Consider the following 139,412-nt stretch of genomic DNA (forward strand, 5'->3'; position numbering starts at 1 on the left):
TGCTATCATGCCCCTCCTCGTCCTTCTCTTCATTAAACTAGACATACCAATTCCAGCAACTGCCTTTCTGGAACACCTGCAACTTGGTGCTAGGTTGATTTTTAGTCTTCCCTTGACATTTACTACAGTAAAAAGTAAACTCCTTGCCAATAGTAGTCCTTCATGCCAATGTGAGTCCTCCAAAACAAGTATGGCCTTTTCTTAGATGCTATATTCAATCTTTTATCTGGTACATCACTTCTAGGTCTAGATAAGATATGTTGCTGTCCACTATTTTTGCAGAGTGGCGCGACCCATTAAAATGGCACTTCCTGGTGCCCAGTGAAGTGAGATGAATCCTATAGAACACTTGGGAATTTTCGTAGTGATGTGACATGCAGTTCTGTTGAGCACTGGTAATAGACACATTTTACATTATTATTGCTGACCAATCTTTTTTTTTAATAAATATTTTATTGGTTTTTAACTATAACAATCTCCAGTGCCTGGTATACAGCGTGTTCTTGGTTTATATTTTAACAAGAAAAAAGGACAATAATAATTAATTAACAATCAATAATGATTAATTTTGATAATTCCATAGTTAATATATTAATTAATGATATATTTCTTTGATCTTCTCTCCTCCCATTTATATTCTCCTTCTTCAACCTTAACCAAAATATAATTCTTAATATTTTCAATATATAAATGATTAGATATAGGCATTTTTTATATTGATACAAATAGTAATAATCTCTATGTATGACATTTTCTTCAACATATTATTCTTATAATCATCATCTCATTAGTTCAGCATGCATCCTATTTTTGTAATTTTTGTTTATGCTTTATTTCCTTTATATTCAACCCAATTCTTATCAGTCATAGTTTCTTCAGATGATTATCTGTCCCAATTTTCCCGTTTAAGTATATCATCCCAATATTTTATGTCATGCATTATAAAAATACTATACTTTTTATCTATCTTATAGTCTCTAGATATAACATCCTTTTTAATCAGTTTATAATTCACTTATATTAATAAAAGTTACATCAACCTACTATTTTTACATTTCATATATTATGGAACATACTATATCACTTAAATCTCTTGTCTCTCTTGTTATAGGGCCCTTTTATGTTCAAAGTTGTCTATTCTTTTAGCCATATTCAAACAAATATTTGTTCACATAATAGTCCATCTGGTAGGGCAAGTCAAATCTCTTGTATCTATCTCTGGACTTCTTTTTTTGCCGAGTAGTTTTCCAAGTTGATGTAATCCGCTTACCCGGCGGTTCCTGTGTTTTTACAAATCTTGTTGGGAATACAAAAGATGAAGTAAGTAAGATAAATAATTTCTGTCTCCCAAACTTTGATGGTTCTCCTGGTAATTCTATAGTCTATTCCATTTTTCTTGTATTAGAACCTTGTAGTTTTTTTCCTATTTGTGTTAAATTGTAATTCTTTTCATTTGTTATTTCATCAGTTTGATCATATTCTTCTAATTTTTAGTCTGTTATCTGATTTATTTGTTCATTCATTGTTATTTCCTGGGTGTTTTTTAATTGTAGATTTAGATTGGAAATATGCTTATTTAAATCATCAAAGTTGTTTTGAATTTCCTCATGGTTTGAGTCTATTGTCATTTGTATTTGTCCTAACACTTCCTATATTTCCTCCTGTAAAGTATTTATCTTGCCTTGAAGTATTACTTCTGGAGACTCTTGTTTTTCCAGGCTAAGTCCTTCAGGAGAAAATATTGAATGTAGCATTTTGTCATTTTTTGATACGTATGTGATGTCCATGTTGTCTCCCCCCTTCAATTAATCTTTCATTAATGTTTTAATTCAAAAGTCAATTTATCAGTCAGTCAAAATTACAGCTCAGTGTGTTAAGCCACTTTAAATCCTTCCTGTAAATTCTCCTCTAAAAGAGTAGCAGAAAGCCAAGGTTTTTCTTTTCCATAAACAGTTCTTAGATTTAAGCAACAGTCCAAGTGCTTTTTTTCCCCTTTCAGACACTTTTTAATCTTATAGCTGGTTCTTCCTTTGTTCCCAGCTGTCTTCAAGGTTATTTGCAATTCAAAGAAACAGCTTTTTCTTTATTTCTAGACATTCTGCCAATTTCTGAGTCCTTATTGTTAATGTTCTATGCTTTGATTCTCCACTAGTTGTCAGCAGTTATTTCTTTTTTCAGTTGTTTTTCAATCAAAAAGTTATTTTTGTTGTATATTTTTATAATTCCATCAAAAACTCTTTAGGGTATAATCTTGACAGTTTCTTAGTTCCTAGATTTGCCCAGACTGTAGTATTTTAAACCAATTTTTAGTATATCTCTTTCCTCAATATTAATTTGCCGCTTCCGTCTATAAGGGAATGGGGATATAGTCCCCTCCCTTCGCTTCCAAAGGTTTCCTTGCTTTGGGGATCTTTTTCAAGGATTCAATTAGTAGATAGAAGAAAGAAAATCAGTTCCAAGCATGCTGTTCACCAATGTTCAGGTTCGTGCTCTGGGACTTTGGCTGCAAATAGCTTGGGCTAGACGCTGATCTGCTGATCTCACGCTAACCTTTCTCCTGTCGGGTTCAGAGGGCTTCCCTGGCTCAAACGAAGCGATTACTGTCACTTCATGATCAACGGGGCACCCCTCCTTCATGGTCACCTCTTTGGACCTATCTAGGGTCCCCTGGCAGGACGAAACTAGCTGTGGGGAGCAGAGGTCTGCTCTCATACAGCCATATGCTACGGGCGCAAAACCGGAAGTCCTCTGCTGACCAATCTTCTATTGATCAGATAATGTCTTGATTCACTGAGCACCCGAGAGATGAAATCACAGTAACATTTGGATTACTTGTGGAGGAAGATAAACAAATACTGATCAAGCACAGCTATGAGCTCATGTATGAACCTACACAATGGTGATAAAAGCAGCAATTTTTTCTTTTTCTCTGCTGTTATTGAATCAATCTGTTGCCATCCAGAGATGCTGTTTATTGGTGCGCAATTCCTGTTGCGGAAAGATGATCAGAAAAAACTGCTTCCAGCTGTTGTGAGTGGTGACAACATTTTGCTGATAAAGGGTGCTTTTCTTTACCATAGTTTTTATCTCTTTGTGGAGTCTGAAGTGCTGCCTGAGGAATGTCCTGCACTCTTATATGGAACCTTTTCTGTAGCAGTCCCTGCTCTCCCCTGAGGCTCAGCAGGCCTCTACCCTCCAAAAAGCACTGAACACTTGGCTTTTCCTCTTGAATAGGGCGAGCTGGATGAAAAGTTATTACAAAGAACTGTAGGTCAGAAGTTCAACTTTGGTACAATGTTTTTAATGTTTATGGTTTTAATATATTTATAATTATATTGTTTTATTATTACATTATTTAATTGCTGTTTGGGAACTGCCAAAATTTGATATAAACAAACTGCCTTTCAGTTGTAGACTCTAATTAGGTGACCTTTGCCTCTTGCAAGTTAAATCCATGTTCCTCCTGGCTCCTTCAGGTGATGGTAGTGGTAGTGGAGAGGAAGCTGAGTAGCTGAGTCCAGAAGGTAGGGAGTGAGGACAGCCACTTTGAAAGCAGTAGTGATATGGCTCTTTCTCAACAACTTCCCTGGCTCCAGCTCTGTTGGGAAATTATCATACGGTCTCCTGATTTCCCTTTGGGAAATAAAGTGGCGAAAAATCTATCCATTTGTACAGTGCCCAGATGAAGAGGATTAACCAAACAGCTTTCAGTCTGATCACAACTTAACTTGGGATGGAAATAACAGTATTTGCTCTAGTCTGATGGATGTCCTTTGTGACCTAAAATGAGGCAGGTGCTTCTTCTGTCTTACAAGACTTCTCAGTAGCATCTGACACCATTGATCATATTCTTCAGGTCTCCCTATGAGGATTGGGAATTGGAGACACTGTTAAGATTAATTGCCCTGCTTCCTGAGTGTGCATTTCAAGCATTTACTTGTGGGGTGCCCCCAAATTCTCTTTGCTTTTCACTATCCATATAAAACCATTGGATATCAGTGAGGTATTAACAGTGTGTTTTACATCTCCACCCAGTTTAAGATGCTGTTGAAGTCTTGATTGGGAGTTTGGAGTTGTTAGGACTTAGATGAATGGAGGCTGCTGTTCACGTTAGGAAGATGTAATTACTATTTGTTCAGATTTCTCTATTTATTCCAGTTGTAATTGAGGATAGGGTGGTATATCTCCTCAAGCAGATCTGCAACTTTGGATCCTCCAAAAATCACAGCTTCTGCCAGAGGAGCTTGTTGAGACTGCTGCCAAAAATTAGCCGGGGACCAGTTGCAGGTCTATCTAAAGTGGGAGGATCTGGCAATGGTCATTCATGCCCTTATCATCACATGACTGAATTACTACAATATGCACTTCATGGGGTTGCCTTTGAAGACCCCTTGGACAAAGTGCAAAATGTCTATGTTCATGCTTGTAAAATTTGCTTTATGCTTGTACAGTTGAAAAAAATAACTCCATCTAATTACATAACACATTTTTGTCACAACAAAGGGCTTGATTAGTAGCTCCAGTTCTTTTTAATCTCCAACTTCTTTCATCTGTACAAATGTTTTTTTTGCCTCCGAGTTTCAAATAATTTAATTCACATTTGGTGCTCCTCTAATTAGCTCCTTTATATAGGCAGACCTTCTGATTTAAAGACAGAACTGTTGTGCAGTTCATCTGTGGACTAATTAATTACTTTAATCTAGCAGAGTTTGTTGTAACAATTATTCAATTTATTTTTGCTACTGATTTTTAAAGGATGTCCAACAAAAACAGATATTTTTCTTTCTTGCAGATGGAATCCTGAGGTTTTTCCACTCTGTAGATCCAAAACATACATCCCAAAGGTTGTAAACATTCTTTAAATGCTGCCTGAGTTACTTCTCTTTCAATCTCCAGAAATGTCTTAAGCATCCCCCAATGAACGCTTCCCTATTTTCCACTTCACTTCTGTGGAACAATCCCAGTTTGTTCTTAACTCTTAGTAATTTGCTGTATCCAGTTTTAAAGGTCCCATTTTTCTACAAGAATGAGCAGTTTCCTAGAAAAGGTTCTCAGCCTCTTTAGAACTTACCACTCTTTCCAGCATTAGACTAGTATTGAGATCACTGTAGTTAGCAAGTAACAGCTGTAGATATTTTATTGTTTTTTGTTAAGTAGTCCAGAATCATGAAAATATGCTGTGACATACAAATATTTGTAAATAAATTAACTTTCCAAGGAAAACCATCACTATCAGGTTATATTTCCATATCGTTACATTGAGAACTTACCATCCAGTGTCCAGCAAAATTTTACATATCTAAAGCTATTCCTATTTTAATAGTGATAAATGTTTGTCCAATTTTGTGGAATAGTACAAAGAACTGTTGGATCAGTTCTGTTACTTTTCAGGCTCTTCAGGCTTCACTAAGAGTCTAATACACAACTTCATTAAAACAGAACCAATTCTGTACATAGGAAAATGCTTGCACTGGATCCATTCCTCTCCCCTAACCTAATTAGTTAAAACATTGCTACCGTATTTCAGTTATCAGAATAAAAAGATAGTATAAATTATTCTTGTACCTGTAATTTATGTAGTACTAATTAGCACCCATAACAGAACTCCTATTTTTTTCTGCAGCATAAATATATAATTTAAATCTGATAAAAATTACTTGATTAACTGAAAAGAATATGAAATATTCAAAGCAACAAGAATTAATAGTTCAGGTTATTGGGAAAGGATACAGATTTAAAGACCAAGGGATAATTTTTTTCCATAATACGTTGGAACATATTTTTCATAATGTGCATTGCATAGTTACTGTTGTAGGTAGTGAAAGTTAAATGCTATTCCTTTTCTCCTTTGTCCCTAATGGATTTTTAATTATTTTTCTTACTTTACACACTTTGCATGTATTGGTATAAAAAGGAAAATATTATAATAGATATAGAAAAGAGATATAGTGCATTTTTCATAATTCTTAGCTTCCAAATACATTCCAGTTTAACATAAATGTACTCAACACAAACAGAAAATACAAGTAAAAAATTAAATAGATTTGGAAAGATGCTTCACAAATATAAAAAACTGAGGTTATGTTTTTAGTTTTGGGCTGTTTCACATATACATCTGTAGTAGCACCAAAATGAATGAGAAATGTGCATCTATTAAAAAGTGTAGTTTGAAATGATATGAATATCCAATGTAGTGCTTTTATGTGATTATTATTCAGCACAAAAATTACTCATTTTTAATTTCCATTTGATGGCAAAGTAATTGAAATAAAGTTTATACATGTGTATTCATATACATGTCTGTTCATCAGTCTGTTAAGCAAGAGAATTTTTGAAAAAGAAATGATATTCTCCTTAAATTATAACACAGTTAAAACAGGACATTACGGCAGCAAAGCTTTTTAATCGTTAATTTTGTTATTATTTATTAAAAATTGTTTTTATAACATTTACACCAGTTTTAATTAAGTAAATTGTTCATAATTGTTAGAAATATAATAATTGAATGTCCTGTGTAAAGGAATAAAAACTACCATCCTTATTTTGAAAAATGTGATTAGAAAAGTTAAATTCTACAGTAAAATGATGAGGTGCATAGAAAAGCAAAGTTTTGATGATTAGGAGCTATTTGACTGTTATCATGCAATGAAGTTGTGTTGTTCGTAGCAACAGAGTAGATAATATATGGTTGTGAAGGTTGGACTTTAAAAAACCAAGACAGGAAGAAAATTGACTCATTTGAGCTGTGATGCTGGAGAAGGCTTCTGCAGAGCATATTCCTTGGGCAGTAAAAGTGACTAAGAAACAAGTACTGGAGCCCATAACACCAGACCTATCACTGGACAGCAAAATCACAAAACTGCGTCTCACTTATTTTGGCCATGTCATGCAGAGGAATTCACTGGAGAAAGCAATTACGTTTGGAAAAGTTAATGTTAAAAGGGAACAAAGCTGACACTAGCCAGAGCATAGAACAACTCAAAGAAATAGCGCAAGATCAAAAGATATGGAGAGACTTGGCCCAAAAAATCACCAAGAGTCGGTCACAACTAAATGGATAACATCATCATCACTTATAAACTTTGAGATATTTTAAAAAGCCCATATACTGAATACCAGCTGCGTGGAAAATAATTATGCACACCTGTCCATTCCTGCTAACTGAATACTATAACACTCATAAAAACATCAGTAAAACAAGCCAAAACAGTATACAATCCACTTTCTTTATTTGAGCCTGAATGTTAATGAACTTTATCAATTTTCAGTGCATTCTGAGTTGCTTCTGACTTTGCTAACTCTGCAAGGGGCAGAGAAAAAAAAATTAAGGATCTAGAGTTGAAAATTTTTAAGTAAATCGACATTATGAAAATTTTGGAATTTTACAATTTCTGAAAACATCACCAAGTATGTTATGTCAAACTTTTTTTCATTTCACATTTGCCTGTTTAATTAAATTCGAGAAACTAAACAGTATTTTCCCCAGGATGAAAAACAGTAGAATTTTTCAAGAGCAGAATTTTATAGATGTGAGAAGCATGATCATATTAAAAATAAGTGCACAAAACATTTGGATTGAACAAGTGATTTTTTAAAAATATATTTGGAGCCAGTTGCTATTTCATCCACTAATGGGTTTTATTTAGCACCAAATAGAGTGTAATTCTAATATTGCAAGGCAATCATAAAAAATGTTTAATGTGTTCATAATTGCTGTGAGATGAAGATTCAACAATAACTTACCAATATTAAAAGTTACTGTGTGGCATAAAGATAAATTATGCAAATGAATGTTTTTGCAGTCTCCTAACATTCTATATATTCAGATATATCAATAGCTTCTAATTATACATATTTAATTAAACTGGATAAAGTCATGTAAATAAATGCATTTTAGGAGCAGCTATTCCTTAAGTACTAAAGAAGAACAGAGGAAAAACACATCAATAATAACATGCCTATGAAGAGAAACTAGGACAAAAAAGTTAATTGCATTTGTTAATTAATAAGCATGGGAAATAAATAAGATGCATATCTTATTTATTTCAATTTAAATGGATACTCCTCTTGTCACACACTTGGTGATGCACAATTGAAACCATAAAACATACAATGCTACACCTACAATTCAAAACAAAAACATCGGCAAAGAATAAAAAGCAATATATCAACCCATCCTGTAGGATATATACCATTCCGAAAGTTGCTTAATCAAATTATTTGGCGACAGATTATTTTCACTCAAATATGAATTAAAGTTCTCGTTTTTGTGACAGCTGAGATGGCTTTAAACCAGTGGTTCTCAACCTTTTTAATGCCGTGACCCCCAACAGGTCATAAGTCGAGGACTACTCAACCGGTCGTAAGTCGAGGACTACTCAACCAGTCGTAAGTCGAGGACTACTCAACCGGTCGTAAGTCGAGGACTACTCAACTGGTGCAGCACTGTTTGCAGAATGGGACTTTTGGTGGGCTTAGCAGGGCAGAGAAGCCTGGACAATTCCTATTGGCTTTTGAAAGCCAATAGAATTAGACTCTATTCAAGAGAGTCTATTCTATTGGCTTTCAAAAGCCAATAGAATAAAAGGGAGTAGCACAGCTAAGGAAAAGGGGAAAAAAATGGCAGACTGCATTGTTTGGCGACCCCCGTGAAATGGTCGTTCGACCCCAAATGGGGTCCTGACCCACAGGTTGAGAACCACTGCTCTAAACCAATGCAATGATGAGTGTGTAAAGAATAAAGCTGTGTGGAGAATAAAAATGCTTTGATTTGTGTATAAGGAAATAGGGCACTTTAATGACCAGAAACATTTTGGGCCCATCCTCATTTCATTTACTTATCTTCTCCTTGCCAATCTCCAACACGCTATTTAGAGAAGTTCTTGTTTTAAAAATCAAATCCAGAGATAATAGCCAACGTAAATATATGGTCAATCACATTATTAGGTTTATAATGAAAGTTTATTGTTCTGTTTCCTAGTACAATAAACTACCAAGTTTGTACAGTATAAAATGACAATAGCACAAAGCAACAATACAAAGTAATGCTGACATTCTATCAGGGTACAGCAGAGGAAATGGCTTCAGTACTGTCTTGCAATTCTACTGTACACATAAAAGCTAAGACTACCGATTTAACATAAATGTTTTTCACATTGAGATGCAAGAGGATTTTATATAACTTGGGGATCCTGGATATCGCCAGTTAATAGGCAAGGAACACAATGAAATAAAAAATTCAAAAGGAAAGAATCACAAAGCTCTCTAGATGGGCAATGACATGTTCCATACCACCTTGTGTACATCTCTCACCAAAGCAAACAGCCTGTAGAGAAAAACAAAAAGATTAGATGATGAGCCAGTATATAGGCCTGGGAAAAGTAATCACAGCTGAGAGTAAACCAGGATTTCCCCAATTTTTGAACTGTGCTATTCTTGTTCCTCCAAACTGCATATAGTTCGAGATTAGACAACTGACTTTAACCAAATGATTAAAATAACACCCAGATCTATCTCCTACGTGCTCTTTAGCTCATTCTCAACTACATATGAAGACATAGAAAGTTCAGCTCTAACCTTAAAGGAAGACATCTTCCATGTGCCAACTGATTCAGATGTATTTGGTGCGATTGAGGGCTTTCTCAGCAAAATGACCACTTTCATCTGTGATTTTCTCCCAGTCTGTTTGTCCCACAACAAAACCAATGGCCCTCTTTCTGTCTGCATCCTTCTTTTCTTCAAGGTCTGCCCACCTTACCTGTAAGAAAAAGATACACTGCTTGGGTAACAGTAATTTTTAGGAAAGAGAAGTAGCATGCATAAATCCCTGATACAATTTTACCCCCTGCAGAAATTTTAGACGATTAAGAAAAGTGATTAGCTATCACTTCACTTGAGCTTCCTAATGTATTTAGAGGTGAACAAAATTTAAGTCTTACCCATGTTTTAATTTTGTGATTTTAAAAATCAAGCATTTGGATGAAGATGATACTTATAAAGAGAAAAAGGATAAGAATATTCTTTTTAATCTTGCCCTCTTTCACAAACCTTCCTACTTGGAAAAATGGATGAAAAACTGATTTTTTTCAAAGAGTTTCATTTTTATTTTTCAGAGCTTGCTAACTTATATTTTAAATCCAGTTTCTTATTGGACAAGGAGCTATTTATTCCCTTAGAATTTGGTGTGACTGTTCCACACACCTTTAGAATTCCTCTAACACAGTGTTTCCCAAACTTGACAATTTTAAGGCATGTGGACTTCAACTCCCAGAATTCCACAGCCAGCGTTGCTGGCTGTGGAATTCTGGGAGTTGAAGTCCTCATGCCTTAAAATTGTCAAGTTTGGGAAACACTGCTCTAACAAGTTCCGAGGATACTGGTACCTTCTTCAGAAGCACTAAATATGCATCTGTTTTCTGAATATATAGGAATGTTGCTAATTTTTTACCACTGGAGTTTGGATACTGTCTTCTTTGGTTGCTGAAGTTAAATGTTGTTATATTCAGCTTCATTCTAGATATATATTACCATTATCATATCATGACCATATATCATCAATATATCATAACTAGTCTGATTTCAAAGTTTATTCTAAGCACTTGGGATACAAGTTCAACTTTCTTTCATCCATATTATTTATTTGTAAAAACTATACTAATTAGATTACAATGAAACTCTGAAACAAAACATTGAAGTAATGAGGGGAAAAAGATATGTCAGTGAATCTTGTTCCACTGTTCCACTGACTTTGCAAGCTACAAAATTTGTTGGTGGGATGGACAGTCAAAAGCAGGAAAACCTCATAAAGATTTCTTTTATTGCAATCTAAGCAATTTTTGCATACCCTTTGATAAAAAGGTGAAAAACGATTTCAAGAAGGAGATATTGACAAAGTAATCAGACCACTCTCAATTGCTGAGAAAACAACACAATGCTCCCTTGTCTTGATCCAGTTGCATTTAGTTGACTAGTTTGGATGGCAGAGGAATATGTATTCTACTGAAAAATAAAGTTGTGTTGGTCTAAAGTGGTCAGCCCACAGTCACTTTCACAGCTCTTGGAGTCCCCACTAACCATAACTACTGAATGGTTATTGCCATTTTGAGATAACAAACACATAAAACTGTAAAATTTCCAATAGGCAGTTCAATGCTGAAAAAAAAAAATGTCTCACCAACTCCATCCATATGTAACATGACTCCACCTAACATAACAATGTTAAGTATACTGAAAGGTTGTTCTCTCCAGATAGAAAAGAACCATATACTAACACAATCTAGCTAATATACTTTTTAGCAATAGCATCCCATTAACAAACATATCACCATTGCAAGAGGGAATAGCCTCATATAACTATTTATCCTATCAGAATGGACAGGTTTTAAGAGCTTTCCTGAAGCTCAGTGCAGCTGGGGTATGTTAAACAAAAATGATATTTATTACCCTTTTTTTCCCAGGTTCAGAAGCACGACTATCATAATCATCTGGAAGCTGAAGGTAATCTTCCATTCTGCTGGCAATTGCTTCCCAGTCACGTTTCCTCTTAGTACCAGTTCGCAACCCATCCAATTTGTCTGAGAACAAACACATAGCCTTATGGTTAAATAAAATTTTGTATACGTAAACACAATACATGGAGATTTTCTTAAACAGATCTTTTACAATATATAGTGGTGAAAGCCAATTAGTGGATGTCTTTGTGAGTGGCATAAATTCAAAATGGAGCACCCGAATCCTACCCTTTGGAAATTCAGTCTTTTGTGTGCAAAAATATGAACATGCATATGTGTAAGAGAAGCTACTTCTTGCCTCAAATAGCTAACAGAATCCATGTACAATGGTGACACTTCAACCACTTCTGATGACCAGTTCAGAAGTTCCATTCTATATTTTAAGCCAAAACTATGGAAGATACATGAGATGTTCCATAAATAATGAAACATTATTTCAGAACAATCACCAGACAAAGAACTTGAATGTAATGCAGAATACCAGCTAAGGAGGAATTAAATCCAAAAGCAGATCAGAGTTTTTTTGCCTTTGTTTCAGTAGCTGATATAAAGTTGAAATATGTGGTTGTAATAATTATTTGGTATGGATCAACACATTTTTCTAAACAGTATCTTTCAATCTTATTACTAAGAAGCCATTTCTACAGGCTACATGCAAGCACATATAAGTAAAACTGGTGTTTTTCTTACACAAAAACAACTGTTTTTCTCATTTACATTTATTATTATAAATACACCTGTATTTAAATGCAAAATGGAACATTTTAACTTTTAAATGATTATCATAGACTATTACAAATAGCAAATTCCATATTATGCTATTTTCTGAATGGAGTTTTAAATCACTTACATACTTATTTCTTAACAAAACAGGCAGAAAAGTGGCACTGATGTGAAAATTACCGTATTACATTTCTCTATATCAGAATTATCTCTCTCATAATGTATATGTTTTTGTTATTTTTGTTATTTGCAAAATTGCAATAAGTGGGCTATTAAACATAGTGTAAGATTTTTTTTAACAGCCAATTAAACATTTTCTGCCTGTGTTTAATTTAGCTGTTAACAGAAAAAAATAATCTGGTTTAAGTCTTTAGTTTCTCTGTCATAGTAAAATGTATTGAAATCTATTAAACATTATTCACAAATTGTCTTACAAAAACCAATTTCATTTAAGAGATAGATTATGAGCAGCATGAAATAATGTGTAAAAACCATGAAGAAATATAGTGATGTACATTTCAGGTTATATGTGATTTATATTATAACTGTACAGAAACTGCCACAAACTCAGATCACAATCCAAATAATCCTGCACACAAGCCAAAAATATTATTAATTAGATATGTGTATATTGTGTGTGGTTCTATTTGCTAATTCTTCTTGCCTTTAAGAACAGATTCAGGAAGGAAAAGTTGAATGGGAAGGCGAGTATAAAAGGATATAAAAGCCTTGCTTTTTACTGCTGCAACCACAAATTATTAATAGGCACATCTAGTCAACATGGAAAGATAATTCTTGTGTGCAATGGATACAAAAATAGTTTATGCAATATTCAGCTAGAAAACAAAGAAATTCTAAGGAACAAAGTTCTAAGACACCAAATTATATGAGTAGAATTGTGTCTATTTCCATCAAGTTTGATTTACTACTGCAATAATGGCAAGATTGATGCATGAAAGGAATTATGAGGTAAGTGATCCAAAGAATTAACAGCAGCACTAGACATTTTAATTCACATATTATTCCTTTATAAGCAAAAAGTTGGAAATATATAGGAGGAGACACTAATATAACATGCTGTATTATGTTACAGGTAATATTTGAAACAAATAACATCTGAAATATGTTTTTAGAATGAGGAAGCCAATACTTAGTGACATTTTATCGATTTTGTTAGCATTGGGAGCAACAGCATTTGAATTTCAGAAGAACTTTGGAAAATGAACATTATCACTGTATTATCTGACTGTGGTCAAGTTATATAACTAAGAAGATGTGGGAGTGTTTTTGTACCTTTCATCAGTTTTTAATAATACTGACCAGAGTACATGTTTACATTCTCCATCTCCAATGGAAACTGGAGGTTTCTGTGTCTACAATTCAATATGACCAATTGGTTGCAAAAGATTGTGTTGGAGGATTGCTGCTTTGCTCCACTCCATATTGTACATGCTTTAGATTTCTACAAAATTTCATTTGCCTGATAGTATTTAAAATCTACTTAACATTACTAATGTCAACAGGAAATCTACAGTAAATGCTTATTAGTATACCGTAAAACAGGGGTGTCAAACTCACGTCACATGACATGTCGCGATGTATCATGACTTTTTTTCCATTGCCGGCAATGGGGTGAGCGCAGTTTCGACATGACGCATCTGGCCCGTGGGCCAGTAGTTTGACACTCCTGCCATAACACAAAGAAAACCCTCACCCAAAACCTTTCTGCTGTCTTTTCATTAAATTTAGAAAGACTGCAGATGTTCTGAACCAGGTGTTTAGATTTGATAAGCTGGAAGAAAATCAGTAAGCAGAAGTTAACAAGTATGTAACAACTGTCAGATTATATCAAAAGTGAAGGCATAGTTCATTCTCATTGTTACCTAGTAACTGTAGTTTTTCTTATTTATGGTTTACATATTTTAGTTATGTGCCATCCAACATCAAACTCAATACAGTCAGCTAAGACTGCAGCACATTGGTTGCCAAAATATAAAAGGATGGTCTGAGTAGTTTAATAACTTTTAATTGATCAGATCCCCTGCATGTGTGTGTTATTACAAACTGTTATAAATAAGCTATATACTTTTCATAGCTCATTTCTTTAAATCAACATCAGCTGATACACCAAAGGTAGCCGTCTTGGGAGGTCTCCACACCATAGCAATACAGACACTGGACTAAAATGATTAGGTTTATTTGGGGCTACATTAAGATCCTATTGAGTAATTTAAATTAATTCAGAGTGCACCATCAAAAATGTAATCTACTGTAACAATCATCTTTGCATTGTTTAAATAACTTTATTATATTCAATAGCTTCCAATTATAAATAAATAAATAGGCAAGCTCAGGACAAGGATTTTAGATCGTTTAATAGCTCCATTCATACACCCTGGTGAGATGGATTGCAATCATAGGTAGCCTTCTTTGCTACAGCTTTTGTTGGGAGTTTTTTACTGCTTGTTTTCACTAAAGCTCCTACAGGTTAAAATGGTTTTATTTTTTCCATAGTTTTATTTTGTTATTGAACTATTTATTGTTCATTTTGATTATATGGTAAAGCTATCACAAACACAACGTGAAGTGAAATAGAAATATTTTAAATCATTTCAGGACTTTTTATTTTAAAAATATTATTGCAAAAAGTGACATCAGTTCTTATGAGATTATATGTCCATTTAGAACAATCCATGAAAATAAACCGTGTCACATGAATGCATGAAGTAAACTCTTAAGATGCACGAACGCTCAGAGATTCACCATATGTAGCATACACCACAGAGCTAGCAAGGAATGTTTCCATAATATGGTAGAAAGCCATATTACTAATTCTTTGCTTGTGACTATTTTAATGTATTTTATTGTTAAGGTTTCTCATTTTTATATCTTATACAATGCCACCGGGCCCTTTGCCTCCTTTGCTTAAAATATTGAATTTATCTAAGAAGGAAAAACTTACAGATAATGGCATTACTAGGAAATTAAGTCATGCAACAGGAAGATAATGTAGCCTCCAGGATTTTTTTGGGGGGGATAGAATGATCTGAATAAACATGCAAAGAATTTAAGATGGTATACATAGATATAGAAAATTAAATCAACAATATGTTAAATATTGAACAAATCCTTAATTGTGGCAAAATGTGTATACTTTTCTATAGTCTGATGAATTAATCAAATTATTAATTTATATGGTATAAAAGATACAAAATCATGATATTAAGCCATTGGCTTCATAGCAAATTCTATATTCAGTGAATGCACATACTTGCTTTAATCAAATCTTTTTCAATTGCTCAGCATTCTATTTTGGCCTTCTTGCTGAGCACAAGTCATATATTAGAAAGGCATGATGGTGGAGTTCTTTTTGACATTTTAATTGTTCACTAAAAGAACAGATCTGTAAAAAAAAAACCTTATATATGTATAATCTTATACCAATCCTTCAGATTTCTTCAAGTTGTTCCCTATAGTGAAAAAGTGTGTAAAAACATTAAACAAACAGATCTATATTAAAAGCGAGCATTTAATGAATCCTTCCTAATGCTGTATTTGCCTTGAATGTTATTATCCTCTGAAAATCAAAGCACTTGAAAGGGAATACTTATTGATATATTGTCCTATAAAACCTCCAGGACTATTAAGATACATTTACCGTTGAGTTAACTCAATATGTTATAGAAACTGAAGTATATCAAAAATTCCTTGATGTCTTTTCATATGACATTGTTCATCATTATGACCAGCTGTGGTCCAGACACATTTAAAAGCATCAAACTGGGACAGCCACATTATTATTATTTTATTCTTGCCATGGATATACCAGAACACAAAGTGCTGATAAAGATACATTTCTGTGTTCAAACTATCTTCCTTTTTAATCTGATATATTATTATTTCTACTAAAAATTTTCTACTCTTCAAATGCTATAATTCAATGGTTGTAACTATTTAAGATAGTACTTTTAAAATACAAAAGAACATACTTACACTGGTCAAATAATAGTTTTAAAGCAATGGCTTCCAAGAAAAGAACATAGCAAATGGCTTAAATGAAAAAAATTAAAAAATAATGAAAATCTCATCTTTCTGCTTCTTTTCTCTGAGAAGCACTGGAGCTCCATTAAGATACAGAATGTACTCACACATAACAATGTTATAAAATATTAATTATGCTTTGAAACGATACCCATATGTGCTAACTCCAATAATGCCAAACCAAGGCATAATGTTGAACAATAATGTTAGTCTAATCAGAGTTTAACATACAGATATAATGGTCTAAAGAATGGCATACATAAAGTTGGTCAGCTCTGTAGGAAATACTAAGCCACTACAAATAATCCCTTTTACTCACCACTCATTTATTTGAATATTAATATATAAGAAACTGCATCACAAAAGTATTCTCGTAACTAAATTTTAAAAATCTGATTATTATAGCATTGCAGCTGCAGAGATAAAAGGATATTACACTGCCTTGAGGCAGCTGTATCATCAAAAATATCAAATTCAGTATATTTTTCTCAAGCATGTGATCAGACCATATTGCGTGAATATGATTTTTTGTTAATAAAATAAATTAAATACCCACCTAATTTTGCTTCAGAAGTATCCATCTCCCATTTGCTTTTCGGAATGTAACCCTAAATCATATACAGAGAGAAGCTCGAAGGATTAGAGAGAGATACAGAAAGCATATAACATATTTTATCCTGCAACAGAATTATACTGCAAACATTTTCTTAAGATACTCAATCTGAACTGTAAACTTGATTTGAAATTGTAAAACGCTGCAATATGAAAAATATTCATAGTCACTCTGCATCCAGTACAAGAGTGTTTCTCACAATAAGAGTGTATCTTACAATAATTTCACAATAGGAAGTATCTCACAATAATAAGGTATGATATATTTCTCAGTGTTGCGTGTGTTGCGTGATCAGAATTCATATATGTGTATCAGGGATTTCCACATAGTATTTTATAATAGTATCTTCACAGGTCATCTTTCTATATGGGAACAGTGTGGGATGAAGAGTTCAGAAGCCCACTATATAAGCATGAATATCTTTGACAATTGTTTGAGTTTTATTTTTAGGGACTCTTCCACAAATGTTTAAAAAAGTATTCTAAAATTGCATCTTTTTTTTATTAGCATGGGTTTCTGCATTTAGTTCAGCCCTCAATATGTATTTTTAAAATTAGAAAAGAACTTAATCACAAAAAGCACGTATTACTGAATACAAGAACTGATTGAAAAAAACAGTTAAAACCACTAGAAACGACAGAAAGCATTTATTAATGGAAATCTCACATTTTTAGTTATCAAAAATATGTGACACGTGAACTTCAGAGTCTGACCCAGCAGAGTACATATCAATCAGGCAGGATACCACAAGCGACCCACGTTTTCAAAAAGATGAAATTTCACTCATCAGCTATTTAGAGATTAGATCCAAATTTTGCTTTTCCTTCTGAACAAATGATGGCATATTTCACCTTTTTTGTCCACCGAACTCTGGTATTTGGATGGAAAACCAATGCAGCAAGGGGGCACATGTATGTGCAGGGTTCCTCATCCAACCAAGGACATGTACTTGTTTCCTAGTTAAATTAGGGTTTAGGACTAATAGTAGAATTATAACCCAATACCTCAGTCATTGTTTAATACATTTTATTTAATACAACTCTTGGTTCAAATTAATTTAAAGTACCATTTTTATAATTTGTATAGAAATATTGCTGTTTGATAGGCTGCCTGATTTAGAAATAGATAGTGCCATTATTTGGAATGTAGACTGCAGCTCTTAGGCACTGCTTGATCTGAAGCCACTTCTAACTGCAAGAAGCATGAACACTTTTTAGCGGCTGAGACTTTAGGAACATTGTTTTCTGGAACTGTATGCTTATGTTCTACGAACTTCCATATTCCATTTCTTTAACAAGCTGCTATTGACAATTGTCTGGAAAGGCTGAGGAAAAAGTTGCTGGCCCAGCAAATTGATTAATTTGCACTGGTTATTTGTTGGTTTCTGCTTCAGATCCAAAGGCTGATTCTTCCCATCCTGTACTCATACCACCAGATTATGTTCTTTTTGCTCTCAGTATCTGAAATTTGGCAGTTGTCTAAGAGAAACAGGATATGTTTACTACAGGTAGCAGCAGTATAGAATATCACAATACTTAATTCTCAGTTAAAATCCTGGCACTTTAGGGTGGAATGACTGTACTGTCCATTTATTTATTTTTCTTCTTATGTACAATTCAATAGGCAATTACCATTCTGGTTTCTGAAGAATCAACTGAAATAGCTGTGCTATTTCATAACAATAACATTTGTTCTATAATGTACTTTGGAGATGGGTGTTTATGTTGGTAACTTAGTTATTTACTCCATGAAAAACAATTATCTTTTTGATAAGAATACATTCATTTGGAAGAATAAACTCCGAAAGAAAAATTCAACGTTGGAAATTTTTGATGAAAAGCAGACAATGGAAAAACAGTATAGGAAAGTGTTTATTTTTTCCATCTGTGCTGCAACTACAGTTCTGCCTTTTCTTTACTTGGTCTTCTTGATCATTTTTGTCTTCTAAAAAAAACCAATACAATTTGGAAGGAATAAAATTAGCATCCACTCTCAGGCCGGCAGATACATGATTCCAACATAAAAACGTTAAGAACCTGAAACGTAGAAAGCTTCAGAATAAAAACACTTGTATCACTGGTCCAATTAAAAGAAGCATTGTGTAATTAAAAAACTAATGTTACTTATCTTTAAATTTCATTTACCTGAATGATGATTACTAATCTTGAAGGCTTTAAGAGAATATGATACGTTCATGGATGACAGGAATTCAAGGCATATATAGACATAGCTATTAGTAGCCATTTCCAGAATCAGAGACTGTATTTTTTCTGACCAGTGACTGAAACACAGCAGTGATCAGAGGGGATGTTCTACAGGCTTTCCATAGCATTTTTTTGACTACTATAGAAACCAAGATACTAGGTTAAAGATGTGGGTGTGATCCAGCAGTTTTTCCAATAATGTAGTCATAATATTTATGAAGAAAATAAGTATTTATTACAAGAAAATCCAGGCAGCTAAAGAGAAATTGCCTGTGAAGATGGATATCTCTTCTGTCCATTCAGAAGAAATAGTTTTAAATTCATTTCACAATAAAATTTCTGCCCATTTTGGGAGCAGATCGTCAGAATTCTGGAGAAAAGGCTTTAATTTCTGAAATCAAAACTTTTAGCAATCCATGATGCTTTAAAAAGAAACGAAAGAGAAGAATTGATATCATAAAAAATTGTGCTTTGGGAAATTTAGTGATCTAAGTTGAGACCATGGATCTCTTTCCATATAACCAGAAAAGAATCTTATAATCAGTATAGATTCTATTTTATTTCAAAAGGTAGAACAGCCAACTATTGGATGTACAGCAACTATAACTTTGGTTCAGAGATGGACAATCCTTTCAGGAATACACTATGTCTGAAGCAATCTACTGCACGAATGTTCTCCATCTTCTGCTTGATTTAGAAAGACTCAGGCCTCAGTGATTATAGGGAGGAAAATCACCTATAAAATTAATTTTCTCAGGAGATTGAAATAACAATAGAAGCTATGTTTGATAACAAAGTTGCTATAAAATAAAAAAAATGGTTCCAATAATAGCAATGAAAACTCCCAAACTTTAACAAAAACTATCTGAATAAGAAGTTAAGTTAATAAAATTGTATTTCCAGTTAGCTTGATTTATTATTGTTCTTTGCATGGAGAAAAGGTTAATCCAAGCTGTTCTTTCTTTAGCAAAGTTGTAAGTGTAGTTGTAAGTCAAGCTTATTATCTGACCATCCATTTAATAAGCTGAATATATTTCAGGAGCAATCTAGACAAGTTGTCATTCTATTCTTCATTGAATCATCAAATAGTTCTCAAACACTTCAGAAATTCATTGATTCTATTTGCTGGTAAACGTCCGCAAAAAATTATTTTCAATAATGCTATACCTGCTTTCCTCCAGGATATCTACTCTTTACAGTGAATATTCATGCAAGAATTAATAGGAAATGCTATGTAACATCCCAGTGCTCTGAGAGAGACAACATGACACTGGATATGAGAAGGATCTATATGTTTTCTCAATCAATCTGATCGCAAGGAACTGTGTAAATCTAAGTCTGGTTCCAGAGTAATTTATATGAAAAGTTTTTGATGTCCTTCCAAGGTAAACAGCAAAATCTGAATCTAGAACATTCAAAATCATACATCTAGGTGTGTAGAGTTGGAATATATTATCTGAACCTTTTGCACTCACCTCCATTTTCAAAATTTCAAGTTCCCTGTCACTAAAGGTTTTATCTAATAAGCACCATCTTGGTGCAAAGATTTTGTAGTAGGATAAAGAGCAAAATATAATAACACATTAGTTTTTAACATGAAAGTATCTAAATAAAATGAGGTGGTTCAATAATGTGGAAACAGTATGTAATATAAATAAGCAATCTACAAAGAATTGGGCATTCACTATGCATCCTTCATAGTTTAGTTGTTAAAATGGTGACAGATTATGTTGGTAGTGTTCTGCAAAAATAATTACAAATTCATTTTATTTGCAGAAATTATTTTAAATGTTGTTATCTTTTCAAAAAATTAATTTCAAAATAAGAGCAAATCATAAAACCAAGTCAGTAGCAGGCTTCTGAAAAAGATTATGTCCAGCTACATTGCAAAAAAAATAAGAATGTTGTGTTTCCTTGTGTATATGTATGAGAAGCACCTTGATAATACAAAAGATAAAAGATACATGTTAACTTTCCTTTTTTTTTCTTAGTAATTTTTATCAGATGTTAATTTCCTAGAACAATCAATACATTGAATTATTTTCTACTGGCAGATGCTTTGAGACCAAATGTTATCAATGAGAAATTGATTACATTTGAGAAATATTTTGTCATTTCCAGCTAATGCTGCTCATCTGCCAAACGGCTTATCTCGTAACATCCAAATGAATTCTTTAACTGCTCAGGGGGAAGGGGGGATTCATTCAAAACTGTTATATCTGTATGTATATGTATACATATACATGTACACATATGGAAACACACAAATGAAGTAGTGAGAGGAGAGAAATTTATGCAGTCAACATGAAACAACAGAATCGCTCCAGTTGGTCACATCCTCATAAAATGTTATCAGTACAAGGAGGGCAACTGAAAACATCTATTTGGACTTCAGAGCGTCTTGGATAAAAAATATTTCATGTTGACAATAGACAAAGAAACGTGTTTTCATAATAGGGATTCATTAATTATTTCTTGATGCCTTTGATGAATCATCAGTTGGGTATCCTGGAAGGATCCAACTATTACCATTACCATTTCAGTCAATGTCAGAAAGTATACTCTTTATTTTCCTGGAGAACTGGTTCAAAAAGTAAAATCTAGAAATATCAAACAAATATGTATTGTGAATGGACAGAAGAGGTGCTAAAATTTCCTTGAAAGTTCTTTTATCCAACAAATAAGTAACAGCATAAAAAACCTTCAGCAACTTTTTGCTTGACTTGGTTGAAAGAGGGAGAATAAACCTACCTTATGGATTAGTAGCTAATTCTCAAGCACAATCCAGTTGCACTCTATTAAAGGATAAATGTTGGTTGTGAACTCCCATATGTGGTTGAAAAGCTGTAGTAAACCTACACCTCAATAGCAATTATCCATTTTTTCAGACAGAAGGATATCAATGTTAAGGACTGCCAATTTGCTGATCAAGTAGGCTTGGATCTTCTAGACTTCCTTGAGGTTGTAAAAATTGCATGTTGATCAGAATTTCCCTTCTTCCCCACTCCGTAAGTATTTATCGAACTTTCTAGTAGTTGGCTGCTGTTGGATTTGGTTAGACGTTTTAGCCATATATTTCTTCAGTTTATCACAACAGCTAACATGAGCCATATAGAAAACTGTATTCAGGTATACCTAAATACCCTTATTTATACCCTTCCAAGAAGCACTTGTGGCTTGTATTGGTGCAATTTTTTTTCCCTTCCTGAAAACATTTACTGAGCTTCAAGCAAGATGAAACATATTACCCCAAAGTAGAAATGGTGTAGCTTCAACAAAATAGAAGTGCTGAGAGTCACTTGGATTTTCAAGTGTGGCAGTAGGTAAATATAATAAATAAATAAAAAAAAAACTACATTCTTAGTCTTCAAGCCAAAACAGGATGCCAGAAAGAGTACAAGGATCAAATCTAGTAATTTAGAATGGGTGGAGGTATTGTGTTCCAGTGTATCCCTTCCTATTTTACCCAGTAAGTCTATGCTTTTAAGAGGAAAGAAATACACAAATTTCTGTCCCCTGATATGATATTTATGATTATAGCTTTGCCTCGTATTGTATTGTCAAAGGAGTCCTGCCCTTCAGCCAAAAGCTGAATTGAAACTGGAATTTCAGTTGATGGAATGAGCTGTTTCGTGCAGACTGTGCACTGATCTAGACTCAAAGATGAAAAAGTGATTTACATTTCACATCCTTCAATCAAGCACATTTTTGGCTGGGATTGCCTGGGCAGCTACTCAAGCCCAGGGAAGATGCAGCTTTTTAAAGAAGCAACTGTCAGGTATAAAACAAGCACCCACACAATTGCCTTTTTCCCTTTGAACATGAATTGCTGCCCAACTTTAGAAAGAATTAACTAGCCCTTTGCTCTTTTCCTATGAATAAGTATTCTATGCAAATTCCTTAAAAGCTTAACATTGTGTGCATAAATTCCTCTGAATAAGCTTCACTGAACATAATGGAATTTATGTTTATGTGTAAGAGATATCCTGATATGTAACAAAGATTAGTTACATGTAGTTCTTATGAAAATGGCTAATGAAACAAACAATTTAACTGTCTTCTATACTGGGTATCCAAATGTGAATCTCTCTATTGCATCTGAAAATTGACTTTTCACTAACTTGTAGCTTGTATAAGTTTGTAACTTCTATTAATAGAAGACAGAATGTTGATTCCTAGTACTCAAGATTTAAATATTCCAAAGGAATTATTAAATATTAATTTATATATTCAACTCAGTGCTCTTAAAATGATAGAATTAGCAGGGAATGTGGTGGTGAGAAAGCAAACTGAATTCTAGCAAGTACAAACTCTGTTTGGATTATACCAGGGGTAGGCAACCTTGGCTCTTTTATGACTCGTGGACTTCAACTCCCAGAATTCCTGAGCCAGCACAGCTGGCTCAGGAATTCTGGGAGTTGAAGTCCACAAGTCATAAAAGAGCCAAGGTTGCCTACACCTGGATTATACTAAAAAAAATGTTGCAGGGGCATTTCCTACCAGTTCACTCTCTTCTTCTTCTGCATCTTTTCTGTTTTCTTCTTTTTGGTCTTCAATATTTGCATCAAAGTCTTCCATCTCCACCTAAGTCAATATATAAGCAGGATTGTATTACTGGAAACCTATTTTGGCCTTAGCTACTTACGGTATAAAAGAATAGCGGCAGAGACTATAAATGTAAACTAACACACAAAACCTTTCTGAGAATTCACTTAAATAGTTACATACTTCACAGGTAACGTTTCTATTTTCTACCAAGCTATTCTAGATTTAAAAGGGGCATTGTCTTACCTGAACGTCTTTTCTCAGCATGACGATGGAGAATCCACAAATGGGTTAACCTTGTCTTCCTGCCCTTTAAGATTAAGTCAGTCAATCTTTGCCATGCCTTTCTCCTGGACTAGGAGTCCCCAAGTCATGACGAAGGCGCAGCTGTTGACGACATTTCAACATGGTGGCTCAAAAACTCCCGACACAGGACCTGACGGACCCTATGGGGGTGGATTCTCCATCGTCTCCAGCATGATCAATGGAGAATCCATGAATGGGACATACCAAAGCCTCACTGTCCCTATGGGAGGGAAGCAGTCTGAGCCTGTGTCCCACCCTCTGGTACTACTTGCTGTAGCACTCTCCTGCCAAATGAGGCGTCCGCAGAAGCAAATTTATCTAGTTTATAATGCCTCACGAAAGGAGAAGGCGAGGACCACGTCGCCGCCTTACATATGTCCTCAATTGACGCCTGTGTCGCCCATGATGCTGAAGTTGCAGCACTGCGAGTGAAGTGTACAGTGATACGACTTGGAATTGGCAGGGAATGTGACTGGTACGCCCCTGCTACGCAAGCCCTAATCTATCTGCTGATAGTGGAGGCAATCACTTTCTGCCCCATTGAAGAGGGCTTGAATGAAAGAAGAGAGCTTCGCTTAATGTAGTGATGTAAGACTCTGTGAACGTCCAAGGTGTGCCATTTATGTTCCAAGTTGTGAGATGGCTGAGGGCAAAAATCTGGCAGCACTACCTCCTGCGCCCTGTGAAACAATGAATTGATTTTGGGAACAAAGGAGGGATCCAATCGAAGGACCACCCTGTCAGCATGAAAGATGCATAAGTCATCTCTGATAGAAAGAGCTGCCAATTCAGAAATGCGCCTAGCCGAAGTAATGGCTACTAGGAAGGCGACCTTAAGTGTCAAGAACCGTAGAGTGAAGGTTCTGGCGGGCTCAAATGGAGGTGAAGTGAGGGCCTGTAAGACCCTGGACAGATCCCAAGAGGGATACCTGTGAAACACGGAGGTTTAGTGTTGGTTGCTCCCTTGACAAAGGAACGCACCATAGGATACTGAGCCAAGGGCTCTGAATTGCCATATGGCAATTTGTAAGCACCGAGGACAGAGCAGCCACTTGTCTGCGGATTGTGGTGGGCACTAAGCCCTTCCTGAGTCCCTCCAATAAATAATCCAAAATCCTCGGAATGGTAATTGCCGAGAGGTCTAACTGCGCACCAGTTACAGAATTTTTTCCATGTGGAGTCATAAATTCTGTTTGTTGTAGGCCTCCATGAGGCCTGAATCATAGTAATTACGTCTGACGAGTAGGACTCTTGTATCAGGAGCTGCTGTTCAAGTGCCAGGCAGTTAACTGAAGCTGCTGGGGCTCTGGATGTTGCAGAATCCCTTGGCTGAGGGAGATTCGATCCTGTGGCATTCTCCACAGAGGAGAAATTGAAAGACTCACGAGGCCGGCAAACCATGGCTGTCTTGGCCAGTGTGGAGCAATAAGTATCACCTCTGCCCGTTCCTGCAGTATCTTTTGGATAACTGCCTGGATCAGAGGGAGAGGAATGAACGCATATAGCAGACCTCCGGGCCATGGGCTGCGGAGGGCATCTGCCCTTTCCGCCCCTCGAGACGGGAACCGGAGAAGAACCTCAAGAGCTGGGAATACGCTGGAGTAGCGAACAAGTTCACTACTGGATGACCGAACATCTCCGATATCTCTCTGAAGAGAGCTGGATGCAGGCGTCACTCAGAGTGATCCATTGTTGCCCTGCTTAAGAAATCTGCCTGCCGATTCGCCTCTCTTGAGATGTGCTTGGCCCTGAGGGAGGAGAGGTTGGTCTCTGCCCAGGTTCCCAAAAACTGAGCTTTGGCCATAAGGGACCTGGAACGGGTACCCCCATGCCAGTTTACATGAGCTTTGGTTGCCACGTTGTCCATGAGGACTAAAACGTGTTGTCTGGCCACTGTGCTGCGGAAGTGGAGTAGAGCCAAATGTATAGCTCTGAGCTCCAACCAGTTTATGTTGTGCTTCAGGCCTGACCGGGAACACTGGCCCTGAGCCAACTGTGAATGTAGGTACGTTCCTCAGCCAAAGTCAGGATGAGCCGGGTGGGTTCCTTGAACAAGGTTCCCTTGGCTACTGCTGGGGAGATCCACCACTGGAGGGATCTTAGGGTCTGAGACGGAACCTTTACCCTTTGGTTGGAGGACCTGGTGCCCAGTCTCTGGAATAGAAGCAAGAACCACTGCAGATTCCTGGAGTGTAGTCTGGCCCAAGGGACTATCGCTATGCAGGAAATCATCTTCCTTAATAAGTGGGAAAGCATGGCCAGGGTGACTACACTCTCCCTTTGGACCTGGATGACCAGGGCTTGGATGCTGTCCTGACGTTCCCGAGATAGGTAAACCTCGCCTTTCCTTGTATCTATTACCGTGTCCAGGTGAAGGAGGTGGGTGGAGGGAACTGTCTGGCTCTTCTGGAAACCTGTGGTCTTAGAGGGTCTTGACGAAAAATGCCAGGTCCGACTGAGCTGAGGATTGAAGGAAGATGCTGTCCAGGTAACACTGGATACGCACTGGAACGGACCTCAAATGCGTGGCCAGCGCCGCTAGGACCTTTGTGAACACCCTGGGGGTTGATGATAGGCCGAAGGGTAGGGCCCTGTATTGAACGTGATGGCCTGCATAGCAGAACCTGAGGAATTTCTGGTGCCCGGGAAGGATGGAATATGCAGGTATGCCTCGTGAGGTCGATGGACGTCAGGAGGTCCCCTTTTCTGATGCTGGCCAAAATGGATTGGAGCGTTTGCATCTTGAATTTCTTGTATGCCAAGTGAATATTCAATCCCTTTAAATCAAGGATTGCCCTCCATCCTCCCGAGGTCTTGGGAACCACGAACAAAATGGAATAGAACCCCCATCCCTTTTGCCCTGCCGGTACTGCCTCTATGGCCCATATCTCCAAGAGATATCGAATGGCCTCCTTCATGAGGCCTTTTTTGACAAGATTTTTGGACAATGGGCAAGAGACGAAATTCCTCGGGGGGTTGGATATGAATTCCAGAGATAGGCCGAATCTGATGGTGTTGAGGACCCAGAGGTCCGTGGTGGTGGCCTCCCATTTGTGTGCGAAGAGAGCCAACCTGCCACCTATGGGAGAAGCTTCCCTGCAGTCACTTGTACCAGTGGTTTTTAACCTGGGCGATATCGCCCCCAGGGGGCAATTTCATTTTTCAGGGGGGCGATGGAACGAAAAGGGGCGACGCGGGGGCGAAGGAACGAAAAGGGGGCAATATGGGGGCGATGGAGTGAGAAGTTTTGAGGACACTTTTGAGCCTTCCCCTGCGGCTCCGAGCCTCCTCCGCCATTTGCAGAGAAACACAGAGACAGAGAGGGGCACTTGTGCTTCTCTCTCTCTCTCTCATGTTGATTTGCCCCCTCGCAGGGCTCCTGATTGGCCCAGTGCCCGGGTGCCCTGCCCCCTTGGAGAAGTGCAGCCAGGAAGTCCCTTTCTCTGGCTGGCCCCATCTGAGGTACACATGGCCGGGGAACCATGCGGGGAAGCCCAGGGATCCCCGCTGGGAGCAGCCCACCAGAGACTCAGCTGAGCAGGTCGCAGCCCTGAGGGAGAGCAGCCCCTGCAATCCCCATCCGCGGGATCATTGGCCCAGCTGGCCGGGAAGGCACGCCGGAGTCCTGGCTGCTTTGTCAGCGAAGAATGTGAACTGAGCAGAAGATGGGGGGGGGAGAGAAAGGGAGGGGGAAGGCATTTTCCAACAAGCAGCAGAAGAGCCCTGGCTGGATCAGCAGGAGCGCCTCCTCGTGGGGCCTGGCACCGGCTTCCTTGCCCTCCTCCTCTTCTTCCTCCTGCTGCCTCCCAGGCAGCAGTCCTGGCTGGGCTGGCGGGGGCATCAATCCCCGGGCCACGCTGGTGGGTCACGGATTGCTGGGAGCGCCACGCGGTGCAGAGCGGCCCCAGCTCCTCCAGCACGACGTACCTACCGGCAGCACGGGAGGCTCCAGTGTTGGTCCTGGCGGGAGGTGGATCATTGCCCCGGTTCCGACCGAGGATGTCAGCGGCGCAGGAAGTTTGACGATGCAGCTGATGGGGGGGCGTTCTGCGGATGCCCCGCAACTTAAGCACGGGGACGCCGGCGGCGTGAGGGGAGGCTTGGTGATGCAGCTGACAGGCGGGGCATTCCGCAGATGCCACGTGGCCCCGACTTGAGCCTGGGGACACCGGCACATGGGACGACCTGCCAACATGACCGTGAGCCGGGGAGTCCCCATAGGCTCAGTGGGCAGCGGAGCTGGGTGCCTCCAACGGCAATAGGGGGTTTTCTGCTGCCTCCTGCCCCCCCTTTCGGTGCCCTCTGCTTTTCGTTCTCTGTCTCCTCACTTGGAGAAAGAAGGGGGGAGGGAGAGGAAAGAGAGAGGGAGAGCAAGTGCCTCTCTCTCTCTCTCTCTCTCACACACACACAAAGTGGGGGAAGAGGACTGGCAGACCAAGGGCAGAAAGAGGGAGAGAGAGGGAGGGAGGGAGAGATCTTTTTGACATCTAAAATGAAGATAACACTGAAGATATACACACACACACACACACACACATAAAATGAAGATAACACTGAAGATATATATATACATACACACACACACACACACACACACACACACACACACATTAAAGGTAAAAAAGGATATATGCAGTGTTATCTTCATTTTAGATGTCAAAAGGGTTTTGCGGCTCCCAGTGTTTTGTTTTCAGTGGGAAACGGGTCCAAGTGGCTCTTAGAGTGTTTTGGGTTGCTTACCCTTGCTCTACCCATACAATGGTGCGCCATTGGCCAGAATGGAGGGGGGAGCGCTTCTTTCGAAACATCGCATGCTGTTTTGTGTCTCTTTGTGTTGTACTTTTTTAGCGTGCATTCTAGTTCGATATATTTTCTTTGTGTCTTTTTAATCCTTTTTAGTGTGCGTGACTATATATACTTTCCTCGAATCTTAATTTAGTTTCAGAATTTTCATCTTGAAATTCTTAGTTCCTGCATTGCGATTTGTTCTTATGCCCTTTTTATATTTCTTTTTGCATCTTAAATTTCACTTGTAATTCAATCATTGACTGCTGCTGATTTACTCTTGCTAATTGACGACGGGAGCGTGCATCAATTAGCAAGTCCACCAGATGTGATTCTTCCGAGTCTGATTCATTCTCCTCACACAGCTGAGCATCAGAAACACGATTAGAGGGCCCAGGCTCTGCATCAAACTGTGAGTCCTGTAATTCATCAGAGCCTCCCTCTGCCCCTGATGACCCTTCAAATGCCTCCTCCACATCCTCCTCAGATTCAGCTGTTGTGAGCACAGGCTGGCACGGAATCACAACACTATCCCGCAGCGCAGGGCCCTTCCCCTGGGTCTGCCGATCCGAATGCGGTCGGGATGGGAATTGTTCATGAAAGGCGGTCACCAAGGCAGGAGCATGAACAGTAGACGCATCCTCCCAGGTGAACTCCTCCGGTCTGTAGCCTTTCCATTCAATCAAGTACTGGAAGCGTCCTTTCACCCAATGGGAGTCCCGAATGCTGGCAACCTCATACTCGGGGGCACTGTCTCCGTCACTTTGTTCCGGTGGGGGCAGTTCGGCTCGGCAGAGTGGACATGCCGGTTGCTCAGGGACCAACAGAGAATCTTGAAAGACCGGATGTACCCGCATGGAACGTGGCAGAGTTAAGCGATAGGCGACCGGATTGATGACAGCCTCGATTGGGAACGGTCCGACATATCGGTGGTCTAATTTCTTTGTTGGCCGGGTTGATGGTAGATTCCTGGTGGACAGCCATACCCGATCTCCCAACGATAGTGGAGGCGTATCCCGCCTTGACCGATCAGCAAACCGTTTGTAGTCAGCCTTGGCTTTTTCCAATTGTCGTTGCACCAATCGATGAGTCGCCTGTAACTCTGCCAGGTAGTTTGCTGGTGGTTCCGGTGCATCTATTGGGAACTAGGGAAAAACCAAGGGTGATAGCCCACATTGGCTAAGAATGTTGTCATCTGCGTGGAGGTGTGCTGGGAGTTATTAAACGCAAACTCAGCCACCGCCAAATAGTCTACCCAATTGTTCTGCTGCTGACTGATGTAGCAGCGCAGATATTGCTCCAGGATTCCAATGACCTTCTCGGTCCCTCTGTCGGTTTGGGAATGATACGCGGATGAGAGGCAGATCTTGACATCCAACGCCTGCATCAACTCCTGCCAGAAACGGGCTGTGAAATGGGCTCCTCTATCGGACACGACCTTATCAGAAAGACCATGCAGACGGAACACCTGCTGGATGAACATGAGAATGGTGGCGCAGGCAGACGGTAAGCCACGGCATGGAATGAAATGCCCAATCTTGATCAACATGTCAACCACCACGAATACCATCATGAATCCAGAAGACGGGGGTAAGCCCGTCAAAAAATCCATGGACACCACCCCCCAGGGTCTTTTGGGTGTCGGCAAGGGTTGCAGTAGTCCGGGTGGGGCCCGTCGCTGATTTGGCTTGCCTACAGGAAATACACGATGAGATGTAGGTCTGAACGTCGTGTCGGATTCGGGGCCACCAGAAGGTACGGGATACCAAATTCAAGGTCTTGAACAGGCCAAAATGCCCCGCTGCTGGATTATCATGACACTGACTGAGGATGAGTCCTTTGAGCAGGCATCCAGGCACATAGAGCCGATCACGATAGTGGAGGAGTCCATCCACAACTGTCCATGGTGAATTGGGCACCTCTTTCTTTCGCTGAGCCACCCACCCATCCTGCTGTTGGGCCTCCCGAATCCTAGCCCGTACATCTACTGGCTCCCTCACCGCAGCAAAAGACTCAATAGGGAGAACTGTCCTGGGCAGAAGCTTGTCTTCTGCTCGGGAATATTCGGGCTTCCTGGACAGAGCATCCGCTCTTTGATTGTGAACGCTCAGTATGTACGTCACCCGGAAATTGAACCTTGCAAAGAAGAGAGACCATTGGATCTGGTTGATTCAATTTCCGAGCGGTCTGCAGGCTTTCTAAATTCTTATGGTCCATCTGGACCTCGATTTGATGCCGTGCCCCTTCCAGATGATGCCTCCAGGTCTCGAACACCACTTTAATGGCCAATAGCTCCTTCTCCCAGATGGTATAGTTGCGCTCCGCCGGATTCAATTTCCGTGAATAGTACGCGCAAGGGAAGAGGGCACCGCCGGGTGGTCGTCGCCTGGAGTAACACCGCCCCAATGGCAATGTTGAAGGCATCCGTCTCCATGATGCTTCAGGATGGGCTCCTTCATGAAGGCTTCCTTCAAAGCCCATTGTTCTGGAGTGTCCCACTGAAACCGAGTGTTTTTCTGCAGGAGCCAAGTAAGGGGAGCTGTCATGGTAGCAAATTCGGGGATGAAAGTCCGATAATAGTTGGCGAACCCAAGAAATCGCTGGACATCCTTCACACGATGTGGTGGTTGCCAACTCTGCAAAGACTCCACCTTACTCGGGTCCATGGCGATGCCCTCAGGAGAAATGCGGTGGCCCAGGAACTCAATAGTCGTCTGGTAGAACTTGCATTTCTCTAATTTAGCATATAGCTGATGTTCTCGAAGCCGCTGCAAGACCTGACAGAGATGCCGATGGTGCTCCTCTCGCGATGGGGAATAGATCAGGATGTCGTCCAGGTAAATCACCACAAACTGATCTAACAAGTCCTAGAAAATGTCAGTCATAAAGTGTTGGAAAACAGCAGGGGCGTTGGTCAGGCCAAAGGGCATCACCGTGTAATCGAAGTGCCCATACTGAGTACCAAATGCCGCCTTCCACTCATCACCCGACCAAACTCTGACAAGGTTGTAAGCTCCGCGCAAGTCCAGTTTTGTGAAGATTTTGGCCTCACGGAGCCGATCCAAGAGTTCAGGGATGAGGGGCAGCGGGTATCGGTTGTGCACTATGATGGCATTTAATTTTCGATAATCGCAGCAAAGCCGCAATTCACTGGACTTCTTCTAGACGAAGAGTACGGGTGCAGATACTGGCGAGGACGAGGGCCGAATAAACCCCCGAGCCAAATTCTTATCCAAAAAGTCCCTCAATGCAGCCAACTCGAGGTCCGACATGGAATACAAACGCCTCACTGGGAGAGGCGCGTTAAGGACTGTCAATGGGGCAGTCATAAGGCCTGTGTAGGGGTAATCGATCCGCCTCAGTTTCGCTGAACACATCAGCATACTCTGCCAATTCAGAGGATAAGGAGACCCCGTGGTCCCCTCTACCTGACCGGCACAGATGTGGTGGGTGTGGTCCACACACTGCAGGCTTGGAAAGGTGACCAAGTTCGGAGACCAATAGATCTGGGGGTCATGCGCCCAGAGCCATGCCATTCCCAAGACGATGGAAAAATGCAGGTCTGAGGTGATATAAAACTGAATGGCCTCCTCATAATTACTGATGGCCATACACAGCGGTTGCGTGGCGGCCTTAATTGGCCAGACAGAAGCACTCGACCATTAATGGTCTCCACTAACATCGGCGGATCCACCGGGCATTGGGGAATCGTCCATTTAGCCACAAATGCTGCATCCATAAAGTTCGTAGTGGCCCCAGAATCAATCAATGAACGAACAGGAATCCCCTTGGGCAACATAGGAAGAAGCAGGCGCGCCTCCAAGATCAGATGTTTTGGGGGTCCGTGGGCAGCATCAGAAGGACATGATTCAGAGTTGCGGGATGCCCGACCCAAAAGGTCTTTTAGGTTGGGCCTGGCCCGTTTCCTGATAGGGAAGCCGAGGGCAGTCTCAAGACCGGCTCCGTCACAGATACCCCTCGTTGCTTCTTGGGGCAGAAAGCAGCCAAATGTCCAGAGTCCCCACAATAAAAACACAACCCCCCTGAATTTCGCCTGTTCATCTCTGCCATCGATAGACGAGGTCTGGCAGCACCCAACTCTATTGGCTCCTCCTTCTGAACCAGGGTCGCACTCACAATGGGGGACTTATGGATCTCTGGGGTAGCACGGTGACTCCTTCGCTACTGCAGCCGGGCATCGATCCGCAGGCAGAGATGAATGAGCCAATTAAGATCCGGGGGAAGCTCAACACGGGCCAACTCATCCAACATCTCCTCCGACAAGCCATCTTGGAAAGCGTCCATGAGCACAGCCTCATTCCAGGCTGAATCTTGACTAAGCAGCCAAAATTCACTGATATAGCCCTGCAGGGGGTGTCAGCCTTGCCTCAGGGCTTTCAAATGCCGGGTAGTTGTTTGAGTCTTGATGGGGTCCTCATACATCAACTGCATGTGCTCAACGAAGTTGTCCAGCAATGGGCTACGTTGGGCTAACAAGGGTGTGCCCCAACGAGCTGCAGCACCAGAAAGCAGGCTTATCATAAACCCCGCTTTATCCCAGTCAGTGGGGAAATCCTCTGGTTTGACACTAATGTACAAGTGGCATTGTCCCATGAACACAGGAAACATGTCCGGGTTACCATCAAATTTGTCCGGCCTCGCCACTTGGCATTTTCTCCTGGGTGGTGGTGGAGCAGCAGTAACCTGGGCAGATAGCTGAGCAACTTGAGCAGATAACAAAGTCAGCTGCTGGGCGAGCTGGGCGTTCTCAGCACGGAGCTGCTCCATGATAGTAGGGGGTGAGGCTGAAGGCAAACTGTTCTATCCCAGCCTATTGCCGTCCTTGTTAAAGGCACAAGGACCAAACCCCTGCTATGCAATAGGCTGGAGACTTTGCAACAAAACAAAGCTCTTTTAATATGGTTGACAAACCTGTCAAATAGTCCAAAACAGCAAAACTCAAGTCCAAAGGAAACACGATGGAAACAGACGAGAAGTCACAAGCAAGACGAACAGAGAAGTCACAAGCAAGACGAACAGACCAGGATTCCAAGAAGCACTTTGCAAACGGTTGCCTTCAGCAACCAGCACCGCCCACACCTCCTCTCTTTATACAGCAGTCCCAAGACGTTGCCTCTCAGTGCCTTCTCCTTTTTCCCTGGAGTAGTCGCATTGACTGCTGCTGAGTTACTCTTGCTAATTGACGACAGGGAGCGTGCATCAATTAGCAAGTCCATCAGATGTGATTCTTCCGAGTCTGACTCATTCTCCTCACACAGCTGAGCTTCATCAGAAACACGACTGGAGGGCCCAGGCTCTGCATCAAACTGTGAGTCCTGTAATTCATCAGAGCCTCCCTGTGCCCCTGATGGCCCTTCAAATGCCTCCTCCACCTCCTCCTTAGATTCCTCAGACTCAGCTGTTGTGAGCACAGGCTGGCACGGAATCACAACAGCTGTCTAGGTCTGTCCCTATTACTGGATCTGTCGAATTGACAGTCTGGTCTGGGAGGAAAGGAACGGGAGAACATGGCAAACTCCGACCCTGATCCTGAACGAAAGGACTGCCTACGGATGTAGGGGGTAGACCTCCTATCTGCCCGTCTGAAAAGATGGGACATGACTTTGCGTTTATCCTTATTTCTTTTTTTTTAAAAAACAAGTTTTATTGATTTTTTAATTTTACAACAAGGTGCTTGAGAAATGTGGTGACGGGGTAATCAATTATACAAAAACAAAATCATACATATATACCTCAGATCAGATCATTAAAAACTCACTCTCTATTTCCCTCAAATAATATAATATATTCAAATTAATATATTTTTCAATAAAAATTAAATCAATCAGAACAGTCATCAATAACATTTTATCTATATAAATCCAAATCCTGTTTTAAGCTTTACTATTTACAATTACCATATTCCAATTTGGTTTAGATAAACATATTATTAACACTTCAGGTGTCCCTCCTTTCCCTTTTCCCTTGACATAATTCTTATCTCTAAAATACACATATTATTTCAACCATAACGTTCTTGTATTTTCTACAAGTATTCTATTTTTTAATCTAGTAACCCATTTATTAATATCATTTCTTCTTTTATCAGAAATCCCTCTTATTCTCCTTCCAATACAAAATAGCTATCCTTCCTAAAAGCAAGAATATTACTCCAAAACTACATTTCTAATCTATTTTAAATCTATAATCTATCAATCAATCTCTATGTAACTCTTTTAACCCACTCAGTAAAATTTAAATCCGATCCAAATAATTGTTATATCCACAACAAACATATTAATACAGAAAAGACATCTTCTTACTAAGTTCACATATTTAATTAATCTTTATTCAATCAAGATCTCTAACTCCTTATTTACCAATCTTGAACCTTAAGTCAATCCGTGTCTAAAAAGCCTTTTTAACCCATTGCATACAATTTTAGGTCACACTCTTAAGTCTTATTCTAGCTTTCTTTTTGTGCCAAGCAGGTTTCCATAACAGAGCCTCTATGATCAACAAATAAATCTCTCTTTATTCCTTGTGATATCATTTGAGTAAAAAAAAAAAAGTCCCCTCCTCTGTTTTAGAAACCTGACTCCTTTGTAGATAATCCCTTGTTGTTTTAAAAATTCAAGTCTCGACATCTGATTCTGCTGAGTAAGACACTCAATTATGTCCAATTTTGTGGTTAGTAGTTGGTTACAAAATTGTCATAGTTCTCAATCAGTTGTATTTGCATGTCCATTTCTGTTAGTTTTGCAATTGTATATGGTTTAGTTAAAGTCATTTTTTGGTCATCAGGAGTCTCAATAGGTTGTATATAGAATGACATAGAATCTTCTTTAGTGTTGATTAATTCATTTTCTGTTGTTTTCTGATCTGTAGAATAGTCAAATGAAGTCTGAGGGTCAGTTTGTAAGTTCAAAGTAGAGTTTCTGTTTTTTTATTTCGGTAGTAATCCTCTTTTATTTGAACACATATTTGCTCAGTGGCTTCATAGTTTTTTTCCAATGTACGTTTACAGTTGAGTTGTGAATAGGGTTTCTCCATTTCTATAGTAACTAGAGACAGTCCTGTTACCTTTTAGTGGAGGCTGTGTTTAATAACATTTAGCCATTGTCTACCTCCACGGATTTAACTGCTGTTGAATTTCTTTGTCTTTTTCCTTTTATGATGATCTGAAGGTCAAAACCAACCTCAGCATCAAATAGAAAAAAAGTTGCAATTTTAAATTTCTCCACAGGGTGTCCTCAGTAGACTATAAAATCTCTTCCCAGACACCAAAAATGATGTTGACAAAATCAGGAAAAAATCCAGTAATAAAATTCAATAATAAGAATTTTTTCAAGGCCCCAAAGTAAATAGAAATAAAAAATAGTGAATTAAAATTAATTTTCATTCCCTTTTCAAAGCTTCTCTGACAAACACCGCTCTCTCAAAGAGAAATAATTCCAAAAATGCTTTTTACAGGAAACAAAAAAGAGAAAAAGGCTAAGAGAGGAAAAAAAAGTCTCACCCGGATCAACCACCGTGGTTCTTTACACTTAGATGTTCTTCTGACTTTCGGTTACTGCAGCAAAGTGATCGGCCATTTTACTGGCCGATCTTTTCTCCGTCAGCCCTAAAGAGCAATCTTGGACCCCGGAAGGAGCTGCCGCCCTTCCACAGTCGACAAGGGCCTCCTTAACAGTAGTTGCCCCTCCAGGGTGACTTTTCGACCTGATTAAGGGTCTACAGGCAGAGGGAAAGCAGCCAGCGAAGAGAGGAGTCTCTACACATGGCTGCACACACTGCGATCCGGAACCGGAAGTCTGTTTATCCTTATTTTCTATCAGATAAGGATTTAGGGCTTCTCCAAATAGCTGTCTGCCGCAGTAAGGGGCAGCAGCTAAACGCCACTTGGACCTGACATCTGCTCGCCACTGTTTGAGCCACAAGAGTCTTCGAGCGGTGACATTGGAGGCTATTGCTCGAGATGAAAATCTGGCGGCGTGTAGTGATGCGTCTGCCATATATTCTGAAGTAGCCACTAATTTATTCAAATCTTGGTGCATCCGTACCTCTTCTGGCGGGACTTTAGCCTGCAGCTGGCGAAACCAGAGAAGGGAGGTTCTGGCGAAGAAGGAGGTGGATGTAGCCGCTCTTACTGCCCATGCCGAGGCTTGGTGTGTTCTGCGGAAGTTAAGTTCCGCTTTCTTGTCCTCTGCCTTCAAGGCCTCTGCCATATCTCCTGACACCGTGGAGGAAGAGAACAGTGGAGTTAAAGGTTCATCCACAACAGGGACATCTAGCACCTCTGATAGTGCTGGATCCACGTTAAACAGCTTCTTATCTGTCCCCCCCAGGGAGGGGAAGGTGCCAGGCGTTTCCCATTGTCTCTGGATCGTGTTAAGTAAAAGGGGGGGACAGGGAACGTGCTGTTGAGTAAAGGTGGGTTCTGAGAACACTGTACTGGTGTCCTTGCTGGTGGAGGGCCCAGCCTGAGGGACCTGTTCAGAGCCAATCTTAGCTGTATTACTGGCCTTGTGAAGCAGGGACTTAAACAGAGCTGGATTAAAGAGACCCACGAAAGGAGGAGGATCAGGGGACGGGTCCTCATCTTCCGACAGCGGTTGGTCCATCTGTTCGTACTCCTCTGTGAACGACATTCTGCTCTTGGAAGACCGGGAAGGAGAAATCGACCCCTGAAATCCAGCTGCTTCCACCTGGGAAAGATAAGATGGGGCCTTTGACATTACAGACACGGGCCTGGATTTCTGGTGAAGTGTCGAGGCTATGCCCTGGGTGACAGCCTGAGAAATCAGGACCTGCAATTGCTCTGGTGACAACACCCCCTGAGCTTCTGAGGGCTGAAGTCCTGCCTTTGTGGGCATAAATGTGGCCTCTGGCCTCAGAGATGCGACCCTCGTCGCAGATGAAGCCATTTGAAGGCTAGGTCCCTCGCTGAAGGGAATCATCTCCACCTGTTCTGCTCTGGGAAAATAAAATTGACCTGAGTCCCCTTCCGGAGACCAGACCCCTTGGACAGTCGAGGTGGAAGGAGCGTGTTGTGGGCCAAAAACAGAAGCCTCCATGGGTACGGGAGAGGCCTCTTTTCCCCCTGGATAACTGAGCTAACTGAGCCTTTTAAGTAATAAGGGCTTCCTCCCCCAGCTGAAAAACAACACGAGCGGCGCCCAAAATGGTGCCTGCTGCTGCCGAAAACAAAAGAAAGACCTAGCGCTTCAGCTGAAGCCTGAATATCAAGTAATTCAAAACCATTCCAAATGCTCTGAAATGAGCGCTGCAAGCACGAATAAGCAGGTGGAGTCAATACGTCCCCAAACCAAGCACAGAAAAGGAAAAAGGACAGTGAAGTAAGTGTCCCACATGGCGCCCAAAATAGTGCCCGCAACGAACTGTGCCAAAAAAGAAAGAGGCTTGAGGCTTCCTTTGAAGCCTGCAAAGTCTGCTGAAGAATCGAACAGTTTAGCACTGCGCAGTGAAGGGAATGGGGGAGAAAAAAAAACCAATACAACCTGATCCTGCTTCTGCCTAAGACTAAGAGCCAAGCTTTACCATGTCTCTCTCGGACGAAGACTAAGTCGTGACTGGGGAACTCCTAGTCCAGGAGAGAGGCATGGCAAAGATTGACTGACTTAGTCTTAAAGGGCAGAAAGACAAGGTTAACCCATTTGTGGATTCTCCATCGATCATGCTAGAGAATCTTATTATACTGTCAAATCTTAGATTTTTTTTGAAAGAGGATCAACATGAATAGAATTGTTAGGTTATATATGAGATTATTGCAATCAAGACTTCTGCTCAGGCCCTAAGATTACCTCCAAAAAAGATATGCACCGTCAACATGAATGAATCACATTCCGCCAGTGAATAGTTACCATTAGATGCTATTCACTGGTTAATGCCCATTCTTATGCTTTGCTATAGTAACACACCACTTATGAAGACTTCACCAAAGATGGATCTTTAGACACAAAACATAGTTTTGGGGTTGAACTGATTTGTATTTTATTATGTTTATTCAGAAAATTCATTTTTAGATAACATATCCTATGTATATGCCCATAAGAATGAAGTCTATCACTTAAGAGAATTATGTACCTTCAAAATGTCTAATTTTAGTAGCTTATTAAATAATAACTCAATCTATAATCACTGCATATTAAAACATAATTTCTACATTTCTAAGTATAATACATAGATTTTCTTTACTAATTTGCATAAGTTACTATTTTGCAAATCTCACCTCTTCAATAGCAGCATCTTGTAATAAAGAGCGAATATCTAAACGTATCATATGACGGGGTGCTGTCTCCCAATGATCAGCCATCTGAAAATGAAAAATAAAAACTAAAAAAAATCTTCAATGTTTATATAGTACACACAGTCTTTGAGTAGGAATATATGCTATCTGGATACAGCTTGTTTAGTATAATTAAGTAAGAGAGAGATCTAGTCCTATGTTTTCAGATTAAAAATGCTGGTGACAGCTTATTTATAGCTTAATTTGTGTTATATTAATAAATATTAATATATTAATAAAACAAAATCTGCTGCAAATGATAGAGAAGCAAAAGAAGGACACTTAACAGAAAAACTGATTTCTAAAATAAATTCAATAAAAATAAGATCATTTTAAAATTCTTAAACCAAGATTGTTCCTCCACTTACCCCAGCATACAAAATTTTTAGTACTGTAATGTTGGGGAAATCCATTTACAAAGTTACCTTATTGATTTCTTTGAGCTTGCGTCCATGGACATTTCTCTTGCAACAAGTCTGGTTATCTGCAGTTATTTCAGCTAAGTAAACCTAAGATACGTGAAAAAGAGGGAATGTATTTGAAAACATATGACCCATGGCAGAAGTAAAAAAACACACACAATAAAACCTGAAACAGAAAAATCTGGTATCCAAATCCTCCCTTCTGAGGCAACTCACAGAATTCTCATCCTGCTCTGACCTCACCCTAGCCCAGAGTCTGGGGAAAGAGACAGATCTTAAGTGCTCCCTGTAAAGTTAAACAGGTTGGAGACTATTAAATCTCAAGAAGGATGGCATTCCATAGAGCAGGGGTAGCAATGGAAAGGTACGCCTACAAGAAGGTACGCAAAGTGGCAATGTTTAACCTGCAGCATGCTTATGCTATCTACTCTGATGGGAAGGGCAAATACCCTCAGTGAGAAGTGGTTCTATAGATGTCCTGATCCCATGTCATATAAGGCTTTAAAGGCCATAACCAACACCTTGAATTACATCCAGAAGAAAACTGGGAACCAGTGCTGCTCACACAACAGAAGTGTAATATGGATGAACCTAGGGGTGCCCATGCTGTATGCACTGCTGCATTCTGCATCAGTGACTATGAGTAAGGTCTCCTGGACCAGGAAAGAATGCAATTGGCATATAAGATTAATGTATAAAAAGGCTTCCCTAGACATGGTTCCCACCTGCTCCTTAAGCAGTAGTTGTGAGTACATTCAGTGTCATTTCAGTACTGTGCCCCAGCCTGAAAAGTGTTAGGTAATGTGCTTCATCTAGGGCAGCCTGTACCAACCATCTTCTCAACAACCTTCCCTAAAAAGGAAGATTAGAGACTGTAGTACCTCCATTCAGTCATTTAAGAAATCCTTTTTGCTAATGATTATGCACTCCTGGTGCACAAGAATAGTGATTTACAGTTGATGCTGAACGCATTTTCAGATGTTGCTATGCTCTTTGGCCTATCAGCCTGAACAAGACTGAAATACTTTACCAGCCCATACCAAATACCAAGTCTACAGAACCAAAAATCACTGTTACTGACACCCACCTGATAAATGTAAACAGCTTCAAATTACTTGGGAAGAATCATCTCCAGTGATGGGTCTTTTGACAAAGAAATTGACTTCAAGATCAGCAAAGTCAGCTAGGCACTAGGATGACTGCATACTAGAGTGTTCAATCAATACACATCCCTATCTCCACAAAGCTGAAAGTCTACAGGTTATTCCTCCCCTCTTATATGGATGTGAATCCTGGGCTCCATATCAAAGGGACATTAAACTGGAGAAATTTCACGTGGCACTCTCTGCTCCATCTTAGAAATTGTGTGTCCATCCTGGAGGTCTTGGATCACACAGAATCCACCAGCATTAACTCTGTGATTATCAGAATCCAGGTGAGATGGCTGGGACATGTCATCAGAATGGATGACCATTGTATGCCTTGCCAGTTGCTCTATATTTGATTGGAATCTGGGAAGAGACCTTGAGGTTGAACATTCAAGCTCTGCAGTGTTACTAGGAAAGAAACCTTATAACAACAACAACAACAACAACAACAACAAAGTTGGAAGGGACCTTGGAGGTCATCAAGTCCAACCCCCTGCTCAGGCAGGTAACCCTATACCATTTTAGGCAAATGGCTGTCCAGTTTCTTCTCAAAAACTTGCAGTGTTGGAGCATTCACCGCTTCTGGAGGCAGGTTGTTCCACTGGTTAATTGTTCTAACTGTCAGGAAGTTTCTCCTTAGTTCTAGGTTGCTTCTCTCCTTGATTAGTTTCCATCCATTGCTTCTTGTCCTGCCTTCAGGCGCTTTGGAAAATAGCTTGACTCCCTCTTCTTTGTGGCAGCCCCTGAGATATTGGAACACTGCTATCATGTCCCCCCTCGTCCTTCTCTTCATTAAATTAGACCAGGGGTCGGCAAGCTTAAACACTCACTTGGACCCATTTTCCTCACAAAAGAAAAAACTGGGAGCTGCATAATGTGCGCTCATGCGCACAGAACAGGAGGCTTGATTTAAAGAGTGGAGCCTAAGGTGAGACTTGCACCGGCTCTGCCCCCCCCTCCAGCTCCGTCCTGGCTTCTCCTCCCCTCGGAAAAGACTGCTCTCCTCCCGACACCACGCTCTCCCTCTCTGGGACTTTCCCTCTCTGGGACTTTCTTCTTTCCGCCTTTTGGCGCAAAGGTTCCCAGGGAGCGGAAGAGAAAGCTGATGGGGAGAAGGAGCTGCGGGCTCACCTATCTCAGCCTGCTACGGGAGGCTGGAGTTGAGGCTTCTGGCTCGCTCTGGGAGGGGTGCTCGAAAAAAAGAGGATGGGAAGTGGGAGAAAGGACGTCTTCTACCTCTCTGGGGTTCTTTCGCTGGGAGGGCGAGGAAGCAGCAGTTCTGTTCCGCAGGAGGTGGGAGCAGGCGGCCTCTCCTTCAAGCTCATCTCCAGCGGTGGCAGCGGGAGCCATCTGGTGCTGTTTACACGGCCGTTCGTCCGCGTGACTGAGATAGGCAGTGGCCCCAACTCTGGTCTGGGGAAATGAGAGCGGAGGAGGGCGGCGCTGCCTATCTCAGTCACGTGGATGGTTGTGTAAACAGCACCAGATGGCGACGCCAACAGAGATGAGCAGGCCACGAGCTTGGCCATGGAGAGTTTGGAATCTGATTGATTGCTTCTGTGGACTGGTGTCCTTTATACAGGTAACAAGATGAGATTAGGAGCACTCCTTTTAATCTCAGCTCGTTACCTGTATAAAAGACACCTGGCAGGCAGAAATCTTGCTGACTGATAGGGGATCAAATACTTATTTCACTCACTCAAATGCAAATCAATTTATAACTTTTTTGAAATGCATTTTTCTGGATTTTTTTGCTGTTATTCTGTCTCTGTCTGCTGTTAAAATAAACCTGCCATTAAAATTATAGACTGATCATTTCTTTGTCAGTAGGCAAACGTACAAAATCAGCAGGGGATCAAATAATTTTTCCCCTCAAACTGTATACCTAAACCTAAATCTGTTATTATTGCCTATCTTATAAAATATTAATGTTTATGATTCCAGACCAGTGGAAGTTTGTTTTAGAGGTATTAATAATTACAGAAATTATTTAGGGATGCTTACCTCAAATCCTTTTGTTTTTGCAGCACTCCAGAATTGCTCAAATTGCCGTACTCTATCATTGATGGCATCAAGAATGATGAAGGGGAAAAATCCATCATCCAAAGTCTTCTTGAAAGTTTTAAACAAGCTGGCACGATAGATCTCTTCCATATCAGCTTCATATTCATATTCCAAAACCTGATCCAGAAAAAGGGAATGTTAGGCAAAGAACAAAACTTTTTTTCCTGAATAACTTAAATCAGTCTATTGCTGTCCTACATTAGGAATGAATAACTGATAAAATTTATGAAATTGAAATGAAAAGGAATGAGATAGGGCATGTTATTGGCATTCAATTATGAACATGGATAAACCCATGCATCAGTTTTATGCAGATTCCTAAACATCATGGGGTAAGATGGTCCCTTATTAAGCTTATGGCACAAATGCTGGGTAGGAGATCAATAACAAAGACATTTGATATGTGTTGAAGTAGTGGGACACAATTCACCCTAATTTCAATTTCTTAAGATTATACAGAAGGCTACTATGGTTCTTAGTACGGAAAGACGCTGGCAAGTCAAGGAAAATTAACAGGCTTGTTCTCTTATTTCCCCCAGCAAATTTCTCAGTATTACAAGTCCACTCTGACAGTCAAACTTAAAAAGATCAGAATTGTCCACCAATGCCAGAAAATGCTACTATCACTTGCTCTAATAAATGAGAATCAATATTGCTGACAATTAGGAATCGGAGGTTAGGATGGGAGCTGAAATTCAAAAATCTGGAGAGTGTTGCATTATCTATCTCTGCTTTAACCAAGGTTCTTTTGGACATATTCCAACTTTTTTGTCGCAGAGAATTTGAGAAAATATCTCAAATTCATCACTGCACTAAATCCATCATATTAATTAAGCATAGTTATAGTGATATTCTATACAAGTTGAAATCGTCCATTGGCTTAGAACATAGTATAATAGTTCAATCAATACATATTATATCTAAGTCCACATCTTATCAGGAAGCGAACAAAAACATATCTGACCATTTATCTAGCCACAAACAATGCTGTTGATTTAATGACACAGTCTGGTCCAGGAGAACTGCTGTGCTATTAAGCTGATCACTTAAAGAGAATCCAAGGTACTCAAGGTATCCTATCCTTTTACTTATTTTTCCTGGATTTACATTTTGCTTATTTAATTTTGTCTAAACCATCACTAGTTCCAAACACAGGTTCAGAATCTTTCCAGTTTAATTGGTATTTCTGAACATTACAGAAGTTTCAAATGATCCTCGTGGACTCTTCCAACTTCTCAATGTTTAAATCTGCTATATTTGCTTTGTGATATCAAAACAGAATTTTGCAGAATTTTAAAGTGCATTCAAACAGCAAACTGCTTGTTGCATATTTTTCTCTATCTTGCATGAGTTATATCTGAGGCAAAAAAATTAATGACCCATCAATAAAATACCTTTAAACAATAACTGATAATCAAAGACTTTTACATCCCGAAAGAAATCAGGGAACTATGAAGAATACAAACTGTTCTGACAGGAAAATTGTCCAAATCTTCTAAAACCCATTTGATTCTAAAGGAACTAATTTCTTAATCCAGAAAATAGAGATTAAATTGTAGAGTAACAGACATTCATTTAGTGACACATAATCAAAGATTTGTTCAGATCATAATCTATTTTTTTCTAAAATAGTGTGTAGATTAGGATAGCTTCTTGGCTATTGACTGACAGTTTTCATTTTTAATTAGTTACAATAATTAACAATTGGAATATACATTAAGAATACCTTCTTTTTTACTCTTTTCTTTGTGTCTGGATCCCTCTCTTCTTTTTCTATTTCAGTGATAAAATAATCATCCAGACTGAGTACTCTGGGTGCAGCTCCTCCACATTCAACTTCTTTATCCTACGAAGAAAAAATAAAGAAAAATCCTGAAATATATAACATCAAAGCTAAATTTTCATCCAATTTCTAAGAAAACATTCTATTTCCATATCCAGTTCAATTAACCTGGTTGTTATCTATGACAGGACAGGAAGAAAGTTACACAACGTAATCTTAAATAATATGTATGCTGCAAAGTCCAGAATGCCCATAAAAAAATAACTTCCCTTTGTCCTGTGGGTAGATAAAGAAATGAAACTGTGGGAGAAAAGAGATACAAAAAGTGACTGGAACAACATGCAGTTCAACTCTACTCTATTCTTCAGTACAAACTGAAGACAAAGAAAACAATTATCCACTTACCCTGATAAGCTTAGCAACATGAGTCTTTCCACTGCCTGGCAATCCTCGCATGATTATGACAATCTAAAACAGAAACCACAAACATGAAATAATGCATGCTTATTAAGCTGAATGATGAGGATTCAGCAGACCAAGTAATTTTTATGACTATAGACTGGCAAGCTATAGCTAGTCCTCACTTAATTGTAACTGGGACAACCAATTTTGTCACTAAGCAACACCATCGTAAAGCGTGATGCCACGTAACTACACTGTCATAAAATGGCAGATGTGGCAGTCCCAATTGCTTATCATGAAGTGAATCTTGTGCAGTTAGTGTCATGCAGCCATGTAATTGCCATTTGCAACACCTGCTGCTTTCCACACTGACTCTGCTTTTTGAAAAATGGCAGTGAAAATTGCAAATGGTGATTACGTGACATGGGATGGAGTGACCATTGTTAATTGTGAATTGGTTGCCATCAGAACAACAGTTATGTGACCGTGGGGATGCTGCAACAGCTGCAACTATGAAGAATGTTTGTTAAGTCCCCCTCATTCAGTAACTTTGAACAGTTACTGAACGAGCTCAAAATCTTTGCAGATCTGTAAAGATTCAGAAAATGAAATATGACAACCATATTTGTAGCAGTGGTGGACTAGATTTCAGATTTGGCATACTATAACTCACTCACCATTCACATTTTTCTTCCACCAGAGTCTAGGATCAAAATAATACTGGAGGAAACCAGTTATGACCTAAGTAATTCTGGTTACTAGGATAATACTACTTTGTAGTAATTATAGTTTAAACAGAGAATGAGAAAATTATTTAGACAAGGCAAGATGTTACAGAATGAAAAAGGAAAATATCTTTGGAAATCAAGATACTGCTGGAATAAGAAAACTATTGGCAAATGTAGGATTCCACGTGCGTAAACTGCTCTTTCTTCACACCAATCTTTTGCTCTAATTGTAATCCTTCCTGATAGCTAAGTATACAAGATTCAATAATTTAATTCTTCATAAAAAACCATCAGCTGAGAAAATTCTATGACAATATAATTGTACAATTATGGACTTAGGCATGCACTAAAGACTTTTGAAGGAAGCCATGAATGCTTCAAAAAGTACTGTTTCATAAATATTAACAAAAATATGAAATTCCTTACACATAATTGTTACCTCATATTAGAAACCCAGAGTCATAGTTCTTACCCGTTCTGGTCTACTTTCCCGTCCAGGCTGTTTCAATATGTCATCCACATTTTTTGATTCTGGTTTTCTCTCTACACGTGGGGCAGGTGGCGGTTGTCGTGGTATTGTTGGAGCAGAAATGGGAATTCTATCCTCAGCGTAATTTCTCCGATCACCTTTCAATGAAATTTCCATGAAAGAGAAGAGGGAAAAATGTAAGACATAAATATCTGGACAGAATAATAAGATTTGTCAAATAATCTGACATTTTCTTCCTAATGATTCTACCACTGCAAATATAAGCAACCAGAAGATAGCACTATAAAACAAGAAAGAAAGGAAATCTTGATTTTCATATCTCTAGTGTATCTCTTTAAAACATCATTTTAGTAGCTTCATGCTCATTATATGGTAGCTAACTATGATTAGAAAACTAATATATGAGCATATGAATGGCTTTCATTGGGAAAAGGATAAATTCTGCTATGGGGCATTTCACCACTGCTGCTTTAACATCAGATTCATCTCTGCCTGCACAGGCTGAATCATTAATTTACCATGAATGATCTATGTCAGTAATTCTCCAAAATACTATAGATTGTCTAGATTGCAGGTATAAAAATGAATATAAACATATAAATAATGGATCAATTAGTGCAAGATTGTGAAATTCTGAGTTTTTTGCCTTCTCATGATAGTTGTCATTTTTAATGTTACAAAAAATAATTTATTAACTCTGCAAATTCTGTAATGATTATTATGGGAAGGCATCATCTGTGCCATAATGAACGGAGGCATTGTATTGATGACCATGCCTTCCATGAGAATCCACTAAATTTTTTAAGCAGTCAATAATATATGGGATAAGCTTAACCTTCTAGTCTATTTATATAGGTCCTTTCTTGTAGACATCAATGCCTATTGATGTTCATGTTTGGGCATAATTCTAAGAAAGCCAGACAAAGCTACGCAAGTTTGTTTGCAGCCTCAGTTGAGGTAAACTCAAGTGAAACTGAGCAATGTGCATGAACCTTTTGCTTATTCACAAGTTAAGTCAGAATTCTATACAGTACATTACTGGTTTATTATAATATCTAAATGTATACTCATCCATCCATCCATCTATCTGTCAAGCTGATATGAGGAGACAGGAGGTCCCTCAGATAACCCAGTCCTATACTATGAAGGGCTTAAAAGGTCAAAACCAGCCACCATGAATTGGACCTATAAACAAACGGGCAGCTTGTGGAGCAGAGGTGTTATGCGTATTGATCCAACTGTATTCTGCACCAGTGGGAGTTTCCAGATACTCTGTTATATGATACTGATGCATATAATTTATATAATTATTCTTACAATTACTTTTTAATTAGAAAATTAAATAATTTAAATAGACCTTGAAACCTTAATTTAACAGACTTCATTTCACAAATGAAGGTGAATATATGTGTCCCAGGATAATACTGCAGGATCCAATCTGGGTCAGTAACCGGGACTAGAGGTTTATTCTTCTGAGCTTTTGGACTCATGCTGGAGCCCATCTTCAGGGAACCTCTCTCTAGCAGAGTGTCATTTACTGAACTTCAGAAACAAAAAATCATACTTCTGTCTAGATACCATCTTCCCAATAATAGATATGTTCAACAACAGTTTGTCAATTATTGTAAATGATGTAATTTGCAATTTAATAGATATTTGGGAGTAATGGATATCCCTTCCTTGCAATTGGTCTTTTCAACTGTATTTGTTAAGTAATATCTATCGAATTTACATTTCTAGCCTCATTCTAACTCGCTAATTTTCTATTCCAATACTCAATGATTTGGAATTATACCTCCAAACATGGAAGGCCCATGATCATAAGGAGGACGATCAGGCTTCCGCTCATATGACTGTCTTTCAAATCCTCCCCTTCTTGAGACTGAATGATCTTTGTCACGGTAAGACTGATTTCTTGAAGGAGATGGCCTGTCAAAAGGAGAAAGCACTCATGTGAATTTATTTATTTATTTAAACGACTTTATGCTCATTTTATGTGCCAACACTTAGGGTGGCTCACTAAACAGCAATAAACCCCACCAAACCGACAATAAAGCCAGTGTCCAGAATGAATGCTTGGCATATTACGCAAATTATCTAAAAATGTGGAAGAGAGTCTCCGATCTCCTCATTCGTTACTGCTACTGCATGCAATTAATATATGTACAGTATTTAGTAGGACCACTGTAAATAGCACATCTGTATAGTATATCCTACAGTGATTTTAGGGAAGAGGGCAAAAATTTGGTTGATCTCCTACCAATTAGTGAACATTATCTACTAGAAGTTAATTTCTTAAAATTATGTCTCCTCTATATGCAAAGATCCTTTAAAATAAAATAAAAAATCTATATATTACCCTCAATTAATTTGAAATTATGATTTGGCCCCAAAGCAATTATCTAGCAAATGTTTATTTATTTATTAAATGTATAATGCCCATCTTGCCAAGAGGTGACTTCAGTTACAGAATCCAGTCCCAAAATAACTAAGGTATAGAAATGTTACTAAAGACAAATGAAAACAAATGAATTAGGGTCCCTTGCTCCAAAAATGCCACTTTTTCCTGAAAGCTTCATCTGATTTTGTTGAAAAATAAACTACAATGACTTTTGTTTTTGGATGTTTTCCCATATTTTTCTGTGAGGCATAAATTTTGCTTCGGATCAGACATGATATAAACAGGCAACCTTTGAACTGGTCCAGAATGAACATCTTTATTAATCTAATTTAATACCACAACATGCCCGATGGGAGGTTTAGTATAACTAGAAATAATTAGCAAGAAAAATGCAGGAGAAACAAATTAGCAAAATAGCAACAGAGGAAAACTTAAAAGAGTCTATCAAAATGGCATCATGATATGTGTTGCCCCACAATTAAGAATAAAAGGAATTTCAATCCATCCATCCATCCCAGAATAGGATTTTATTCTTATTTATAACATTTCTGTATAAATATACAGAAAACTGACTATATAAAAGTTTCAATAATCATTATGAAGGCACATTTTCTTATTTAGGTATTACGGTTTCACATACCTGTCTTCTCGTGGGTATCGTTCTTTGTCAAATCGTTCCCGATCATGATCGCCAGAAATCCGGTCTCTATATGGTTCTCGTTCCCTCCTGAAATCCCTGTGGTCTGGATTGGTATTATTTTGTCGTTCAAAATAATTCTCTCTCTCCTTGGTGTATCGATCCCGCTGGCCTAAGTGTTCTGGAAATAAGAAGTCAAAATAATTTTAGGAGTAGAATATTATAATAAAGAAATTTTTGAGCTGAACTAAATTGCAAGTAAAAGGATCACATCAGGGAAAGTCGAACCCACTACAGGTGGTCCTCGACGTATGACCCCAATTGAGCCTAACATTTCTGTTGCTAAGTGAGACATTTGATAGGTGAATTTTGCCCCATTTTGCGACCTTTCTTGCCAAGGTTGTTAAGTGAATCACCATAGTCAATTTAATAACATAGTTGTTAAGTGGCTTTTCCCCATTGACTTTGCTTGTCAAAAGGTTACAAAAAATGATCACATGACCCCGGGACACTGCAACGGTCATAAATACGAGTCAGTTGCCAAGCATCTGAATTTTGATCATGTGACCACAAGGATGTTGCAATGGTTTTAAGTGTGAAAAATTACTTTTTTCAGTGCCATTGTAATTTCAAACTATTATAATCAAGGATTACCTATACTTCCTTTCATATGCTAATTTTATGCCCATTATATTTAAAATATTCCAAAGCATTTAAAGTATTATCTCACAAAGAGAAAAATGCAGTTCATCTTAAAAATAAAGCTATCAAATACCAAACAGATTTCTTTTGTTCTCAAAGAGATATTTCTGTGACAACAAAGATAAATCCACCTTTTGAAAAGGGTTGCCTTTCATGAGGTTCTGGACGCAGAGTTATTCGCTCCCCGTAAGGAATTTGTTGTCCACTTTTACTGATGGTTGTATCTGTTAAATACAAATTGATAATAATTAAAGACCCTGACAGCTTCCAGATACTGGCTCTAGACTTCCACCACATTCCTAATTTGGCCTGGATGAACTGATCAACATACTGATATCTCACTTCAAACTGGTGGATTTTCCCAGTGGCTTCATGTAGATATTAAACAGGACAGAGAAAGGGTTGAGTATTGTGGTATAATGGAATTTCCTTTGCTTTCAAACATTAACTGCAATTGCTTGCTCACATGGAAGTATTCACCACTATATAGTGACTCTGATCTCCAGCCCTCACAGGCAATCCAGAAAAATACACTGGTCAATATTATCAAAGGCCACTAAGAGATTTAGCAGAACAAGCATAGACATATTCCTCCTTTCAAATCTCAGTACAGGTCATTCATGAGGAATACTGATGTGATTTTAGTCCCCTTGTCAGGCCTGAGGTCTAAATCTGTTTCTTTCACAGTATTTGTAGTTGTTATCCCACAACCTCCTCTACAACTTTCCCCCAAAGGTGAGACTGGAAATACAATAGTTGTCCAACACTAAGAGACCCACGACAGGCTTCTTTAGAAAGCTCCTTAAATGTTTTATTAAGTAATAATCAAAACATTAGCAGCATTTACCTTGACCATGGCTGTGTCCATGTCCGTAGTCAACAGTCTGATGAATAATTGGTGGTTTGGCATGGGGTGCCATACTAGGCAGAAGAGATATTGATGAAGGCAATGAAGAATCCGATGTAGATAAGTCATATTCTGATTTCAACCCTTTATCCTCACTACTGTCCCAAAGTCCCTGAAAAGAGTCCTCATCCCAACGTTCTTGATGCATACCAGTTGATGTCTTTATCATGGGAACTGAAACCTGAGCTGTTGCTGCAGTTGAAATGGGAATTGGTGGAACAGATGGTTTCCCTGTTGGGATAGGAATCTTTGCAGCTGAAACAGGGGGTCTTGTCATTGGAGAAGATTTTACAGGAGGTGGCTTAATGGTTGGACCAGGTTTCCGAAACAAGACAGGGGGCTTTATAATTACTGCTGGAGAAGGCTTAATAGATTGTTCCTCTGCTGTCATTTTACCTTGCATTTCAGAAGAGGCCTGTATAATGGGAAAATTGAAAATAAAATTTGTAAAATAATTGTTATATCAACGTTATCATCAGCCATGCTTTCTTTTGCACACCCTAACAAATCACTGTGAACCATGGGATTTCCATGCTTCTCTTTTTCCGCTCCAATTGGGCCAGGTTGGAAGCTTTCACCTTCAGTCTAATCATGGACTGCTGGGATTCCTTGGCCAAAACTAAGAGGAAATTGAATTTGTTAATTGACTGACATTGGTTATTTTAAAAAACTTGATCTGAAACTGGTTTCTTTAAGCTAATGTTTTTAATTAACCTGAGGCCCAAATCCAGATATTCAACAAGCAACCAAATCAATTTCTAAGCCTGGATTGCAGAAAGAAGAGAGAAGGCAATGCATGACTTCGTATTCATTGTGATTGTTCCTATTTATGCAATCTCACTAGGCTAAATAATGGTCGCTTGCATGCTAAAATTTTTTCCTTTATTCCAAGCCAGCATAACTATAATTTTGGAGAAGGCTGCAGGAAGCTATTGTTAAGCATGATAGAACATATATAGGGAACCAATGCTATAACCAACCAACTATATGCCTTGATCCTTTTCTAAAATGTGTACATTCAGTGTTAAAAATGGTACAAAACAAATACAAATTAGGACATATTTTAAAAATGTTATTATATATAAACATTTAAACTAGCAAATATAAAGGGACTGGATTAATAACTGGCAGGCTGTAAGTTCCAGTCTTGCCTTAGACATGTAACTAGTTAGTTGACTTTGGGTCAATCACTCGCTCTCATACCCAGGAAGAAGGCCATGGCAAACCCCTTCCAAAAATGGTTTGACCTACCTGCTTATACAGATACCAACCGTCAAGACCAACTTGAAGGCACAAAAATAAAACAAAATCAAACATGCACCTCTTTTGGAACAGCATATCTCTGAAATTCAAATGGGCATGTGCTGGTCTTCTATGCCATGAACACCTGGGTTTTCTGTGAACACTGAGCCAGAATATCAGATCAATCCATCTTGAAATGGTTTGGGGGAAGCTTGTTTGGGAGCCAATTTGGTGTAGTGGTTAAGGCACCAGGAAACCTATGAGCTCTAGTTCTGCCTTAGGCATGAATACCAGCTGAATGATCTTGGGTCAATTATGTTCTCTCAGACCCACTTACCTCACAGGGTTGTTATAGGGTAAATAAGAGGAGGAAGAAGTGTTAGGTGTATTCGCCTCGAGTTATTTATAAAAATGATAAGCAGGATAAATAAATGTTAATATGATTTTGAGTTAGCCTTAGTTGTTTTGTATTTGGTGTTTATATTTATTAGATGTTTTGTGTTTTGTAATTTGTAACTTGGGTGACTATATAAATATGCATATATACATAAAATCCTTTTATTAGCAACAATAGTCTCAGTGGTCCATAGTTATCTTCCTATGTCTCAGCATTATGGTCAAGGGTTTTATTGTAATTTTTTTTTGTTGTTGTTAATTGCGAAGTTGTGTCCGATCCATCGCGACCCCATGGACAATGTTCCTCCAGGTCTTCCTGTCCTCTACCATCTTCTGGAGTCCATTTAAGTTCACACCTACTGCTTCAGTGACTCCATCCAGCCATCTCATTCTCTGTCGTCCCCTTCTTCTATTGCCCTCAATCTTTCCCAGCATTAGGCCTTCTCCAGTGAGTCCTTCCTTCTCATTAGGTGGCCAAAGTATTTGAGTTTCAACTTCATGATCTGGCCTTCTAAAGAGCAGTCGGGGTTGATCTCTTCTAGGACTGACCGGTTTGAACGCCTTGCAGTCCAAGGGACTCGCAGGAGTCTTCTCCGGCACCATAGTTCAAAGGCCTCAATTCTTTGGCGCTCAGCCTTTCTTATGGTCCAACTTTCACAGCCATACATTGCAACTGGGAAAACCATGGCCTGGACTATACGCACTTTTGTTGGCAGGGTGATGTCTCTGCTTTTTAGTATGCTGTCTAGATTTGCCATAGCTTTCCTCCCCAGGAGCAAGCGTCTTTTATTTTCTTGGCTGCAGTCCCCATCTGAGGTGATCTTGGAGCCCAGAAAAATAAAATCTGTCACTACCTCCATTTCTTCCCCATCTATTTGCCAGGAATTGAGAAGGCCGGATGCCATGAGTTTGGTTTTCTTAATGTTGAGTTTCAAGCCAACTTTTGCACTCTCCTTCTTCACCCTCATCAAGAGGCTCTTTAATTCCTCTTCACTTTCTGCCATTAGAGTGGTATCATCTGCATATCTTAGGTTGTTGATATTTTTCCCGGCAATCTTAATTCCAACTTTTGATTCATCTAGCCCTGCCTTTCTCATGATGTGCTCTGCATATAAGTTAAATAGGCAGGGCGATAGTATACAGCCTTGCCGGACTCCTTTTCCAATTTTGAACCAATCAGTGGTTCCGTGTCCAGTTCTCACTGTTGCTTCTTGACCCGCATTTAGGTTTCTCAAGAGACAAATGAGATGGTCTGGTACTCCCATCTCTTTAAGAACTTGCCACAATTTGTTGTGATCCACACAATCAAAGGCTTTTGCATAGTCAATGAAGCAGAAGTAGATGTTTTTCTGGAACTCCCTAGCTTTCTCCATGATCCAGCTTATGTTGTCAATTTGATCTCTAGTTCCTCTGCCTCTTCGAAATCCTGCCTGTACTTCTGGTAGTTCTCGATCCACATACTGCTGGAGTCTAGCTTGTAGATTTTAAGCATAACTTTACTAGCATGTGAAATGAGTGCAATGGTGCGATAGTTTGAACATTCTTTGGCATTGCCTTTCTTTGGAATTGGAATGTAAACTGACCTTTTCCAATCCTGTGGCCACTGTTGAGTTTTCCAGATTTGCTGGCAAATCGAGTGTAGCACTTTTACTGCATCGTCTTTTAAGATTTTGAATAGCTCAGCTGGAATACTGTCACCTCCACTAGCTTTGTTGTTGCTCAGATTTTCTAAGGCCCATTTCCCTTCACATTCTAGGATGTCTGGTTCGAGGTCAATGACCATCTCATTGTGGTTATCTGGGATGTTAAGCTCATTCTTGTATAGTTCTTCTGTGTAGTTTTGCCATCTCTACTTAATCTCTTCTGCCTCTGTTAGGTCTCTGCCATTTTGGTCCTTTATCATGCTCATCTTTGCATGAAACGTTCCCTTCATATCTCCAATTTTCTTGAAGAGATCTCTGGTCCTCCTTATTCTGTTGTTTTCTTCTATTTCTTTGCACTGTTCATTTAAGAAGGCATCCTTATCTCTTCTAGCTATTTGTCACCTCTACTGTATATTCATCAGGGATACGATTTAGTTCATACCTGAGTGGCCTAGTGCTTTTCCCTACTTTTTAAAATTTAAGCCTAAATTTTGCAATGAGAAGCTCATGATCTGAGCCACAGTCAGCTCCTGGTCTTGTTTTTACTGACTGTATAGAGCTTCTCCATCTTTGGCTGCAGAGCACATAGTCAATCTGATTTCTATGTTGACCGTCTGGTGATGTCCATGTGTAGAGCCATCTCTACAAATAGCTTCAAATTGCAAATAGCTTCAGGCAAATCATAAACAATGGTTTCAGTTAAACATATAAGGCCATTCAGATTTCACGCTTCGACCTGTTGTTATATCCCTTCATTTAACTGCCTTGGTTAGTGACCATTTGCATATATGACAACAATAAAACACCCATTTTCCAACCAAGGCATACGTGTATGACCAAATTTTGCACTCTTGACAACAAATAGAGTATTGGTTGTTGTAGTTGTATGACAGAACTTAATCTGAATAAGATGGTAACATCCAATGATCCTTGTGGCGTGTCTCTCTTAGTCACATATTCTGTTAGCAACCATTCTGCTTAATGACCTGGTTGTCGAAATGGAAACTGGTTGCTAAATGAGGTGTGGGTGGGTGTACATGCTTGTATTTTGTTCCATTTTATGATGATTTAGGACACTTTGCAAATTATCTTGAGGATTTTTTTTATAGGAAAACCAAACTATAAATACTTTTTAAAACATACAGTCTATCTGAAAGCCATTTATAAGCAATATTTTAATTTACCTGAAAGTTATCTTTCCTAGCAGACGCACTTTGCGACCTAGACATTTCTTGTAATGGGAGTTCAGACATTTGAGTGTCAGGAACAAATTCATTCATCTTCTGCATATGTTCTTTTTGTTCCCTATAATCAGAAAAATATATTGTTTGTTGTAAATGGTCTTTTTAAGGATACAAATGTACACACTTTTAGTTTAACACTGTGGAATGCCACCTCCAGGAGACCTTCCACCTTCAGATTTATGGCCCTATCAGGCAATAAGTTAAAAAGAACAGATGTCAAAAACTGAACCTGGAATCTTTAAATGTGACTCACTTGCCCCCACAACAGCTCTAAAAGTATATTATACCATCTATTCAAAATAGGATAGGATGATGTACTGACATACTTACATAATTATACACTTAAGCAGCAGTAGTTTAAATTAAATAAAGCAAAAGCAGACTTCTATAGCTTGTTAATTTTCTGCACAAATATTTTAAAGTACTGGATCTAAAGATATAATTCACAGGTGTGAGATAAAACTCTCTTGGAAGAATTATTAATTGGTAGCCTTCTCAGTATTATCTCAGCTTATTTCTCAAACGGATTTGGGTGATGGAACTGCATTCGTAAAGGAAACCTATATGAATGATTCTGTAAATTTTCCAGATCTTTTGTTTTCTTATGCCCTTCACTCACTCAATTCTATTTGAGATTACAATATAGGATTCTTTCTTCATCATCACAATTAAAAAAATATCACCTGCTATGTTATTTGAACTCTTCTATCATTTACTTTTTGTGCTTATATATTTAATGGAGGGTCCAAATTAAAACAAAGATTAACTCCTTTAGCTTAAGAGATATTGTATACTATTTAAAGCAGTTATTTCAACTAGCATAAAATGCGTTTTCATTTAAAGTGATTAAAAATGTATAGTTGACGCCTAACTATATTTTTTAAAGCACTTGGTAAGGGTAATTTATATGAACAGAAGACTAAGGAAAGTATAATTGTTCTAAAATAGACAAGGAAAAAAATCAACTCACCGTAGCATCTTTAGTTCTTGGGCAGCCTTCAAGATTATTTCATGTTGCCTTTGACTAAGAACCATTACTCCTCCTAATGACTGCTCAGAAGCTAAATTTGGCTCTTCTTCCAACAATTCAGATGAGCGTGGCAGCATGGGTGGTGGATCCAATATAAATCTATCCATTTCATCAGAATACCACCTCTCTGAAAACCTTTCTCTTTCCCAGTCTCCTCTGTCGGGAGGGAAATCAGACTGTTCTCTCCATGTATCACGTCTTTCTGGATATTCACGAATTCTAATCCCCCCTCTGTCTCTAGAATTTCTGTTGTAGAAATCTCTCTCTCTCTCTTCTAACCATCTGTCCTCATGATATCTATCTATGGGAGGAAGTGGCGGCAGAGGTGGCAAAGGAGGTAGAGGTGGTATGTCCATATCACAATTCAATGCATCTCTGTCCCCCGATGGTCTGATATAATCCCTGTCCCAGTCTCTTTCCAATTCACGATCATACACATCCAAGGGTCTTCTGATCCTGTCAAGATCCCTGTCTCCCTCTCTGTCTCTACTCAATGGCCTTTCCCAATCATCCCAAAGTGGTTCTCGATCCACCAAAGGAGGTAAAGGAGGAAGAGGGGGAAGTGGTGAAAGAGGGGGTAAAGGATGATGCTGTGGCACCCCCTCCTCTCTCTCATATGGATCAAGGGAATCATCATACCTCTGGTCTCGATCGTGCCAATATCTATCTCTTTCCCAATCATCCAATCGTCTGTGTTCTAAAGGAGGAATATCTCTGTAGTCAAATGAATGACTTTCTTCTATGCTTTCCTCTCCATAACTCCACGGAGGCCTTGGTGGTTCTTCGCAAAATGGCAGTAAATTTTCAGTGTTTTCTCCAAGTCCTGTATCACATCTGTGTAGGTCCTGCTCCCGGTTGGTAGGCCTTCTAATGGGTTCTCTTTCCCGACCATTACCTTGTCTATCTGTGTCCCTCTCTCGATTAGTAGGTTGTCGACCCGGGCCTCTCTCCCTGCTTCCAATTTGCCAGTCCAGTCCTCTCTCCTGACTGCTGGGAGGCCTGATTATACCTCTTTCCTGACTATTTGCTTGGATTCTTTCCCTGCTGCCCATCCGAGGCGCCGGTAATCCTCTTTCTTGGCTATTTGATTGCCTGCCCAGTACGCTTTCCTGGTTACCTCCCTGTCTACCCATCCCAGAGTCCCAGTTGCCTAACTGACCTTCTGGAAGTTTGTCATGGGTTCCTAGCCCGCTGCTTATCTCTCTACCAACAACATCCCTTGATTGACCTCTCCCTCTATTTGCTATTCCTCTTCCTCTCATATCTTCTAATCGACCCTGTCCTCTGCCTCTAGTATCTTCCATTCTGTACTGGCCTCTGCCTCTGGCAGTTGAACCTATTCCCTGGTTATCTCCTGGTTTCATTTGTCCCTTCTCTCTGTTTTCTACTTTAGATGATTCCTTATTCTGTTTATTGTCTGGAGAAACCAATTTATTTTCTGTAGAGTTTATATCTTTATTTTTTATGATTGGTGATGGCAGTAACATTTTCTTCCCTCCTGGTGCTGGAGGAATATTGGACTGATGCAGACTTGTGGAAGTGCAAGAAGTTTTGGATGCTTCTGCTTGTAATCCAGAATCCATGGCACTTGGTTTCTTTATTTCCGACACTCCTTCTATGGCCTCCTTTCTGGATGTATTTTGGTGTACATTAGGCAGACCCTTATCTGGCTGAACTGGGCCAGAAACTTTTACATCAGAGATAAATTTAGATTTATTGACAGTATCAGTAAATAGTTCTTTATTTTCTCCTTGATGGTTCTGTTGTCCCAAAGGAGGTCTGGGTCCCCGCCCCCGTGGTCCACTTGCTTGAGAAGACTGCATGTGTGATGTTGCCAAAGGAGCATAAAATGCTGCTGCTGGCCCTCGAGGAATTGTCCCCCGTTTTCCTGAAGATCCATCTGTATGCTGATTTTGAAGTCTTGCCCTTGGACCTTCTAAGTGTTGGCCCTGAAAATGAGGACCTTGTTGCCTTGGAGATTCAACGCCTCTTCCCCGGGGTCCATCAAATCTGTGGAATTAAACAGAATGTTTTATTCAATTAACAGCTTTGGTGAGACTTTTCTATAAAACAATTCTCCTGGTCAGAGGAATAAATATAAAATTTGTTTATTGATTAAAGTAACTGTATTGAATAAAATATGGTAACTACAGCAATTAAAAAATCAGATAAGATAATCTCCTGGGCAGTTGATTCCTTTCAGATCAAGTTAGGAACTTCTCAGTTGGATGGCTTCAGCTAGCTATAAGCCTAGTTTTCTTTCTACTTCCTACATGTTTGTATCTTGGAGAAGGTAAGATTGATGGGTCCCAATGAGCTGTCCTGTCAATTAAAGACTTTAAAAGTTGTGCTCTGACAAAAGCATGTAGTTTTAAATAAAAGAAGATATGAGTAATGTCTTCTCTCATATATATATTTATATATATATTCTCTGAATAAGGTACTTGATGAAACTGCCTGTATTTTACATAGAATCCAGAAACTCAAAATCTTGCTCTGGTTAGAGCTGCTCTGTGTCAGGCCCATAGTCTGATATGTTTTTCTAATTGAAAAGGTTTTTTTGTTCTGGGCCAGCATTTTATATTAACATTGTCTCTATTTCAACTTGAGCACTAACATATTATACTAGGAAATAGGCATATTTTATTATGTTTCCAGATAAAGATTTTTAAATATTTTTCATTGAGAATTCCAAATTGATTTTTCATCAAGCATTTTTCATCCTTGTCATGTTAATCTAGCAGTATATTATAAATCTTATCTATGTAGTACATGATTTACACTACACTACACTGCACTTGACAATGGAGATAAGATAAAAATATATTAAAGACATAATTTGTGGCACATGAATGGAATGATCACTCCAGAGATTTGGTATTTGAATAAACATTTGTAAAAATATTATTTTATGCATTATTTATTCTGTATTCCTTCTTTCAGTGCAAAATTCAACTTCAAATCAGATAAAATGGCAAAATACTTAAAGGCATCAAATTTAAATACAAACAAAACTTGTACAAATCCCTTTACTGTAATGAAACAAGAGAGTTCTTGAAATGACTACAGAGTATTTCTGATTATCAAATGATTCTGGCCCTAATTTAAATAAGAGTGAATTTATAACAAATATTGCTGGAGTTGTTTCTGAGGTAGGCTTTATATTTGGTTTGCCAATACTCCAGCTGTGAGACACTTTGGAGTATCTGATATAATACATCAGCTTCAATTCTACAGTTACCATTGTGAATTTATGTACTCTTCCTTCTATACAGGTAGTTCTTGATTTACAACAGTTTGTTTAGTGATTGTTCAAAGTTATGTCATTGAAAAAATGAGTTATGACCATTTTTCACATTTACAACCGTTGTTGCATTCCCATGGTCATATGATCACTTTTTGTGACCTTCAGACAAACAAAGTCAAAGGGGAAGCCAGATTCACTTAACAAACATGTTATTAACAACTGCAGTGATTCACTTAACAACTGTTGCAAAAAGGTCATAAAATGGGACAAAACTCACTTTACTAATGTCTCACTTAGCAACAGAAATTGAGGTTGTAAGTTGAGGAATATCGGAATACCCTGGGGTTTTCCCTAAGTGTAAATATGAGCTATCTGGCTGTATAATTTCTGCTTTTCTTCCACATTATTTGGGATTCTTTCTTTTGGATTGTTTATGAAACCATTTTGACTGCTAAGTTATTGAAAGACAACTTTTAAAGCGTACTCCTGACTTCAGAACCTTGTTTCAAGAAGCATCCTTTATTATCAGAAGGAAGAATAGTTTCCTAAATTATTTAGGAATGTCTAAAGTGTATCTATGTAAAGCATAGTTTGGCAATGTGGGAATATGCCAATAACTATTTATTTATTAAATTACGGTATATAGCAGCCCATCTCATGGGAAGTGACTTGGGGGATATACAATAGTTAACATAATCAGATCTGCCAATCTGATTATCAGACAAGCATATTCTTATCTCTATAAACATATCACATCTCTAAATGTATATAATATAGGATTTTCCAAGTAAAAATAAAACAAAAAGAATACCTACCTTGGGCCCTTGGGCCCTTCATAGTATGGTGCCCTGGGGGAATCAGAAAACCCAGCTGGCTTCAAGGATCTGTTCTGATAAGCAGTGGTGGTAGTGATAGTAGTGGTGGACACAGACGAAGAAGCTACTGCAGAATCTGATTTCACTTTTATAGAAGCATGGTCAGATGAGGCTGACCCAAATGCCGCTGCCTTTTTGGCCAGAGGAGCATAAGCATCATCTTGGTCTGAAGAGCTAGCAGATGCTGTCATGTTTGAATGATAAGGCAAAGAGGCTGATGTATCAATGCAAGAAAAAGAAGTAGAGGCAGGGGTAGGAAGAAGGGCTGGTCTGGTGGTTTCAGTGACTTGGGTAGCTGCATTTGAATCATTAACCTTAAATGAAAAAGCAGATGCGGAAGTAGGAGTAGGAAGCAAAGCTGGCCTAGCTGTTTCAGTTGCCTGCGGGATGACCGATGAATCACTATTTTTAAAAGGAAAGGAAGTATGGGTAGGGGTAGGAAGCAAAGCTGGTCTGGTTGTTGCCTCCATGGTCTGGGAAGTAGCAGGAGAGTCAGTTGCTTTGTATGTAAATGTAGTAGTAGTAGGGGTAGGAAGAAGAGCTGGTCTAGCAGTTTCTGTATTTTGAGAAGAGGGAACTGACTCTGTAACTTTAAATGTAAAAGAGGTAGGAGTGGGAAACAAAGTTGGCCTTGTTGTCTCCATGCTCTGGGAAGTGGTCGAAGAATCATCTGTTTTGGACTTGAAAGAACCAGATGAAGGAGTAGGAAGAAGAGCTGGCCTGATCCCTTCTGTCACCTGAGAACTGGAAAGCGATTCACTAACTTTAAAAGAAAAAGAATTAGAAGTGGGAAACAGAGTTGGTCTTGTTTCTGGGGTTTGGGTGCTCTTAGGTCCAGGTTCTTTTGAAACAGTCGTGTCAGATGCCCCTGGGCCAGCAGAAAACCCAGTAGTTGATGGAGGAAGTGTAACTGCAGGTAAAACAGGCAGGCTACTTTGCACTGTTTGAGAGTACGGAGAAAATGGAAGCGTATTCCCGGGACACTGAGTATTCAGGTTTTGAAAAGACTTCACCTTCTCCTGAAGGTGAGTGTAAGTGGCTTTCATTTGTCCCTGCCACATTTTCCACTGTTTCTCACACTCATGAAGCTGGTCTTTGTGAGGATAGGTCTGAAGTTGGTCCTGCCACTGCTGAAATTCACGTTCCCACTCTTTGTAAAGTGGCTGGAATTGCTTATTCTGAGTCTCATAATGCTGTAGCTGCACCTCTACTGTTGCGGTCTGTCAGGAAAAGAAAGCAATAATGAAGATACTGTGTGTTTGGATTTTTTTAAAAAAGTCCAGGATCTGTACTCACAGTTATTGTAATGTTATCAGCATATCATTTTAAACTTAAATAAAATTTCATACTTTCTACAATTTCATTAATTAGTTTAATCAACAATTTATTACTATTTTCTAGTAAAAAGTGTTTTAATTTACTTTTCCTTAGGAAGTGAGTGGTATTAGTATCAGTAATGCTACTTCTAAGATTGATGTATAGTTTCTAGAATAAGAACAAGAACATAACATTTCACTGTTAGGCAAAAATGTTGCCAGCATTCTCTAACATAAAAAGTACCAAAATTCAACTCCCATCCATTTCAGCCTGAAATAACCCTATTAGTGTAGGATTATGTGAACTGAGATCCAAGACACCCGAGGGGTGACAAATTGTGTCTTCCTAGACACAGGGAAAAAAAACTATGAAGAATAAGTAAATAACTATTATTCTGTATTTCATAATTAAAATATAATAACAATTTCACTCAAGAACCAGTTTGATATAGTGATTGAGGCATCAGACTAGAAACCGAGAGACTGTGAGTACTGCCTTAGGCACAAAGCCAGATGGGTGACGTTGGGCCAGTCATATTCTCTTTCAGCCTTAGAAAGCAGGCAGTGGCACCTCTGAAATGTTGTCAAGAAAACTGCCAGGTACTTTTCAGGCAGTTGCCAGGAGTCAACACTAACTCAAAGGGATAAAAACAAAAGCCAACAACTATTTTACTCAGTCGGAAGTAAGTAAAATGATATTGTTTTAAACAACTTACTGACAAATGTGATGGCTGCTGTATAATCTGTTGATAGCGTTGTAAAATTTGTTGCAACTGTGAATGCTTTTGCATTATTCTTTGATACTGGAAACCCACTCTTTGTTGTGGATGCTGCTGCCATTGTGTTGCTGCTGCCTGTAGCTGCTGTAATCTCAAGCTTTCTTCAGGATCTTCTGGAGGTTTAATGTTTAGCTAGAGTAGAAGGAATCAGTCATAATTTATTTCAATCAGTGATTAGAATTCTAAATAAAAGGAAACACCAGGATTAAAAAGATTTTAAAAATCGATGAAAGACTAATGTTAGTTACACCCTAGGTGTCATCCACAAATGTATCATTTCGTTGTTGCTTAACCTAGGTCATTTCCAATAATATGTAACGTATCATGGTGAGAACAGACATGATGGGGAACGATGCAAAGATAGGCCTTTCTCTTGATTTGGGAGGGGGAGTTTTGCAGACAATATTATTTTTAAACTCTGTTGAGACTATTATAGGACTCAGATTGTAGTTTTCTGTTCAATGTCTCGAAACTGTGAAAAATGTTACCATAAATCTCAGGGCAGGTTCAAGGAAGCCCAAAGGAGAAGACTGGCACTGTCAGTTGTCCACTCCTGCTGTACCTTTTGACCCCCAAGATTTACTAACCATGTTTCCATTAATAACAAATACATTTAAATATCTGAAATAAATAAAAGAGAGAAATCTTTATCAATGAACAGTATATATAGTGACACTTCTTTGAATAGCATACCTTATGTTCAACAGATGACCCAGGAGGCTCTCCATCATTTGGATGTGGTAACATGGGTTCATACTTCAAACTGGGTTCAGAAAGGCCACTAGAAACAGGTATTTCTCTTTCTTCTTTTCTCTGTTCAGGGGCATCATTAACAACAGGTGACTGTTGCTGTCCCAATGCATGTGCTTTTGCCCTTTGCTGAAGAGTAAGTAAATGCTGTTGATACCAATATTGCTGTTGTTCCTACAATAAGTAGGAGAAGTATAGTATTTTCATAGAGAAACAAAATATCCGAGAATCTGAAGAAAGCTACAGTATCTATTGTAAAATAGAGAATAAATTCATGTTTAACCGGGGCTGAACTGCCCACCAGATTCTTTTTCAGCACTAATGTAACTTTAAACGGTCACCTGAACGAATGATAGGTATGCAAGGATTGCCTGTAGAATTATATTAATAAAATCTTGCAAGTCTGAAAGTATATTTCTTTCCCTACCTCATTCCTTCTTAAAGCCCAAGAAACTAGGGCATCTTCTCCTTGCCTCCCAAGTTCATCCCTATAAATTATTGGGGAGTTTGCGCAAGGCATGGCTAAGCAGCATGGATACATGCTGTTTTGCTTAACAAAAATTTGCTTAGTGACAGAAATTCTGGTTCCAATTACGGTCATTAAGTGAGTACTACATGTATACAATTTCCTCAGCTATTAAGAGAATGGCTTTGCTTTCATAAAGCAGCTGAATGACTTAGAATGACTTCTAAGAATCAGTCTCTGCAAAATCTCTTAATTGCCTACTTCACAATTTTTACAGTATAAAATACTGTACAGTATAAATAAAAGTAATAGCTTATTTCAATGTATTTATTTATAAACAAACTTGTAGGGATGTCCTTCTATTAGAAGGAATTTTAGGCACTGAGTAAAACACAGTACACTAAAATAAAAAAACATTTAAAATAACAAATAATGAGCCTAAATAAAACTCAACATTTATCCATCAAACCCTCATGCCAGCTTCATTAACATTCTGACCCCAGTGTCTGATTTTCACTGGGAAAGCCAGATCTTTACTGGTTTCCTAAAAGGCAACAGATTTGGAGTTACCTGTATTTCTCAGAGGAGCTGTTCCACAAGACAAATACCATAATATAAAATATACAGTTCTGAGGCTCCACCAAGTGATAATTGTTTCACTGAGGGGATCCAAAGTCTGCCTATAATAGAGGGGTAAAAGCTCTTTGGGATAGGCAATCCCACAAGTAACCTGGTCCCATGTCATGTAGGACTTTGAAAGTGATACTGACATCTTGCATTGGACCCAAAGCGTACACAGCAACGATGTTACATGGGCACATATTTTTCAAGACAGACTGCATTGCAATAGTTTAATTGGGAGATGACTAATGCATGAGTGCATGAGTGAGTGTGAGCAAGGCCTCCTAAACTAGTAAAGTGCAAACTGGTGTATTTGTACAAAGGCCCTCCTGGCTACAAATGCTACCTCTCATCAAGATTGAGCCAATGGTTAGGAGTGTCATCCCAGCCAGAGTTAAAGATGGCAAACCAATAGACACAGGGGACCCTAAAACCCACAGCCTCCCATTTTTATCAGGGTTGAGCCAAAGCTGGTACTTCCACATCTAGGACCATTTAGCCTCCCGGGACTAGGAAAACCCCTTGATGGGATCACTTGAATGGCCTGGGGCAGTATTGTACAGCCGAGTATGATCATCATACTGATATTTCACTTAGCTCACTGATCAATGACCTAATTCAATGGTTTTATAAGAGTAGGGAAGGAGAGGCTCCCTGCTACCAATAACAAATGGAACTGGTCTTGGATGAAGAAGTACCATTGAATAATAATGCTTCTCACTCCCAACCTCTTCAGCTAGCCCAGAAGGTTAATATGATTGATGGCACTGATGGTGACTGAGAAATCAAACAACACTAGGATGGATATACTATTCCTATCCCAGTCTCATCAGAAGTCATCAACAAGTGCGATCAATGCCATTTGGGAACTGTACCCTGGCTTGAAATCTGACTGTAACAGGATTAATTCAAGAATAAACGATTAATTCATGAATCTATATTAATTCCAGGCATAAGCATGATTATTTACTATATTATTTACTATAATTACTAGCAACTATAACTGAATAACACTTATTTATTTATTTATTTATTAAAATTTATAGACCGCCCCACTCCTGCAGGACTCCGGGCGGCTAACAATAAAAACACAATATAACTTAACAAGACAAACAATACAGTAACATTCATCCAGGGGTCAGATTTTATAAACCCCAGGCCTGCCGGAAAAGCCAGGTCTTAAGCAGCTTGCGGAAAACCAACAGGGTGGGAGCGGTCCTAATCTCCGGGGGGGAGCTGGTTCCAAGACGTGGGGGCCATCACAGAGAAAGCCCTCCCCCGCGGCCCCGAGGTCCAGCCTGTGGGATCTAACTGGACGAAGGGAACTATGAGGTAGTAGGTGGTCTCGCAAATAGCCTGGCCCTGAGCCATATAGAGCTTTAAAGGTAATAACCAACACCTTGAATTGGACCCGGAGACCAATAGGCAACCAGTGCACCTCGCGGAGGATAGGTGTAACGTGGGTGTACCGAGGAACACCCACTATCACTCGCGTGGCTGCATTCTGGACCAACTGTAGTCTCTGAATACCTTTTAAGGATAGCCCCATGTAGAGCGCATTGTAGTAGTCCAGGCTGTGGATCAAGGAGGACACCCAAGTTGCGAACCCGCTCCGAAGGGGGTATATTTTCCCCTGCTAGAGTCAACACTGGACAGTTAACATGATCCTTGGGAGGCAACATCCAAAGCCACTCAGTCTTGTCAGGATTGAGCCTGAGTCTGTTAACCCCCATCCAGACCCTCACGGCTTCAAGGCAACAGCCCATCACATCAGCCACTTCACTGAGAGAACTCGGGGAAGAGATATATAGCTGGGTATCATCAGCATACTGATGAAATCTCACCCCGTGCTGTCTGATGATCTCACCCAGCGGCTTCATGTAAATGTTAAATAGGAGGGGGGAGAGGACCGACCCCTGCGGCACCCTGCATTCAAGGGGCCTCGGGGTTGACCTCTGCCCCCCCACCAGTACTGATTGCGACCAGCCAGAGAGGTAGGAGGAGATCCACCGTAAAACGGTGCCTCCCACTCCCACCCCTCCAAGTTGTCGCAAAAGGATACCATGATCGATGGTATCAAAAGCCGCGGAGAAGTCAAGTAGCACCAAGACAGAGGAATAACCCCTGTCTCGGGCCCGCCAGAGATCATCCATCAGCGCGACCAAAGCAGTTTCTGTGCTGAAGCCGGGCCTGAAGCCAGATTGAAAAGGGTCTAGGTAATCCGCTTCATCCAGAGACCATCGGAGCTGGAGCATCACCACTCTCTACAACCTTTCCCAAAAAGGGGAGATTGGAGACTGGACGGAAGTTATTTAAATCAGCCGGGTCTAGGGTAGGCTTCTTGAGAAGAGGCCTCACAACCGCTTCCTTCAAGGGTTGCGGGAAGGACCCCTCCCTCAACGAAGCGTTGATCAACACCTGGAGGCAGCCTCGTGTCACTTATTGGACACGGGTCCAATAAACAAGTGGAGGCGCTCATCGCTCCCACCGCTCTGTCAACATCCTCAGCGGTCACCAACTCAAATTCATCCCATAAAACTGGGCTAAGACCTGCCCCGGTCATCTCAGAAGGACCTGCCCAATCAGAGTCTAGGTCTGTCCAAATCCGAGCGATTTTATCTGATAGAAACTGCACAAATTCTTCCGCCCTACCCTGCAAGGGCTCCCCGGCTTCCCGAACGTTAAGTAGGGAACGGGTCACCCTAAACAGGGCGGCAGGGCGAGATTCTGCAGACGCAATAAGTGCGGAAAAATGCGAAGATTTTGCTGCTCGTATCGCCACTAAGTAAGTCCTAATATAGGCTCTTAAAAGTGTCCGGTCGGGTTTGGAGTTACTAGCCCTCCAGCGTTGCTTTAGACATCTCTTCTGACGCTTCATCTCCCGTAGCTCCTCGGTAAACCAAGGTGCCCTCCGGGATCCACAATCACAGAGAGGTCGCAAAGGCGCGATCCGGTCTAATGCCCCTGATGCCGCCTTATTCCAAGCAGCAATCAAGGACTCAGCCAGTTCGTGGAGGAGGGAATCAGGAAAACCCCCAAGCGCTATTCGGAACCCCTCCGGGTCCATTAAATGCCTGGGGCGGAACCACCTAACCACCTAAACACTTAGCTAGTATAAAAATAATTTTTCATTCTACTGTTCTCTTTCAAGATAGTTACAAGGTGACTTTCAATAATGTATTAGATTAGAATTTATCAAAAAATAATGAAGAAAATAAAATTAGTAAGCTAATTCCTCAATACTTGTTGAAGAGTCCCTGTATACCGAATGTGTATGAGACTCTTTAGAGCAGCGTCCCTCAACCTTTCTGGCTTTCTGGACTGGCATCGGTGGCATCAGTGGGGGGGGGGATGGTTCCGCGTGAATGCAGGCACAGATGCTTGTCCACCACTCATGCAAGAGGAGCTGTGCATGCATGCACACACTTGCCTGCCTCTTGTGTGGTCTGGTTCAGAATGGGCCGCAGCCTGGTAAACAGTTACGGCCTGGGGGTTGGGGACCCCTCCTTTAGAGTAAATTGATTTCTAATACAAAATAACTGATTATATTGCTTTCAAGGCTAAATTCTATAAACCCAGCCAAAATCCCACAGAACACCTTAGTTGTTTACATACATACATACATACACACACAAACATTATATTTGAGATGTATTTTGAATATTAATAGCTCGGGTTGGTAGCTGAGCTGTTGGATTGATCTCTGGGCTTGGTAATTAGGTTGCAAACGTTTTGTCTCCGTTTGGGGGGACATCTTCAAAAAAAAGGGGTGATATCTTCAAAAAGCTATCAATCAGACTGCATGAACACTCCCTGACTATCAAAAGACACGACCCATTGTCCCTCATGTCCGTCCACGAGGACTCAGAAGGACACAAGTTTGATCTAACCGGGACCACAATTATAACCCAAGCAAAGTCAAGGAGAGAAAGAGAATTCCTCGAGACTTGGTTCTCCAGCAACCAATCAGTGAACAGACACATTGACATTGACCCCACCTACCAACAACTGAGAGCGAGAGAGCTACTTCAACTGAAAGCAACATCCCAAACAAACACAATTCAAACTGCACTGAAGATGTCCCCCCCCCCCCCATGGAGATGAAACATTTGCAACCTAATTACCAAGCGTTGTTTGGGTAGAAAAGAGGCAGTATTTCTGTTTACAGATGATGTTATTTTGCTAGAGGAGAATCCAAGTACCTTTCAATGTATGTTGGACTAGATGAGGGGTAGGCAACCTTAGTTCTTTTATGACTTGTGGACTTCAATTACCAGAATTCTGGGAATTTGAAGTCCACGAGTCATAAAAGAGCCAAGGTTGCCTACCCCTGGACTAGATGATATACAAATAACACAGAGCTGCAAATTAATGTATTAAAGACCAAGGCAATTGTGTGTGACATAGAAAATGGAGTAAATTATATACGTTGGTAGAATGCTTACTCAATGTTGAAAATGGAGGAGGCATTTGAGACATGGAAATGGTGTAAAGGAAATGAAAAGTAAATAATCTGTTGTAGAGGATAAACGTTTGTCAAACAAAGCTAAATAGCTATGTACAAGTTGTATGGTTCTGCCACTTTGTGACATACAAGCAAGAATTGGATATATGTGAAGAAACATCAATGTAAGTTGACTGTAGCCAAATAGCTACTAAAGAGGTATGTGTACTAAACAAAACAAAAAAAATAGGGTTAAGAATTAATGAGTGTTCAATAAAACATGGATTGAATATCAGAGTGGCAAGTACAAAAGAAATATATTGAAACATTTTGGATGAAAGCGAGAGAATGAAAGAGGAGAAAATTGCAAAATAAATATATGAAGGAAGAGCGATCAAGAAAGTACTGGAACTTGTGCTTGGATGGAATTGATGAACCCTCAGAAGTCATGTTTAAAAATGAAAAGGCAAAGTATGAAGCAGTTCATGAAGATAGGATGGTTTGCAAGTATAGAATAGAGATGTACTGAACCTTATCTGTATAAACTATGTTAAACTGTATTTCCTTTTCTTTATGCCCTGAATTCTTTAGTTTATTATTTTGTAATTATTTGTATAGTGTTGTTTTAAAAGAAATATTATGGAAATTTTATTTATCAAAATAGCATTCAGCACATAGCATGCCACATTTTTTAATAAAAAATAAGTTTGGGCTAGTAGTTAAGCCATCAGGCTTGAAACCAGGAAATTGTGAGTTCTAATTCTGCTCTTTGAGCTTGTTTTCTTACAGATTTTCATTAACCTAACTAGGTAACATCATCACTAGCACTGATGTTACCTAATTAGGATAATGAAACATCTGCAAGAAAACAAGCAAGCTCAGAGAGCACTAAGGACCATTCATTTCAACTCTGAGCTACAAATATTCTCCTTCACTGGTTCTAATTCTGCGTTAGGCATGAAAGTAACTAGGTAACATCATCACTAGCACTGATGTTACCTAATTAGGATAATGAAACATCTGCAAGAAAACAAGCAAGCTCAGAGAGCACTAAGGACCATTCATTTCAACTCTGAGCTACAAATATTCTCCTTCACTGGTTCTAATTCTGCGTTAGGCATGAAAGTAACTAGGTAACATCATCACTAGCACTGATGTTACCTAATTAGGATAATGAAACATCTGCAAGAAAACAAGCAAGCTCAGAGAGCACTAAGGACCATTCATTTCAACTCTGAGCTACAAATATTCTCCAAAAATAAAGTCTGAGGTATTCATTGTGCAACAACCCTCCCGTCCCCAAAGATAGCACAGATTATGTCAGCTATCATTATTATAGGTTATTCCAAAATTGAGACCATGCTATTGAAAAGGTCTTAGTAACCACTGAGCAAATAGTATACCCAAAAGAAGAGAATATATGTACCTCAGTGTTGAATTCTTGGTTTCCTAGTTTGGTTGTTACTTGCAGATGTTTTATCAGTGCCTTGATTGTAGGGCATTGATCAGTGACATCACAGCACTGTAATAATTAGTGCCCCTAAAGCCCTGATTTTATCTAGATGGATAATTAAATGTTTGCAAGTAAAACAAGCAAGTTAGGGTGCACCAAGGACTCCACAAATAGCAAATTTATGGACTATCATTTAAGCATTGAATGCCTTCTTCCCATTTATAATAAAAGTCACTAACATTTTGTCCTACTACTATATATACACATTTCATAGTTAGAACACTTAATTGAATAAGAAAAAAACTTTTGTAGTCCAGAGACAAATTGCAATTGTTACTTCATTCTTACCTGGGGGGTCATTGTGGATAGATCTGCATGTGAGCTGCTTTGCTGTTGCTCACACTCTTTCTCTGGGCCACTGCTCAGTCTTAATTCTGGTGGTTCAGAAGTGGTCTGAGTAATCTGAGATGAAGTGAAGTGGGATTCAGGCTGGGAGGCTGATGTTGCAAGAGGCTGGCCCAGCTGGGAGGATGACTGGTAGTTGGGTTGATAAGTTTGGGACTGGGTTGGGTAAGACTGAGAAACAGCTGAAGATGGGTCTGAAAATGCCTTGGGAACTGCCTGAGACACGGGCAAATGGGACTGGTAAGGCTGTGGTGGTGGGATCTGACTCTGTGCTGGCAGAGGCTGAGGTGGGGGTACATAGGGATCAACTTCTAACTGGGGCACGAAAGACTGGGAAGGTGATTGTGGTGGTGAAGACAGATCCATGTCCATATCCATGCGAGGACTGGCCGAAGAAACCAGGGGCTCCCACTCATTGCGGGGCTGCGACGACTCGGCAACCTCATTTGTAGACGAAAGCGGCGGCATCGGGGGATTTCGGAACTGTGATTCCCGAGGCAAAGGCGGAGGAAGGGAATCGCGGTGTTTGAATTGTTTCTGATAGCTGCGCGCGGGCGGCGGCCCGATGGGCACCGGCGGCTGCCAGGAAATACTGGCGATAGAGGAACTGGGCAGAGGCGGTGGCATATTCGGGGGAGGCGGGCCGGGTGGAGGCCCCCCACCTAACAACACCGTTTGCAGCTGCTTCTGGTGCATTTGCTGGAGCTGTTGCAGCTGGACCAGGTGCTGTTCCCGTAGACTCAGAAATCCCCCGGTGCCGGTAGCGGCAGTATTCGCCGAACTGGTCGCGTAACTACCTAAAACAGGCGGCGGGACTACCGGGACCTGAGGCGGCGGCATGGCGGTAGGCAGCACGCCCGGTAAAGGTGGCGGCGGCAACAGCATTGTAGGGGGCGGAGGATAGGGCCCTGGGGTTGCCCCATACAGACCCCACGTCGGGAACATTGAGCCGAGAAACGGGTCTCCGAAGGCGTCGGCTGGGAAAATCGCAGGCCTCCGCAGGCCGCAATAGCGACGGAGTGCGCGCGCTCCTCTGCGCCTGCGTACCAAAATGCCTAACGCCCTCGAGTCATAGAGATGTGACTTCCTTTAAGCAAGAGTGTTTCCGGCTCAGCACTCAGCTAAGAGAATGATGAAAGTACGGCATTGGTGCTTGTGATTGACTTCCGGCCAAATGCATTGAGGCGGGATTCTATCTCAAAAGAAACCGAGTAAATTAATTTCGCTCAAATAATAAACGCTTCATATGAAGTTTTTTCAGGTCTGAGGCATGCCTTTAAATTTCCCCAACGAAGTTATAAGCATGTTGAAAACTTGTTCTGTAAAATGCTGACTAAAACCTGCTTGGATTAAGGGTGCACGTGGTCCGGCCTCTTGTTCTCTAGTTGCTCAATACTAGCCTAATCCCTCAGTGAATATTCTAGTATTTCTTTGTTATGGTTCTTACCATATACACCGATACTGGATGCAGTACATGCTTATTTAACAAAGATCCTAAATTATTCTTTGCTTGCTGCTACATTTACAGGCAAAGATGGTTTCCATTTGAGCAGGACAATTAAGCCCAATTTCTTGGCATAATCTTGATTTAGATAAGGAGTGGAGGTCACCAGATTGGAAAATATTGTCGTCTCTTTTTTCCCAATTTAAATCAGGTTTACTACTACTTGGCTGTTTATTTCATGCTGAGGCAGAAATTTTCAGTAACTTATCAAAAACTATTTTGGTATTTTGCAACTTTTTCCTCCAACTGTACAGTATCTCAAAACATTGGTGGTTGTTGGAAGACACTGCAAATCACCTACAGAATTATTAAGCAGAAATCCTGGGAAATCTGGAATCTTGCATTGCTCAAAATTCAATAGATTGATGACATCATTTAAGACCATTAATTTAGTTTGGAGACAATTTTCTGGCAGCTATCTTTAATTTTAGATTCCATCATGTAATGTTCCATCTCTTGCTAAGAGAGCTGAGGAAGGAAAAAATAATATATAGATACCTTGTAATGTGAAAAAAGAATATGATGTGAGAAGTCATCTTTAATCCATAGTTTTGAAATGCTGAAGATGGTTTTCAGAGAAACAAATTCTTTAATTGCGTTTGCATGCAGGCCTGATCTTATAACAAAACTGCTTTCTTTAGCAACTACAATTTAATTCCGTTTATCCCCCCCCTTTTCTATTTTCATCACAGAAACATATTCTTAAACAAAATCTAAACTGTTCAGTTTTACTGAATTATCCTGGTATTTAGTATTATGAATGAAAAAAAAGTGGCTCCATTAATTATCTGTACAATTTTATACTATCATTTAAGATTTTCTAAAATATAAACACTTTGTTATAGGATAAATGCCCTTGTAATTATTTTATATTTCTATAATATTTCAAAGTGTCACTTTTAAAAGCTTTTTTCTTTAGAAGATTCCTGTGTTGAACACAACCATCTTAGGTTTGAAAAATTTTATTTACATACAGATTAAATTGGCTTCATGTCAGTTAGAATTAATGCCAGGATCAACGTTTCTAATTTTCCACTTATATTAAATAATCATATATGTATGGAATAGAGGTTTCTTTGTACAAATTTCAAAATATTGAGTGTTTTGATAATTTTAAGAAAGTGTCTGATTTTTTGCATCAATCCTGTTGAAACACTCACTTCACAGTTCATATATGAATATTAAACATTTGTAAAATGGCTGTATCATGAGAAAATTTCTTAATAGTAAAGAAGAAATTCTCAGAAGCTTATTTACAAGTAATGTTTATTCTAGATCCAGAATATGGAATAGAATGTCCATTTTATCTGGAAGAGACTTGTCTAATTAATTAGTTCAAATTCCAAGCACCATAAGAAATAAACCCAGATTGGAAGTACATTATAACTGGCTCAGTGTTCTGGAATTCAACATAGCACTTTTTTTATCATATTTAAAATCGAGGAGCTCCATAATCATCAGGCATCCGCTCAATGTTATACCTAAAATTAAAGAGAAAAATGGAAAAATTATGAAGTCCACTATATTTTCCTTGATGTACTAAGCCAGTACAAATTTAGAATCTTAGAAGCACTTATTATCATTATGCAATTAAGAACAGCAGTTCAAGGTACTGCACATTCAGGCTAAGCAAGTGGAAGAAGCAACATATTACTAAAGGAAAAATTACAAATTATAAAAGAGTATTATATACTATTACTTATTCCATGCCATCAGATATCCTGAGTTACTGAATCAGGCAGCACACAAATTTAATAAATATATGAACATACATTTATTTAAATTAGTAATACAGAAATATAAAATAAGGGCGTGAAATGAAGTTGATCAGTGTGTATATGTATGTGTGTGTACATGGGCTAGTTTCATAGTTTTCTAAGTTAATGTACAAATGTAATTATATTGTGACTTTGATTACTATTTAACTTCTAGTTTTATGTCATCTAAGCAGAATGTTTCTGACATAAGAGGCTGTGTATGCAGTTGGACCATAAAGTTCATGTACACAAGTAATCCTGCGCATAACCATATCTGAGTTTGCTTTACATTGATTCACTGTCTACAAATGTCTTTGTGTGTGTATTACATAAATATGCACATGCTCTTGAAAGTTCAGATTATTATAAAGCAACATCATAAACTACATTTTATTTGGGCAGATAATGCTTTCTGACATACCTGTGATTAGATATATACATTATTGGGACTCCTGGGATCTTTCGTATTCTTCGCTTCAGGTCTCTGTCTACAGTAGCCACTATGTAACATTTGTGCTATAGGAGAAAGACAATCTGGTTAAAAGAACACCAAATTAAGTAATTTTCATATTTTAAGCAAACTTCAAGAGCTACGATGAATTATTTAAACTATTTGTATGTCACATGGCCTTCTCTGATATGTGAAATATTAACTAAAGTCAATACCCAATTGAATATTAACTTCTCTTGGGTACACTGTAATGAAAACAAATTATTTTTTTAATAAAAGTTTTATTAATTTTTTTAAAATTACAGTCTTTAGTGCTTAGTAAACAACATGTTGTCTGAGTTCAAATATTTAACATTAACTTTTTCAATATAAATCTGTTCAATATTACACAATCCAGTATTTTTTCTGATCCTTCTTTTTTCTTCATATTTTTTTCCATTTTCCCTTCATTACACCATTACAATTTTTGGTACTTTTAACGTATACAAAGTTAGATATAAGCATCTTCATCATATTTTACTAATATACAAATAACAATAATATCAATTCATAAGTCAATAATGTCAATTCATTAATATACTGTTTTTCATACTCTTGTTAGAGTTTGATTTTCCATCAGTATTTGAAATATATCAATTATAATTTCCTCAATATTAATTACATTTATATAGCTGAAAGTTTTATTCAAATCAATCCCCCTCCTATCTTAATATTTCCCATATCAAAAAAGAAAAAAAATGCTATCTTAATTCTAAATCATATGTTTCACTGTAAAAGTCTAATTATATCTAAAAGTCTTTCATTCTTTTAATCTTATTCAAAAAAGTATTTAAACATATAATGCCCCTCTAGAAGGTCAAGATTTCTGTTTTTAAAATCTGGCTCTCACTTTCTTTCTTTGCCAAGGTGCTTTGCAAGCCAGGGCAATTAGATTGCCCAGGAATTTTCTTTCTATTTTTGTGAAAACTGCTTGGCATGAGGAAAACAATTTGGGTAAGGTATTTTTTTGTGTGTGTGTGGGGGGAAATTCCACCATTTATATTCCTTAAACAACTCCCAGTTCTCTTCTCCCCCCATTTCTCTTGTCATTTCCTGTCTCTCAAGTTGTGACATTTCCCTTAACAGCTCTATATTCCTATATTCCCTATAACAATGAAAATGCAAAAGACCTTTTACCTCTTAGATCTGCAAAATATATCTGATGGCAAAGAAAAAGATTGTAATGAACACAAATTAAAGAGCTCTTCTGTCAACAGAATAGCAAGAGAAGTTCATAGAACAGGAAATACCTGGGTGACCCTCTGTACCAAGCAGTCATCTGCATAGGTTCCTTTGTGAGTACAAGGCAAGCGCTCAAATCGTGGATCTTTTGCTATCCTGTAGAGTTATAACAGAAAAAAATAGAATAGTTTTTATGAAAAACAAACTTTGTAAAAAATCACATTTTTGTCTTTAATTAAATGGGCTCTTTGCTGCTATACATTCATCAGGAAAATAGGAATTCTGAGGAATATAATTTGATTTTTTTCTTCTGATAAATCATGAGGTTCATGAACAAGGTATAAAAAAGCTTAATTCATCTATTTTCTGTAACGCAATAGTGCCAAACTAAGAAAAAGGCTTCCAACTTTTTGTCATATCTCCTGGGGTCCTGGAAGAATTAAGGAAATAATTAAGGGGGAAAATGCCAATTTCTGGTTTAGTATTATATAATTTGAAGATGGAAACTTACTGCTGCCCGTTTTCTCATGAGACATTCAAGATACTTTTCTATGAAGAGAGTGCATGCTTTGAAAATAATTAGGAAAAAGTGCTTTAGAATTCATATAAGCACAACACCTCTCTGCCATTTATTTTCAAGAAAAGCACAGTCCTATTTTCTTCCAATTTAAAGATGGGGAACTCATCAAATTTGCAGATGGCATCAAGCTGGCAGGAATAGCCAATATTCCAGAAGATAGGTTTAAGATACAGAAGGATCTTGACAGACTTGAACATTGGGTACTAGCTAACAAAATGAAAATCAATGGTGAAAAAAGTAAGGTTCTATATTTAGGCAAGAAAAATCAAATACACAGGTATAGTATACATATGGTACCTAGCTCAATAGTAGTAACTGTTCTTGGAGTCCTAGTGGACAATCACTTAAATATGAGTCAGCAGTGTGCTATAGCTGCCAAAAAAGCCAATGTGGTGTTAGGCTGCATTAACAGGGATAGAATCAAAATCACGTGAAGCGTTAATACCACTTTACAATGCCTTGGTAAATACTTGGAATATGGCATCCAGTTTTGGTCACCACGATGTAAAAAAGATGTTGAGACTCTAGAAAGAGTGCAGAAAAAAGCAACAAAGATGATCAGGGGGCTGGAGGCTAAAGCATATAAAGAACGGCTGCTGGAATTGGGTATGTCTAGTTTAATGAAGAGAAGGGTGAGGGGGGACATGATAGCAGTGTTCCAATATCTCAGGGGCTGCCACAAAGAAGAGGGAGTCGAGCTAGTCTCCAAAGTGCCTGAAGGCAGGACAAGAAGCAATGGATGGAAACTAACCAAAGAGAGAAGCAACCTAGAACTAAGGAGAAACTTCCTGACAGTTAGAATAATTAACCAGTGGAACAACCTGCCTCCAGAAGCTGTGAATACCCCAACACTGGAAGTTTTTAAGAAAAGATTGGACAATCATTTGTTTGAAATGGTATAGGGTTTCCTGCCTGAGCAGGGGGTTGGACTAGAAGACCTCCAAGGTCCCTTCCAACTCGGTTATTCTGTATATTTTGAATGCTCTCCTGTTTCTCTGTGCACCAGAAAAAATTGGGAGAACTTTTTCCAAAGGTATGAATATTTCAAATGTAGCTGAAAGCAGAACTGAGCCTCTTTACTACAGGAATTTAGGAAGATCTACTCCCTTGGCTTATTCTCTTTAAGAACTTTCTGATGTTGGAATCCATGGGAAAAGAAAGTGATGGAAAAAATATTAAAACATAATGGAGTATAGGATTTATATTCTAAACAAATTATGAATCTTTATTCTTCATATTTTTACTTTAGATAAATTGTATCAAAGAACAGAGCCAAATTATTACACTATTACCTTAAAGCTACACGATACTTCTGTCCCAGTTTCTCAATTTCAGCCATGACACAATCTGTGATACAAGGAATGCCTGCAGAAATGTACATGTTATAACTATCTAGCACTGAAACAAAATTTTACATATGATGCAGTTAAACTTCTATGTATAGTTTATTGTTTTTATAATACTTTCAGTAAGCATTTTAATGAAAAGGAAAAGAGAAAAGATATATACACAGACCCAAACATAAAAAAACAGCAATAAAGAAAAGTACATAGATAAATGAGAGATTTATAATTATTTATAACTATAACTATTATAGAATTAGGTTAAAAATGAAAACTTTTTATTAATTTTATTAGTAACTAATTTTGTTAGTAGTGCTTGAATTGTTAATTTGATAATACTATCCTCCATTGTACACAACTATACAATTCAGTATAATTAGATAGAAAAAACTGATACTTAAATGATATATAAACATTCAAATAGTACAGTCTAGAGACAAAAGGGCATAAAAAAGCCTTACAACCACATTCTGTATTTATATTTAAGTTTTAAAAGAACCTTTTAAAATAGTCATTCTTAATGCTAGAAAAGTCCAGACGTCTTAAATTTTATTTGAAAGCTCAAAATTTCTAATAGACATTTCTTTTGTTGAAGCTCCCTATTATGATTACAAAAATCTTGTAAAATGTACATGTGATTTAATATAGAGAACACAAATAAAAAATTCTGGGCAAATACAACAGTCTCAGATATACTAATGAGTGGAAACAAGGATCTCTTAAGGAATCTCTTGCTGAATATGAATGTAAGAAGTTGGTTTGCTTATTATTAAAAAAAATATGTCAAGAAATTATGCCAACCAACTGCAAGTAGATAAACATTAAGAATTGAAGAAATAGAACAGAATTTTATCTCTCTAGGCGCCAAACATTCCAGAGATGCAGCCATTAAATAAAACAACTCTCTACTATGAGAGATATAGACAAAAGAATTACATTTGGTTCCCAGTTGTAGTATATGATTATGAAAGCTCCAATCAGAAATGCTAAATGAAGAAAAGGGTTCAGGGCACGAAGAAAATCATTGAGAATATGCACTACAAGATGAATATTAAACATATAATCTAAAACCAGTCTGTTCACTGACAACATCAATAAATAATCTAAAATTTAAATATTTGGAGTAAATAATTCAAGAGCAAGAGGGACCAAAGAAGTTCCTGCACTTGGAAAAATCAAAGGTAATTGGCAAAATGGGTGGCTAGATGGGATCAGTGATGACAGAAGTTTGAGCTTACAAGAACTGAAAGAAGCAATTACATACATACTATACAGCAGGGGTCCCCAACCCCCAGTCCATGGACCAGTACCGGTCTGCAGCATGCCAGCAACCGGTCCGCACAAACAAAGCCCCTTCTGCGGGATGCAGACAGCACACAAAACCACACACCCTCCAATCTGTGGAAAAACTTCTCCATGGAACCGGTCCCTGGTGCCCAAAAGATTGGGGACCTCTGCTGTATAGTCCTGGGAAAATAATATCCACATTGTCATGAAGAATCAGGATTGAATGAATAACAAAACAGTTTTGTTTACCAGCTATTTACCAGTTCTGTTTACCAATTAAAAATAACTAATTATTTTATAACATCTTGCTAGTTGGCTGCCCTTTCTTTTCTTTTTTTTTTTTTTAAAAAAAAATCAGGATATTTTATAATACTCAAGTCTAATTATTTTAGGAAACATGGAAATATTTGCAAATATTAATATAAATATAAAACTACTAGTAAAAATCCATGTAAATCTTAACAAATGATATAGATCTGGATACTTACATTTGGCATAGAGGCAATCCATCATTGATTGTACTAGATCCAATTTGGCTTTAATGGAAAAATTAATAAAATTGGTATCTACTAAGATATAATATGGAGGTCCTAGTTGTGTGTTATATTGGAAGAATAAGCATGAAGGATATTTGGGGCTGAAAAAGAGAAACACTGATTTTATTACTTTTTCATATAAAACAAATACCCTATTAGGGTAAACCAAAGAGTAATATTGATCAAGTGGGGTTTTTTTTTGCATGTTCACATTATCTATCATTGCAGTATTCTAACTGGATGTTTTTTTAAGCACAATTACTGTATAATATCAGACTTCAATGTAGTATTAAAATGCTACAGAATGTGGTCTCTAGTTTTCTTCACTAAGTCCTGTGGTCACATGATGTTTCGCCTAACAACCACATCACTTGGCGACAGAAATTCCAGTCCCAATTGTAGTCATAAGTCTACGACTACTTATAGTGATTAAAAAAGGTAAGGCTTTTGCAACCTTTATGTTCATCACAGCCCAGATTGTAATTATATGAAATCCATGACTCCCAGCCACTTGACTCGTAAGTCAATCACAAAAGCCACGATTTCTGTGGTCTCCTCACAAGAAGCAGCTGTCTCCTGATCTCATGGTCTCTCCTTGTTTAGAGGGACTTTTCTGACCAGAATTTGCAGTCTGGCCAATCTCTGCTGCAGTGCCATCCCAGCTCCTTCAGAGTCATCTAGCTCACCATTTAGATCTCACTTGAAAGAATAATGAAAGAATATTTTTTTTCTTACGATGCACAATATGGATGGCTGCTCAAACCATCCCAACCTATCTATTTTTAAGCACTTTTACTTAACAATATCTATTTGCTATTTCTAATACTTTGCAAGGCTTGGTACACTGCACTGTTTGCTTTGGACAGCGTATTTCATTGGTGATGGTTTCTTTTCTTTTTCCTTCATTTCTGTCAAATTCTCAGAGACTATCTGGACATATCCCTGCAATTTTCTTCGGAGGTTTTTTAGAAGTTTGCCATTGTTTCTTTCCTAGGGCTGAGAGAAAATGACTGGCCCAAGGTCAATCAGCTGCCTGAGGTGAGATTAAAACTCTTGGTCTTCCAGATTCTAGCTTGCTGCATTAATCATTACACCGAACTGGGTCTCATTTAGTTCTTAACTATGACTAAATTATAATATAGTTCTTAGCTACAGGGTACCCCAATTCATTGTATGAACTAAACTATTACATACATTGATCTATGATCTATAGAGTTGTATGAATGGTTCATGCATTGGAATGGGAATTAGACTAATTAATCTTGCAGCGTAGTCCTTTATGTGAAAGAATGTTGTGCTAGATCTAAGCTGTGTATCATTAATTCTTTAAAACAGTGGTCCCCAACTTTTTGGGCAACAGGGACCAATTCCATGAAGAGAGGTTTTTCTGTGGACCGGAGGGGGTGTGGTTTTGCATGCTGCCTGCATCCCACAGATGGGGCTTTGCTTGTTTGCTCGGCCCAGTTGCTGGCGTGACGCGGACTGCTGCTGCTCCATGGACTAGGGGTTGGGGATCCCTGCTTTAAAATATACTAATGAGTTTGAAATACTGTATTACTGCCAAAATTGCACAGAAAATTGTTTGAACTTAGATCTTAATATATCTCATAAAACCTCTTTGATCAGTCAATAAAGGTAGGAATCATTAAGTACTCACACTTCTGTCTCCTTGATTGCACTGAGATCTTCTTTCTTCTTTTCTTTAGGTTTTGCTCTGTCTTTCTCTTTACTAAAATATCAAAAGATTTATAAATACACACTATTTTTTAAAAATTAACTGAATTACTCAAAGGCAAAATTTGGGAAGAAATAGAATCATACATATAATTAGTATAAAACTTTGAGTATTTTGTATTAAATGCTTCAACAATTGTCACCATTAAGTGATAACAAAAAACTCACATGCGCTGATCACGAAGGCTGATCATGCGTTTCATGGCAGCATATTTCCTTGCTTTCTTCTGTTTCCCCTAGAAAGAAAAAGTTAATGATAAATTAATATTGTGAAGAAATGATGAAAAGTCTTCACTACTGTTACAATACAAAGCTTAATTTCTCAGATTGATTCCAAAAGTCAAGCTTTTACCCAGAAGATTAAATGTGGATTCTCATTCCATTCTTCAATTTCATAGTAAATGAATTCTTTTGAAATAGTATTCAAAATGGTTTTAAGATTGACAGAGTACAATATGAGTGCTATTATGACAAATATGAATTATGTTATTTCAAAATAATGTTATTTTATTTTAAGACATGGAAATTAAAGACACGATAAGATGGGAGAAATTAAAACTGTCATTTTCTGTGATAAAAATGAATGCTTGCTAGAATGTAATTTGTTTCAAACAGTACTTGTTTTGACAACTGATGTGCAATTCAAACAATATATCTGTTTGTATGGCAAGAGGAAAAGCCAACAGTTAAATATAAAGTGTTACAAGATGCAAAGGAAAGAGGAAGGTTGAAATTGTATTTGTGGTTTGGTTTGGATAAAAGAATGGGTATAGTTGAGAAACAAGAGATTTTTAGAGTTAGAAGACTACAACCTGATGTTTGGATAGCATGGATACTTTTGGTGATAAAACTGAAATTAATGTGCATTTTAAAAATCATTTTATTAGCTGTGTCACATTGAGAAACCTAAGCTATGCCTGAAAATATTTTTATTCCTCTTAGCATAAAAAGCATTTAAGGCAAGAAATAATAGGCAAAGATAAATGTTATTGTGAGATACTAGAATTTTATCAAGGGGAATGGTCATAGTTGTCAATGTTTTTCTTATTTACAGTTATCAGAAATATTCAAAATGAATAAAAACACTTACGGTATAGAGCAACGTAACACAAAATTTAAAGTACAATTGTGTACAGATGATGATGAACATGTAATTGCTAAACTATAAACTTTTGTTGAATTTTGAAATGGGAGGAATAAATCAAGCATATGATAAAGTAGGCTAAGAATTTTAGTTATAATATACAGAGGAATCAGTGAGAAATTATGTAGTTAAAAGAGTTGAAATTTACATTATGTTATGATCTTAAACAGAATTTTTGTAAAATTATTATCAATGGCATATGACACAAGAGAAATTGTTTAAAATGTATAAATGGATTTTAAATGTATGCTTAAATTGTGATCATGAAAGAACATTTTATCATGCTTTGTGGACATGTAAAAAAAGCTAAAAAAATTCAAATACAATATGAATCCTTGACGTATGACCACAATTGAGCCCAAAATCTCTGTTGATAAGTAAGATAGATGTTCTCTCTAATATACCAATGACTGCCTCTCAAAAGAGCCCTCTGTTAAAGTACTGAAGTTTATAGATCATACTGCAGAAGATAGGCTTAAGATACAGGAGATCTGGACAGACTTGAACACTGGGCACTATCTAACAAAATGAAATTCAATGGTGAAAAAAGTAAGGTTCTACATTTAGGCAAGAAAAACCAAATGTACAGGTATAGTATAGGGGGTACCTTGCTCAATAGTAGTAACTGTGAGAGGGATCTCGGAGTCTAGTGGACAATCACTTAAATATGAGCCAGCAGTGTGCTGCAGCTGCCAAAAAAGCCAACACAGTGCTGGGCTGCATTAACAGAGGGATAGAATCAAGATCACGTGAAGTATTAATACCACTTTACAATGACTTGGTAAGGCCACACTTGGAATACTGCATCCAGTTTTGGTCACCATGATGTAAAAAAGATGTTGAGACTCTAGAACAGTGGTTCTCAACCTGTGGGCCGGGACCCCATTTGGGGTCGAACGACCATTTCACGGGGGTTGCCAAACAACGCAGTCCGCCATTTTTTTCCCCTTTTCCTTAGCTGTGCTACTCCCTTTTATTCTATTGGCTTTTGAAAGCCAATAGAATAGACTCTCTTGAATAGAGTCTAATTCCATTGGCTTTCAAAAGCCAATAGGAATTGTCCAGGCTGTCTCTGCCCTGCTGAGCCCGCCAAAAGTCCCATTCTGCAAACGGTGCTGCACCAGTTGAGTAGTCCTCGACTTACGACCGTTGAGTAGTCCTCGACTTACGACCGGTTGGGGGTCGTGGCATTAAAAAGGTTGAGAACCACTGCTCTAGAAAGAGTACAGAGAGAGCAACAAAGATGATTAGGGGACTGGAGGCTAAAACATATAAGGAACAGTTGCTGGAATTGAGTATGTCTAGTTTAATGAAGAGAAGGACGAGGGGGGACATGATAGCAGTGTTCCAATTTCTCAGGGGCTGCCACAAAGAAGAGGGAGTCAAGCTATTTTCCAAAACGCCTGAAGGCAGGACAAGAAGCTACGGGTGGAAACTAACCAAAGAGAGAAGCAACCTAGAACTAAGGAGAAACTTCCTGACAGTTAGAACAATTAACCAGTGGAACAACCTGCTTCCAGAAGCGGTGAATGCTCCAACATTGGAAGTTTTTAAGAAGAGACAGCCATTTGTCCAAAATGGTATAGGGATTCCTGCCTGAGTAGGGGGTTGGACTAGATGACTTCCAAGGCCCCTTCCAACTTTATTATTACTATTATTATTTTGGATCATCGCACAGTCAGCCAGATGTTCAGACTGGATTTGCATTTTGTCTACCTATCGAGTCCTTACCCAGGACCTGGGATAGGCAGATGTGGATGTTTGATGGTATTACAGATATCGTCGCAGGATGGAAGCAGTTCCTAGTAAGGCCGCCTTTTACAATTGACTAATAGCGAATTTGTCAATGCCAATGGTGTTCAAGTGGTCCTCCAGTTGTTTTGGGATTGCACCCAAGGAGCTTATTACTATTGGTACCACCCTTGTTTGCTTTTGCCACAGTCTTTCTATTTCTATTTGTAGGTCTTTGTATTTTGTTATCTTCTCCAGTTCTTTCTCGTCTATTCTGCTGTCTCCAGGCACTGCCGCATCCACTATCCAGACTTTTTTGTTTTTCTTATCGACAGTTGTTAAGTCTGGGGTGTTATGTTGCAGGTGCTTGTCTGTTTGAATTCTGAAGTCCCAGAGCAGTTTAATTTTATCATTTTCTATGACTTTCTCTATTTTACGATCCCACCAGTTTTTGCTTACAGGCAAATGATATTTTTTGCAGATCTTCCAATGCACCATTGTTGCTACTTTGTCATGCTGCTGCTTGTAATCAGTTTGTGCAATCTTCTTGCAACAGCTTACCAAGTGGTCCACTGTTTCTTCAGCTTCTTTGCATAGGCGGCACTTACTATCTGTTGCTGTCTTCTCAATTTTGACTTTGTATGCATTTGTCCTTAAGGCTTGGTCTTGTGCAGCCAGAATTAGTCCCTCGGTCTCTTTCTTCAATTTTCCTGCTCTTAGCCATTGCCAGGTTTTATTATTATCTGCTTTCCCAGCTATTTTTTTCACGTATTGGCCATGTAGTGCTTTGTCTTCCCATGCCTCTATTCTGTTCTTCATTTGGTCTTTCTTGTAGGCCAGTTTGGTCTCTCCAGTAGTTAGTAAGCCTTCCTGATATACTAATTTCAGTGCATCTTCATCATTGTTCTTCAGATATTCTTCCAAAGCCATTTTTTCTTCTTCAACCATCTGATGTACTTGTAGCATTCCACGCCGATCTATTTGCCTTGGTAGATAAAGTCTATCAATGACACTGTGTGGATGAAGGGCATGATTCATTGTCATTATTTTTCTGGTCTGCCTATCCATTGCTTTTAGTTCTGCTTGAGTCCAGTCCACTATTCCAGCTGTGTACCTAATGACTGGGATTGCCCAGGTGTTGATTGTCTTTATGGTATTTCCTCCATTGAGTTTGGACTTTAAGATCTTCTTCACTCTCTTGATGTATTCACCTCTAATCTTTTTTTTGACTTCAGTGTGCTTGATGTTGTCAGCTTGAAGGATACCCAAGTATTTGTAGTACTCTTCCTCATCCAGACTCTTAAAATAGTGAAAACTATTATTATTATTATTACTACTACTACTACTACTACTACTACTATTACTACTACTATACAACTATGAATCTGCATACAGGCGGGAGGTTGAGCAACTAGCCTTGTAGTGCGGCCAGAACAATCTTGAACTGAACACATGCAAAACTGTAGAAATGGTAGTAGATTTTAGGAGAAACCCTCCTATACTATCACCTCTTACAATACTAAACACAGTGTCAACAGTAGAGACCTTCACATTTCTAGGTTCTATAATATTTCAAGACTTAAAATGGACAGCCAACATAAAAAATGTCATCAAAAAAGCACAACAAAGAATGTTTTTCCTGCACCAACTCAGAAAGTTCAAACTGCCCAAGGAGCTACTGATACAGTTCTACAAAGAAATTATTGAGTATGTCATCTGCGCCTCTATACTGCCTAGTTTAGAACTGCAACCAAACAAGACAGACACAGACTTCAACGGATAGTTAGAACTGCAGAAAAAACAATTGCTACCAGCCTGCCTTCCAATGAGGACCTGTATACTGCACAAGCCAGAAAGAGGGCTGTAAAAATATCTGTAGACCTCCTGGACATAAACTGTTTCAACTTCTTCCCTCAAAATAATGCTATAGGCCAGGGCATTGCACACCAGAGCAACTAGACATAAGGACAGTTTTTTCCCCCCTCTGCCATCACTGTTTAACAACTAATTCCTACAACCCTGTCAAAATACTTAGTAAAGCTTTATTACTATGGTACGCCTCATGTTTCCTATTACCTATCCCAGTGATGGCAAACCTATAGCACCCGTGCCAGAGGTGGCACTCGGAGCCCTTTCTGTGGGCACATGTGCCATTGCCCCAGCCTCGCCTCCCCCCATGACCCCCTCACCAGCAGCCCTCCTGGAGGAGTCATCCCTGAGCGTGGCCCACGCGGAGCAGCGCAGCCAAGGACATGGCAGCCAGGCAATGTAAACAAGACTCTGCCCTCACACCCCATCATGCACAGTTGATGCTGCGGGGTGCGGGCAGAGGGTGTGGCTGCCATGGCGCTGCTGGGCTGCCTGGGCGATCTGTGGTGGGCCCTGGAGGCGGTCAGTGGCCCTGCGGATAGGCAGGGTGGGGGACGGTGTGGGGGTGGAGCAGGGGCATGGCAGGGGGTGGAGCGGGGACAGGGCCAGTTTTTGAGCACTCGGTCTCTAAAAGGTTCACCATGACTGACCTATCCTTATCTTATGACTATAACTTTGCTGCTTGTACAATTTATATTGTTTACTTAGCTAGTACTCTATGACTATCACTAAGTGTTGCATCTTATGATTTATGATGAATGTATTTCATGTTGTATGTGATCATGATTATCAGTACTACTTTTATGAGAGCTTATACACTGGAGATGTATTCCTTGTGTGACCAACCACACATGGCCAATAAAGAATTCTATTTTACTCTACTATTCTTCTTATTTCTATTTCTATTCTATATTCTAAGTCAGGGGTGTCAAACTTAATTTCATTTAGGGCCGCATCAGCATTGCGGTTGCCCTCGGTGGGCCAGATGGGTGTGGCCAGGGTGGGTGCAGCCTACTGGGTGGGGGTGGATGGAGTGGTTGTGGCCTATTGGGTGGGCATGGCCAGCTCTACATCGTTCATGTCAAGGGTGTCTGTGGGGGCCTGGGCAGGAGTGGGACAGATCTGAGGGTCTCTGGCAGAAGGGATGGGACCAGGGCAAGTGCCAAGGCATGGTCCACTAGAGGAGTCTCACTGTTCTTCTCAGGCTGTGCGAGGGGGGGCTGGATGGTGGTGCGGGCTGCCCGGAGCACTGGGCAGTAGAGGTCAAACGCCCAGCCTGGCCCTCAAGCACCTGCAGCACCAAGCCCAGACCCACTTCCCCAAGGGGGCGCCCAGCTGCACTTATCTTCTTCTCAAGGCTGCTGCTCTCCTTAGCCAGGTTGCTCATGATATGTACGAGGGCAAAGTCAGAGGGAGGCCCATTCCGTCTCCATGGGAGTAGACCCGGCTTTGTATCCAAAGCTTCCTTAGCAATAGGATGGGAGACCCCCAGGATAGGCCAGGAGGAGGGACAAGGGGATGGTGAAAGGGCAGCAGGGCAGGACTAAGGCAGGAGTTCCCTCAGACCCTCCCTCTCCTTTCCTTCTTTCCTTCCTAAGTACAGAGTGGTGGGAAAATATTTGAGATGAGGGAGTGAGAAAAACAGGCAAGAAATGCAGCTGGGGAGATGTCACCCTTCGTGAGGAATGAAGAAATGCACCATCATCTGGAAGTAGCCAGCACATGGTCCTCACCTACTTCACATATCTGGCTTGGTGGGCTCTGGGAGAGGGGATGCCATGAGCAGTGTAAGAATCAACATTACCTGCGCAATGCCACCCAGCTCCCAGCCTGCCCGGTTTCTGCAGGCAGCGGGGTGCTCTCCTCACAGTGCTGAGAGGTTGAGACGGGTAGTGCGAAGCTCGTCAGCTTTGCACCTTGCTGCCTGCTGAAACTGGGCAGACTGGGGGCTAGGTAGCATTGCACTTCTCATCAGATTCACGCCATCCGGCACAGCTCTTGGCACTGTGAGGAGAGTGCCCCACTGCCTGCCGAAACTGGGCAGGCTGGGAGCTGAGCGGCCTCGTGCTTCTTTCTGGATTTGCGCCGCCCAGCTCAGCCTCTCAGCACTGTGAGGAGAGCACCCCGCTGCCTGCCAAAACCCCTCCCCCGGAGCCCATCAAGGTGAAGTAGGCGAGGGCCATTTGCTGGCCACTTCCAGGGGATGGTGCATTTCTTCATTCCTCACAAAGGGTGACACTTCCCTAGCATCCTCGCTGTTTCCAGACAGCCTTGTGGAGCTAAGACTGAATGCGTTTCAGCATAGATGGCCACCACAAAATTGTACATTGGCTCCTGGCCGGCCTGGGCCAGGGTCAAGGCAGAGGGGGCCGTTCACTCATTGTTTCCAGGATGGCTTTGCGGGCCCCACTTCGCGGGCCACATCCGGCCCCCGGGCGTTGTGTTTGACATGTCTGCTCTAAATGTTAGATCTATTTTCTTCCTTCCATTCATTAATCTGTGCACTTTTCCATATATTGGTGTTTCATTACAAACTATAATTTTCCATGTTTGTCATCAGAACGGCCAATAAATATTGATCTCTCCCACTCATCATGGTTTTGGTCAACTGAAGCTTTTGCATGATTATTTTAAGTATGATAAAAAGTGAAGACTAGGTTCCCATTCTTAGTTGTACTCATACTACTCTCTATTAACAGTAAAGACATTATATCGATCAATCTTGGCAGGATGTGGCCAGTATATCCCACCTTTATGTTCATGCTTTGGAAACTAACTGATTACAATGACCCAGAGTCCAACTTTCTTGTACTCTCCACTATGGCTGATGAGATCTGTTTTGGTGTACCTTTTCCAACGGAGGCACTACCTGAAGATCACGCATATGTCCAGCCACCCATTAAGATTACAGCTCTGCCTGTTATAGCACTAAAATCCAAGATCTGTACTCACCATCTCCCAGTTCCCACGATGCAGCAGCTGTGGGCAACACCACTAAACTTTTCTACCGCTACTTCCGCCGCACGGCACATGTGTCCCGCTTTTAATACATCACTTCCGGTCATTACCGTCAAATGGAGGCTAGAGCAGCCTGGTTCCGTTTTGCTAAGGGAGCGTCAGAATCGGGACCGACTGTTTGCATTTTTTACTTCGGCTTCCACCCTGTTCCCCTTCAGGGGGAAGCGAAAGACAGGAGGACCTGGTACGGGGACGGAAGGAAGAGGGAAGTAGCTGCAGCAGGAAGAGGTCCGTTAAGAAAATCCTGCCCTTCTGGAAGAAACGGGCAGCCTCTGGCTTTTTGCTTTCGTTAGTGCAGGCAATAGGATTGCTGGAAGCAACAGGTGGTTGGACCGACCGCACGCAGAGTTAAAAGAGGCTGCAGGGATCTCAGATGGGAATCCTCCCAGTTGGGTCGTTTATTTCCAAACTCTCTCTCTAACCAGCCGGGAAGAAGAAGGAAATTTGACTCTGGGGTATTTGGTTCTCTCGCTTTCTTTTCTTCCCCTCGCACGAGTGTACTCCCTCCCTCCGTCCGGGAGAAAAGGGAAAAGCGGTGTGTTGCTACAATGTTTTATAATTATGAATATCCTCTCCCACTCGTGTGTTAGGAAAGTAGGAACTGGAAAGCAGAAGTGTCCTTAAATTTATCAGTTCATAATTTTCCCTTGGTTTACAATCTTCCCATCACTTTCCATTTTTTTACCATTTTTTAAAATTTGTCCCGAAAGGCCAGTTAATATTTTTCATTTTTTGATTTGGAAAATTATGTTTTGTGTTTTGCAAACAGGCGTGTTAGGTGTTGCTTTAGTTTTTAATACTGTTTCATTGAGTACTGCTGTTATAATTAGTTTTGTCTTGTGGTCTGCAAGCTTTATGCAGTGAGATATTTTTCATTGTTCTGGAAAGCGGTGTGCAATTCTAATTTGGATAGTGTCAAAATTGCCCTACATGTCAGGCTAGTAATGAAAACGGTTTTACTTCTTAGTATGTGAATGGAAAAAAACTGTACTAAAAGTTCTGTTACAGGGTTTCTCCTTTTTCAAAGCATTATATGGAATGTCAACAAGCTAACTTACTATTGGATGTTTATGAAGGTGGTATTTCATTGTATGAAATATATTATGACTTGCCATATAGAATTTGTCCTATATTGGTCTTGTTTTTGTGAAATTCAGGGAAAAATTAGCATACAAATTGCAGGAAGTTAGACAGTCTATTGGATCACTTCCAGTTGATTTCTTATAATTTACTTTCATTTATTATATTCTTGTATAATGTAGGTATCAGCTTGGTCCTTGTCAGATATTACTTCATAAAGTAGTAATTTTTTAGATACATATAATAATTTGTTCTTACTTGTAAAGTTAGTCTTGCAATATTTGGTTACTTGTACTAAATAATCCACTTGGTTACTTGTACTAAATAATAATTGGTTTTAAATAAATAATTGATTTTAAGTAGGGCTACATTTTTTTATCCATTTAAAAACTACCCCACTTTTTTTTAAAAAAAGGCAAATTACTAAGGTGGCTCTAAAACATAGGCTGAAGTAAAATTATTGTAATAAATACTGATTAATGAAAACATTCCTAGTATTTCGTATTTTACAAGCAGTAGTATGACAGGTGAAGTGATAGTTGCAGCAGGTAGTTTTGGATCTATTTTGAAAATTCAGCAGAACTCTGATTATGTTTATCCAACTGTTCACTTAAGAACTATTAATTGCCTATACCACAAGGGGTTTGGTTAGTATATGAACAAATGTTTAATTTTGTATTTTAATTACTTTATGTATCTAATAGTATTTTTCTATTTTGGTGTTCAGATTTGACCTAGAACCACTTACATTATTGTGACGTAATCTCACTTTATTTACAGACTGCTTGCAACCTGCATTTTCTGTTCAGAAATATTTTTAACAGGGAATCTGCATCAATGTTATAATCACTGTACAAACTAAATAGAAAGATGCAACTGGGAATGGTTTCCCAGCATATCTGGTGAAATATGGTGGAATAGCATATCTCAGAGTATGCTTGTGATTTCAGCATTCTCTGCATGGTAGAGAAACTTTGCCTTGAGTCAGACTGCTTGTTACTAATAGGCAGGTGGTAATGTAAAATAAATATTCACTGAGAGGTTTATCAAAAATTGTGAAAAACTCTTAATATTAAAAAGAGTATTGTGTTGTCAGCTAGAAAGTGGGTGTGTAGAAGAAAACATCTGAATTATTTCACACTTTTCATTTGTAGAATTTGATTGTAAATATTGTATCAATAGAAGTTTCCAATTATTGTAACCTTTAAAGGATCTATTTGCTGTCATTCCAGAGTGTATGACCCAAAAGATACTTTTTAACAAGAAAAATTCTAATTGAAAGTTGGAACAAACTTCCTAACAATAAAAGCAGTTTCACAGTGGAAACTATTACTCAGAAAATTAACCTGCTTCCCGTTCATTGGTTATGTTTAAAAGAAGGCTGAGAAACCATCTATTGTCGATATTTCATTTTGGATTCCTGCACTGACCAAGGTATTAGATTTGATGGCCTAAATAATCTCTTTCTGTGAATTTTGTGCTATGTGAATCAAACCTACATTTTTGTTTGTCAGATTTGAAATGAATTTGGGCAATTCGTTGATCTGGGCAATGTCATCTCAGAATGATTCATGTAAAAATAAACCTTTTTATTAGTTTCTGATAACTTTCAAAGAGAAAGAAATAGGAATGTTTATGACTGAGGTAGCAGGAAATTGAAGCATGGCATGACAGGCCTGACCTTTGGTCTCTTGATAACATTCTATTTTGTTTCTTGCAATTTAATTATTATCTTTTGTGAACATTGTGTTTTCGTTGATGCAGTCTTGAACTGTTGTTTAAGCTTTTGCATCACAGTGCTGATTCCAATTTAGTTTGAGTATCTAAAGCCTGTAGATTCTTATCTGTTGTATTATGAATATCAATGTATCAAGTTTTTTTCTACATATAGTAAATATTTTTCTCTCTATATTGAATGGAGTGTTCAGTTTGTTTATATTATGATTGGATCCATAATGTCAGTTGTCAATTAAACTTATGAAATAACAGTTGCAATCATCTAATTTTTGATCTTCTGCCTATCCTGAATTATTGTTTAATGTATTCTGCTTCTAATGACTCAAGCATTTTATTAGTTTCCTTGATTGTGTGTACAGACATAAAAAACTTCCAGGCAAACTGGAATAACTTGCCTATATTTGTTCATTCTTTCTTGGAGAGATAACGGAATCTAATCTCTGGATTTCCTTTCTTTTTCTTTTTTAACTAGATAAATTATTGGCCTTTCTATTGAAACAGCAAGAACTAGTATCATTTTTATATTGAGAATGCTTAGGGAAAAACATGTAATAACTCTGTTTTGACAAATCAGTATTTTTCTAACTGTATTAAATTGAGAAAGAGCACAGAAATTAACATTTTTAAATCAAAGAGTTCTTCTAAAGATTATATATGACAGGATTTTTTTTTATAATAATATTGTGAAATCTTTGAGAACAGAACAAACCTCCTGACCTTATGCTTATCCTATTTAGTGATATTGAACATATATTGTTTGGAGGATTAGAACACTTAAAAAAAATAAATTCCAATTTTGGAAAATTTTGTTTGTTGTGCAAACTTTAGCATATGACTCTTATGTAAGAGTCCAAAGTATTATAGAAAACGACAAGGATTAGATAATATTCGATTACTAATTGAAATTCTTGATATATATAGAATCAGAAAAAATTATTTCACTAGGTTTGGAAAAGGAATTTTTGAAGCATATTGAAGACAGTTGATTTCAGCTAGTCCTCAACTCATGATCATTTCCTAGGCAACCAGTCAAAGTTATAATGGACCCTAAAAAGGGATTTATGACCCAGATTCAAAGTTCTGATACCCAGATACCCCACCCTACCCCATATGTGACCACATTTTGGGTGCTTGGCAACTTTATGGCCATTTGCAACAACCGGTAGTCATGTGACTGCAATTTACAATGTTTTTGCAGGAAACCAGTGGTTACTTCCAATTTCCAACAAAAACTGCCTCACAGTGAAAAATGGATTTGTTTGCTATGGCATTCCCTTTATGATTGTAGTGTTATTGTTTGTTTGATTGTCACCCATCTTGCCTCAAGGTGACTCTTGTTTGCTTAATGACTGCCACCAAAAAGGTTGTAAAATTGGGTACGATCATGTGGGTGACCTGCCTTATAACCATCACGACTTACGATCACATTGTGAACTCGGTCATTAGTCGAGGATTACCTGTATTCTGAATGCTGTTTAGAAGGAACCACAGGTTTCTTCTGCTTGCATTATTTTATATGCTAAATTGTTAGTAAAGTGATGAGTCCTTTGCTGATGGCTTGGAGAAGAACCATACCATTCATTTTATTTGCATGGAGTGTGCATAACACAACTGCCTTTCTCTCCCTGTTCAGTTCAGATACATCTGTCAGCATGCCTCCTTCAGGTGAAGCTTGATTCACTTGTAGGTTTCTTGGTAATAGATCTGAAGTGGTTTGCTGTAGCCCTTTTGTTGGACTTTTTAACTTTTTTAGTTGCCCCGCCCAAAATACTGTGAGGCTAATTTATTTATTATTTATAAATTTATTATTAATTACTTGTAAATAAGAGTCAAGGGAGAATCTGCTTTATTTTATACTCCTGTATGATCATAATGCCTTTTTTCTCATTGATATTATGCTTGGTCTTTGGCTCTGTCAGTTTAAGAATCAAAGAATGACCTTTTTTAAATCCAATTTCTTCTATAGTTTTTAAAAAATCATATGTAATATACATAATGATTGCAACTCCTTGTTTTCATTTCAGGAAAATGATCTGAGAGCTTCATGGTCTGATAATGCAGAGTGCCACTTCTTGAGATGATTCACTTCATTGCTACATTTGATTCCCTGGCTCTGAGCTCCTATTGTAATTTCCAGGATCCTATGGATACTGCCTGGTGTCTATCCTGAATAAAGGTGCAGAGGAATGTGCACTCCCACTTTGACTTTCTGGACATGGGAGTTTGAATAAAGGTAATTCTTTCAATTAGTTGGACGGATGTGGAAAATGCTTGTACAGTCTGTGAAGTAAGGCTTGGTAAAGAGAATAGGAATAGGTCCAGTACAGATTTCCAACATAATAGAAGGTGTTATTGTTACTAGGTGGCATTATTGTAAGATATTGTAGTTATAAAATGTATTGGCAAGTCTCACTGTCCCCTGAATTGACACATCTGAACCCTGTTCTCTTGATAGCAAGTGGTTAGATTCCTATTGCCATGGGATTTGCTGGCATTTGTGCTTTGCTTTAGTATCTTGAAGATTTAAATATTCTTTGGGTGAGGATGGGTACATGGTTTATAAATAAACAAATAAACAAACAAACAAATAAATAAATACCAGAGCCTTCCTTTATATGAGAAGGAAGATGAAAGCATTTTCATTCAGCATTTTTGGGTGCTGAAATCTACAGTATTCTGCTAGTCTATGTTTTACATTTTAACCATCAAGATGTTGCTTGTGAAACGTTTTGTATTCTAACAAATATCCAGAACTTGGATATCTAATATTGCCTTCCCCATAATGACCTTCATAAGAATTAAAATCTTAGTTTGGTACCTTTCTTAATCTGTTAAGGGAAGAGGTCTCTTCTACATATGTATATCGTGGGGTTCCCTTCTTTCTTAGATCTGATTTGTTGACAATCTTCAGCTACCTGGCAGACATTTCTGCATATTAAATATTAACATTCTAGAACAGGAGGATCATGATGCCATTTCTTGGAAAAGTGTAGTATATAAAAACAATAAATAATTAACTAAAAGAGTTCTCGGGGATTATTGCTGGTAGTCAGTTTTTTAACCCTTAAAACTATTAACTTCTTGTATTTCCAAAAACTACAACTGACCTCACCTTGTTTCTTTTCTTTTTTAAAAAAAATACAAGTTAAAGAATCAAAGCATGCTTATTGTGTTTTTGGGAGACTAAACATTTTGTAAATCCACCTAGATTTTTTGCTTTGACTTAGATCTCTTTTTTTCTTTCTAGATGCAGCTGTAATCCTCGGCTGTGTGTCTCACTGAAAGGACCTAATGTTTTACATTATTGGTAAGGGAAGACAATCTATTCATAGAATCTAAAATGAGCCTTCAAGATTTCATTCTTTTAACAAGTAGCCCTCAATTTATGGCCATTTGTTTAATGACTGTTTAAAGTTATAACAGCCTTGGAAAAAGTGACTTACGACCCATCCTCTAAGTCATGACCATTGCACAACGCCCCCCCCATGGTCACGTGATCGCAATTTGGGTGCTTGACAACTGGCTCATGTTTACAGTATTTCCAGTTTGTAGTCAAATGATTGTTGTGACTGTGATCATAAAAAGTTGTGAACTTCTCAATTGGCTTCTAACAAGCAAAGTCAATTGGGGAAGTTGGATTTGCTTAATGACTACATGATTCCCTTAATGGCCACATGATTCGCCTAACAATTGCAGTAAAAAATGATTGTTAAATTGGTCACTTGAAGACTTACTTAATGACCAAAATTCCATGTTGCTAATTGTGGCAATAGGTCAAGAACTACTTGTAGTTTTATGAATGGTATCTGTTTTGCTAACACTATTCAGCCTATTCAATTCTATTTCTTGAGCCAGTTTGGTGTAGTGGTTAAGGTCTCATTGGGAATGCTAGGCCTGCCATAGGCATGAAAGCCAACTGCTTGTGGTGGGTAAAACAGGAGGCAGGAGTATTATATATGTTTACCATTTGAGTTATCTTCTTTATACATAATTAAATAAAGATGTAATAAAAATTTAATAATAGAATAAAAAATGGATAATCTAGTACTTTAATATCTCAGAAGACTTTATTTTTATTTTAGTCCTGTTAATTGAAACAATTCCCTATAAAATTTTTACTTCAAGGTTAAATATTGTAAATTCTCATCCAAAGTTACTATAACCCCGCAATTGAGCGCAAAATTTCTGTTGCTTAGCGACACTGTTAAGTGAATTTTGCCCCATTTTACAACCTTTCTTGCCAAAGTTGTTAAGTGAATCACTGCAGTTAAGTTAGTAACATGGTTTTAATACTGCTTCCCCATTGTCTTTGCTTGTCAGAGGGCCACAAAAAGTGAACATATAACCCAGGGACACTGCAACTGTCATAAATATGAGTCAGTTGCCAAGTGTCTGAATTTTGATAATTTGAGCATGGGTATGGTGCAACCACTTAAATATGAAAAATGGTCATCAGTCACTTTTTTCAGTGCTGTTGTAACTTTGAACAGTCACTAAATGAAGTGTTATAAGTTGAGGATTACTTGTAATACGAAATAGCCATGGTGATGGATTTTAAGAGTTTTGTTGGATCCTATAATTACTATCTATTTTCTGTTCGGCAGGTGGGATCACAGTGGTATCTGTGGTAGCTTTCTTTTTCACCATTAAGTTCCTCTTTGAGCTTGCCGCACGTGTAGTCAGCTTCCTCCAGCATGAGGACCGGGAACGCCGAGGAGAACGTACCATTTATGACTATGTGCGAGGCAATTACTTGGACCCCCGCTCTTGTAAAGTCTTCTGGGATTGGAAGGATCCCTGTGAGGTGGGACGTAGTATGGCCTTCCGAGTGCATGTAAGAGGAAATTTTCATTTCTATGACAATTTAAGAAAGCGCAGAACAAAAAATCCAAGCAATTAGAGCTAAAAACATGAATTTGAGCAAATTCCAGGAGACAGTGAAGGATAGGGAGACCTGGCATGGTTGTGAAAAGTCAGATATGAGTTAGCAACTGAACAACAACAAGACAAAACTAAAAAAAAAACCCTAATAAGAGTGATTTATTTCTCCTTTTCTTCCTGCACCTCTTTTTTTTTGATATCATTATATGTATTGAACATTCTCTGTGCTGCAAATGTCTTTAACCACAGATTTGGTTACAGAGTTGTGTGTGCTGAATTTAGACATTATTAAACCCTTGTAAGAATATTTCTTTCTTTATTCTTTATTAATTTATCTTTTTTTTTATTAAAAAGTTTTTATTTTCCATTTATTCATACAAAATACAATTCAATTAAAATAAATTCCTAACCATTGGTACTGCCTGCCCATTCCCCCCAGGCTGCGTCCACCCTCTCTAATCCTTCCCTACTTCCCTCCTCTTTCTCTCCTCCCCTCCTACTCTCTTCCCCTCCCCTTCTCCTCTAACCATCCTACTTCCTCCCTACTCCTTCCTCCCCTCTCATCCCTCTCACACACATGAATGCAGCATAGGGGAAATGCCCAAGCATTTACCATGACTATATTATCATTACCCACCCACTCACCCACCCACCCACCCTCAACCCTCCCCCCTCGCTTCCCAGAGCAGAGTAGAGGGTTATTAATAAGAAAGTTAACAATAATAAAAAAAAGAAAAGAAGAAAGAAAAAAGAAAAAAAAGGAAAAAAAACCATCATACTTAACCTTTAACTCCCCTTAAATTAAGTCATATAAACAAATCTCTACAACAGTTACTATAAAATTTACTCATAAAATAAATGAAACTTTATAGTCCCATATTTTTTTCTGAATATAATCTATCCATCTTCTCCATACAATAATATATCTTTCTTGTGTATGATCCTTCAAATAAGCAGAAATTTTTGCCATTTCTGCAAAGTTAGAAACTTTAAATATCCATTCTTCTAAAGTAGGCAACGAGTCCTTCTTCCAATACGAGCCTACTAATAACCTTGCTGCAGTTAATAAATTCAACATTAAAGTAGTTTCTTTGTCATTTAAATCCACAAAGATACCCAATAGGAATAATTGAGGGGTGAACTTTATCTTCCTTTTAAAAATCTTTTGAATGTTCCACCAAATCATAATCCAAAAAGCCTTTACCTTTTTACAATTCCACCAAACATGAAAATATGTCGCATCCATATTACCACATCTCCAACATTTGGGTTGTAAATTTGGATACATACAAGATAATTTTTTAGGATCTAAATGCCATCTGTAAAACATTTTATAAAAATTTTCCCTCAAATTTTGAGCTTGTGTAAATTAACATTTCTAATCCAAATTGTCTCCCATAAGTCCAATGGGATCGGATCCTGGATATTCTGAGCCCATTTAATCATACAGTCTTTAACCAATTCTGTTTCAGAGTCTAATTCTATTAAAGCATTGTAAATTCTTTTTATATGGGCCTGACTCTGATCTTTAATCTGAATAACCAGATTTTCATCTTCTAGTGTTATTCCTTCTTTCTTATCTACAGTCCACTTGTCCACTATTTGTAAATATTGAAACCATGACTGTAGAATATTTTCTTGCCTTAATACATCTAGAGATTTTAAATGCCAATCCGAACCTGACCAAGTTAATAATTCTTTATACGAAATTTTATCAAAGTTCATCCCCTTAGAAATCCCCTCAATTGCATGTCTAGGAATCCCCCAGATGGGTATTTTATAGTTTAACCTATAGTCCGGAAGTCCTTTATTAATTTATCTTAATTGGCAATTTCAAATTTGGATCTTGTACTGTACGTATATGTATGTATATTGAAGCAAAGATTTTCACCACTACTCATGTAATGTCAGCAAGATGATTTTAATTTACTGCATCTTTTAATGGCTAATGTAAGAACTTAATGTCTTTGCAGTCTGCTATTCACTTGGCTTCTTAATTCCCATACAGTTGTTTTATAAGAATGGCCAGCCTTTCGCTGCTCATCATCCTGTTGGACTGCGAGTTCACATCTGCCATGTGGAGTTAGCAATAGATATTCCTGTCACCCAGGAAGTGCTTCAAGAACCCAGTTCCAATGTGGTAAAGGTGGCATTCACTGTGCGCAGAGCTGGGCGGTATGAGATAAGTGTAAAACTTGGAGGCTTGAATGTTGCGTATAGTCCATACTACAAAGTATTTCAACCAGGTAAGTTTTTGCTTAAAGCAAAAACAAATAGTTGGGGATAATATACCCTAATGTTGGTCGTCCATACTTATTTAGTGCCATGGCTATATTGGATGATGCTCAGCAGATTACATCTTTACTAGCTTTGGGATTAAAGCATTAATTTATGGTAAAATTTAATTAATGGACACACTGAAATATAGAATACCTACTTAGGAAAAACCCCTATTTTTTTAGTATGGTGGAATCATAAAAATGACAAATTTTGTTTATCTGTTTTACTAATCCACTTTCTAGAAAAAAATTTAATATCTCTGCGCTCCATTTTGTCCTGCATGAGGTCATTAATCAGGATAAACATGCTATTATGTAGGACAATCCAACTGATGCACATAATTCAAGATTTCTTAATATTTTCCCTTTGACGAATGTAGAATATATTCCACGCCTATGGGAAATAATAAGCTAATTATAGTAGAAGACTGAGCAATAGTTCTTTGCTGCTACCATCATACTCGTAGAACAACCCTAAAATGAATTCTTAACTTGTGTTCACTGAGATTCCTATTACCAATAGAAGAGAATATTTGTAGCTCAGGATTGAGTTGTGGGGTCCTTGATGCTCTCCATACTTGGTTCTTTCTATGAAGATATTTTGTTACCCAACTAGTTATCATTAGTGAGATAGAAGAGAATGGGGTTTGCTTTCTGTTTATATTTTTGTTTCTTTGTTAAAACAAACAAACAAAACACCTTGCCAGCAATCAACACCCAGATAAGCAGAAATTAACACCAAGACTGTGTACTTTGTGCTTCTCTCCTCCCCATCTTTTAACTCTACTTCTTGTTATTTATTGTTTTATCATTTTAATGTCTACTAGTTTTTATGTTTTTAAGCAGTCCAGAGTCGCCTCTGAATGATATGGGCACATATAAATGTAATAAATAAATAAAAATAAACAAAATTAAACTGGACCAACAATCAAGCAGTAAACAATATCCCAATCAAGGAATTACCAACTCAGACAACCAAGCTAACAAAGAACCACCAACATCGTTTTCGAGGAACTACCAACACCGATAGGACAAGCCATTACTATATAAACAGAGAGCAAACCCCACTCCCATCACTGATGATGTTACCTAGTTGAGTAATGAGATGTCTGCAATAAAACAAGCTCAGGGAGCACCAACGACTCTACAGAGATTCATGTTGTGGTTTTCACCACTATATTTTGCCTGTCAACGTATCTGCTTAATTGCATCTGATTCCTTGTAAATTAAAAAGATGGAATGAACACAATCCACTGGGAAGAGTTCAGAAGCAAACTAAACTATAACCTGAGTCATAGTACTTGCTATAGTTGTCTGGAATTAATAATTTACACATTTGGTCTCCTGGTATATATTCTGTCCTTAAATATTTATGGTACATATCACCATGAATAATTATATCCAGGGAAGTGAAAAATTCTGCCACATTCAAATAATCTGTTTTTAAGCTATGTAAATGTGAAATTAGTTCTATCATATGTGTTACTCCATGAAACATTGGGTTGACTCAGAAATAGTGATTTCTTCACTCTATTCATTTTGGGGTGTAGAAATGTTTGTTTTTGTTTGTTAGCCAACACTGGTTGCTTCATTTAGTATCAATCCTATTTCTATACGTCAATACATCTTTGCAAATACCAAAATTTTATAAGGGATTTGTGCAATGTGTTTCTTATTTCAGGGATGGTAGTTCCCTCAAAAACCAAAATTGCCTGCCATTTCTCCACTCTGGTGCTGACATGTGGGCAGCCACACACTTTGCAAATAGTTCCCAGAGATGAATATGATAACCCTACTAGCAACTCAGTATCATTGATAGATGAGCACAATTACAGCCTCTTGATCCATGAAGTAAGTGGGCTCTGTATGTCTTCTCATATAAAATTTCAGAGCATATCAATGTCTCCTAACCCATATTTATTTTGTCTAGCTTGGACCTCAGGAAGAAGAGCCTTCTGATGTTTTGTTTGAAAAGTCTGTGATGTCCAATCAACAGACTTGCCAAGTTTTCCTGAGACTCACCCTACTGCGTAGGGGTTGCTTCCGTGCCTGCATCTCTTACCAAAACCAGCCTATTAGTAATGGAGAGTTTGACATAATTGTTCTCAGTGGTAAGTGAATAGTTTTTTATACATTGTGTAGCTCTTCCAGAACTTCAGCTTGGTATATAATCTTCAAAATAACATTGTGCACTTCATACTGTGGTTAAAAACCTGGGTTTCTCAAATCTAATCCTTGCATTCTGCCTTTTGGCTTCTGATTATCTTGTGTCCTGTCATAAAAATAAGGCCTTCCAAGCAACTGAAACTGAAAATTGCATTGTCATTATTTCCTTGCTAGTTTTTTGAAATTGTTAATGATAAAGATATTTAAAATAAAATGTTATAGACTTTATTGCCTGCATTCCTTGAATAAGTAAAGTGTTTTGGAATTCATAGTTGATATGCAGTCTTAGCATATGAAGTCTGAAGAAAATTTGGCAAATTATAAATGAATCACTCCAACACATAGTTTATAGTTTGCTGGTTAAAAAAAATCTATAGTAGAAAAGCAGTGGGTTTGAGGAATTTCCATCTCATTTACCTCTTCTGCTTCTCTGAATCCATCTTCCAAAATACTGAAAATGTACACATATTTTCCATTGATATCAGTATAGCACTGTTTAGACATGCATCTGAAATTTAAGGTAATATATTTGGGCTTGCAAATATTCGCAATGTTCCTTAGTTGTTCCTGGATGTTTACTCCTCTCCCTTTCGTCATGGAGTGGCAACATTTGAAACAGAAAATGACTGGAAGAGTCAGAAGTAGTGGGCACAGCCTGTAACTCAGCCCACATTAAAATCAACCCACTCAAAAAAAGTGCCATTTTTTGCAAGATTTTTCAGAAGTGCTTTGCTTCTTCCTTCCTAAGATTCCAAGAGGAAGATTGGCCCATGGTTACTCAGGTGGCTTTGTGCCTAAGGCAGACTAGAACTCATGGTCTCCTGGTTTCTAGCATGATTCCTTAACCACTACTGTAGACTAAATTGGTTCTGTATGAAATATCCTTATTCATTAACAATAAAACATATGCACTGCAAAATAATATTTTAGATCCACAACCTTTTTGAAAACCCAGCTTCATAACTTGTGTTTCCATTCTGAGCTTTGCCTGTGTTACACTTTACACCTGTCCATCTTGCAGAGGATGAAAAGAACATCGTAGAGCGTAATGTTTCTACCTCAGGGGTCAGTATCTACTTTGAAGCCTACCTGTATAATGCTAGTAGCTATACCAACACCCAGTGGCATCTTCCACCCCTGCCTTTGGGCTCCTTTCAGCGACGACTTTCCACCGCTACTGAGGATGAGGATGAAGACTCTCCTTCTGATAGCCCGACCCCTGAAAAAGTGAAGAAACCCAAAAAAGTTTATTGCTATGTTTCACCCAAAGTAAGAATGCTTCTTTTTCAGTCTTCCATTCAGATAGTAACTAGGTTTACACGATTCTCATTGTCACTGTTTGTTTGTTATGTTTCTAATTAGCAATAATCTTCTAGAATTGTCTCAGTGTGGTTGTTATGAGGACAGGTGTATTGTGCTACAGAGTTTTTCTACAAGGTGACAGAAATATTCATGTTGTCATGGCTCATCTCTATATTAGTTACAAATCTGAGTTGTGGCTAAAGCCTATTTTAGATTACTTTAAAAAAGAATGGACTTGTTCATTGTTGACATCTTTTCAGAATAATGTATTCATGAAAATACGATTTCTGTTTTCTTTGCCTCAAAGCAATTCTCAGTGAAGGAATTCTACTTGAAGATTATTCCTTGGCGTCTTTTTACTTTCCGAGTATGTCCTGGCACCAAAGTGAGTTTGTGGAACACCTTGCTAGGTGGTGGGACATGTTTTGTTTTGAGAAAGTTTGTGGCATGAGAGGATTCAAATAGTTTATTTCATTTGCAAGCCTAAATGAAATTTTTAGATGGCATTTTAGATTATTCTGGGGAACTTGCTGTGGTATTGTCCTGCACCCTGTCATTCAGCTTCATTCTCCTTGTAACTTTCTCTTTCTTCCTGAGCAAACAGGTTCATTCTGTGGGAAGTGGAATTTATAAATCACTTTTTTTGCTAGCCAGTCCAGAACAAGGGGTGGGGCAAGGGAATATGCACAAACACTGCTAACTGCATTTGCTTCATGTGCTGTGCTTTCTGGTGAATGATGGTTCCTTCTTCCATTCCCCTCCCCCATTTCTTGGTGTTAGTTTTCTTATCATGGGCCTGATCCTGTACACAAATTGCTGACATTGGTGGTGGATGATGGGATTCAGCCTCCTGTGGAGTTGAGCTGCAAAGAGAGGAACATCTTGGCGGCTACTTTTATACGTTCTCTGCATAAAAATATAGGTAAAAGCAGTCAGACTAGAAGGCTATATTGGTTGGTGTGTAATGAATCATAAGCATTTGTGCCACTGATAGATTTTGTACCATTCATTCATTCATTCATCATTCATTCATTCTTTCATTTGCTGCCCATCTTGCTGCAAAGCGCTTTGTAAAGCGAAACTTGGTGTGACATTAATTCATCAGTGTGAAAGATGAGTAGAATGCTTTAATTAAGACATGTATAATTACAGACCAACTATATATCTTTCTGCATACCATATAAGGTTTCTAATCCCATTTTGATATTTCTTTATTTGGAGAGATTATTTATCTCTTCTCTGCATTTATAAAAATCTCGTGGTTCCAGAATGGGGAATATAAACAGTGCTCTAATATGCAAAACTTATGTGTGCGAATGGATGTTCGTGTGCATAAAAATTCAGAGGGGGAAAGAGAAAAAATGGGACAGAAAATGTTAATAAATAGAAATTTTATTTCCCTATTCTATAAGATAGTGCTTAGGGCAATTTTTGTCATGATTTGCTCTTATATAATGAATCTTTTGAAAAATAAACTGTTTCAATTATGTTTTATTTTAATATTTGTATATGTTTTAATTGTTTTAATGTTGTGAGGTGTTTGCAGTCATTTACTTCAGATGGGCAGCTATATAAATCAAATAATTAAATACATTATATATGATCTGCCATAGGTTATCTGTTAATATATTTCAGAGATAAAGCATAGTTGCTGCTTTAAGATTCTTATGGCCGAGAAATCTCTGTCTTGCACTAAAAATGTTCATGAGGACTTTGAAAAGTTCCAGACATGATTCTGGGCCTATTCGTTTTAGGAGGCTCAGAGACTTTTCAAGACAAAGTGAACTTCTTCCAGAGGGAATTACGTCAGGTGCATATGAAGAAACCTCATTCCAAAATTTCTTTGAAAGTCAGCCGCCCTAATCTTCTGGATTCAGTGAGTATGTCTAATGTAGAAGTTTTGGAAAATACTTATTCTAGAGAAGGAATAACAACAATATATAATTTAAAATATATTATTATTTAGGGTACAAATTCTTTTTAAAATATATAATTATTTAAAAGTTTTAAAAATAAAGGTAAAAACTAATATACTGTAAACTAATAGAAAGTAAGGAAGAAAAAAGAAAATCAAAGAGATAAAAGTGTAAGAAAGAAAGTAAAGTAAAAGAAAACTAGAAAAGAAAAAAGATACGAAGAAGTGAATTTCATTTTTCTTTACAACAGTTATAAGTTCAGTTATAAATTTACCTCTTTTTCTAAAGTTCATGACTCTGCTTTTTATAATCTATCTAATCATGAAAACCTATAAGTTTATTTTTTTCTGTTCTACACAAATTCTATACACAATTCTGTTTCAAAATCAGTCTTACATTGTTCATTATCACAAAACTCTGTTGTCTATTTTAAATTTTTCTGATAACTATAAATAAAAAAACCCATTGGCAACTATATCCCTCTGCCTCCAATTGTTCTCTTGATTTTATTTTGTATTCCCCTTGATAAAATTCTGTATCTCAGAATAAATTAGCCATTTGTGTTTGCCTATTATTTCTTGTCTATAAAATGCATTTTGAACTGAGAACCACAAAGTTGTTTTCGGACCCAACCTGGATTGTATCTATTCTGTATTCTTAAAATGGTACATCTAACATAAAGTCCACATTAACTTTGACATTATTATACCATAACTGTCCATGACACCCAAATCTCAAGATGTGCCCTTCTATCTCCAAAAGCCTTGTTATTTTCAGCAGCATGCATTTCTTCAACCAAACCACACAGCAGGCTACAAAGTGCAATTTCAGATCAGGTAGATCCAATCCTCCTATAGATAAAAGATAGAAATTTTTGGAGAAAATCTATACATTGACAGTATTTATAGATTAAATATCAGATTTCATGATATGTCTTGATTTTATTTTATTCATAGTCTCTGAAAGCCACACGGAATTTTTCTGTTTCTGATTGGAGTAAAAATTTTGAAGTGACTTTTCAGGATGAAGAAGGTGTGTTAATTTGTAATGATATTGAAAAAAGTAAAGTTAAAATCTGTCTGTTTTGGCTTCCTGCAATGCATTCATTTATTTTATTTTTATTATTATTTTTTATTTATTTTTAAATAATATTCATTGGCTGCTTGTCTTATCACAGTTACAGAGGGGGAGGACAGGGGCAGAGTGGGGAGGAGGAGATGGGATCTGTTGTTAATTGATCAAATATCTCCATTGTGACGCTTCCCCATTGGGGCCCCAAGCTAACTGGCAGAGCCAGAGCATCAAATGGTCAGGAGGGTTGGAACTGGCCTCACACTGTGGGCAAAGTGTCCCACAGGGCAGGAGCAATAGCAGAGAAGGCGCTTCTCCTGGACCCTGCTAGCCAGAAAAATCAGGCCGACAGGGCCACAACTTGCCTCCTCTGCTGGCATGGGTGGGACAGGCCAATCCCAGTGTGATGAGATGGTTCCTCAAGTAGCCTGGACCCATGCCATGAAGAGCCTTAAAGGCGATTACAAACACCTTGGATTGCACCCAGAAGTAGACTGGGTAGTCAGTGCAACTTGCAGAGCAGTGGTGTTACATGGGCTATTCTTTGGGCCCCAAGAACTGCCCACCCCACTGCATTCTGCACCAGCTGTAGCTTCTAAATGCTCTTCAAGAATAGCCCCATGTAGAGCACATTACAGTAGTCTAGCCATGAGATGACTAGGGCCTGAATGACTGAGCAAAAGCCAAAGTATCTATAGATTTCTTTACATCTATTGAACATTTTTGAGTGTATTCTCCAATATAAACAATTCTTATTTTACAAATAAAACAATATTTGGGTATCCCAAAGGTGCTTTTTCAAAAGACAACTGGACTTCCTTGGTTTGTTCCTTGGAAGCATTTTGCTTCTCATCCAAGAAGTTTCTTCAATTGTCACCTTTGGGACAATCACTGGTTGAGTGAGAATTTCCATAGACAATATTTGGATACATAAAAAATTGCTAATCTAAAGTATGATGCTGAATAAAACAATCATCCAATTTCTTAAATCCAATTGCTGCATTCATTGAATGTGGAGGATATAGAATATTATTCTTTTCATGCCACACTCTCTGAGAAACACAAGAGAAGATTTCATACTGGCTTTCCCAGTCTCGGAAACTCTGTGCCATGGGAGGATAGACCAGCTCTATTGCCCTTCTGACTGCATGAAAAAAATATATTACTAAAACATGTTTGGTGACTCAACTGACTTGTTGCTGAAATAGGTTTTAATTTGACAAGTATTATTTGTTTCTTTTTGAAATGTATTTGGTTTTAAAATTTTATTTATAACTATGTTATTTATTTCAATGAAAATAAGAGTTATAAGCTTAATAAATAAAAACTAATTGTAGACGTCCACAGTGATAGAAATTTGGAGCATCATATTACAGTTGAGCACTGTGTAATAAAAGACATCATGTTTAGAAATATATTTTTCTTTGATCACTGTATTCTTGAATGCCTAGGTTCCCCTAAGATCTAACTATTTTTTTTCCCTTGCAGCCTTGGATTGGGGAGGTCCTCGTAGAGAGTGGTTTGAACTGATTTGTAAAGTTTTGTTTGACACAACCAACCAACTATTTACTCGCTTCAGTGATAATAATCAAGCACTGGTGGGTATCTTTCTATTTATCATAGTGGAAATAGTGTATTTTTTTTTTGTTGTTGTTTAGTGGCTTATGACCAAACAGTTGCATGCTTCTCCAAGTTCTAAGTCTAGTTTGGACATGGGCATTTTACGGCCCAGAGGCCACATCTGCCCCTTCAACTGTCCCTGTCTGGCCTTGGCAGCGGTGACTGGGGGCAGTGGGGGCAGCCCTGCATAACATTTCTAGATTCTTATGTAGCTCTTTGGGAAACTTAATTGTCCATCCCTGCTCTATTGATTGTCATTCTGATTGTGAGCTTTCTTGTTTGTAGGTACACCCCAATCCTAATCGACCTTCTTATCTAAGACTGAAGATATATGAATTTGCAGGGCGCTTGGTTGGAAAGTGTCTTTATGAGTCATCTCTGGGAGGAGCTTATAAGCAGCTGGTGAAAGCTCGATTCACAAGATCGTTCTTGGCTCAGATCATAGGATTAAGAATGCACTACAAGGTAAAAACCACTCTTAATCTTTTGATTTTCTTTTAGAAAATAAAGGAGAGATCAAGATTTTGCACTGTGTCTTAAGTTTATTTACTATCTTGTCCTTCTTTCCATTTTGTTTTTATTTCAGTATTTTGAGACAGATGACCCAGAATTCTATAAATCTAAAGTTTGCTTTATTCTAAATAATGATGTGAATGAAATGGAGTTAGTTTTTGCTGAGGAAAAATACAACAGAGCTGGACAGCTTGAGAAGGTGAGAAATCAGTTGTTGATAAGCTGTTGATCTTTTATTCTCATATTGCTGTACCATTGCTTTCTTTTTCATTGTTTATTCTACTGTTCCATTACTTCACTATGTTTACACTTCTTTTCATTTCTCTGTTTTTATTTTTGTAAACTGCCTAGAGCAGGGGTCCCCAATCCCCCAGTCCATGGACCGGCACTGGTCTGTGGCATGCCAAAAACCGGGCTGCGCAAACAAGCGAAGCCCCATCCGTGGGATGCAGGCAGCATGCGAAACCATACTCCCTCTGGTCCATGGAAAAACCTCTCTCCATGGAACCGATCCCTGGAACCCAAAAGGTTGGGGACTGCTGGCCTAGAGTAGCCCCATGGTGAGATCAACAATAAATAAATTTAACAAGCAAACAAACAAGAAAAGATATAATTTAGTTGTGTCCCATTTAGAGTGGGCAAAGGATATCATATGAAACATGTATTTTTTTTCACCCACCAGACATTCTCTCTTTATTTTTTCCAGATAGTTGAACTGTTAACTGGGGGTGCTCAAATGCCAGTGACCAATGAGAATAAAATATTGTACCTGAATCTGCTTGCGCAGTATCGTTTAGCCAATCAAGTTAGAGAAGAAATGGAACATTTTTTGAAAGGTAATGCACAAAATGTGTTCTTTGATTTGTTTTGCTTTGCTTTGCTTTTTTATTTCTTTGTTATTTCCTCCAAAGTGACTATTTGTTTAAAAGAAAAGAAAAAAGAAAGTTTAATCTGGGTTTTAATGCTCTTTGCGAGTTGTTCTGGTTGTTTATCTATTATGCTACTGTCTTTTAGGTCTCAATGAATTGGTTCCTGAAAACCTCTTGGCTATTTTTGATGAAAATGAACTTGAGGTGAGAAATTGGACTTTGTCATTAACAGGAGCATATTCTCAGTTACATATGAGACAGTAGAATAATTGGTGCTGGAATCCCATTTATGAATGATTGTCTTGTTTGTATAAAATATATGACTTAACCAATATTATCTTTGCCTTGTATTGCTTTTTAGTAGTATTGTTTGATACTGTAAATTCATTCAGGTGTTTGAAATTGTATTCTATAGAACCCTGGGTTCCTGAAAGGCCACGAGTTTTTTTTTTTTTTTTTAAAAAAACCTCACTCAAATGGAGCCAGGGGCTTTTAAATTATTTTTTCTAATGCTTAATGGTAAGGGTGCAGGTTTTACAACTTGCAAAAAATTGAAAACCCTGCCCTTGAAGATAACTTAAACATTTATTCAAATTGCCATATGCTTAGTGCTTTATGGCAGAAAATCTACTGTGGTTTGGAAAGTACAGAGTTTTATATATATTTCTGTGACATCTGAGTAATTTCCTAGCTGGAAAATTGAATCATTCTTTCTGATTTAATTCACACATAGAAAATCTTTCCCTGCTTATAGCCATTTGCCCTCCACCCCACACTTTGAAAATTTGTGCTGTTGAAATTTAGCAGAAAAAGTATAGTTTGGGACAGTGTAAGTTTCACATAAAAATATTACAGTAAGGAAGAAAGTGAGATTATTAAGATTGGTCATATATTCTTTAAAAAAAGATTTTTGTAAAGGAATATTTTGCAAATTACAGATACTTGTGAAAATGCTGACCTTCTGTGTTATTCATTCGTTGATGTCGTTTGGCTATAATTATGTAGGCATTTCAACATCTGAGTTTGCTATTAAATATCCCTAGTCTTAATTTTGAGCATTTAAAGTTCACCGAATGATGTGTGGTTTGAAAAAAAAACATCAGAAGGGTTTTTGTGGGTTTTTTTGTTTTTGTTTTTAGAAAATGATGTTTACTTTTCTTCCAGTTGCTGATGTGCGGCACAGGGGATATCAACGTCTGTGATTTCAAAGCACACGCTGTAGTAGTGGGTGGTTCGTGGCACTTCCGAGAGAAGGTAGCATGAATTCCTTCCTCCATCTCAGTGATGATAATAACAATGTTGATATTCTATGAAAAAGGGAAAAATACTTCATAAATTAGGGGAGGTATAATTAAAAACATAATTATTAAACAATAAGCTGTGTGGCTGAATTTTCTATAGATTTCTTCTTTATGTGTAAACCTAAAAATGTTCTTTAAACATTCTTTAAATTCTTTGTAATTTAAATGTATTTGTATGTATCTCTGTGTGCATGACATCTTAATTCACTTGTTAAATCGTCTTCAGAATTGGCTGTCCATGGAACCTGGGGTGCTTATTTTGCTATAAATTTAATAACGTGCCCATCTCCTCACTTAATAATTTGGCATTCTTCTTGTTTCCCTGAACCTTCCAGGTGATGCGCTGGTTTTGGACAGTAGTGTCTAGTTTTACACAAGAGGAACTGGCTAGACTGCTGCAATTTACCACTGGTTCTTCTCAGCTGCCTCCTGGAGGATTTGCTGCACTTTGTCCATCTTTCCAAATTATTGCAGCTCCAACACACAGTACACTTCCTACAGCCCATACCTGGTGTGTATTTTATCTAAGATATTCTTTGTTATCTGTAGAAAGGTTCATTCTGATAATCAGAAGTTTTTGTTATTGTTTCTAGAGATTTGCAGTGATGTATTGTACTGTGAGTAGTTAAATATCTATTTTTGTGCATAGGAAATACTGAAAGCATAGATTTTAATGTTTCACATTCTATACTATAAGCTGTATTCTTTCTTTCAGTTTTAACCAGCTGTGCCTCCCAACTTATGATTCTTATGAAGACGTGCACAAGATGCTGCAGCTGGCCATCAGTGAGGGCTGTGAGGGCTTTGGTATGCTCTGACACCTACTGGAGGAACCCAGTACCTTCCTTAATTCTTCAGGGCAAGGCTCAGTCTTACTTCACAGATCCTTCTCTCGCCCATCCGAAAGGCAGTAGAGAACAGAGAAAGGCATCATGTGAATTGGAACAATTCAGAGTCTTATGCTGATCACTCTCTTCTCAGCATGGTACCTGTCATTTATAGGGGTTCACCTATGGAGTGAGATTGGAGTTGTATTTCATGGGTATGATGTGTCTGGGATTTCTGAAGGGAGGAACCACGCAAACCAGTGTTGCAGCTTGGTACAGGAGAAGACTAGGATAGTTATATAACTCGTTACTTTGGGGAGATGACTAGATGAGTTTGGGAGCCCTGAATCCCCAGATTACAGGAAGTCTTCATACCTTCCCATGCTTTGGTCCACGTTTTCATGTAAGCAATCCTCTTTTACGTGGATGTTACAGGAAAGCTTTTAATTTTCTTAGCCACCTTGCATTGCATACTGTCACTTCTTGTTCTGGTTGGTGAACAAGAATTCTGTTACTGGAGCACAAGTGCTAATCCTTGACAGTGATTTTGGTCCTCCACCCAGTAGGTGGAAGAGGAGCTGGTAAAAGGATGGAAGGGTTTCCACTGATTTTTGCCGGTGAAGTTAGAGAATATTGTGGCCTTCCAGATGCTGCAATCTTTCCCGTGGATTCTCACTAATTGATTGTGGAAATTAAGGCTCATGAGAATTTGAATTGAGAAACTCTGGGGAGCCACTTGTTAGCAACCTCTGTTCAGGCAATGGTAGCAAAAATGTTATTTCTGTGTCTTGAGTCAGGCAGAGAGTAGTTAAAGAAGGCAGTTATTCCAGCATTTTTCTTTCCTATGTTCTGCATCAGAAGCATTCCATGATATTTTTAGGAGATGATATTGAAGGTGTTTATTATTGACATGGAGGAAATGGGCTTGCAAGGCAACACAGTGCACTACTGTTTGAATTAGAAGGGGACAGCAGTGTGAATTATCCTATGTTATTGATGAGTATTTTGCAGTTGTAACACTTTTAGCACTCCCATTTCCTTGGCAATAATGAGTGGGAATTCAGGGATCCCAGATGGTAACTTAACTAACTTTTGTCAACAAAGCCAAACTCTGATTGGCTAATAAAGCCGAGTATTTTGTTGACACCTAAAGTGCATTTATTCTGGTCAGAGGAGACAGATATCAATGACTAGAGATTATAGTGTCATTACCTGCTAAAATAAGTCATTCTGCTACACACTGAGGCTCTAATTTTGTGGAGAAGAATGGGTATATCTTATGATATTACTTAATATTGTGGTTTACTTCTCCATCATCATTTGAATCATTTGCAAATTATAAGAAAGAAGACAATTTGCAAATCTGCCTCATTGAATACTGTTAACTTTTTTCTTAGTTTGAATGTGTACCACATTTATAAAGAAGTTCAAGCCATTATTTTGCCAAAACTGTTGGAATACTGAATATTGAAACAATTCAGGGATCCCTTCCTTGGGGGGGCATTTTTAGAGACCAACACTGTATTTTTTCCCATTGGCAGCCATTTTTTCTCCTTTAAGCAAGTGCTTAAAGCAAATAGGTACCATCTTGATTGTATTAGGAATAAATTCTTTGGACAGTGCAATTAAGGCTTGTAAATGCCTTGAAACATTCATTGCCCACTGCTCATCCGGGGGACCAAACAAAGCTTATGCTGCACAGCTCAGCCAGTTGATGGTTTAGAGCAGTGGTTCTCAACCTTCCTAATGCCGCGACCCTTTAATACAGTTCCTTATGTTGTGGTGATCTCCAACCCCCCATCCAGCTGGCCGGGGAGGGGGGGCGGGAAGGCCGCTCCGTCCAGCCTGTTTAGAGAAGTGCCATTCCTCTCCCTCTTTCTTTCTTTCTCTCTCTCTTTCCTCTCTCTTTCTCTTTCCTCTCTTTCTCTTTCCTCTCTCTCTCTTCTCTCTCTCTTTCCTCTTTCTCTGGCCGCGCTTCTTCCAGGGGGTGGGGCACCCAGGCGCAGGGCCAATCAGGAGCCCTGTAGGAGGTAAGTCCACCTGAGAGAGAAAGAAGGGAAGCGAAAGTGCCTCTCTGTCTCTCTCTCTGCAAATGGCAGAGGAGACCATGCGGAGACAGATGTGGAGCGGTGTCTCGGTTCCTAAGACCATCAGAAATATGTGTTTTCCGATGGTCTTAGGCGACCCCTGTGAAAGGGTCATTCGACCCCCAAAGGGGTCGTGACCCACAGGTTGAGAACCGCTGGTTTAGAGAGTGGGGTGTTTCTTGATGCTGTTCCAGTGTTTTCTTTTGCTCCATGACCTTCCAAGGGCATTCCCAGGCATGGCTGAAGGCTGGCTCTGCTACATCGTCCTCAGGAATCCCTTTGTTTCTTCTGCAGAGCTCAGTTTTTTTTTTAAACTGAGGACTGAGTGGCTGGATATTCAGCAGACACCTTCTGTTTGAAACCACTCTATTAATAAATGTATTTGGCACTTCTTGCCTCTTTGCAGAAGCCAAGGATTTTCTTTTTAACGTAAGCAGAGTCAAAACAGTGTAGATTCCCCTTGTTCTTAGCCAATAATATACTCTTTGTGCATCTCAGCATTCCCTTAGTTAACGGGGTCAAGTTGCTCCCAGTACTTTATAATTTCAATGCATTTTCATAAACCCTTGCTGCTTATTTTTTCCTAAACCTGTCATAATACTCCAGTTTTTTGTGTGTGTCATGATGCAGGCTGTGCTGTAAACCAATTCTACTGTGTATGCACACACATGTGAGTGTTGAATAAGTTTTAATGTTTCTTTGGTCCTTGTTTGTTTCACCCAATATGGAATAATTCCAGGGATAGAGATTTAGTTTGTGGTGTAGGCTCCTATAGATCTCTGTCTCTTGGATTGGATACCATAGGATATCCTACATATAAGACTATCTTGCATGCTTTAATATCAACACCTATTACTTTAGCTTGGTCAGGGCTAGTTCCCAGTGGCCAGTTTCAGGTAGGATTCAGCAAGATTGTGTTAGCCTCTCATGTAAATAGTTTGTACAATAAATAAAATATTTGAAATATGATTTGTCTCTCGCTGTTTCTAAGACAGGATGCTTTAAATAGTGAAGTGGGATATGATGGAATGAGTGAGTAGGGAAGATACTTTCTCAGGTATTTCTTCATTCATACTTTGGTTTGCTTACTGCTGTAATGCAGTTCTAAACTTCACAAGTAAAGTAACAGTCAGCCATGCATTTTTCATCCCTTCTAAAAAAATGTGCATATGCCTTGCCTGACACTGATCTAAGTATCATTTAGTGGATTTCATATTAATTGGCATTATCCCAACGTTTACTGGATAATTTGCTGTCATTATGATAAAGTTACTTTTATGATTAGAGATAAATTGCTGCTATCTCATATCCTTAGGATCGTAACTACAGAGATTACAATGTGCTTTAATTATGAATATGTGTCCAGGGGTGGTCCATCTGGCCGCCAATTGGCCGGATGGGTCAGGTTGACTCAGCCTTCCATCCTTCCGAGGTAGGTAAAATGAGGACCCAGATTGTTGGGGGCAATGTGTGTGTGTGTGTGTGTGTGTGTGTATATATATATATATATATATATATATATATATATATATATATATATATATACACACACACATACATACATACATTGCTTACTGGTGTACACCGCTTAGAGAGTGCTTGCACTTAAAGCAGTATATAAGTCTCATAAATAAATAAATAAATAAACAAATGTGCAGGCCACACCCACCCCAGCTCCGTAAAGGCAAAAAAAAATCACAATAAGTCATTGTCAATCGAGTTTGACACCTGTAGTTTAGGTAATTTAAAATGCAGTTATTTTTTTTATAGTGAAAAATAAGTTCTATTTATTTTGGGACTGTATTTGATGTAAAAAGTATTCTATCATTTTTGAGTAATAATAGTGGTATATTTTTTGTTTATTTCATTTACCAACATGTGTCTGCTGCCTGATCATAAGATTCTAGGTAATTTACATAAACACGATAAAATGAATACTCATAAAAACCAAACCAATAATTAGCATTAATAAAAGTTCTTGCTACTATTGCTATTTATGCTTCAATTCAAAAAAACATTGTTATTAAAATTATATTAAAATTATTTCCATGTTGGATCCTAAGGACAAAAATCCACTATCTATTTCCAAGAGGAAGCAGAATGGAAATGGCATTGTGTGCTCACTATTTGGAAAAAGGCATTGGCTATCACTTTTGTTATTAAATACCAGGTATAACCCAGTGCCAATAATATCTCTCAGAAACAGGGGCAGGTAGGCTACAATCTGTATCTTGAGGCTGTCTTTCCATTTCATGGATAAAGCTCATGGCCTAAGTTTTGCTTGTCATTTTCTTTGTCTGGTCTGATGAAAAATCGTAGAAAATTTAAGATAGTAAATTGTTTTGTGCCCTTTTGGTAGGTGCTTGGAATGATGTTAACCCAGTTACAGATAAAATTATTGGGAGTCCAACAATAGCTAATATGGCCTATTTGAAAGTAACAACAAGCATTCATATGGGCTACTTACTTAACACAAAAATTAGTCTCGAATAAAAACTAATGTGTTATAGGTAATCTTTGTTTAGTAATTGCCTCATTTAGCAATCATTTGCAGTTGCAACTGTGATAAAAAAGTAACTTTACAACCAATCCTTGTATTTATGATCTTTGCAGGTCATAAAGGAAAACTGAAATAAGATCATAAGCACAGTCACGGTTTCATTTAGCAACTGTTTTGCTTAATGAATGAGTTGTCAATCCCAATTGTGGTTGCTAAATGAGGACTACCTGTAATATTACAATACCATTTGCTCTACAGACTGAATTGGGAGTATAGAATAATGAGAATCATTATGTAATGATTGTGGAGCAGCTTTCATCCTATTCAGTTTTTTTACAGGAAAAGTTCTGTGGTAATTCCAGAAGGTATTTTATTGCCAGCTTTGTTGGAAGACCTACGGACAGCAGTATAACCACTAGGGGGAGGATCAGTACTTTAAAATGATTGCCTGATTAAAGTGGTGCAAGCAAAAGTCTCAATAATCTAAAATAGCTTCTATTCATCTCAGTATTTAAGATTATAAACATGAATTGTGATTCTCATCTTCAAATGCTTCCTTAAGAGACTTGTACAAGGTGGTGTGTTTTTTTTCTTGTGTCTTCAAGTTAGTGTTGACTCCCTGCAATTTCCTTGGTAAATTTTCTTGGAAATGCATTGTCATTGCCCCTTCCTAGGCCTGAGAGAGAGTGGTTCTAAGTCACCCTTTTGGCTTGGTGTCATAAGAATTGCTGCCTGATGCCATAACTATTACATCAAACCAGCTCTCTCCCATACAGATTGTGGTTGAAGAATTAGAGCTGTCAGAAGACTTGTTTGGCTGCTTCAAAAGTTGTTCCCTGTTCTCTCCATGTGTATGCATTCACATATCTCAGTGACAGTAATTGTCTGGGGATATACATGGATATGATGACAGGATAGCTTTTAAAGCAAAAGACACAGATGCTTTATTGCTTTGAAGATGTAGTTCCACAAACATGCTCTGCTCTGTGAAGCAACTCTGATAAATTACTTGCATAGACATAATATATTATGTTTTCTTGCTCATACAGTCAAAAAAAGAAGAATCATAAATTTTATCATAAAGTTAACATTTATGGTAACTTTGAAGGTTGCCAAGGCTATTTTATTTAAACCACAGCAAAAAGATGTGGCACTGGATGCTTGATCCATTCAAAGTTTATACAGTTTTTCCAAACATTTACTATTGCAATTCAAACTTAGAGTGGCTGTTCAAACATCCATGCCATTTCCACAGTGAAGCAGGTGGAAAGAGTCAGTATTTCTCTTGCTTTTATTTTAAAAGATTGTGGCTGTATCCAAATATGAGCGAGTGTGGTTAGGGTTAAGGTTTTAATATCATTTGCTTTTCATCTTCAACATACAGTGATAAATTTTAGAAAGCTAAACACAGTTTAATGTTTGGCTTGAACTTTGATACATACTCTTCATTTTAACAGAAGGAAGACAGCTTCTGATTGACGAGCAAAACTGCCTTATTTTAATAAAGTGGAAAAGAATTCAATCACACATTAGAATACAAAAGAAACTAAAGTATGATTATAGAAACTGAAAATAACTAGAAGTCTTTGACCACCAGTTGTGCCAAGGACTGAGCAGAAATTGTGTGAACTTTGCTTTGGGTTATACACTATGCTAAAGAAGAGTTTTAGGATTACATTTGAACAGAGCTTGTGTGTAGTTGCTTGACCCTAGAAGTCTCTATTATCCAAGAAGATGTATAATAATATTTCAGGAGTCATCTTACCAACACTCACATGTATATGTACGTATATGTTTTCTCTGTCTAAAGCACAACTAAGCACATGCCTTCTAAAAGTAAAATGAATCTCCAAGTTGTTGTTTAAACAACATTCCACAGTCTAACTTAGTGGAGCAAAGTGAGTGTGATAAATGTAAAAAAATGGGAGCTTCCACCATCTTGACTTTTTGGCCCTCCATGTGAATGCCTATGGAATATTGAAATCTAGCAAGCAGTGTAAACTAATTCTGAAGATCAATGCTACATATCTCTGTAATTTAAGATTAGGATGAAAGTACAGTAAATGTAAGAATTCACTCCTAAAGAAAATAATCATAAAAGACAATTAAACACATGTCTTGGACTTAATAAAGCAGTGGAAAAAAGACATCCTGTTATGACTCAGGAAGCTTTGGTGACCTCTCTGAGGTTTTGTTCCTCATTGCTAACTACTAAGTCAGTTACAGATGGTTGGGCTAGTTGGAACAATTTTCTTCCCCACAGTACTCTGCCAATGAGGAGTGTCTACAGTATGTCAGATCAAGACATAGTGAGGAACTTTTGACATCCCAGGATAACTATTTGATTACTTTTCCCTTATGAGTGGCTACTGACATGCTGTGTTACAAAGTGGGTTTTAAATTTTTCCCCTTACAAGCCCTTCTTCGTTCAATGTAGGAAAGCACCATTTAGAAGAATAAAGTTAAAGCTTTTCCCTTTGGGTTACAGAATCTTATTTCATAGTTCTAGATAATGTTCTAAATTACACTAATATGTAAGATAAAAAATGAAGGACTTGCCTAACAAAATATTGTTATAATTTCTTTTTACCACTGAGTGGTAAAGTGCTTTGCAGGTTTTGTTAAGCCATCTTTTAAATTAATTTAGGGAAATTACCATCTAAAACCAATCACAGAGAAGATAGTGAGAGCTGTAAGAGGAACTGCCAATTTTGTGCATTTGTCAAAGTCATGGGCAAAGTTGATTTTGTTGTTGCTAGTGTGGCGTCTGATATTTCAAAGGCAGCTGAGGTTATGATACATCTAAAGTGGAACATATTAAGTGATATTGCTGCCCACATACTTGTGGGATTATGTTTTATTATAATGCTCATATAAGGAAACATGTTATACTGTTGCTCCTCAGAATTGGTAGGTAGGATTACACAATAAAGCCTATAAAGAGCTCATTTCATTTTGCAAATTTAAATTTCAGACAAAACAATTCAAGAAAGTCTGGCCAGGTCATGAGTTTTTTAAAAGAGTTTTAATTTTAACTTGGACTAAGGATTGACATGGTTGCATGTTTCTTGGCTGGTTATATTTGAGCTTGCAGTAAGCCTAAACATCTATCTATAAGCTACACTGTTTCCATAGGATATATGTATCGCACAACTCCTGGAACTCTGAGTTTGAATTCAGCCTTTACTTAAGAGTTGGGGTTTGTTTTTGCAACATCTTTTAATACAGCTCAATGCTCTTTTACAATGGCAATCTGCAGAACAAAAGTTACTTTCAAGGAAAAAAATTATGCCACCATTGCATTAATCACTAAAAAGCAATATTCAAATAGTCTTATGTTTTACGTTGATTTATCTAAAGGTAGTCTCAGGTTACAACAACAATTGGGGCTGGAATTTCTGTGGCTGTGCAAGGCAGTTGTAAAGCATGCTGTTGTATAATCACATTGTTTAGCCACAGCAATCCCAGCAGTTCTAGTTGCCATTGTAACCCCAGGGCTATGCAGGTTGTTAACTGGGAAGAGCTAGGAGTCCCAGGAAAGGAGTGGGGAGATGTATGGAGAATGGAGGGGAGGGGTTGGTGGGTGCCATAGAGGCACCATGAAGCATGGGCAGACTGGCAGGGATTCCAGGGTTATAGGCAGGTGGGCACTAGGCAGTGTGGACAATCAGGAGGGTGCTATGGAGTATGAGATCCCTGGCATCATATATTCCATAGAAGGACTCCTTGGTAGAAAAAGTAGAGGGAGTGACTTACAGGAGTAATTTACAAACTTTTCTGTCAGCTTCTGTGCTAACTTTGTTTGTGGGAAATCAACAGGGAAGGTCATAAATGATGATTCTGTAATTGCCAGACACTGCAAATGGTGTAACTGCAAACCAATTGCCAAGCACTTGTATCACAATGTGATTGCAGGAGTGCTTCAACGGCCAGAGTTTTAAGGACCAGTCATAAATCTCCGTTGTCCAGTGCTGTTATAACTTTGAACAATGGCTGAATGAGTGACCATAATCCAAGGATTACCTGTACTACTGAATCCTTGAATATTGAGGAAGGTAGTGGAGCATATTTTAAAACCCTGGTTTTGTTTATTTGGAATACTATTCTTATCACTGATTCATAGAAACAGACTAAACTCCATTGCTCAGTATACCTCAGTTGTTAAATACTGATAGAAAGATTGGTAGTTGTAGGAAGTTATATATTGGATATACTTGCCTGCCATTATTGTTTTCCTTGAGCGTAAGCAGCTTTCAGTGAACTTCAGTATTCCCTGAAAAAATATCAAAATCACTGATCTAGCAGTTAAAGTAAACAATTTTCTTCCCAACAGAAATTATAATAAAAAATAGACCTAGTTGTGATTAGTGATGGGTCACTTTTAGAACTGGGCCAGTTAGGAATATGAATTTTAAAAGTTTTACCAATTATCTTTCTTGTTGCTAGAATCACAGATTGTGTTAAGACAGTTTGCTTAATGATTCGTGGCAGGGTTCATAGATCCTACTTAGCCCAAAATCAGATTACATTATGTAAGGCTAAGACCAAAGTGTCAATCCAACCAGTATATAATTAAGTATAAATTTACTTCTCTGACTTCAGCATCACAAGTAATAATTAATCATCAAATATGCTGAACATTAATGCCTGCACAAAACTGTTATTGCTGAAACTGTTATTGCTGTTTTTCTTCTGCTACTTGATTGACTTATATTGTGTGTATTACATACATAGACTGCAGATATTAGCAACGTTTCTTGAGCTGGAATTAGCTCAAGCAAAGTGAATATTATAAAGTTTTCCTACATATTGCTTATTAAATGGAATACTTTGGAGCCTATCAGCCATGGAATTTGGACTGGTGGGGTCCAGGAGAAGAGCCTTCTCTGTCACTGTTCCAACTCTTTGGAACATCTTGCCTGGGAGGTAAGATCTCCCCTCTCTTTTAGCCTTCAGGAAAAAACTTAAAACCTTTAGCCTTCAGGAAAAAACTTAAAACCTGAGTATGCCAAGTGGCATGCGGTCCTGAAGGAGAAGCTGCTAACTGGAGATGGTTGGTAAACTAAAAGAGAAAGCACCCCATCTCTCCCCTCCAAATCCTTGTTTTTTTTAGCTTGTTTTAATTTTTGTAATTTTAATTCATTTTTACATTTACAATCATTGAACATTTGTTTTATCTTGATGTAAACCCCTCAAGATAAGACAGTGAGCTGAACCATGAGATGGGCAGCAAATATATTTGATAGTTAGATACTGTAGATAATTAGACAAACAGACAGACAGACCTAACTAAGCAGTACACTGGCTTGGAAAGAGATAACATTTTCAGTTAGCTACTTTCACATAAATCTTCTTTGCTGATAGAAATGGGAATAACATGGGGACAGAATATAGTGTCTGTGGATGCTATGGCATTCATATAGCCACTAGATGACGCCTGATCACCACTGAAAACAAAATTAAAAAAGGAAGAAAATGAGCTCGTGAGAGATGTGGATATATTTTTGGAAAAATAAAAAACACATTGAAGATTAGCGAAGCAAATACAGTAGAAGGAAAATGAAGAACAAAACCAAATAAAAATGTGATATGGAAATTGATATGTGTGAACACGCACACGCCTCTCTTATGATGAAATGGGAGACAAATATTTTTATTCAATATTTCTCTCAAAGACATCTGTTCATGTAAAGATATTTTGCTAAAAAAAGTGTTAATGTTCTAAGAAATGATTAGATTTGAGTAGTTCCTCTTAATTATAAATTTCAAAAGTCATTATGTTCATTGTTTAGCCTGTGCAATTTCTTATCCTTAAATGCCGTTGATCCAAAAAATTAAGCACTTTAATTTTTCAGTGCTTTATGCTAGTTAACCTGGCAGTAAAAAAGAGGAAATTTCTTAATTTGCTAAATTGCAAAAGTTTTAAGTTTTAAAAATGGACAGTAAATTACATTTTATACAAAATTCCTGTAATGTTTTGATAATTCGTTAATTCAAATTTTAAAGCTTTTATTTTTTGACACTTACTACATAGTACAAAACTACACAAGTGTGCCCACTGCTTGAAAAATTGACAGGTCCTTGGAATAGCTTATAACAATAAATAAATTAACAGGCCTACAGTAAAACTGATTTTGTTTTGACTTCACTGGGAAATTATATATGTTTTAATAAACATGTGTATATGTATACACAAACACACAAAATATGTTTTAGTCATCCATCATGAAAATCTAAATCTTTTGGCTTGTTTGGTAGATCTCTTGATAAAAAGAGAATATAATAAGAGACCTATTAAATCATAATGATATCCATGTAATCCCATTACTCTCTATGGCCAAGACATCTGGCTATGTAGGTAACTTTGTGCAGCAATTTTCGCTTTATAATCCTAGTTCTTACAGCTGCACCAGCATTTGGTTCTAGTAGTTCTTTTCCCCAAGGTCACTAGACAGAACTTGCTGTTGTTATATGTAAGATAGCTGTGATAGTAACAGTGGTGGCAAGAATCACATGTCCTTCACTTTCTAGGTTATATTTATAAATAAAGAGTAATTATGGCAGAGGTTTAAAAAGTGTTTTGGTCTGGATTTTGGGTATTTACAACTCAGAAGCCAGTAATGGGACTTCACCTACAGAGAACTGAATCCTGCTGAAATGTATGTCGCTACAGGTAATGTAACATCACATAAATGTAATTTGCATTATTTTTTCACAAAATATGTCATTTGCATCAATGTACCTTTGCATAATTATGTTAGTGACACTGTCATGCTAATGGTATAAAATTGCTGCAATTATGTACTCTACAATTTAATGAACATTCTTTAATAATGGACTCCCTCCAATTAATTCATAAAAGTAAGGTTTCACTGTATTGTAAATGCATCTCTTCTACTTCTTGTCCTTTCTCACATATATGATGGAAAACAAGCATCACATATCTCACACAATTCTTCCCAGTGCTCTCATTTGTGACTTTGGCACTCTACTCAGATAGGACTGGAGAATTTTATGCCCTCAGTGCCCCGTTAATGCTTTATTCATTCCTGCTCACCATTAGGTGAGCACATAGGCCTATTGCTTGTTTTAAAAGATGTGAATTATTGGCACTTAATTGCATGACATTTCACCTCATCCTTATATTGCCTGCAAAACATAATTGGGCTTTGCATTGGTATATCATATATGTCAGATGGATCATGCATGCCTTTTATTAGATTGAATTTTTATAGCATAGTTCATAATTAAGAATTAAGTTTGTGGTCTTACGTTTGTGGAAGTTTGTGATCGTAGGGAGCAGAGGGGATTATATGTGGTGGCGATGATAATAAGCAACATTATTTCACTTTTTGGAAATAATATGTACAGCTCCTAAATGTGCCAGCATCTTCATGGTTGACCCAGAACAACACTTTTCTTAATTCTTATTCCCTAAAGCCTCTCAGATTATGACATTTTTATCACCTGGACCGATGGAAATGACTCTTTCATCAGATTCCATTATGACTTCAACAACTTTCACTCCATCATCAATCTCAATGTAGACATACTTGCAGAACAAATCTACTTCCTTGATATCTCCATAAAACTAATGACCAGTCAATTGCTCAGCTGGTCAATAAGAGCATATCAAAACATTACTCAGTGTCCTGCTTGCAATCTGGTAAAACATATGGCAACTAATTCCTGTTATACTGAAAACTTCACATCATGCCATCAAGTACATAACCAATCTTTTTATCTAAGGTCCCTGGCCATAGTAGTGAGATGCAGCAGTGGATGAAATTATGGAAGGCATAATCTTTTTCACTGCATTGGAATCAAGACATTTCCTTGCCCATTATCCACCCAAAAGGAAAGAAGCAGAAATCAAAACTCCAAGCAACTGGGCACTTATGGTCTCCTGTTAAATCAGCGGTTCTCAACCTGTGGGTCACGACCCCATTTGGGGCTGAACGACCATTTCACGGGGGTCACCAAACAACGCGATCCGCCATTTTTTTTCCTCAGCCGGTGCAGGGGGCGGCGCATGGGGCCGCTGCCGCGCATGTGCACTGTGCAAGGGCGGTGCATGGGGCCGCCGCGCATGCGTGCCGTGCAGGGGGTGACGCCGCGCATGCATGCTGTGCATGCGTGCTGCATGGGGGCGCCGCCGTGCATGGACGGCGCCTCATGACGGGGGTCGCCGGTATAAAAAGATTGAGAACCACTGTGTTAAATCAAGCCGATATTTCTCTTTAACAACATGGTGGAATTTCAAGAGGGGCAATAAAGCAAAAGTGCCCTCCAGTGAAAACAGTATCCACAAGCTCCACAGAACTTCACTGTTGCAAAATGTTTGCTTAAAAAACTATTCTCCAACTGAGCAAGAAAGAAATGAGGTCAGATTCTGAACTCAGCAGACATGATTTGAAATTCATTTAGGGACTTCTTAAGTATGGATTATTGTTAGAATTTAACTCACTATTTTAACAAGAGCTTATCTTTGCAGTCCAGATCAGATAGCCCCACTCCAGCAGTACATCTCCTAAATTATATCTGAAATGCCAGAACTTATATTGAAAGAACAGTCAGGATTATGCCATGTTTGAATTGGCATCAGTATTTCAAAGGTAATTGAAACCAGAGAAATTGCGGGAGATGAAAATAACATGAGAGCCATCCAAAGGGAAAATATAAAGCTGGAAAAAGTATAATTTTTCCTATATGGAAGACTGGGAGTTGTGGGGATTGAGCTCCTGAAGTAACTCTTCTAGAGTCCACTAGAAAACTAATTTTACTATGCTATGCAGTGCTGTGGTATAATTGTAAGAATAACTCTTTAATAATAATAATAACTGTTTTGCAACTACAAAGCCACTAGATTAGCTATCAGGAAGCAGTATGTGACCAGTTTCATCCTCTTTAAGTTCTCTCTCTCTCTCTCTCTCTCTCTCTCTCTCTCTCTCTCTCTCTCTCTCTCTCTCTCTCTCTCTCTTCTCTTTCTCCCTCCCTCCCTCCCCCCCTCCCTCTCCACACACATATATATCCAAATATTTTTTCTATGGGTTTCCTACCCTCTACCAGGGTTATGGAGCACTATGTAAAGTCCATCAGATTAAGGAGCTATCCAGATCTTTGTGCTCAGTGGAATTTCAGATAGGGGTATATAGAATATATCACAATTGGATATACAGTTCACCTTCTCTTAAGTTCTCAGAATAGAGAAATCAGTGTATTAAATTACATTATGTCCATCACATTGGTAAGATTTTTATATGATTTGCCTCTCTATTCACATGAGCCAATGACACATATAACACTAAGCTACAATGCAATTTGATTGTTTTTGACTAAGCCTGGCATTATTAACTTCCCATCTATGCTTAGCATTTTATGAGAAGCATCTTTGCTTGCTTATTTAATAGTGCTTCAAGAGATTCAGTCATTCAGATTAATTTAATTCTTAAAACAGTGATATCTTATTTTCAGGCTTATGCCAGATCATGAAAAATGGTGGGCTGCTTTACTGAATAGCAGAGAGATGCTGTGCTGGCACAAAGTCTGAAGCATTGCTTCCAAATCATTCTTGAAGTATGCATAACCTCATAAGCCATGGCTTTAAAATCCTGGTTTATCATCTATGAATATTGCCTATATATACATTATTCTGTGCACTTTGCAATCTTTAGTTCTCCTTTCCTTTCTGCAGGATAATAAAAATGATGTAGCTCTTCCAGGATGTACAGTTTCACTCCAACTCCACCGATCATATGCACACCAATAAAGGAGAATATTTGTAGCTCCGTGTTGAAATGAGGGGTCCTTGGTGCTCTCTAAGCTTGATTGTTTTCTTGCAGACATTTCATTACCCAATGCTAACATCATCAATGTTAGTTACTGATTATATTACATAGACTGGGTAATGAAACAATCATATGCATTCTGGGAAGATGTGTAGTGAATAGAAGGTGTGTAGTGAAAATGGCAGTGTTGCAACACAGCACTATTAGGACCTTTGTGCTTCAGTCTGTCTCCTCACTCCCATGGGCTCCCACTATGCTATTTATAGTTGCCATGATAGAGTGTTTTAGTTTTTTATCAATATTAAATTAATTGTTAAGTAATAGATATACATTAAAATAAGGTATGAAAAAGTGGGCAGTAATAGTTTGCATATAAAGCTTTTTATAAAAATTCCAGAGTCTTTTTTTTTATTAAAAGTTTTACAAATTTAATACAATATAAAATTCCAGAGTCTTTGCATTAAAAAGAAAATAACTATATCTTTCACAGATCTACCAAATGGCTTCAGTTCTATAGGCAGAGTTCAATAGCCATGTTAAAACACAATACATATCATATATGTTTATCAGTGAAATACATCAGTGTTTATCTTATTTTGTCACAACAAGTTGGTCTTGATTCAGACTTCATTATGTTTCAGTGCAAGCCATGGGATTGAATATCAGTCCTTAGTTTTGTGAGGCTCTTCTAGAATACTTTCCCATCAGGCCCAGTTGTTATCTCCTTAATGTCTTTATCAGTTCCTGATAGAATGGATTCACCTATGGGACTTCTCTGGTCAATGAAGCTATAGTGACCATCATCATTTTGTTTCCTCTTGTTGTTGGGGGTCAGACCTTTCCTTCTGTTCATGAAAGGGAATTAGAATCTTGCATTGTGTAGAATTCTATTATATTAAATATGGCCTCCCCTTTCCCAGCAGCATAGGGAGATTGAACTCCTTTGGAAGCCTGGAGGAGTGTTGTTCTAGGGGCCACCAAGAAAAAAAAAGTGTTTAGGGAAAAAAAGAAGGTCCATACAAAAGATCCCAGGAATTCAACATTCCTCTCATAACCTCTTTAGGGTGGATTGTTTCCAGGGTTTTCTGTGGCAAACAAACATTATCCCAGTACAATATTCTTTCCAGCAGAGAAGGCTGCTTTGTCCTTACCCAGCCCCATGATTTGCTACATTGTCTCCTGGGGATTCATTGTACCATTTTCTTCTCTGTAGTCTTCTTTACCCACCAGAGGACCTCCTCATCTCCAATCCTAAACAATGCATCTCATATAACCTTGGAAATTGCTATTTTTGCTGATAAAATAGCCAGGAGAAATCTGTAGAAAAACTATTTGAAATAAATCAGAACCTTAGGAAATGGGACAGGATCTCTGATGAAACCAACACTGCTTCCAAATAAAGTCAGAGAATATTGTTTCTCTATAATACAGAGAGGTAGGCCAATATCACCAGTAGCATTCCTTGACATTTGTTTTATTTTCTCCCCTGGATGATTTCAGTATCCATATACTTGCAAAATATTATTGCCAGATTGCTTAGGCAGGAAGTGCAGGATGATTTAAATACATACACATCATCTTCTAATAATTTGGTAAACTTTTTTCCTCATCCCAGAGCATCTGGAAGTATGTAAAAGATTACTTTAGTTCACCAGTGGATTATATAACAGTCCACTCTGTCAAAAAAAAGGACCACCTTGAAATTCTGTATTTATCTTTGTGCTTTAAGCAAATGTCTGTGTAATTTATATTTTTTTGGCCTGCAGATTTCTAACTCCTTCTATGAAGATCCAGGAATTATTCTGCATATGGCAGAGGCTTAGCCCACTGTCACTTTGATCTTTAATCTCAACTAGCAAACTAGTGTGCCTGGGGGAAGCTTTGAAATGCATAATGCAATAGAACTGCAAATTCAACACATTGTTAAATCCTTTAGATACACATTACAACCTAAGCTGGAGAATCTTTTTTTAAAGGAGATTAATCCCCTTATTAGACAGAGATGGATGTAGGTTTTCTCCACATTACAATGTCCACTTTTCTAAAGTTGTGAATGACTGTCAATTATCAATATAGGAGAAACTACCAGTAACATGACACTTTTTGAACATGGTAGGGCTAGGTCTGCAGTCCCAATGTCTGATGAGAGGCAGCTTTTGTTTTCTTCTTCTTTCTTGATAATTATAGTCAGTTAAATTCTCTTACACCAGTTAAATAAAACAATTAATAAAAAACATTCCTATAGATGGTTACTAACTCCAAATTCCCCAAATTGTAAAATTTTCTCCATTACTTCTTTTGGTTATTCCTTGCATGTACAGTAATTTTGTCTACATTTTTAGTATTTTGCTTCAGATTTGTTGTCCTCTCCCATTTTCTATAATGCCATTGAATAGTTTAGTAGTACAGAGCTGCATCAGTAACTAGAACCTTGCAACCAAATGTATTTGTTGATACACCTCGCGATTCGGGGTGAGGAGAGGGAACGAACTAGAACGTTTGACACAATGTGATAGTTGGAGGGATATGAACAAAGCGAACACTAAAAAAAGGGAGGGGAGAGAACAGCGACTCCAAAAACCAATGGGGATGCGGCGGATGATTATGGAAGAATGAGAAGGATGATCAAAAGAGAAAGGGGGGAGGAAAGAGCAGCAAGCTCGAGACTCAATAAAGTGGAAGCAAACAACTGTACACATACGAAAGAAGTGAAAAAAAAAGGCCCAAAAAGGAGGGGGAGGACAACGGCAATTTTGGGAACCAGTGGTGGGATAATAGACAACAGTGTGCGTATGAAGGGGGAGATTGGAGGAAGAGAAGTGAACAACGGAATTGCAGCCTTGAAAAACATTAAGAGAACAGCCAATGCGCACCCCCTAGGAATTAAACAATTAGGATTGTTGGATGGACCGATGACCAGGTCCAGGAGCCGTGTGCAAAACTGGCCAGTATTATAAAAAGGGACTCCCACTGACCTATTCTTATGCTCTGATGATGTCGGTAGTGCTGACCAACGAAAGCTTAGCATTTTATTAAATGATTTTTAGTTTGATTTTATCCTGGTTTTCGTATTTGTTTGTTTTTACTATATATATATATATATATATATATATATATATATATATATATATATATATATATATATATATATATATATATATATATATATATATATATATATAGCGAGTCCCGGATATATTCATAATAGAAAAAACTACTAAAAACATTGATCTCCGAGACTAAAAGTTTTATTAAGAACTAAGCTTTCATCAGCAGCTGCTGACGTTGTCAAAGTATAAGCCAGGATCTGGGAACACTCATCCTTATAGTCTTTAGGAAGCTTACGATTTAGACAATGAGAGTATCATAGTCTGTCCATCCCTCGCACACCTACAATTGTGCTGTGCTCACTGACATCTGTTTGAATTTTACTGCTCTGCCTCTCCCCGCATGCCCCGCCCACCTAGAACGTTCGTCTTGCAGAGCATGGTCATTTGATGTCGCCGCCTGACTATTCTCCCCACTGTCTTGGATGCACAGAAGAGCAGACCAGATTTACAAACTCCAGGAAAGGATATCGAACTAACACAACCAACAATGCTGGCCCAGCGGAGAGATTCTTAGCTAGAACAACAGCACTGCATGTGGGGGATATACCTAAGCAAGACAGTGGAGAGAATAGTCAGACGGTTACACAGCTACACAGTATCAAGAATAGAGTCCTTCAAGTTTTGGGGTTCTGTAATCTCCCAGAATTTGAAATGAACACCTAACATCATTTTGCTGGTAGAAGAGCCAAAAATAGTGGCAGGGAAGAGCAGAACTCATTGTTTTTGCTTAGACCATCATCCCATTGACAAAAGAAAAACTTTAGCATAGATCTTCATCTCATTCTATTTAATGGCCATAATGTAGGACTGGATTCTTATGAAAATTGTTATGTTCAGAAAAATCTTCATATTATACTGTATTAACTAAACACATGGAGGGTAGATCAGACTTATCCTGGTTAGCTCCATCCCCAGCATCAACATCCATGCTATCTATCTCCCTGTATACTTGCTTATTGCCTCATCCCTCTAACTCCCCAACCATTGGTGATCCTAGAAAAAGATGTGTGAAGTCTATTTCATAAACAAAAGGTTGGAAAAGCATCAGGTCCAGATGGAGTAACTTTTTCTTGCTTGAAAGTCTATACCAGTGGTTCTCAACCTTTTTAATGCCGTGACCCCCAACCAGTCGTAAGTCGAGGACTACTCAACCGGTCGTAAGTCGAGGACTACTCAACTGGTGCAGAACCGTTTGCAGAATGGGACTTTTGGTGGGCTCAGCAGGGCAGAGACAGCCTGGACAATTCCTATTGGCTTTTGAAAGCCAATACAATTAGACTCTATTCAAGAGAGTCTATTCTATTGGCTTTCAAAAGCTAAGGAAAAGGGGGAAAAAATGGCGGACTGCGTTGTTTGGCGACCCCTGTGAAATGGTCGTTCGACCCCAAATGGGGTCCCAACCCACAGGTTGAGAACCACTGGTCTATACTGATCAATTGGCCCATATCTTCACCCACATCTTTAATAAATCATTATGTCCCTTTCTGCTTCAAATGCTAACATCATCCTGGTGCCCAAGAAATCCTCCATCGAAGAACAGAATGACTACAGATCAATTGCTCTGACATCTGTAGTTATGAAAATCTTTGAAAGGTTAGTGCTGGCTCACCTGAAAATCATCATGGATCTGCGGCTCGACCCCTTGCAATTTGCCTACTATGAAAATAGATTGGCAGATGATTCTATTAATATGGCACTGCACTACATCTTGCAACATCTTGAATTCCCAGGGATTATGCAAGGGTCCTTTTTGTGGACTTCAGCTCAGCATTCAATATCATCATTCTAGAAATTCTTTAAGCTGATTCAGCTAGTTGTGCCTATCCATACTTGTAGATATATGGGCTTTATAAGCTTTTTGACAGATAGAAAGCAACAGGTGAAGTTTGGGGAAATCACATCGAATACCCAAACAATTATCACACATGACACCCAAGGGCTGTGTATTCTCTCCATTACTCTTTTCTCTATATACCATCTACATCTCTGAGGATCCCTCTGTTAAAGTACTGAAGTTTGCAGATGATACAACAGTCATTAGTCTCATTCGAGATGGTGGTGAGTCTGCATATAGATGGGAGGTTGAACAACTGGTCCTGTACTGCAGCTGCAACAATCTGGAGTTGAACATGTTTAAAACTGTAGAGATGAGAGTGGATTTTAGGAGAAGCCATCTATTCTACCACCTCTTGCTATATTAGACAACACAGTATCAAGAATAGAGTCCTTCAAGTTTTGGGGTTTCATAATCTCCCAGGATTTGAAATGAACACCTAACATCAAAACCATCATCATTAAAAAGGCACAACAAAGTTCTAACCTTTTCTTTCTTGTATAAAGTATTAGCCAGAACTCCTTATTTTGTCCATCTGCAAATCTAGTAACCAGATCATGAATAAAAATGTTGACTAGTTCAGAATCTAAGACAAAGTCCTTGGGACTCTACTCACTGCTGCTAACTGTGCTGTTATGGAGTCATTTATGAGCATTCTCTGGGTCTGGTCATTTCAGCTAATTATGAATCCATCTAATCCATATCTGCATTATTAATGAGAATATAATGAACATTCTTTGTCATTTCCACAGCATCATCTGATCTATTAAGTCATTCATTCATTTTTTTTAATGAAATAAAATTACTCTGGCATGACTTGTTTGTTACAAACCCATGCTGGTTTTTGCTAATTGTTGCATTTCTATCCCACTGTTCACCAACGTACAGTACTATTTAATAATTTGTTCAAGGAACATGCCAATATGGATGTCAAACTGACAAGTTTTCTATTTCTTGCACACACACCCTTCTCTTTTTTTAGGTGGTAGTAGTGGTAGAAAATCAACTATAATGGCCAAATTTCTGGGGCATGTAACCCAAAATATTTGCAAGAGGTCAAATTGGAGAAGAATGGAATAACAGTGCTAGAATTTGGATAATCAGAGATTTAAAGTAGTTTGTTAATCTCTTCCCTTACATGTGGTTCCATTTAGCACTGCAGATGTACATACTTGCAATTTGAATCTTGACTCAGCTTTTATCTTGTTCCTGCCATACCTCAAGTGGATTGTCATTCTTAAAGTAGTGTTTTAAGTGCCTTAACGTTATTTATCTGTTTATTTACATCTTTCTTTTAAAACAAGTGAAGGATTCCAGGCTGGGATAACATATAGGATCCTGAGGCTTCCTACATTCCAGCAATGGTATATGTATTATTAAACCTGTCCCAGAACTCTAAATATTAATGTTTTTTTAAATCTTATGTTGGTGCAATTCTAGTCAGAGATAGTGCATTGAAGTCTCACTTAGTCGCCTTTCACATTTATGAAGGGGTTGAGATTCTTATTTTGCAAAAAAAAAAAGTGCATAATGAGGTAAATCTATTTCCCTCATTGTCTACAGATTTATTTATTACACAGCACTATATACCACCCATTTCTAAAGGACCCAGGGAAACATATAAATCAACAACTACAAACATCAGACAATCATAAAACTTGAAAATATATAGAGGTGATGTAAATTGGCAGGAGATTTTTCCATGAGAAGCAAAGAAATTAACGGGTGCTAAGTGTGGTCTTACAGGTCTGTAAGTGGAAGGAATCAGGAATAGAAGAAACCAAATCCTTGGATACTAAAGTGAATTAGGAGGAGCTAAAGGTAAATATATTTTAGAAAGAAATAAGTGAGCTGTGAAACCTTCAAGCAACTTGTCCCCTCAATTTGAAAGAAGAAAATTTCAGAAGTTTTTATGAAGCTGTGGGTGCAAAACATCTGGTAAGACATGGGGGAGAAAGAAGAAAAACAAAAATTAGTCGAAAGTGATGAATGGGAAAAGGAGAGAAAAATAAAATAAAAATAGTTAACCTAGGAGGGGCAGTTTCAAGAGATAAAAAAAGTATAAGAAGTCAAAGCTTTACACTGTGAGTGATAGATTACTGAAAAAGGGAGCTAAGAGACAAAGCATTCAAGTTAAGGGAAAGGTAGAGGAACTTCTTACGAGAAGTAAAAGGAAGAAAGCATAGGAAAGCAGGCGAGCTGGGGTTATAATGGAAAGGATTTGGATTTAGATTAGGATGTTTTATCAGTGAGGATTGTCCAATATGTGTTGCTGGGGGAGGATCAAGACTGAGAAGAAGAGGAGAAGCCAGTGTGGCATGTCAGCTGGGAGTGGACAATGACTGACTTAACTGACATAGAACCAGAGCAGACAAGATTTTGGCAACACCAACTACAAAGAAATTCAAAAGGACTTGGACAGAGTCAAAAGGAGAAGAAGAAGAAACTGGAGTATTTTTTTTTTTTTTTGGCAAGGCAGTTGTGACTTAATGAGGCAGTGGGAAGGATTGAACAGTTTGAATATGTGTTATGTTTTTGAATGCCTTGTGTGTATTGTATTGTGCCTTTAAGGAGCTTTTCTCACTGTGCAAAGGAAAGGAAAGGAAAGGAAAAATGAAGAACTGCCACTGTGCCAGTGAAGATGAACATAACACAAAATATTGATCTATTTCTAGGACTCATCGTATCGTGGTTTATACCCTGGTACCCTGGTTTATACCCTGGCACCTTTCCCCCTACACCCAATAGGTTATGAGTCTCTATTCAGATTTTTTAAAATATTCATACTATCATAACACTCTGATGGTACCCGAGATGATGGAAGACAGGACAAGCTAATTGTCTTATCTAATGAAACAACATATCTCCTCCTTTGGGTGGCAAGGCAGTAATTTGTGACAGCCACATCTTATTCTCATTAATGAATGAACACCACTGACATAAGGTAGTTCAGAATTTCCCACAATAATAGGGATTTCATTGCAGGTAATCATCAAGAGATTTTTTTTCACCCACCATTAGGAGCCAGAACAGTTCAAAGTCAGTCATACTACTTCAATATGGTATAGTTGCAGGCATTGTTTTTCCAAGGACATGGCACACTTTATTTTATAGGCATGTCTTATTTGGATAACAATAAGAATGTTGGAGAGAATCCTGAGAAAGAGTTCTGGAGGACTCATATTTCTAGTTAGCTATGATCCCATGTAAAACCTGAGTGTAAAAAAAGAAAATGTGAGCTACAGATAGGATAAAACAAGTTCTCAAAAACTCAAACTTTGTGGCCTTCACATTATGAAAAGCAAAGCTGAGACAAGAAAGACCCTACAAAGTAAATATATTCTGAATGCATCATCTGTCCAATATCATTGGTGTCTCTCCAGAATCAAAAGTAACCCCAGATCTATGAAGCTTCAGTCCATCAAGAAATGTCCTTCTGGATCAGAGGCTTTCTTGCAACAGACAGTTCCCAAGTCCTTGGGATGCGTTCATCTGCAATATATTAGGAGATGAGCTCAGTGAGGGAAAGAGAAAGGGGGAATAAGCATATGTGAATTCTGAACTTTTCATTTGAAAGAAAAGATGCTAATTAGCCTAACAAATATGAGGCCAAGAGACACATTTGGGAGCCAAATGCCATGCTTGCTTATTTATTTATATACCATATATCTAAATGCCAGATCTCAGTTGACTCATAATATATAAATCCCTGGACACTGTGGTTTAATTTTTTTAAAAAATTGTAATACATGTGCTGGCCCTAAAAGATGAGATGATGACAAGTAAAAAAAAAATGGCTCATTCACATGACAAAAAGCCTAGAGCTAGTTCAATCTACAAAGCCACTTATTCTCTTTCCCTGTTAGAGTGACAAGAAAAATAAGAACAGTTCCATATGGCCATTTGTATCTTCCAACTCTTAAATTCAGATTAAAGTGCAAACAAAACTGACCCCAACTCGTTTGAATATTTTTAGAATGATTAGAAAGCTTTGAGCACTGATATATCACACGTTTGCAGATCTAACATGTTTGCCAAGAATACCAGCCAAAAGGATTTACACTTTCTGTCCTATAGCTGAACACAGAACTGCTAATTAATCACTGCTTTCTTTTTGCCAGTAACTATCTCATCCTGCTCCATCAGGTTTCTGATTAAACAAACATCCTTCTCCATTTTCATGTGCAGATGTCAACTTCTAGAATTGCCCAGCCAGCATATTCTTTGGGGAATTCTGGGAATTAAAGTCTACACATCTTCAAGTGTCCCATGGTTAGGAATACTGCCATAGATACTGAACCACTGGCATAAGGATATATTGAAAATGGTCATAATTGCAAACTGGTTAGAATGTCACGTGATTAGCAAAAGGCTGATCTCACATAAATTCTTGTATGCTATTTTTCATCTGAAAGACCTGTCACTTCTAAGCTTGTTTTGTTGGGGGAGCTGAATAGTAGCAAGTCTTAGTTTGATTGTGTTTATCCTTGACCAGCATTCATAAGTCTATTCTAGACAACTCAAACAACACTTGTCAACCAAACATCTAAGAATTTTCTTCCATTGTCACCTGGAGTGAATCCTGTTTATTTGATGGTACTGAGAATTGAAGCACATTTATTTGAGAAGAAGGATTCAAAGAGAAAAAAAGAGAAAAGTAGTGAGAAGAAAAATGGAATTTAATGCTTCTTAAAACTTTTTATACCATGGCAGGATGGTATGGAGATAAACAGAAGTGTGAGGAATGTGAGAAATAAAAATGATGAGAAGGAGAGGCAGGCTGGGATTCTGATCTCCTTTACATGCCGGTACAAGGACATCCCAGGGGCTGGGAAATGTGGCAAGTCAAAAAGTCTCTCCATGAAAAGACAGGCTGCCCCCCTCAAATAAAAGATAATAAGAAGTTGCTCTTTCAAAACCAGCATTTCAAAATGTCCACATGTGCAGATCAATGTTTCTGAGTGGCTCTGTGGTTGTTTTGGTTGTTGGTAAGCAGAGTAACTGTGTGGCCGTTAGACCAGAGTGAGTACAGTGTGAAGATCTGCAGGAAAGTTTTGTGATGCTCATCAGATCAACAGAGCAGTGTGAAGTTGTATAGTGATGATTCAGGACAAATCTTCCTTTGTTGTTCAGTTCTTTAAAATGAACATCCTATAAAGGTGATGGGTCTCATATTTTTTATTAGCTTTTTTAAAAAACATATTTTTGCTCAGGCTTTTAATTTCTAACTATTCAGTCAGATTTCAAATGTTCTACTGAGTTCACTGCCCAAACTGCAACCCAAAACCACTTATGCATCGTTGAGTGCCGGGTGGGTGTGGCCAATTGGGGGTGTGGCCCATTGGGTGGGCATGGCTGCGGTGGTAACGGCAGACTGGGTGGGACTAAAAAGTTCAATCAATCAATTTCAACTTTGCAAGATCTTTTTTTTTCCTGCGAGAAGTTGAAATTGACTGATTGATTGAACCTTTTTTTTTTGCACACAGCGGCGGAGGCCTAAAGCGAAAAGGTTTTATAAAACCCAGCTGAAGGCCTAGGACGGAGCGTGTGCCCACAGAGAGGGCTCTGAGTGCCGCCTCTGGCATCCGTGTCATAGGTTTTCCACCACTGCTATAGCTCAAACTGGTGAGCTCATCTTTAGCACATGTACAGATTTAGGTTTTAATTAGGTACTCTTTTTGTTTAAATTGTATCAGGAAAACAAGAAAAAATACATTCGCTTAATAACAATTGAATAACGTGCATTCTTTGTTTCTTGATCAAAGAGCTCCTGGGAATATCCTGGACAGCCAAGAAAACAAACACATGAATCAAACACATAAATGAACCTGGAGTTCTCACTTGAAGCACTAATTACCATGCTCAAATTATCCTACTTTGAACACATTATCTGAAGATGTAGCTCTGTGGAAAAGGGTCTAATGCTGCAAAAGGTGGAAGGAAAGAAAAGAACCAACAGCAAGGACGATGGACTCAGTTATAATGGCAATAGGAGTATCTATGGGAGACTTGAAAGAACAGATTAGGAATATATTGTCACGGAAAATTTCTATATATGTTATTGCTAAATATAAAAAGTGACTTGATAGTACATAATCAATCAATAAATTATTTCTGAAGATTTTGCATTTCTACTAAATAATGAATTCTTATTTTGAATGTCCCATACTGTGCAAATGATCTCATTCTCCTCAATTCATTTTTCTGATGCTATTTCCCCCTAAAAATGAAGTTATTTTTCCTGGACATTGTTTATGATAATTCTTAAGAGTAATTGTGGCTTCCATGTGCTGCCAAGTACAATGTGTTTCAAAGTTGTGGTGTGATCAGTTTCACTTGGGGAAAGTGCACGCTACTTTTAAAAACAGGAAAAATCAGCTGGACAGTTTTCTCTAGACATTGTGAAATTGACCAGAAGGGATTAAGATTAGTTTGCTGATTCAATTGGCTGGTAAAATAGATTAAAGAAGAGACAAAGTGCCAAACCAAGAAATGGGATAACCCTGTCTCTGTTTACCCTGAGGGGTTGATGGTCAGGAAACAATTTCTTTATCTGTTTAAAAATGTTATCCAATGGACAGAATTAAAATAATGATTGTTTGGGCTGCATGTTCGTAGACAGAAAATTAGACAAAAATCAAACAGCTAAATCAACAACTGGAGTCTTGAACTATAATGCTTTTGACTGCCCAAAATTGGTCGTTCTTGCAGCATCTCCTATTTTCTCAGTGTCAATCCAAGTCCTCAGTCATCCGGAAAATGAAAGCCAGGAACGCAGGAACTTAGTGCACGTTAGGAAGTTTTATTCACTGCCTAACTAACAAAGTCAGCACTGGGACTGGCTTGTTCCCAATGCTCTTTATAGCAAGCCCACGCCCACATCCCTGCCCTCCGCCCACAAACCACCATCCGCTTTTATAACCCCACCCTTGTGACCCATACCCTCTTCCCGTGCAGTCCCGCCTCCCTTAGTCCAGCGTCCAACCGCCTGTCGCTGCTTCGCCTCTGCTTCTCTCAGCCTCGGTGCCTGTGGTAAGTGTAGCTTCTTAGCCGCTGGCCATTCCTTGCCGCCCCATTGGTTGGTGGGGCGTGCCTTCCCATCTCCTACAGCTGCACTGTCCGAGAGAGTGCAGTCCCCCCATGGTGCTGCCAGTTGACTGCCGCCCGTCAGCAGGCCGTCGGAGTGCTCCGCGCCGGCCCCGGCGTCTGCTGTGGTGCCGGGGAAGGGCTGGACTCCACCCAGAGTTGCCGGCTGGTTTCCGACGCTCAGCTGACCGGCTGAATGCTCCGCGGCTGAAGCGGTGAGTTCGGAGGCGTTGGGTGCAGCGACGGTCAGGGCTGCCACTAGTTATTTTATGTGTGCGATGCTTCTTGTCAGCCTTCCCTGGTAGACCAGCAGAAAACATGACCAAATGAGCTAATTCTATATCATTATAAGGTTACAGTAAGAGAATCTTGTAAGTCTGAAAGCACAAATCTGCCATCATCTCTTTACATCCAGAAAAGTGAGGAAGGTCTCTTCTGAGCCTTTTTCTCTTCCCATTATGCATCTGCAAGCTATATCCTATCTTATCTGACAGTTCTATAGGTAACATCTCTTCATTCCCTTTCCCAAGGTCTTTTTCACATACCATTACATTTTTTATTAGCCTCTCTCCCCTGAAGAAAGCCTCTCCATCTCCTATAGCAGGGGTCCCGAACCCCTGGGCCACGGCCCACTACCGAGCCATGTTCTAATTGGAACTGGTCCACACAAGCAGCAGGCCTGCGCACAAGCACATGCACAGAGCTTGACTTGTGCGAGTGGTGGGCTGTGGTGGGTGTGCACACACATGAGTACAACTCAAGTTGCACAAGTCGATCTGTGTGCACATGTACATACGCACCAGCCCGATGCTCAAATCGAGCTGCATGTGTGTATGTGTGCCAGTCTGCTGGGCCGCCAAACTGCAAAGATTTGGGACCGCTGTCCTATAATGATTGAATATATACAGGTATAGTATAGGGGGTACCTTGCTCAATTGTAGTAACTGTGAGAGGGATCTCGGAGTCCTAGTGGACAATCACTTAAATATGAGCCAGCAGTGTGCTGCAGCTGCCAAAAAAGCCAACACAGTGCTAGGCTGCATTAACAGAGGGATAGAATGAAGATCATGCAAAATACTAATACCATTCTATAATGCCTTGGTAAGGCCACACTTGGAATACTGCATCCAGTTTTGGTCACCATGATGTAAAAAAGATGTTGAGACTCTAGAAGAGTACAGAGAAGAGCAACAAAGATGATTAGGGGACTGGAGGCTAAAACATATAAGGAACGGCTGCTGGAATTGCGTATGTCTAGTTTAACGAAGAGAAGGATGGGGGGGGGGCATGATAGCAGTGTTCCAATATCTCAGGGGCTGCCACAAAGAAGAGGGAGTCGAGCTAGTCTCCAAAGTGCCTGAAGGCAGGACAAGAAGCAATGGATGGAAACTAATCAAGGAGAGAACCAACCTAGAACTAAGGAGAAATTTCCTGACAGTTAGAACAATTAACCAGTGGAACAACCTGCCTCCAGAAGCGGTGAATGCTCCAACACTGGAAGTTTTTAAGAAGGGACTGGACAGCCACTTGTCCAAAATGGTATAGGGTTTCTTGTCTGAGCAAGAGGTTGGACTGGATGACTTCCAAGGTGCCTTCCAGCTTTTTTTTATTATTATTATTATTATCGATCATCGCATAGTCAGCCAGATGTTCCGACTGGATTTGGCATTTTGTCTACCTATTGAGTGCTTACCCAGGACCTGGGATAGGCAGATGTGGATGTTTGATGGTATTACAGGTATCGTCGCAGGATGGAAGCAGTTCCTAGTAAGGCTGCCTTTTGCAATTGACTAATAGCGAATTTGTCAATGCCAATGGTATCCAAGCGGTGCTCCAGTTGTTTTGGGATTGCACCCAAGGAGCCTATCACTATTGGTACTACCCTTGCTTTCTTTTGCCACAGTCTTTCTATTTCTATTTGTAGGTCTTTGTATTTTGTTATCTTCTCCAGTTCTTTCTCTTCTATTCTGCTATCTCCAGGCACTGCCACGTCCACTATCCAGACTTTTTTTGTCTTTCTTATCAACAATTGTTAAGTCTGGGGTGTTATGTTGCAGGTGCTTGTCTGTTTGAATTTTGAAGTCCCAGAGCAGTTTAATTTTATCATTTTCTATGACTTTCTCTATTTTATGATCCCACCAGTTTTTGCTTACAGGCAAATGATATTTTTGCAGATCTTCCAATGCACCATTGTTGCTACTTTGTCATGCCGCTGCTTGTAATCAGTCTGTGCAATCTTCTTGCAACAGCTTACCAAGTGGTCCACTGTTTCTTCAGCTTCTTTGCATAGGCGGCACTTACTGTCTATTGCTGTCTTCTCAATTTTGACTTTATATGCATTTGTCCTTAAGGCTTGGTCTTGTGCAGCCAGAATTAGTCCCTCGGTCTCTTTCTTCAATTTTCCTGCTCTTAGCCATTGCCAGGTCTTGTTATTATCTGCTTTCCCAGCTATTTTTTTAATGTATTGGCCATGTAGTGCTTTTTCTTCCCATGCCTCTATTCTGTTCTTCATTTGGTCTTTCTTGTAGGCCAGTGTGGTCTCTCCAGTAGTTAGTAAGCCTTCCTGATATACTAATTTCAGTGCATCTTCATCATTGTTCTTCAGATATTCTTCCAAAGCCATTTTTTCTTCTTCAACC

At 38.5% G+C, this 139,412-nt stretch overlaps 3 protein-coding genes across 10 annotated transcripts; 1 reads left to right on the top strand and 2 right to left on the bottom strand.

The window, feature by feature from the left end:
• Positions 1-8,942: 8,942 nt before the first annotated feature.
• On the bottom strand, positions 8,943-71,910 carry YLPM1 (YLP motif containing 1). Of its 5 annotated transcripts, XM_039351732.1 has the most exons (21): positions 70,575-71,812; positions 63,186-63,416; positions 62,430-62,624; positions 60,338-61,617; positions 56,216-58,285; positions 55,186-55,306; positions 50,661-51,135; positions 49,945-50,037; positions 49,115-49,292; positions 47,869-48,002; positions 46,056-46,210; positions 44,859-44,921; positions 44,397-44,516; positions 42,611-42,787; positions 39,462-39,545; positions 38,980-39,063; positions 23,592-23,675; positions 16,831-16,882; positions 11,443-11,573; positions 9,577-9,757; positions 8,943-9,325 (listed from the first exon to the last, which is right to left on the bottom strand). In XM_039351732.1, exons 1-20 carry the CDS (start codon positions 71,574-71,576, stop codon positions 9,611-9,613), a joined length of 6,876 nt encoding a protein of 2,291 aa, XP_039207666.1. In that variant the 5' UTR covers positions 71,577-71,812; the 3' UTR covers positions 8,943-9,325; positions 9,577-9,610. The 5 variants fall into 5 exon arrangements, with proteins under 5 accessions (XP_039207666.1, XP_039207667.1, XP_039207668.1 ...); XM_039351733.1 differs by lacking the exons at positions 8,943-9,325; positions 16,831-16,882 and having other exon boundaries at positions 9,619-9,757; positions 70,575-71,819; XM_039351734.1 differs by lacking the exons at positions 8,943-9,325; positions 9,577-9,757; positions 11,443-11,573; positions 16,831-16,882 and adding an exon at positions 22,283-23,432 and having other exon boundaries at positions 23,551-23,675; positions 70,575-71,820.
• A 1,171-nt stretch (positions 71,911-73,081) lies between these two features.
• Positions 73,082-88,870, bottom strand: FCF1 (FCF1 rRNA-processing protein). The gene is made up of 8 exons (XM_039351739.1): positions 88,741-88,870; positions 81,213-81,280; positions 80,968-81,039; positions 79,263-79,411; positions 77,437-77,509; positions 75,633-75,720; positions 74,314-74,408; positions 73,082-73,616 (listed from the first exon to the last, which is right to left on the bottom strand). The coding sequence occupies exons 1-8, from the start codon at positions 88,741-88,743 to the stop codon at positions 73,568-73,570; spliced, it is 597 nt and encodes a 198-aa protein (XP_039207673.1). The 5' UTR covers positions 88,744-88,870; the 3' UTR covers positions 73,082-73,567.
• Positions 88,858-112,353, top strand: AREL1 (apoptosis resistant E3 ubiquitin protein ligase 1). Of its 4 annotated transcripts, none has more exons than XM_039351738.1 (21): positions 88,858-88,990; positions 91,119-91,320; positions 93,648-93,856; positions 94,871-94,930; positions 96,228-96,457; positions 98,513-98,750; positions 100,465-100,634; positions 100,714-100,894; positions 101,971-102,218; positions 102,559-102,636; positions 103,032-103,173; positions 104,006-104,127; positions 105,124-105,199; positions 106,727-106,836; positions 107,144-107,323; positions 107,445-107,570; positions 108,078-108,207; positions 108,386-108,444; positions 109,405-109,494; positions 109,877-110,052; positions 110,257-112,353. In XM_039351738.1, exons 4-21 carry the CDS (start codon positions 94,915-94,917, stop codon positions 110,357-110,359), a joined length of 2,475 nt encoding a protein of 824 aa, XP_039207672.1. In that variant the 5' UTR covers positions 88,858-88,990; positions 91,119-91,320; positions 93,648-93,856; positions 94,871-94,914; the 3' UTR covers positions 110,360-112,353. The 4 variants fall into 4 exon arrangements, with proteins under 4 accessions (XP_039207672.1, XP_039207671.1, XP_039207670.1 ...); XM_039351737.1 differs by having other exon boundaries at positions 88,896-89,034; XM_039351736.1 differs by lacking the exon at positions 88,858-88,990 and adding an exon at positions 89,123-89,261.
• Positions 112,354-139,412: the final 27,059 nt, after the last annotated feature.

The sequence above is a fragment of the Crotalus tigris genome, unplaced genomic scaffold (genome assembly GCF_016545835.1).
Source record: "Crotalus tigris isolate CLP2741 ecotype Arizona unplaced genomic scaffold, ASM1654583v1 scf7180000018371.15429387391:27106975, whole genome shotgun sequence".
Taxonomy (NCBI): domain Eukaryota; kingdom Metazoa; phylum Chordata; class Lepidosauria; order Squamata; family Viperidae; genus Crotalus; species Crotalus tigris.

Coding starts and splice junctions, on each gene's coding strand:
- YLPM1 (XM_039351729.1), bottom strand. CDS start 71,576: ATGTTCCCGACGTGGGGTCTGTATGGGGCAACCCCAGGGCCCTATCCT. Junction 58,286..60,337: donor GAAGGGCCCAAGGGCCCAAG/GTAGGTATTCTT, acceptor TTAATTCCACAG/ATTTGATGGACCCCGGGGAA. Junction 42,788..44,396: donor AGAAAAGAGTAAAAAAGAAG/GTATTCTTAATG, acceptor TTTCTGGATCAG/GTTTTGGAATATGAATATGA.
- FCF1 (XM_039351739.1), bottom strand. Junction 79,412..80,967: donor GCAATCAAGGAGACAGAAGT/GTGAGTACTTAA, acceptor TCTCTTTTTCAG/CCCCAAATATCCTTCATGCT. Junction 73,617..74,313: donor ATGTATATATCTAATCACAG/GTATGTCAGAAA, acceptor CTTTAATTTTAG/GTATAACATTGAGCGGATGC.
- AREL1 (XM_039351738.1), top strand. Junction 102,637..103,031: donor GAGTATGTCCTGGCACCAAA/GTGAGTTTGTGG, acceptor TCTTGGTGTTAG/TTTTCTTATCATGGGCCTGA. Junction 107,324..107,444: donor GATTAAGAATGCACTACAAG/GTAAAAACCACT, acceptor TTTTTATTTCAG/TATTTTGAGACAGATGACCC.